At 44.0% G+C, this 121,896-nt stretch overlaps 1 protein-coding gene across 2 annotated transcripts; it reads right to left on the bottom strand.

The window, feature by feature from the left end:
- Positions 1-72,964: 72,964 nt before the first annotated feature.
- On the bottom strand, positions 72,965-118,987 carry SLAIN1 (SLAIN motif family member 1). 2 transcript variants are annotated; one of them, XM_066580796.1, is made up of 8 exons: positions 118,401-118,987; positions 114,232-114,371; positions 102,697-102,843; positions 96,372-96,521; positions 94,832-95,185; positions 90,567-90,725; positions 77,391-77,676; positions 72,965-73,870 (listed from the first exon to the last, which is right to left on the bottom strand). In XM_066580796.1, the coding sequence occupies exons 1-8, from the start codon at positions 118,868-118,870 to the stop codon at positions 73,795-73,797; spliced, it is 1,782 nt and encodes a 593-aa protein (XP_066436893.1). In that variant the 5' UTR covers positions 118,871-118,987; the 3' UTR covers positions 72,965-73,794. The 2 variants fall into 2 exon arrangements, with proteins under 2 accessions (XP_066436893.1, XP_066436902.1); XM_066580805.1 differs by lacking the exon at positions 102,697-102,843.
- Positions 118,988-121,896: the final 2,909 nt, after the last annotated feature.

The raw sequence follows: 121,896 nt of genomic DNA on the forward strand, positions 1-121,896 counted from the left end.
CATAAAATATTTATATATTATGAAACAAAGTAAAATATTATGTAACTTGTAGTAACTCAGCAGGGGAGTACTGCTGGCAGTGATGTACTTGTGTCACAATTATATTATGGACTTTGTATCTGTAGAGATGCATTTTGTATTCAAAACGGGTAAACATCAAACTATGTTGTTATTTTTCTTAAAATAACTTACATGGTATATTATCATGTTATATTGCAGGTAAGGGAATCAAATATGTGTGTTTATATAGAACTTTTTATAATGTAGTATATGCAAATTTATTAAAATGTCCAATAAAGCTATTTTAATTATTGTTTGTGTTCTTTTAGTGAGTTATTGACATTATGGTAAAATGTACAGGATATGTGAACTTTGCTTTATACATCGCTAAACACACTGTTCTGCAAAAACTAGGAAGCTTTTTGTAATGAAGACATGTTTAAGTAATCTTACATAATTGTGTGGTGCTGAAAATGACATTGCATATGTGAGTGAACTAGGCATGAAAAAGGGGCAAGGCAATAATCAATTGATTGTAAAATTGTATTAAATGTTTCTAAGCAGCCTCACAAGATAATACAGGAAGAATTCAATGATCTTATCAGGGATCTAGAATTGCTAAGAATAAAGCAGAACTATCGGCCTTCAAGTTCCTTGCTTTTTCCCTCTGTAAGGGCTCTTGCACACAAGTGTAAAAAGCACGCCGAAGTTACCCGTGCACCAAAAAAACTGCGCAAAAATAGAGTGATGGACATTTTTCCATGAGGTTCATTCGCATAAAATTCAGCCATTCACACAAGGGAATTTGCGTGGCTAAAAGAATAGCAGCGCAAAATGTAGGAAACCGGCGCTGCTGCTCTGAGAGGGGAGAGAGATATGAAGGAAAGCCCCACAAGGCTTTCCTTCATCACTGGGGACTCCCTTCATCTCAGCGGGGATAGAGGGTTTTCCCAACCTCTGAGCTGGAGGAATTTCCCTGTTGCAGGGAGAGAGCAAGATGAAAGGAGTCCCTGGGGAACTCCCTTCATCGCCAGGGACTCCCTTCATCTCAGCACAATAGTGGCATTCCCCTGCAGGGGAGAATAAGGGCTTCCCCAGCAGTGGGGTGAGAAGGCATTCCCCCAAGAGTGGGGGGAGAGGGGGCAGAGCTACAGAGCTTTGCTGAAGCTTTCCTGAGAGCAGGAGGAGAGGGGGAGGGGTTAGAGGAACCCGCTCTTTAGCCCTGCCCTTTAGCCCAGTGCCCTCTCTTTTCTTGCTATGGGGAAATCCCTGGGAGAACCCATTTAGCCCTGCCCTCTCTCTCCAGCCCCATCTTCTCATCTCCTTGCTCTCAGGGAAGCCCTATAGCTCCACCCCTCTTTCTCTTCCTACTCTCAGGGATTCCCTTGTTCTCCCTTGCAGGGGAATGCCTTCTCTCCCCGCTACAGAAAATTCCTTGCTGTCCGCTGCTGCTGTTCCGAGTTTGGGGACAGCTGAACAGCAAGTTTAAAATGTACCACTGTAAACTTCTGTTAGTCCCTGCTGGGAAGAGGGGAAGTCCCGGTGATTCCCCTCTTTTCTGCTGGGACTAACAGGAGCTAACAGCGGGACATTTAAAAAGTGCTTCTATGTTTAGCGGTGTGGCAGCACTGCCTCCCCCTTTATCTCCCTTCCTCTGCCATTCCCATGGTTTAGAAGTTTTATCTAAACAATCAGAATGTTTACCTAATCAACCTCCCCCTCCCTTGTTATCCAGCTCCCATAGGAGTCTATGGAAACTCCTGTGCATTGCACAGAAAGACAGGTCAGGTTCTATTTTTTACACAGCAGGGAATTTCAGCTGCAGGATTTCAGTCACATCTGAGTAATTATTTTAGGTGCGATTTTTTTTTTACGTACTTCAAATTCTTTCATCTGTATGTTTCCATAGGAATCCATTGGTTCTATTAGCCACGATTTTTTTGCGGGTAATACAGAGTGCGTTTCACACTTGCGTGAAGGGCCCTAACGTCCAAGAAGCAATCTCACGTTTTCAATGTCAATTTCATGTTCAGCTTTGAAAAATTACATAAGATTAGTTAATCATGTCTCCATTACAAAACCTATGTTGAAAAATGTATTGTTTCTAAATGAATCCTAAGCAGAGTCCATAATAAAAGCAGTGGTGAGTATTAATATTGGGGTATGCCCAGCTAAAACTGAAATGGTTTGATACAATTTTTTCCTTCTGCTTTGCTTAGGTTCATTCAAAAACTGTCAGGTCAAAATATGCAGTACACCCTTAGATGAATTCATCAAGGGGTCTAGTTTTCAAAATATGGTCATTTGCGGGGGTTCTCCATCATTTTGGCCGCTCAAGGACTCTACAATTGTGCAATGGGGCCTAAAACACCTTCAAGCAAAATGTCTGTTCTGAAAGCCACAGGCTGCTCCGTTGGTTTTGGGCCTCGTTGTGCCTACAGGCATAATATTAGGGACACAATGGGTATGTTTATGAACACAGGACAAATAGGGGTGTCCATTTTGGGGTGCAAATCTTCATTTTCATGTGCACTATTGAAAAAATTGTGCATTAAATTGCAATAACTTCTGAAAAGAAACTGTAGGGTCAAAATACTCATGACACCCCTCAGCAAATACATTAAGATGTCTGTTTTTTAAAATGGGGTATCTATCATTCTGATACCTATGAGCCTTTGCAATCTTGGCTTGGTGTAGGAAATCAAAATGTTCCTCAAAATGTTAATAATTAATGTTAAATTTGTACGTCTCCTAAATGGTTAAAAAAATTAAATGATTAAAAAAACGTTTTTCTAAATGTGCCTCCAGAATAAAGTAAGCAGATTTATATATATATATATATATATATATATATATATATATAAAATCAAAAATTTGTACAGTATGTTTGCACATATTTGAGATATTACAGTTGAAAATGTGAGAAAATAGCATTTTTTCCAAAGTTTTTACAATTGTGGCACTTTTTAATAAATATCCACAAATTCTATTGGTCTCTTTTTACCACGTAAATGAAGTATAATATGTGGTGAAAAAGCAATGTCAGAATCACTTGGATATGCAAAACCCTTAGTTAGTTATTCTATGTTAAAGTGACACATGTCAGATTTTAAAAATTTGGCTGCGTCACTAAGGCGCAAACAGTCTTCGTCACTAAGGGGTTAAGAGCATTTCTGTACTACTTTTGGTCCTGTGGATATTCATGATATTCAGATAGTCCAAAAGATATCACTATTTGCCCACCAGAATTCTTTTTCACTAAGGCTGCATTCAGACGAACGTATATCGGCTCGGTTTTCACGCCGAGCCGATATACGTTGTCCTCATGTGCAGGGGGGGAGGCTGGAAGAGCCCAGGAGCAGAAACTCAGCTCCCGCCCCCTCTCTGCCTCCTCTCCGCCCCTCTGCACTATTTGCAATGAGAGGAGGTGGAACGGGGGTGGGGCTAAGTCTCGGGAATTAGCCCCGCCCCCGTTCCGCCTTTCCCCATTGCAAATAGTGCAGAGGGGTGGAGAGGAGGCAGAGAGGGGGCGGGAGCACAGTTCCTGGCCCTGGCTCTTCCATCCTCCCCCCTCTGCACACGAGGACAACGTATATCGGCTCGGCGTGCGAACTGAGCCGATATACGCTCTTGTGAATGCACCCTTAGACTAAGGCCCAGGTCTTCCACACCCTGCTGGTCCCAAAATTTGAACTCAACTTGATTCCCCCCAGGTTTATTCCATGAATAATAATAAGGTGAACAGAGAAAGTACCAACCTCTAGAAATAGAGAATTCAGAGCAGTCATGAAGCCAAGTACACTATTGAGAGGTTAAAGTTCCTAACAAATAGGAAGAGGATATCAAAGTAATAATTGGACAAGGTGATTGGTAATGTCCGGTTGTGAGGCACCAGGAAACAAGCTGAAGGGATAGATGATAACTAGCTCTGTCCGATTCTGCAAATCCAAACGTCAAAAGTCAGGAAAAGAAAAAAAGAACAAGGAAAGTTCAAAGTAATTTGGTGCCAACACCCATTTACATAAAAGCAGCCGTAATCTAATTGGCCAAGCTAGCATGCATCACTTAGCATCTTTGTCTGCCAGGATCCATCAGCATTCCATACAAACAGAAGCAGCCAATTGACAAATTAGAGAACATTGGTAGAATGTGGTGAAAGTCTATAAAAAATATTTATAATAATTCATGATGTTTCGAACAGTGATTGCAAACCTTATTACCATGAGGGAACCCCCATGAAGAATTGTTACACTCCCCATACTTCTATTCTTACATTAAGGCATGAATGAAAATTGTTTCATGAAGACTAAAATATTCTATAATTCTTGTCTATCATCATGTTGGCCCAGATAAGTTGATTGATTTACCAAGTATCTTCGAGCAGGCTGGAATCTGTTAACCACTTTTGGTAGATGGGAAACAATCAGTGTAAAATGATACTTTTTTGCTGCTAGGGTTGCATTTTGGAAGTGAAGAGTTAAAGAGTGTTCCAGGTTTTGTTTTTTATTGATAACCTATCCTCAGAATAAGGTCATCAATAAAAGATCTGGTCACCGGAGTAGCTCCATTCCAGAACTAGAACAGCTCTATACATAATGAGGCAGCTCAGAATAGTAATGCAGGCTCAGCAAGGTCCCATTGGAGTGAATAGGTCTGAGCCTGCGGTACCATTCCGGGCCACTTCACAATGTATAGAGCTGTATCAGTTCTTTAAAAATTCTGCTTATCCTGGACTCCTCAGTTTTTGGGTTTTTTTTGCATATTGAACATATGCATATTATTATGATCTAGATATAACTACACTGGTTTACTCTGCAACACGTCAGTTTTGTCTGGACTTCTTCTCCCTATAATGTGTATAGCAGGTAATCTTCATTACAGAAAGTATGATCAAAAAGTGTTATATAACCACTAGAGATGAGCGAACGTACTTGGATAGGCACTACTCGTCCGAGTAATGTGCCTTATCCGAGTACCGCTGTGCTCGTGCTCAAAGATTCGGGACGCGCTGCGGAGCGGGGAGCTGCAGGGGAGAGCGGGGAGGAACGAAGGGGAGATCTTTCTCTCCTTCTCTCCCGGCCGCTCTGCCCCGCTCCCCGCTCCGACTCACCTGTCAGCAGCGGAGCGCCCCGAATCTTTGAGCACGAGTACAGCGGTACTCGGATAAGGCACATTACTCGGACGAGTAGTGCCTATCCGAGTACGTTCGCTCATCTCTAATAACCACATATGAAAATTGTTATTAGGAACACTGATATATTCAAGAATCATTCCAGAAGTGATTATGGGATTTTACTAGGGCGTATTGGTGATTAGATTAGAGCAAATCTATACAAATTCTGTTCTCTATTAATTCTACAAAAATAAATGACCATGATTCACTCCAAATATCAAGCTGGCTAACCAATTCTATCACCCCTAGTGTGAACTGAGGGGAAAAAAAGAAAGAATTGGATACGAGGATGAGGATCTGGAACAATCTTATTAATTTTTAGACATTCAGCTTAAACATATGAGTTATATTAAAATACCAAAGCTTAATGCAGAATTTTACCGTGCAACAACCCTCTGCAGAATGTTATATTGTATCCAACAGATCTAGAGTAATAAATGTCTAATAAACTAGATTGTGTACTAGACACATCAAAGATATTTTGACGTCACTGGAGATCAGAGATGAGCGAGCACCAAAATGCTCGGGTGCTCGTTATTCGGGACGAACTTATCGCGATGCTCGAGGGTTCGTTTCGAATAACGAACCCCATTGAAGTCAATGGGCGACCCGAGCATTTTTGTATTTCGCCGATGCTCGCTAAGGTTTCCATGTGTGAAAATCTGGGCAATTCAAGAAAGTGATGGGAACGACACAGCAACGGATAGGGCAGGCGAGGGGCTACATGTTGGGCTGCATCTCAAGTTCCCAGGTCCCACTATTAAGCCACAATATCGGCAAGAGTGCCCCCCCCCTCCCAACAACTTTTACTTCTGAAAAGCCCTCATTAGCATGGCATACCTTAGCTAAGCACCACACTAGCTACAACAAAGCACAATCACTGCCTGGATGACACTCCGCTGCCACTTCTCCTGGGTTACATGCTGCCCAACCCCCCCCCCCCCCCCCGCACGACGCAGTGTCCACAGCGCACAACAAACTGTCCCTGCGCAGCCTTCAGCTGCCCTCATGCCACACCACCCTCATGTCTATTTATAAGTGCGTCTGCCATGAGGAGGAACCGCAGGCACACACTGCAGAGGGGTTGGCACGGCTAGGCAGCGACCCTCTTTAAAAGTGGTGGGGCGATAGCCCACAATGCTGTACAGAAGCAATGAGAAATAGAATCCTGTGCCACCGCCATCAGGAGCTGCACACGTGGGCATAGCAATGGGGAACCTATGTGCCACACACTATTCATTCTGTAAAGGTGTCTGCATGCCCCAGTCAGACTGGTAATATGTACCTTAACAGTAACCGCGTTGGTGGTAATGTGGTGGTGACTGCGGACCTAGTAGCGCGGTTTTATTTTGTTGGTTTTCGGAATGTGGCCCGGATTAAGTGGGCCGTGGCGGGGGGATGTTTTTGAGGCACTACGTGTCCTCTCCACGTGTCCGTGGTTATATGCACCTTACCAGTAACCGCGTTGGTGGTAATGTGGTGGTGACTGCGGACCTAGTAGCGCGGTTTTATTTTGTTGGTTTTCGGAATGTGGCCAGGATTAAGTGGGCCGTGGCAGGGGGAATGGTGGGGGGGCTCTCTTGTAGTGTCGGTAAAGGTGAAATTCTTGGACTGCCACCAGACGAACCAATGCAAAGGCATTTGCCAAGAATGTTTTCCCTGTTGGAGGAGGGGGATGTTTTTGAGGCACTACGTGTCCTCTCCACGTGTCTGTGGTTATATGCACCTTAACAGTAACCGCGTTGGTGGTAATGTGGTGGTGACTGCGGACCTAGTAGCGTGGTTTTATTTTGTTGGTTTTCGGAATGTGGCCAGGATTAAGTGGGCCGTGGCGGGGGGATGGTGGGGGGGCTCTCTTGTAGTGTCGGTAAAGGTGAAATTCTTGGACTGCCACCAGACGAACCAATGCAAAGGCATTTGCCAAGAATGTTTTCCCTGTTGGAGGAGGAGGGGGATGTTTTTGAGGCACTACGTGTCCTCTCCACGTGTCCGTGGTTATATGCACCTTAACAGTAACCGCGTTGGTGGGAAATGGCCTCGCCGCCATCATGTCTTTGGGAAGCCTCTGTTTCCACACCCCAGAGACATACCATTAGCAGCGGTATAGGCAGAGCCCATAATTCGTAACATTTCAGCCGTAGCATTAGGACAGGCCCCACTAACATATCACTAGCAGCATTATAGGAGGAGCGCAGTCTTCGTTCCATGTCAGTAATAGTAGCACTCAAGACAGGCCCCAGTAACAATTCCGAAGCAGCAGTATAGCGGGAGCGCAGTCTTCGTTCCATGTCAGCAATAGTAGCACTCAAGACAGGCCCCAGTAACAATTCCGAAGCAGCAGTATAGGGGGAGCGCAGTCTTCGTTCCATGTCAGCAATAGTAGCACTCAAGACAGGCCCCAGTAACAATTCCGAAGCAGCAGTATAGTGGGAGCGCAGTCTTAGTTCCATTTCAGTAGCTGCAGTATAGCCAAGGCCCAAGTTACATTTATATAGCTAAAGTGTAGGCCAACCCCACACACACTTCTGTACCATGAGTGCAGGCGAAGAACATACAAATTGCTATGATTACACTGTAGGTGAGGGCCCCAAAAAATTGGTGTACCAATAGTACTAATGTACCTCAGTAAAAATTGGCCATGCCCAACCAAGATGGCAGGTGAAACCCATTAATCGCTTTGGTTAATGTGGCTTAAGTGGTAACTAGGCCTGGAGGCAGCCCAGTTTAACGAAAAATTGGTTCAAGTTAAAGTTTCAACGCTTTTAAGAGCATTGAAACATATAAAAATTGTTTTGAAAAATTAGATGAGTGAGCCTTGTGGCCCTAAGAAAAATTGCCCGTTCAGCGTAATTACGTGAGGTTTCAGGAGGAGGAGCAGGAGGAGGAGGAGGAATATTAGACACAGATTGATGAAGCAGAAATGTCCCCGTTTTGGATGGTGAGAGAGAACGTAGCTTCCATCCGCGGGTGCAGCCTACGTATTGCTTACGTATCGCTGCTGTCCGCTGGTGGAGAAGAGAAGTCTGGGGAAATCCAGGCTTTGTTCATCTTGATGAGTGTTAGCCTGTCGGCACTGTCGGTTGACAGGCGGGTACGCTTATCTGTGATGATTCCTCCAGCCGCACTAAACACCCTCTCCGACAAGACGCTAGCCGCAGGACAAGCAAGCACCTCCAGGGCATACAGCGCTAGTTCAGGCCACGTGTCCAGCTTCGACACCCAGTAGTTGTAGGTGGCAGAGGCGTCACGGAGGACGGTCGTGCGATCCGCTACGTACTCCCTCACCATCCTTTTACAGTGCTCCCGTCGACTCAGCCTTGACTGGGGAGCGGTGACACAGTCTTGGTGGGGAGCCATAAAGCTGTCCAGGCCCTTAACCCCTTCATGACATGGCCTACTTTGGGCTTAAAGACGCAACAATTTTTGGCGGATTTTCTTCTCTGTTTATCAAAAGCCATAACTTTTTTATTTTTCCGTCGACGCGGCTGTATGAGGGCTTGTTTTTTGCATGGCGAACTGTAGTTTTTATCGATGCCAATTTTGGGTACATAGACTATATTGTAAAATTTTTTTTTTTTTTTTTTTAATGATAGCAGAGAGAGAAAACGCATCAATTCTGCCATAGATTTTTTTATTTTTTTTTTTACACCGTTAATCATGCAGCATAAATGAGACTTTCCATTTTTTCTGCAGACCGGTACGGTTACAACGATACCAAAATTCTAACATTTTTTTTAGGTTTTCCCACTTTTCTGCAATAAAAACCCTTTTTTTTGGAAATCTTTTTTCTATTCTAAATTGCTGCATTCAAAGTCACGTAACTTTTTTATTTTTTGATGTACAGAGCTCTATGAGGGCTTATTTTTTGCGAGACGAGCTGTAGATTTTATTGGTACCATTTTGGCGTACATACGGCTTTTTTACTGTTCAATGGTTTTTATTGGCATTTAAACAATACAAGTTTGATTACATAACATCAGTCAAACATTTATCATATGTATTGAGGAATTAACGAGTTGTTGATTTAAGCATAAAGATTTGCTTAACAGATGATTTACATTACATTTAAGGTGGGGTAGGGAGGAGGGTAAGTTGGGAAATGAGGGGGGGGGGGAGAGGATGGGGGGGGGGGGGTAAATATAACAATTCACTCGTATTTTTATCTGATTTCCGACCCAATTATAATACCGATATCTATTAACCGGAATGCTCTTATTCATTTATGAATTTAACCTTGAGTTCATGTGGTGCAGTTGGAAGTAGGTGATCCAAGGTGTCCATTGATCTTTGAAATTATTTAATTTGTCCTGTCTTAGGGCAAAGATGTTTTCCATGGTCATGTGGTCGTTTAGTAAATGGATTATTTCTGAGCAGGTTGGGGGATTTTGCGCCCTCCAGTTCCTTACAATTAGTAGTTTCATAACTAAAAGGCTATGGGCGAGTAGTCTCCTAAAGTCTCTTGGGACATTTTCTATTCCAATTAGTAGTATTGCAAGTTCTGGTGTGGCTTGGGTTTTTAGGCCCGTTATCTTTGCCATAAGGTTGAAAAGTTCTCTCCAGATAGGTTTAATTTTGGGGCAGTTCCAGAATAAATGTAATAGGGAACCTCTTCCTCCACATTCCCTCCAGCACCTATCCGATACCTCTGGGAAGAAGTCTGCTAGTCTCGCTGGGGGTCTATACCACCGAGTAATTGTTTTATAATGTACTTCTGTTAAGGATGCACATAATGAGGCTTTGTTAGCCCACTCGTGCGCTGTATTCCATTGGGATAAAGGGAAGGATCTACCTATCTCTCTCTCCCAGTTTAGGAGATTGGCACCCTTGGAGGGTCTTTGTAGGATGTTCCTTTGACTATAGAGTAGTTCATATATGTTTTTGAGTGGGAGTTTCTTAGTGGAGGGGTTGAGCAAGTTGTCAGTTAGGAGTTTAGGGAGGGACGTGGTTATTGATGTAAAATTAGACCATTCGCTTTTAATTTGCGAATATAGAAGGAAGTCTCCATTGTTGAGGTTGTATTCTTCCTTAAGGCTCTGGAAAGACTTCATTTTAGTACCAGTTGCTAGGTCTGCAATCGTTTTAATCCCTCTAAGTCTCCAGTTTTTTGCGTTTATATTCTTTATATGGATATCAATGATTTCTAATGGGAGAGGGCACTCCGTTCTAGGAGCGAGATTTTTTGTGATGTCTAGTAGCTTTTTCCAAGTTTCTAAAGTGTTTTGTACTATTGGGTTTTTTAAGGGGCCTATGTTAATATTGATGCTTGTGGCAAGAAGTAGATTCCTGAGGGATTTGTTTCCTATGGAGTTTTGTTTGATATTGGGCCAACTGATTCCCTCTTGGGGTACACTCCAAGCCTTTATTTGGGATATGATGATAGCTTCGTAGTAAGCTACTAGATTCGGAACCCCGAGTCCACCTAATCTTCTAGGTTTGTACAGGATGCTTGCGGCTACCCTTGGTTTTTTGTCGTCCCAGACAAAGGTCATGAGTTGCTTTTGCAGCTTTTTTAGTAGCTTGGGGCTGCATTTTAAGGCTATTGTTCTAAATATATACAATATTTTTGGCAGGGTCATCATTTTGTAGAGGACAATTCTTCCTAGCCATGTAAGTTCGACCCTTCTGTAGGAGGCTAAGTCTTTCTGGATATTTTCCAATAGGAGGGTTAGATTATGTTCCATTATATTGTTTATGGGTGTGTTTATTATAGTGCCCAGGTATTGTATTCCGGAAGGGTCCCACTCAAAGGGGAATTCTGTTTTTATGAATTTTTGGAGTTCAGGTTTCAGGTTCAATGGGAGTAGCTTTGATTTGGATGGGTTGATTTTATAGTATGAGATATCTCCAAAACCTTTCAGGAGTTCTGTGGCCGCTCTGAGTGAGCTTAGAGGCGATGCCAACATCAGTACGATGTCGTCCGCAAATAATCCGATTTTATGCTGTCTGCTGGTCAGAGGGATCCCTATGATTCTATCGGACATTCGTATTGCCTCCGCCAACGGTTCCATAATCAGGATAAAAAGTGTAGGTGAGAGGGGGCAGCCCTGTCTCGTTCCGTTGGTAATATCAAGCGGTTCGGATATCACCCCGTTTACGAAGACCCGGGCCGAAGGGGCTTTGTATAAGGCTTGGATGGCCCCCAAGATGTTGTCTCTGAATCCTAATTTTTCAAGCACTGAAAAGGCGTATCCCCAGTGTATTCTGTCGAACGCCTTCTCCGCATCCAAAGTGAGGAGCAGAGAAGGCGTTCGAGAGACCTCAACCTCGCTGATTATATCCAGAAGTCGTCTTGTCGCGTCTGAAGCTTGTCTGCCTTTCACAAAGCCGACTTGGTCGCTGTGAACGAGGCTTGGAATTACCTCCTGGAGTCTCTCAGAGAGGATCTTAGCGTAAATTTTTGTATCATTATTTAAGAGAGATATGGGCCTGAAATTTGCTGGGGATGAAGGTGATTTGCCTGGTTTAGGTATTGTTATAATGTTTGCTTGGAGCATCTCAGGCGGCAGAGAACCCCCCAGGATTGCTTTGTTAAAAAGGTCTCTCATATGGGTCACCAGATGGTCTTTATATAGCTTATAATATTCCCCTGAGAAGCCGTCTGGTCCCGGGGCTTTATCTTTTTTGGCTTTGTTGATAATCTGGAGTATTTCCTGGGCCGAGATAGGCGAGTTTAGTTTGTCCAATTGAGTGTCTGTAAGTTTGGGGAGTTGCAACGGGTTTAAAAAGCTTTTTATGGTTGTTTTCGTAGGTTGGGTTACCTGAGGGTCTTTTTTAAGGTTGTATAAAGCTTCATAGAATTTTTTGAATTCCTCTGCTATGGCGATGGGATTTGCTAGCTTGTTTTTTGATCCTGTGTCTAGTAAATAGGGTATCTTAGTTTTGGTTCTTTTTTGTTTGACTTTATTGGCCATCCATTTAGTATTTTTGTTGTTGGCGGTGTAATATGTTGTTTTTAAGGATTTTAGATTTTTTTCATATTCATCTATCAGTATGTTACGGATTTTGAGTCTAATTTCTCTGACTTTGTTGGTTATGCTTGATGTGGGATTTGATTGGGCCGTTTGTTCTAGGTTTTTTAGTTCTTCTATGGTGTTTTTTAATAGAGAATTTTTTTCTTTTTTATATATGGAGCCTTGCTGTATCATGACACCTCTTACAACAGCTTTATGGGCATTCCAGAGCGAGAATCGACATGTCCCTGGGACATCGTTGTTCTGAAAATATTCTATGATTGTTTCTTTAATTTTCTTTTGGTATTTAGGAACCTTCATTAGAAACGTGTTGTTTCTCCAATTGTTGAACAGAGGGACGCTAGGGCCCAATCTGAGTTTCAGTGTGATTGGGGCATGATCAGACCATGTGGTCGTGCCTATTTTGGCTTCTTGTATTTTATTTAGAATTTGAAAGTCCGTTAAGAACATGTCGATTCTCGAAAACGATTTATGTCTGCATGAATAAAAAGTGTATTCTCTGGAATTTGCATTCATAATTCTGAAGGTATCGAATAGTTCAGATTTATATAACCAAGATGAGAGGTCAAAGCCTCTACTTCTCCCCATATGGGTTGAGTCTAAATCCTTATCTGCAATGGCATTAAAGTCACCGCATACAATCAGTGAACCCTTTTGTATTTTTCTTATTTTCCTCACCACTCTGCCCAAAAATCTCAGTTGTTTTGCGTTGGGTGTATAGATGTTGGCCAGAGTGGTAAGGAAGCCATTGATCCTACACACCAGAATCAAATATCTGCCGTCGACATCTCCAATCTCCTCCAGCAGCTGGAAATCCACTGAGTCTTTGATTGTTATCAAGACACCTGCCTTCTTTTTGGTAGAGTTGGCCATATAAGTCTTAGAGAACTTGGGATGGGAGATCTTTGGTGGATTAAGCTTAGTGAGGTGGGTCTCTTGTGCGCAGAAGATGTCTGCGTCTGATGCTAAGGCTTCCTTCCATAGGGCAGCTCTCTTAAAGGGGGTGTTCAATCCTTTAACATTTAAAGAGATTAGTTTTATGTCCATGGAGGGTCTGTGTTAGGTTTGCGTAGTTGGACTGACCTTGTTTGTATCTTTTCCCTGGAGGTTTGCTTCTCTTCCTTCAGGTTGGTGGCTGCAAAAGTTCGGTGGCTTGTATGAGCATCTTGTTTTAGGTCGGAGAAGATATTGAGTGAGAGGGATAAGGGAGAGAAAAAGAACATGAAAGATAAAACTTCTTATTCTTCTAGATAATAACTTTTGTGTTGCAACCAGCAACTAAGGGGGACCTTTTCCAATTGTTGGGTTGGAAGTCCTATGGATAAGGTCTTGAGTGGGGGTTAACACAGTTCAGCCTATAACCTAAGCGCTGTTCAGATTAGCGCGAGGTCGCCATAAAGATGAGAATATGATAGTTAGTGAGGGAGGTTCAGCGGTTTGGCTCCGGGTTTTTGCCTTGTTTGTTTGGTTGCTTGCGAGACCAATCTCTTGTGACGAAGTTGGGATTGCGATCTTTAGGATTTGGTAGGTTCCACTTTTGAAGTAGGTTTAGGCCTGCCTCGTAGGTTGTTATGGTGGTGACGTAGTCGTCTTTGTTGATGAAGAGCTTTGTAGGGAAGCCCCATCTGTATAAGACGCTATTTTCTCTCAGAATCTCTGTGATGGGAGATAGCTTTCTACGAGCAATCATCGTTGTCTGGGAGAAGTCAGAGTATAGCTTAATATTCTTGTATGGGTGAGGGAGAGCTTTAAGGTTTCTAACTGCTCTCATTAGTTTTTCTTTAGTGTGGTAAAAGTGTACTCTTGTAATTACGTCCCTTGGTGCATTTTCTGGGACGCCTTTTGGCTTAGGCAGCCTATGAGTTCTATCCAGAATACGATCTTCTGTTCTGGAATCTGGTAGTAGGGTTTTAATGAGATTTTGGATGTAGTTATTTAGCTCGTCTGTTTTGATGGATTCTGCTATGCCTCTGAACTTTATATTATTACGGCGGTTACGGTCTTCGAGATCCGCCATTTTGTTTTTGAGGGAGATAACTTCTTCTTCAAGTTTGTAATGAGCGTCTATAAGCTCATTATGGGAGTCAGTGATCTCTACTGTTTTGTTTTCCAGATGATCGACTCTGGCTCCCACCTCATCAATTGAGTTGTAGATTTTTGTATTTATTTCTGTTAGGTCTTTTCTGATAGAGCCTCTGAGTGCCATTACCATGTCTCTGATAAAGCACTCAGAGGCAGTCTGGTTGGAGCACTGAATATTGAGAAGGGGGTCTGGGGATTCTTCTTCTAGCCAGCTTAGGATGGATGGTTCTGCAGCATTAGATGTAGAATCTTTTCTAGGTGAGGAGATGCCTCTTTTTTCTGTGTGAGCTGCAGCTCCTGCTAGGTAAGATGGCTGCTTCCCCCTGGTGACCCCCCCTCCTTCTGCTGAGCCCGTGCTATCTGCTCTTTCTCTTATCTCTCCCTGAGCTGCTGTCATGCTGTGTGAGCCGGGAGAGTGTTGTTTTAAGGTGTTAGAGTGAGAAGATAACGATGCAGGGACTGGTGTGATTAGCTTACCACTGCTGCTTTCAGCTGTCATCTCCAAGCCCCGTGCTTCTGCCTCCTGCTCTCTGTCAGCACTGTGTGTGGGCTCCTCCATTACTCTCTCCTCTGCCTCGGGGCCGCGTGCTAGATAAAAATCAGTCAGCCGCTTCGGTCCTTGTCTCCCTGTTCTTCTTCTGGACATCTCTGCATGCAGGAGGATCTCCCTCAGCTGTCGGGTGAGTTTTTCAGCGAGCTCGGCTTGCGTTTAGTTGCTTTTTAGGCTATGGAGGCAGCAGAGTTTCTCAGAGCATGTCTGCCATTAACTCCATCCAGGCCACGCCCCTACATACGGCTTTTTTGATCACTTTTATTGCGTTTTTAGTGAGGCAAAATGCTAAAAATGAGCATTTTGCCTCAGTTTTTTAGCTTTTTTTTTAGCGTTTTTTTCCGTGCACAGTCAAAAGCATGTGCAACTTATTGTATGCATCGTTACGGATGCGACAATACCAAATATGTGGGGTTTTATTTTTTTTTTACCTTTTTTTATGCTAATCTGAGAAAAAGCATAAAAAATGTTTTTTTTACTCTTTTTTTTAACATTTTTTTAATTCATTTTTTAAATCTTTCTTTTTTTTACACTGTTTGTGTCCCTCTGAGGGACTTTAACCACTGCCCAGATGATCGCTGTCATAAGGCATGGCAGAGCTACTGCTCTCCCATGCCTTATCGCTCATACAGCGATCTCAGGCATAGGCAATACAGGACGCCAGTGTCTGGTGTCCTGTTGCCATGGTGACACGCCGGGCTCTCGCGATGACATAGCGAGTTCCGGCCGGAGACACAGAGGGAGCCGCGCTCCCGCTGTGAACTCTTTCCCTGCCGCGATCTACTTAGATCGCGGCAGGGAAGGGGTTAACAGTGGCGGGCGCATCTCTGATGCCCCCCCCCCCGCTGTTGCAGCGAGACGCCGGCTGTGACTGACAGCCGGCTCCCGCTGCGGGATAGCGCTGGATCATATGTGATCCCACGCTATCTCCAGGACGTAAGTTTACGCCCTGTTGCGGGAAGTACCCCGCTCCCAGGACGTAAACTTACGCCCTGCAGCGGGAATGGGTTAAAGACTGTTGCACTGCCTGGGCTGTACATGCTGCTTGATCTCCGCACCTCCCCTGCTACCTGGCCCTCGGAACTGCGCCTTCTGCCACTAGCGCTGTCGGATGGGAATTTTACCATCAGCTTGTCCGCCAGGGTCCTGTGGTATAGCAACACTCTCGAACCCCTTTCCTCTTCGGGAATGAGACTGGGAAGGTTCTCCTTATAGCGTGGGTCGAGCAGTGTGTACACCCAGTAATCCGTAGTGGCCAGAATGCGTGCAACGCGAGGGTCACGAGAAAGGCATCCTAACATGAAGTCAGCCATGTGTGCCAGGGTACCCGTACGCAACACATGGCTGTCTTCACTAGGAAGATCACTTTCAGGATCCTCCTCCTCCTCCTCCTCATCCTCCTCAGGCCATACACGCTGAAAGGATGACAGGCAAGCAGCAGGGGCACCATCAGCAGTGGGCCAAGCTGTCTCTTCCCCCTCCTCCTCATCCTCCTCATGCTCCTCCTCCTCCTCCTCCTCCTGAATGCGCTGAGATATAGACAGGAGGGTGCTCTGACTATCCAGCGACATACTGTCTTCCCCCGCCTCCGTTTCCGAGCGCAAAGCATCTGCCTTTATGGTTTGCAGGGAACTTCTCAAGATGCATAGCAGAGGAATGGTGACGCTAATGATTGCAGCATCGCCGCTCACCACCTGGGTAGACTGCTCAAAGTTTCCAAGGACCTGGCAGATGTCTGCCAACCAGGCCCACTCTTCTGAAAATAATTGAGGAGGCTGACTCCCACTGAGCCGCCCATGTTGGAGTTGGTATTCCACGATAGCTCTACGCTGCTCATAGAGCCTGGCCAACATGTGGAGCGTAGAGTTCCACCGTGTGGGCACGTCGCACAGCAGTCGGTGCACTGGCAGCTTAAAGCGATGTTGCAGGGTGCGCAGGGTGGCAGCGTCCGTGTGGGACTTGCGGAAATGTGCGCAGAGCCGGCGCGCCTTTACGAGCAGGTCTGACAAGCGTGGGTAGCTTTTCAGAAAGCGCTGAACCACCAAATTAAAGACGTGGGCCAGGCATGGCACGTGCGTGAGGCTGCCGAGCTGCAGAGCCGCCACCAGGTTACGGCCGTTGTCACACACGACCATGCCCGGTTGGAGGCTCAGCGGCGCAAGCCAGCGGTCGGTCTGCTGTGTCAGACCCTGCAGCAGTTCGTGGGCCGTGTGCCTCCTATCTCCTAAGCTGAGTAGTTTCAGCACGGCCTGCTGACGCTTGCCCACCGCTGTGCTGCCACACCGCGCGACACCGACTGCTGGCGACATGCTGCTGCTAACACATCTTGATTGCGAGACAGAGGTTGCGGAGGAGGAGGAGGAGGAGGGTGCTTTAGTGGAGGAAGCATACACCTCCGCAGATACCACCACCGAGCTGTGGCCCGCAATTCTGGGGGTGGGTAGGACGTGAGCGGTCCCAGGCTCTGACTCTGTCCCAGCCTTCACTAAATTCACCCAATGTGCCGTCAGGGAGATGTAGTGGCCCTGCCCGCCTGTGCTTGTCCACGTGTCCGTAGTTAAGTGGACCTTGCCACTAACCGCATTGGTGAGGGCGCGTACAATGTTGCGGGAGACTTGGTCGTGCAGGGCTGGGACGGCACATCGGGAAAAGTAGTGGCGACTGGGAACTGAGTAGCGCGGGGCCGCCGCCGCCATCATAGCTTTGAAAGCCTCCGTTTCCACAACCCTATACGGCAGCATCTCAAGGCTGATAAATTTGGCTATGTGGACGGTTAACGATTGAGCGTGCGGGTGCGTGGCGGCGTACTTGCGCTTGCGCTCCAACAGTTGCGCTAGCGACGGCTGGACGGTGCGCTGAACTACACTGGTGGATGGGGCCGAGGACAGCGGAGGTGAGGGTGTGGGTGCAGGCCATGAGACGGTAGTGCCTGTGTCCTGAGAGGGGGGTTGTATCTCAGTGGCAGGTTGGGGCACAGGGGGAGAGGCAGCGGTGCAAACCGGAGGCGGTGAACGGCCTTCGTCCCACCTTGTGGGGTGCTTGGCCATCATATGTCTGCGCATGCTGGTGGTGGTGAGGCTGTTGGTGGTGGCTCCCCGGCTGATCTTGGCGCGACAAAGGTTGCACACCACTGTTCGTCGGTCGTCAGGCGTCTCTGTGAAAAACTGCCAGACCTTAGAGCACCTCGGCCTCTGCAGGGTGGCATGGCGCGAGGGTGCGCTTTGGGAAACAGTTGGTGGATTATTCGGTCTGGCCCTGCCTCTACCCCTGGCCACCGCACTGCCTCTTGCAACCTGCCCTGTTGCTGCCCGTGCCTCCCCCTCTGAAGACCTGTCCTGTGTAGGCGTTGCACACCAGGTGGGGTCAGTCACCTCATCGTCCTGCCGCTCTTCCTCCGAATCCTCTGTGCGCTCCTCCCTCGGACTTACTGCCCTTACTACTACCTCACTGCAAGACAACTGTGTCTCATCGTCATCGTCCTCCTCACCCACAGAAAGTTCTTGAGACAGTTGGCAGAAGTCCCCAGCCTCATCCCCCGGACCCCGGGAACTTTCCAATGGTTGTGCATCAGTGACGATAAACTCCTCTGGTGGGAGAGGAACCACTGCTGCCCAATCTGAGCAGGGGCCCGAGAACAGTTCCTGGGAGTCTTCCCGCTCCTGAGCATGTGTCATTGTAGTGGAGTGAGGAGGCTGGGAGGAAGGAGGAGCAGCAGACAGAGGATTCGGATTTGCAGCAGTGGACGGCGCAGAACTGTGGCTGGACGATAGGTTGCTCGAAGCACTTTCTGCCATCCAGGACAGGACCTGCTCACACTGCTCATTTTCTAATAAAGGTCTCCCGCGTGGACCCATTAATTGGGCGATGAATGTGGGGACGCCAGAAACGTGCCTTTCTCCTAATCGCGCAGCAGTCGGCTGCGACACACCTGGATCAGGAGCTCGGCCTGTGCCCACACCCTCACTTGGCCCTCCGCATCCTCGGCCGCGTCCACGTCCTCTAGGCCTACCCCTACCCCTCAGCATGCTGTATTACCAGTGATTTGATTTCACAGGCAGGAAATAAATTGGCGCAAGCCTGCAGGCCAAATATACTTTTTTCCCTTTTGTTTAAAAGGAAAGGCCCACTGCCTCTAGTGAATGAATAATAAGTTTAATAACTGTGTTGCGGCCCTGCAAAAGTGTCACAGAACTTTACTGTTGCAGAGTTATTAACTGTGGCAGAGCAGGCATTTCCGAGGCAGGAAAGAAATTGGCGCAACGCTGCACTCAACCGTAGCTGGTTGCGTCTGATTTTTTTATGTTCTCCACGCAGCACACACGTACCCAGAGCCCTGACGGCTGTCAGAGGCAGGGCAAATATAATTTTTTTCCCTTTTGTTTTAAAGGAAAGGCCCACTGTGCCTATTCAATGACTAATATAACTGTGTTGCGGCCCTGCAAAAGTGTCACAGAACTTTACTGTTGCAGAGTTATTAACTGTGGCAGAGCAGGTATTTCCCAGGCAGGAAAGAAATTGGCGCAAGGCTGCACTCAACCGTAGCTGGTTGCGTCTGATTTTTTTTACGTTCTCCACGCAGCACACACGTACCCAGAGCCCTGACGGCTGTCAGAGGCAGGGCAAATATAATTTTTTTCCCTTTTGTTTTAAAGGAAAGGCCCACTGTGCCTATTCAATGACTAATATAACTGTGTTGCGGCCCTGCAAAAATGTCACAGAACTTTACTGTTGCAGAGTTATTAACTGTGGCAGAGCAGGTATTTCCCAGGCAGGAAAGAAATTGGCGCAAGGCTGCACTCAACCGTAGCTGGTTGCGTCTGATTTTTTTACGTTCTCCACGCAGCACACACGTACACAGAGCCCTTAGGACTGACAGAGGCAGGGCAAATATACTTTTTTCCCTTTTGTTTAAAAGGAAAGGCCCACTGTGCCTATTCAATGACTAATAACTGTGTTGTGGCCCTGCCTACACAATTCTGTGCCTGTAGTATCAATGCAGGGTGCAATGCTCTGCACCGCCGATTTTGAGGAAAAAAAAAAGCAACACAGCTAACAGCAGCCTGCACAGTACTCCACACAGTTAAATGTGGCCCTAGAAAGGACCGTTGAGGTTCTTGAAGGCTACACTCACTCCTAACACTCTCCCTGCCTAAGCACCACTTCTGTCCCTAATGCCGGGTGCAATGCTCTGCACTGCCGATTTTGAGGAAAAAAAAAAATTCTCCACTGCTAACAGCAGCCTGCACACACGTAGATGTGGCCCTAAGAAGGACCGTTGGGGTTCTTGAAGCCTACACTCACTACAAACACTCTCCCTACAGCAACTCCAATAGAACAGCACTGTCCCTCAGCTAACTCACAAGGCATGTGTGGCGAGCCGCGGGAGGGGCCGACTTTTATACTCGGGTGACATCTGATTGCCCCAGCCACTCACAGCAGGGGGGTGGTATAGGGCTTGAACGTCACAGGGGGAAGTTGTAATGCCTTCCCTGTCTTTCAATTGGCCAGAAAAGCGCGCTAACGTCTCAGAGAGGAAACTGAAAGTAACCAGAACACCGCGTGGTGCTCGTTACGAGTAACGAGCATCCCGAACACCCTAATATTCGCACGAATATCAAGCTCGGACGAGTACGTTCGCTCATCTCTACTGGAGATGCCTTCATGAGTAATTCCAAAAAGAATTTCTCTTATGCAAGATACTTAAAAGCATATGACATTTATATTTCCCTGCAATCTCCTTTGGTTACATTGTCCATTTGGATGAGGGACACAATTAGTTGCAGATTTTGCAGCTATAGCAAAAATATAATATGAATGAGCACTGGCACCCTTTTTCACTTGTAATTTCTTGGAAACACAAACTCTTATCATATGCTTGACATTTATTCAAGTTCCCAACATAATCCCAACATAAACTATGTATCAAAATGTTGATATAACAAAAATACCAATTTAAAATATTATTGGCAGAATTTTTGCATAGTTTCTAACCCAAATGAGCTTAAGCAGCCAACAGGGGGGTGGGGAGACTGCAGGAGATTTCACTCCTCGCTCTCCCCCGCCTCTCTCCATCCACTTAACATAGCGGCCGTTCAATACGGATAAACACTGCATAAAGGATGGACGATGAGCTGAACACTGATCGTTTAGTGTAAATAGCAGCCGTTCAGTACTGAACGGCCACTATGTTAAGTCAGTGGAGAGGGGCAGGGGAGTGCAAGGAGAGAAATCTCTTCCAGCCACCCCCCTGTGAGCCAATGACACTAGCTCCTGTGCAGCAGCATCGTTTGCCCAACATTTGTCCTGGCTGAATGGAGCTTAAAACATTTGGTTTGCCATGTTCAATTGCTTTGACTATTGTCATGTAAAGTTGGGCAGGTGGCTAGGGCAGGTCCTCTCAGATAATCGCTTAAGTCTTTGTTCAACAAACCAAAACAGCTCAGACTTAGAATGGAAAAAAATGCATGGTTCAGCTACATAGGCATAGTCTTTATACTTCATCAACATCCAAAACACTAGAATATCAGTCTTCTCCAGCAGGAGAGGCACAATACTTGCATTATAGCAATCTGGTGGGGACAATGGTTCTCAATTTCTCAATCAGCATTTTCCCAGTCACTTGGTCTTTGTTCAATAGTCTCTCTCTATCCTGGTCTCAGACATGTTGCCACAGCTCTAGTTACAGTCTCAACTGACTTGGCTCCCCACTTGTTGCATAACAACTTTCTGAGCACAGTCTTCTAAGCAACTCCCCCTCTGTTGCACCAGTCTTCTGGAGGAAGGGGTACAATGATGGCTCCAATACCACCTATGCCTCCTGGGTCGCTGCATCACAAGCTTGTCGGAAATTGTCACATTAACTTTCTGACTGACTTTGATTATCACTATCACTCCCATTGACATGCGGGAGGTAGACTCTATCTCCACCTGCACTCTCTGTTCCGTAGCATCTTCCAAGCCTGTATTAACCTTTCTTGGGCCACAGTGTACTTCTCTGCCTCCTGAACCCTTGCAACAGTTCTTTTTCTAGCCCCAACTCTGGCGTGGTCTACAATCTTCCTCATCTGCTCTGGACCAGTCAGGTATTGGTCCTAGTCATTTGTACTCTGGTTTCCTCTTGTTCATTTCCTCTCCATTTTTCTCCAGATGTTCTTCTGATACCCTCTCTCTTTGACCACTACTCTAAGTTCCTAGCTAGTGATTCTCTTCTTTTTTTTCAGTCTGGTTCCATCTATGAGGAGAAGGCTGTCTTTCCTACGGCAGCAGGAGTCCAAACTGGTCTACACTCCCAAGCTCACAATGGAGGTGCCCTTGGCTCTTCTTCTCTTATTATCTTAGAGTGTGATGCCACATCATCACAAGGGCCATAATAAGCGTCGCAACACTGTGGCAGCCACTCTCTCATTTTGCCCAAGATTGGTTCTGGCCAAACCATACAGTCGAGTGCAGTAGTTGGAAAGTTGTTTATCTAAACAATAGATCTACATCCCATCAACAGAACCTTAGGTCAGGCCACAGACAGAAAGGCAGGAATATATCAGTAATTTGTTGTTTTAACTTATGGTGTTGCCATCTAAAATGACAACCTTCACAGATAAACTGCAAACTGCAAACTTCAAGTTCAGAAAACTGCTATTTTAAATTCACCATCTTAAGAATTTGTACAATCTAGCTTTTTTTAAACTTGCACACACAAATAATAAAATGGAACACTTTTAAAACATAACCATTTTTTCTTCTTTCATATAGAGATCCCCTACTTTCTGCCACATAGCTCTAGACTTAAAGCGACTGAAGTCACTTTGGATATCTCACGGCTGAAAACACTGGCGTAAACCAATTCAACTAATAGGTTGTGTAGGGTTAGGCAAAGGTGTCGAAAACACACCAGGTTTATCATCCAACATGAGCCACTGTGATAAATCTAGTGTGTTCTATGAATGTCTAATCAAGTTTACATTGATAGACATTCAAATCTGGACCAATGTTCTATCATTTTATTATATTATAATTCAAGTTACAAAATAATTTTTTGACAAAAGTTAAAAAGTAAAGTTCTTAATCCATTTTACAGCTAATTATAGGAAGACTTTACTTAATCTATGATTTGCTAATGTGAAATTCCATTCTATCACGTTTCTTTTCCGTGATGAATAAAGTTCCCATGTTACCTCGGCATTAAAAATCTATACACCTTTACATTTATAAAGGTAATGCTTATCAGGCGATGTTAAGGATACTATATGCTTTCCAGCTGTGATATATATAACACCTTTCAGTATCTGTCAGTCAATAAAAAATCTTTTTGAAATCAAAACACTTTTATTTCAAGACAGTTTTACTGTAGTGAGTGAAGCGTCGTTATGTTTTACATTCTATATCACCCTTGGCCATTTGGAACAGAAGACAGTACATGGATTATTTCACAATTTACTGGAAATATTATAGTCTATAAACTCCTGCGGTGACCCAGAGAACAGTGTCGGTTATTTTACTGCATTTCTACTAAGGCTGAACAAATAAATTACTGTAAAAATTTTTAAGCCAACATTCCTAGGTGTGGATATATTTCAGGTCCAATATACAGAAATCAAAAATCAATCTCCTAACAGTCCAAAATTTGGACAAAGAGAAAAATAAGTCATGTATTGGTGGAAGATAGTACTGTATACAACTTTTGGGCATGCTAGAAATGACCTTTGGGTGGCTTCTGGGGAAATCACACAGATGGAACCCATAACAACACATTTTCAGCTGAATTTTATATATTCCAACAGTCTAGAACATCCATTGGTTTGAAATCAACTTGGACTTAAGCATTATGTGAAATGTACTGTGTTTTGTGAAGACAAAGTTTATTAAAATGTGAGCACCCAAGTAAAGAGTCTAAATAAAATCTAAACTACTGTAGCGGTCTCTAATATATTTTTATATACATATCTAACCAGGGGTGTAACTAAAAGCTCTGGGGCCCGGGTGCAAAAGTTCAGCTGTGCTTCCCCCCTTTCCCTTTTGTACCAGTATCCATACCTAAACTGTGCTGCATATTGCACAAATTTTTTATAAGATATATATATTTTCATCTGTTTACTTTATTCTGGATGCACATTTGAAAAAACTTTCATTTTTTTTAACCATTTGGGGGATGTACAAATTTTACATTAATTATTAGCATTTTGAGGAACATTTTGTTTTCCTAAACCAAGCCAGGATTGCAAAGGCTCATACGTGTCAGAATGATAGATACCCCCACAAATGACCCCATTTTAAAAAATACACATCTTAATATATTCACTGAGGGGTGTCAGGAGTATTTTGACCCTACCGTTTTTTTTCAGGAGTTAATGCAATTTAGAGGAGAAAAAATAAAATTTCCTATTTTTGCAAATATGTCATTTTAAAGAGTTTTTTTTTTCTATAGTGCACATGAAAATGAGGATTTGCACACCATAATGGACACCTCTTTTTGTCCTGTGTTCAGAAACATACCAATTGTGGCCCTAATCTTATGTCTGTAGGCACAATGGGGCCCCAAATGAAAGGAGCAGCTGGTGGTTTTCAGAAAAGACATTTTGCTTGGAGGTGTTTTAGGCCCCATTGCCCACTAGTAGAGCCCGTGAGCGGCCAAAACGATGAAGAACCCCCACAGATGACCCCATTTTGGAAACTAGATCCCTTAACGAATTCATGTAGTTGTGTATTGCATATTTTTACATCACAGTGTTTGAATGAATCTAAGCAAAGCAGAAGGAAAAAATTAAGATTTTCATTTTTTTGGCATTTGTGTCATTTTAAAAACTGGTTTTTTTTGTACAGCATAAATATGAATGAAGACTTTCACCCCAAAATGGATACCCCTCTTTGTCCTGTGTTTAGAAAGATATCCATTGCGGCCCTAATATTATGTCTGTATGCACAACGTAGTCCAAACTGAAAGGAGCAGCTGGTGGTTTTCAGAACAGACCCAGATGAATATATCCGCTGCCATAAATCATCAAGAATATTAGAAGTCACCTCAAAGTTTGGGACTTTTATGACCTTCAATTTTTTATTAAAATACAGTAAGGGGAATCTTATTAAACACAAACAGTAACTATATGTGTAATATTGCATGAAACAAAAACGTAGTCTATATAAAGTTGTAAAGAACTTCGTTTGGCATATAGTGAAATATTTCAAAGTAGTTTAATATGAAAATATGCGCAAAGAAGATTTGCAAGGTTACAATCAATAGTAGCTTGTAGTACTTAATCATGTAGCATGCTTCTGCAATATGCTGAAGATGGGTTCACACATGCGCCCGTGGTTCCACTTTCCTGCTTCTCTGAACCAAACAGTGCTGAACAGACCTCATTAACATTTGGTTTCCGCTCCGCTGACCGGCTTTTAGACGAAGGAAAAAGTGCTGCATGCAGTGCTTTTTCTTCTACTATTTTGATCGGATCTGCGATGGAACCTCCGACCAGAAGTTCCAACACAGATGTGAAACCAACCTGATTCTGCCTTTATGTAATAACTAGAGATGAGCGAGCACCAAAATGCTCGGGTGCTCGTTACTCGGGACGAACTTTTCGCGATGCTCAAGGGTTCATTTCGAGTAACGAACCCCATTGAAGTCAATGGGCGACCGGAGCATTTTTGTATATTGCCGATGCTCGCTAAGGTTTTCGTTTGTGAAAATCGGGGCAATTCAAGAAAGTGATGGGAACGACACAGCAACGGATAGGGCAGGCGAGGGGCTACATGTTGGGCTGCATCTCAAGTTCCCAGGTCCCACTATTAAGCCACAATAGCGGCAAGAGTGGGCCCCCCCCCCCGCACTGTCAGCATAAAGATCGTTCTCCTCTGCCATAGCTGTAACAGCTGTGGCAGAGAAGAACGATGTTTGCCCATTGAATTCAATGGAGCCAGCAATACAGCAGGTTCCACTGAAAGCAATGGGCTGCCGGCGATAGCGGGATGAATTGTCGGGAAGGGCTTAAATATATAAGCCCTTCCCTGCAATTCATCCAGAAATGTGTTACAATAAAAATATATACCGGCGTATAAGGCGACGGGGCGTATAAGACGACCCCCCAACTGTCACCTTATACGCCGGGAATACAGCGGAGCAAAGAATAAAAATCATTACTCACTTCACCGGGCGTTCTGCGGTGCTCCTGCAGGCTGTCGCTCCCTCTTGGTTCCCGGCAGAGCATTGATTTCTCTACGAAGGGCTTTAAATCCCCACCTCCAGAAACACACGTCCCTTCAGCCAATCACAGCCAATGACAATGATGTCATTGAATGTGAGTAATGATTTTTATTCTTTGCTCCGCTGTATTCCCGGCGTATAAGGTGACTGTTGGGGGGTCGTCTTATACGCCCCGTCGCCTTATACGCCGGTATATATTTTTATTGTAACACATTTCTGGATGAATTGCAGGAAAGGGCTTATATATTTAAGCCCTTCCCGACAATTCATCCCGCGATCGCCGGCAGCCCATTGCTTTCAGTGGAACCTGCTGTATTGCTGGCTCCATTGAATTCAATGGGCAAACATCGTTCTTCTCTGCCACAGCTGTTACAGCTATGGCAGAGAAGAATGATTTGTCTTCTATATGTTCTCAACGGGGTCGGCGCTGCTGCCGCCGGCCCCGTTGAGCGCATATAGAGAAGAGAACAGAAATCGCAGATCGCACAGAAAATGAAAGTAACCCGAACATCGCGTGGTACTCGTCACGAGTAACGAGCATCTCGAACACCCTAATACTCGAACGAGTATCAAGCTCGGACGAGTATGCTCGCTCATCTCTAGTAATAACATTTATGCAGGGATTTAAAAACATCTCTAGGTTCTGTATTTGTTTTTCGCTACATAATTACTATGAAATGCATAAACGTTGTTATGTGAGAAAATGTTACAGTTAGGCCTCCTGTCCACGGGCGATATGTCACTGTGTTATCTGCGGTGATAATCCGGCTGTGGGTAACGCAGTGAATGCTTCCCATAGACTTAACTATGGAAAGTGCAGCCCGACATTCACAAGCGAAGAATCATAGCGATTCTCCGCTCACGGGATTCAAATCGCGGCATGCTGCAATTTGCCGCGATTCTCTGCGGTGAGCCTATCTGTGAGATAGGCTCATCGCAGAGACCTGTCAGTTCTCCCCCCTGCTCCCCCGCGGTGGAATATTGCTAGCGGTATTCCGTCACGGCCGTGAACAGGCAGCCTTAATCATGGACTCTCTTTAGCTGCTTTTCAGCTTGTAGCTTGCTGCTAATAAGTATGTTTAGGAGATTCTCCTGAAAGTTACAGAATGTATGTTTTTGTGACCTATTATGTGATTTACTTTTATCAAAGTCGAACAACTGCAACTGAATTACAGATCTGCTTAAGCGGACCCTGCAAATTGTAAATAGATCACTCTGAAGCATATGATAAGCATTATGGAGATGCATTTTGCTATCGTAGCCTTTGATCATGTTTAGTTCTTTTCATTCAAGGAAAACATTTTTGTCTGGCTACATTTTGCCTTAGGCAGTTGCTATGCAGCTCAGCAACACTTCATAATTCAAATGAGAAGAAAGGATTTAGACTTCAAGATTATCTCCTTTTCTATAAACTCTTAGGCTGCTTTCACATCTGCATCGGGGGTTCTGTTTTCTTGCTCCGTTATGGGAGCAGGAAAGGGGAATCCCCTGGCCAAACTGAAAAGCACCGAACGGGCCCCATTGACCATAATGCTGTCTGTTAGGATTCCGCTCAACTGTGCTATATTTTACCATATGCAAAAGCGCTGTGCCAGATCTGCAAAGGAACCTCAGAAAGGAGGTTCCAGCACAACTGTGAATGCAGCGCAAGCAGTGTAAATTCCTGCATTTCTTGTTTGGAACAATGTAAAAAGTTGCTACAGTTATGTTAAAGGGGTTGTCCCGCGGCAGCAAGTGGGTCTATACACTTCTGTATGGCCATATTAATGCACTTTGTAATGTACATTGTGCATTAATTATGAGCCATACAGAAGTTATAAGAAGTTTTTCACTTACCTGCTCCGTTGCTAGCGTCCTCGTTTCCATGGAGCCGACTAATTTTCGCCGTCTAATGGCCAAATTAGCCGCGCTTGCGCAGTCCGGGTCTTCTTCTTTCCTCAATGGGGCTCCGTGTAGCTCCGTGTAGCTCCGCCCCGTCACGTGCCGATTCCAGCCAATCAGGAGGCTGGAATCGGCAATGGACCGCACAGAAGCCCTGCGGTCCACCGAGGGTGAAGATCCCGACGGCCATCTTCAGCAGGTAAGTAAGAAGTCACCGGAGCGCGGGGATTCAGGTAAGCACTCTCCGGTGTTCTTTTTTAACCCCTGCATCGGGGTTGTCTCGCGCCGAACGGGGGGGGGGGTTTGAAAAAAAAAACCCCGTTTCGGCGCGGGACAACCCCTTTAAGTAAAAAGGAGAAAGAACTAAAAGGTTTGTGAAAAGGTGAATGCTCTAAAATTGGTAGAAACTGGAGGTCATGAATAAAGTAGTGAAGAGCTTCTCTTTTATTGGACAACATGCAAAGCCAGCATGTGAAAACGCGTTTCAGGGTCACACCCCTTGGTCAGTTCGGTACAAATCCCCCATGGCACTAAAACAAAATTACTATTTATACGGCACAGCGAATGCCAGAATTGCATTTTTTGGTTATGCGATTTCTCAAACATGTTGAATAAAAAGGGATCAAAAAGGCACATTTACCCCAAAATGGTACTAATGAAAACTACATGTTGCTTGAAAAAAGCCCTCTCAGAGCCCAAAAACTGAAAAAATAAAGTTATGGGTCTCAGAATATGACAATGGAAAGCAATTTTCGTTAAACAGTTTCTTTATTTTTTAAAAGTAATAAAGCATTTTAAAAAGCTATATAAATTCGGTATCACCATAATCATAATGATCCACGGAATTAGGAGCACATGCAATTTTTGCTGCACCATGAAAGTCAATAAAAGCTAAACCCCCCAAAAATGGTGCAATTGCATTTTATTACTTTCATTACCCAGCCCACCACAAATTTCTCAGTATGGTACATTTACTGGTACCCTTAAAAAATACAACTCCTGCAAAAAACAAGCTCTAATATAATTATGTTGACAGAAATCCTTGACAGGCTGCTTCCAGGTCTTGGAATACGAGAGATCGTCGATGCTGTGCACAACCTCATACTGGAAAATCGGTGAATTTCAGCTAAAGGAATAGCAAACATCATGGGGATTTCTCATGAACGTGTTTGTGTCATTATCCATGAACATTTGAACATGAAGAAGCGATCTGCAAAGTGGGTCCCCAAATGTTTGACAACAGATCGGAAAAACATGCGAGTGAAAACTTCCTGGTCCATTTGTCAGCGTTTCTGGACCGATAAGAACTTCCTGGATCGGGGGCGTGGCCTGGCTAAGCGCTGAGATGGCCGCTTAATCTCAGAGCTCCGAGAGCAAAGACTTCCTAAAGCGACAAAAAAGCACTTGGATCGACTGTCAAACACCGGGAAAAGGCCGATATCGAGCTGCGAGAGGTAGTGGAGACGCCGCAAGCCGTTCGGCACCCTATACAGAAGCCTAGAAGTTTTCTTCTACCCGCGCGATCTCCTGCAATCCTCAACACCAGCGGCCCCATTGCAAGCTCCCTACGTGCCGGAGAGAGGGGAAACGGAGCTGCTGCCTGACTCCTGCACATCCCAAGTCCTGCTGCAGTGATCGGGATAAGAAGAACACTCACCGAAACCGCGCTGTGGGAGTTAGATGAGACACCACAAGCTGTCCTGCATCCCATACAGACGTCCGGAGGACTTCTTCTCCCCGTGCAATCTCCTGCACACTACAGCACCGGCGGCCCCATCACAAGCTACCTACGTGCCGGAGGGAAGGGAGACGGAGCTGCTGTCTGACTCCTGCACATCCCAGGTCCTGCTGCAGCGACCGGGACAAGAAAAAACAAACTCAGCAACCTCACCTGACTAAGGCTCTCTCCTGGTGATGTCCCGACGCAGAGGCCAGCGTCCGCAACCGAAGAGGCTGGACGACTTTTTCTCAGCGCCGACAGCCAGGCAAGCCCCTGCAGCGAGCACCCTGACGTCTCCCTCGTCCAGCGCGGGAAGCAGAAGAGAGGGCTCTCTCTCACCTCCGGCACACAGAGGATCCCCACTGGAGCGCTCATCCAGACAAACGGTGAGTGAAACTGCCGACACATCTGCATCACACAGTAAGGCAGAAAAAAAACACAGCAGTGCCCCACAGTATGCGCACAAAATGGCGCCCGGCACTGTCAAACATATCTCACAGGAGAATTCTGCACTAAATAGCCCAAATAAACACAAAATAGGGCCCCAGGATCGTTCTTCACCGGAGCGCTCATCACACATCTTAGAATATGAGCTACAAGAACCTCCTGCACATAATAAAAATGCAGAAAAAAGGCATAGCATATCCTCACATGCTGCCCACAAAATGGCGTCGGCTTCTTCTCTACTCCTTATGGAAGACATGTCTCCCACAGTAAGCCCGCTCAAACAAAGACCCAAGATAGATGATATATTAAACAAAGAGCAACAAACTCCGTCTTTAAAAGAATACATCACAGCTCTTCCTTCATCCTCCCAACCAGCTTCCGAATCCTTTATTAAAGAGATGGTAATCGCTTTAAGCGACTCCCTACAACTTAACTTCAACTCCTTGAGAAAGTCCCTGAAAACTACGATAGAGGACATAGGAGACAGAGTATCACATACAGAAAATAAAATGGGAGAATTCTCGCAGTCGCACAATGCACTCATAGATGCGCATTATGAGCTGGTAGATGAAGTAGCCCAACTAAAAACGAAAATAGCAGACATGGAGGACAGGAACAGGAGAAACAATATCAAAATCCGTGGAGTCCCGGAAAATATTACAACATCTGGGATTCCTGCTTATTTAAACCGCCTAATGGCTACTCTGCTTCCTAATGCCTCCAATCTAGATCTATCTATAGATAGAGCGCACAGACTTCTGAAGCCAAGATATCTTGCCGAATCCATCCCAAGAGATATCATCGCAAGGGTGCACTTTTTTCAGACAAAGGAATCTTTAATGTTAGCAGCGCGGAAATCTAATCCGCTACCAGCTCCCTATGAAAATATTCATCTATTTACGGATCTATCTAAAGCCACAATGCTTGAAAGGAAGAAATTCTCTTTGATTACCATGGCTTTGCGCCAAGCAAAAATTCCTTATAGATGGGGCTTCCCGACTAAAATCCTGATAAGAAAGGACGACACTACCCACGTCTTTCTTAATCCAGAGGACGCTACCCAGATTTGTAAAAAGTGGGGCATAGCTCTCCCTTCGCCACAACACTATCAGCCTCCACCGAAAAAACCTCAAGCAGTAGACCAAGAATTACCCTACAAATAACTACCACTAAAGAAGAGGAAGTCTTCTCCTTCAAAAAGAATTGGCGGTTGAGCCCGGCGTTTCCCAGGCGAACTTTTTCCCCCCCACCATCATTGTACAGGTTCCTCAACCTGAGACAAATTCCACTTCTTCACTTCACATCTGGAAAGTGATTTGTTATCTGTCTGTTTCAAACTTATATTCTCTAACGTTATAGTTTGTGAAAATAATTCAGTTCTATTAAGAAATTGTTAGCATACTGCTAAACAAAAGCAAGCTTCTAGTTACCCTTTACATTAGTAAATTTTACTTGTTTTCAGGTCCAAGTAACATTTGATCTTCCACGTCTCAAATCTTTAATTCCCAAACATAACAGAAAAAATGCCAATTAAAATTCTCTCTTTAAATGCGAATGGGTTGAATTCCCCCTTTAAGCGATCCTCTCTTTGGAAGGAAGCTATTTCTTCTAAAGCAGACATTCTATGTGTCCAGGAGACCCACCTCACATCCTCCACTTCTCCAGCATTAACCCACAAAAAATTCCCCAAGATCTACACAGCATGTTCTCCTAAAAAGCAAGCAGGGGTCCTAATAGCATTCAGAGATACTATTAATACTGAAATTCTCACACAAAATGTGGATTCTGGAGGCAGATACCTTATCATGACAGGGAAGATAAACTCCAAACCTTTCACTCTCGTGAATCTATATGCACCCAACCACGCCCCGTTACGTTTCCTAAATAAAATAATGAGGAAAATCAGGAAATGTGAAACGGGAACTTTAATAATATGCGGAGACTTCAACGCAGTCCCCGACAAAATACTTGACTCGTCAAGGGGACTCCTGAGAGCCTCCCCCTCCCTATTACCCTGGCTACAGAAAGAGAATCTGTTTGATACATTCAGATGTTTAAACGCATCCTCGAAAGAATTTTCATTTTACTCGGCCAGATATAAAGCTTTTTCCAGAATAGACCTTATTCTAGTCAACAAAAACGCCCTCCCGTTGCTTAAAGAGGCCCAAATAGGCACAATAACCTGGTCCGATCATGCCCCAACAGAACTCTCCATAAATCTGGAAAACACACAAGAAAAAGCAAAATCTTGGAGAAATAACATATATCTTATGAAACTTCCAAAATTCCGTGAAAAGATATTAACAGACCTTAAGGAATACTTCGCAAAAAACGTCACCCCTGAAGTATCTCCACTTACCATATGGAATGCTCACAAAGCATACATAAGAGGGACCCTAATTAAAATTAGCTCACATCATAAAAAAGAAAAGACAAAACAGCTGAATACACTTATAACACAAATATCCAATACAGAACAAAAACTACAAGAGTCTCCTGTGGAAAATTTACATAGGGAACTCTTTGAACTAAGACACAAACTTAGAAATATACTGTTAGACAACTACGACAGAGAACAAAAGTCTCTCCGATCTAACTTTTATATTTCAAACAATAAACCCTCACGCATGTTAGCCAGAATGGTCAAAAAAAGAATTCAAAAATCTTCGATTCCATATATCTTAGACCCAAAAAACCAAAAGACAAAGCTTTATCACCCTCTCCGAATAACAGAAATCTTTCGACAATATTATAGTAAGCTCTACAATCTAAAGGATGACACGGAAACACCCCAACCGACAACCCAAATAATAGACTCCTTCTTAAAAAAGATAAAACTCCCATCCCTCTCAGAAAACCATCTCCTCCACCTAAACAATCCTATAACACCAACAGAAATCAAAGACACCATCCAATCCCTAAAACCCCAAAAAGCACCCGGACCAGACGGGTTTTCAAATGATTACTATAAGGCCTTTTATTTACCTCTTATCTCCCACATGGCAAAAGCCTTCAATCAAGGCATTCAACAACGCTTTTTCCCTCCGGAGATGTTGGAAGCAACGATCGTGACCATTCCTAAAGCTGGGAAAGATCCCATCTCACCCGCCAACTTCAGACCCATATCGCTGTTGAATTGCGATATAAAGATATATGCAAAAACAATAGCTTGCAGACTTCTAAAAATTCTTCCCAATATAATCCACTCAGACCAGGTGGGCTTTACGAGTGGAAGGCAGGCGTCTGATGCAACTAGAAGAATCATAAACCTGATCCACAAAAATACTAACAGTCATTCCCCCTCAATACTAGTTGCTCTCGACGCTGAAAAAGCATTTGACCGCCTACACTGGGAATTTGCTTTTTCCACACTAAATAAATTCGGATTCAGTGGCAATATCTACAACCAATAACAGCATTATATACAAAGCCATCTGCAAGGGTACTTGTTGACGGAACCCTATCAAACTCATTCCCCATTACCAAAGGTACCCGTCAGGGCTGCCCCTTGTCACCTCTATTGTTCACGTTGGTCATGGAACCTCTTGCTGAACATATAAGAAACAGCCCGGACATACAAGGTATCTTTGCAGGATTCCGACAACACAAAATTAGTCTGTTTGCGGATGATATCCTGCTTACTCTCACTAGCCCACTTTAATCTCTCAGGAAAGTCCATCATATCCTAACGAAATTCGCAGAAGCTTCTTTTTATAAACTAAATATTACTAAATCCCAAATTTTAGGCATACATATAAATGACCCACTAAAACAAGACATTAAGAAAGAATTCCCATTTCAATGGCAAACTAAAAGTATCCCGTATTTAGGGATCAAATTATGCTGTTCTACTTCAGAACTAATCTCTGTTAACTACCCTCCTCTGCTAAATCAATTACAAAAAGAACTAGACGCCTTTAGCAAACGCCCTCTATCATGGCTAGGAAGAGTGGTAACATATAAGATGATCATTCTACCCAAAATTCTCCATTATTTCCGTACCCTCCGAATACAAATCCTGAAGCAAACAATTGAAAGTTTCCAAAAACAACTATCTAGATATGTCTGGCAAAACAAAAGACCAAGAATAGCATTATCCACTTTATCATTAAACAAAAACCAAGGAGGTTTGGGTATCCCCAACTTGGAATCTTATCGAAAATCCACGATTCTTAGCCAAATACCCTCCTGGTTACGACACAATCCAAACATAAGTTGGCCAGCTTTAGAGCTAGAAGAAAACAGTCAAAGACCTTTAAGTCTCTTATTACATGCGCTCACTCTGGCCACTTTCCCTCCCAACCTCAAAAAATACCTAAATCTCCCTAGCTTATCTCCCCCGATGAAAGCTTCGATAGAAGCTTGGAGAGAACTTCTTCAAAAAATCGAGAGGAATTCTCTCGATACCTTTCACAACATACCCCTCAGAACACTAGAATTCTTTATACCCAACCTAAGACTGAAATCGTGGATAAACAAAGGAATTCTCTATATTTCAGACTTATTCTCTAAGGACCACCTTCTCTCCTTCCAAGATCTTAAGTTTAAATACCACATTACAGCAACCGAAGGATATAAACATATGCAAATTGTTTCTCTCTTACATACCCAAAATATTAAATCTCTGAAAATTCCAAAAACAGCACTATCAATACTAAATAACTCCCAAATGAAATTGAAGACTAGATTTTTCTATGACATTTTCACTGGTCTATTAAGACCAACTAAAAAATGCCATCTATTAAATTGGGAAAAGGACTTAGAGCAGGAGATTCCCAGGGACCAATGGCTGAAAGCCTTTAGATGGGTCGGCCGAGCCTCGCGAGGGGCAAACTTGATAGAAACCCATTTGAAGGTACTCATGAGGTGGTACTTTACTCCAACCCTATTAAAGAGAAGAAAACTTACTCCAGACGATAGATGTTGGAGGGGATGTGGGGAACAAGGCTCCCTGCTACATATCTTTTGGACATGCCCCCATCTGAAGCCCTTCTGGAAGGAAACCTACAAAATAATAGAAGATGTATCAGGGAACTCTCCACCCTTCAACCCAAAACTGGCCCTCCTCCTGTTGGATCCAGGTGGGATGGACCCCCATTCAAAAAACCTTATAGGACATATCCTATTAGGTGCAAAATACTTAATCACTAAAAAATGGAAGTCCGAAACACCACCAAATCGTTCAGAACTCATTTACTTGATAACCGAACGTAGCTCATATGAAAAAATACTAGCCTTATGAAACGACACGATTTCGAAATTCAATGAGATGTGGAACCCATGGTTGAGAATATTCTCAAAATAATATAAATTCCCTATGGACCTAATTGAAGTTTAGTCTTGGATACAGGCCTCGTTTGGGCCTATATTTGTTTTAGTCTATATATATATAGATATTTACCTTAACCCTCTTCCCCCATGTCCCCTTTCCCCCCCCCCTTCCCACCCCCCTTTTTTCCCCCGCACCAGCTCTCGACTAATGTTCTTCTCTCTCTCTTTTCTTTAAAAAATAGAAAATGTTTTTGTGACAAGCCCGCAACAGTGTTCTATGGTGCAAATTGAACCAGATTCTAGCGTGATTTTTTCTTTTTATTACACGTTATTCTTTAAAGTGATTGTACGCAAATCTTTAATGATTACATTGTATCATATATGCAAGCTGTCTAATAAAAATCTATTGTTGAAAAAAAAAAAAAAAAGAACTTCCTGGATCGACTGGTCACTATGGATGAGACCTGGATTTATTTGTATGACCCTGAAACCAAGGAGCAGTCAAAAGAGTGGAAGCACAGTGGTTCTCCTCTCCCAAAGAAGTTCAGGGTGCAAAAATCAGCCACTAAGGTGATGGCGTCTGTGTTCTGGGATAACGAGGGCATGCTGCTAGTGGACTACTTTCAAAATGGTTCCACCATCAATGCCGGGTATTACATTGAACTTTTGGACCAATTGAAGGCAGCTCTGAAGGCCAAAAGGCGCGGCAAGCTGTCCAAAGGAATCTTGTTCCTGCAAGACAATGCCTCCACTCACACTGCACAAGCGACCACGGCAAAACTGGTGGAGCTAGGCTTCCAGCTGGTTGACCACCCACCTTATTCACCAGATCTAGCTTCCTCCGACTATCATCTGTTTCCAAACCTGAAGAAACACCTCAAGGGTACCAAATTTCACACCATTTCTGATGCCATGGCTGCTACAGATGGCTGGTTTGAGGCACAACCGAAATCCTTCTTTTTGCAAGGCTTACAGAACTTGGAATACCGATGTAAGAAGTGTGTTGACATCAGTGGAGAGTATGTGGAATAAATGTAAAGTTTCATCTTCCTATCTCGTTTCTTTCTCGGTAAAGCCAAAGACTTATCAGCAGCCCCTCGTACAAGTAAAAAAATAATGGTCTTCAAGCACATATATTAAGTCAAATGCACAATTGACTGCTTATCTGAAACAAAAATCAGACAAAGTAAGATTGCAGAGATATCAATACTATTATAAAACAAATTGTTTGTGTATATAGTTTCAATCATTTAAATCACAGAGAGAATTTTTGTAAAATAACTCAGATGATTCTCTTTCCTCTGGTATGTGTGGAAATAAAACTGCTCAACCTCAGGAAAGTTCATAGATAAGAAACCATAGATAATATGTGTGTGTTTATAAGTATTCAATTATACAGAGATTAATAATTGCTTTTTATGTGAAGCCAATAAAAATAATATTCTAAGGAAATATTGTTTTGTTCAAGATACAAAAAGCCATGAAGTTTTCCAAGTATGTGATACGGAACGTAGGCAGACTTTGGGAATCATTAGTTATGCCCAGTTCATCAAAACTGTGTTTCGTAGATAATTTTGCTTTTAATTTCTGTTCAAATCTGTCTTCTAGCTTCCATTCATAACTGAAGCTACTAAACTCTGCCAAATCTGTTGCATGACGTACAACAAGGAAACCTAATGGACCGCACTGCCATCTAATACAGATGTTACAATATAACATAGCCTCCGATACAAATGTTATAATATAACATAGCCTCCAATACAGATGTTATAATATAACGTAGCCTCCAATACAGATGTGAGTAGTTGACATACAATGTATTTGGAAAGTCTTCAGAAACTTTCACTTTTTTCCCCCATCATTCTGCACTAAATACCCCATTGTGACAAAGTGAAAACAGAATGTTTGAAATCTTTGCAATTACTTTTTTAAAGTGAAAAACTAACATTTTTCATTGACATACAGTAAGTATGCAGACCCTGTACTCAGTACCAGAGGTGTAATTGGAAGCTTCTGGGCCCCAATGCAAAACCTGTAACAGGGCCCCTAACTATTATGCTTTATTCATAGTACTGGGCTCCCTATATGGTGAAGAGAGGCCTTATGGGTCCCCTTAGGCTCCTGGGCCCGGGTGCAATCTGCATCCCCTATAGTAACGCTCCAGTTCAGTACTTAATTTAAGCTCTTTTGCCAGTGATTACAGCCTCCACTCCTCTTGGGTATAATGCCATAAGGTTTGCACTCGTAGATTCTGGGATTTTATGCCATTCTTCTTTGCAGAGTTCCACAAGCTCTGTCAGGTTGGATGGGCACTGTCTATGGACATCCATTTTCAGGTCTCTCCAAAGCTGTTCAATTAGCTTCAAGTCAGGGTTCTGGCTAGGCTATTCAAATACATTCACAGAGTTCTCCCTAAGCCGCTTCTCTGTTGGATTGGTTGTGTGCTGAGGATCATTGTTTTGTTGGAATGTGACCTTTCTGCCCAGTTTGAGGTCCCTTCTGCTCTGGATCAGGTTTTCATTAAGAATATCTACGTACTTTGCTCCACTTAGCTTTCCATCAACCCTCATCATGATGCTGCCACCACAATGCTTCACTGTAGGGAAGATATTGGGCAGGCGATGAGCAGTGTCTGGTTTCCTCCAGATATAACACTTAGAATTGAGGCCAAGAAGTTCAATCTTGATTTCATGAGACCAGAGAATCATTGCTTCTCAGAGTCTGAGAATTATTTTGGTGCTTTTTGGCAAACGACAGGTGGGCTTTCATGTGTCTTTTACTGCAGAGATGTTTATTTACGGCTACGGCGGGTGAGGGGTTGCAGCAGCGGGTGAGGGGTTGCAGCAGCGGGTCAGCGGTTGCGGCAGCGGGTCAGCGGTTGCGGCAGCGGGTCAGCGGTTGCGGCAGCGGTTGCAGCAGCGGGTGAGCGGTTGCAGCAGGGTGTGAGAGGTTGCAGCAGGGTGTGAGAGGTTGCAGCAGCGGGTCAGCGGTTGCAGCAGCGGGTCAGCGGTTGCAGCAGCGGGTCAGCGGTTGAGCGGTTGCAGCAGCGCGTGAGCGGAGTGTGAACAAGTCTATCTTCACTACTTCCACAAGTAAATTGTAGATCCCCATTAGGATGAGCTCCATGCCTGGCAATGTCATCCAGTGTGCTACTTGTGCAATGTATGCGGTCCTTGATCAGCCGATCGAGGGTGCATACTGTTGCGCAAGATGCGTGCACGTCGAACATTTAGAAGCCCAAATTCTGGATCTAAATGGGCAACTGGCAACACTGAGAGCCATTGACATCATGGAAAGGAGTTTGGTGCTCACTGAGCAGGCACTCGCTGGGGCAGAGGAGGGGGCGGACGGTAGTACGGAAGTGCAGGGGGAGCAGGCAGTCAGCTGGGTGACAGAAAGAAGGAGGGATAGAGGGAAGAGAACCAGGGAGGCTAGTCCTGAACTGGCACAACCCAACAAGTTTGCACGATTGGCAGATGAGGGGGATGCCATTACAGAGCCAGCACCGCTGCAGCACGACACGCCCTCTGAACGCCAGGGGGATGACTGCTCCAGTGAGACGGGGACGGGGAGCGCAGGGCAGGCTAGACAGGTTCTAGTGGTGGGGGACTCAATTATTAGGGGGACAGAGAGGGCAATCTGCCATAAAGACCGGGATCGTCGAACGGTGTGTTGTCTTCCTGGCGCTCGAGTTCGACACATCGCGGATCGGATTGACAGATTACTGGGAGGGGCTGGTGAGGATCCAGCAGTCATGGTGCACGTTGGCACCAATGAACAAGTTAGAGGTCAATGGAGGGCCCTCAAAAATGATTTCAGGGACTTAGGGTCCAAGCTCAGGGCAAGGACCTCCAGGGTAGTTTTCTCGGAAATACTACCTGTACCTAAAGCCACACTAGAAAGGCAGCAGGACCTTAGGGAGGTAAACAAGTGGCTCCGGAGTTGGTGTAAGAAGGAGGGATTTGGGTTCCTGGAGAACTGGGCTGACTTTGCGGTCGGCTACAGGCTCTACCGTAGGGACGGGCTGCATCTAAATGGGGAGGGTGCAGCTGTGCTGGGGGAAAAGATGGCTAGAAGGCTGGAGGAGTGTTTAAACTAGGGACTGGGGGGAGGGCAAAATGAGAAATAGTGGGGTAGCCAGTGTAATTAGCGATCTGGGTCCAAGCAAAGGGAATGGGGGACGAGCAGGGGGTGGGGTTAGTACAGTTAGAACTGATAGATCAGCCATAAGTACGAATAGCAACAAAACAAATTTAAAAAACAAAAAAAATGATATAAATTGTATGATCACGAATGCACGAAGTCTGATCGGTAAAGTGGGCGAGCTTGAAGCAAGAATGACTGATGAAAGTTATGACATAGTCGGAATTACTGAAACATGGCTTGATGATAAGTGCGATTGGGCGGTGAATTTGCAGGGGTACAATCTCTTCAGAAGAGACCGAAGGAACCAGAAAGGGGGAGGGGTATGTCTGTACGTCAAATCGAACTTGAAGCCGAGGCTACGGGAGGATATAGGGGTAGGAGACGAACAGGTGGAATCTCTGTGGGTAGAAATACAGGGAGGAAAAAATAACAAAATCCTGATAGGGGTCTTCTATCGACCACCAAAAGCAACAGAAGAAACTGAAGACCTACTACTAAGGCAGATAGAAGAGGTGTCAAAACGAAACGAAGTAATTATCATGGGGGACTTTAATTACCCAGATATAACATGGGAGAACGAAACCTGCAAATCTCACAGGGGTGATAAGTTCTTGAGAGTAATTAAAGACAATTACCTGAACCAACTTGTGCAGGAACCAACAAGAGGGAGGGCCATTCTGGACCTAGTACTAACTAACAAACCGGAATGTATAAGGGGGGTGCAGGTTGAGGGGCACTTGGGGAACAGCGACCACAATATAATCAACTTCCAACTGTCAATCAATAGGAAGCCTTATCAGGGAGAGACAAAGAAACTAAATTTTAGTAAAGCAAAATTTGATGAGCTTAGAACTACTATCGGTAACATTAATTGGGACAACATCCTCAAAAATATCAGTACGGAGGAAAAATGGGAAAAGTTCAAAAGGATCCTAATCACCTCATGTGAGCAGTTCATTCCCTTTAAAAATAAAAGAAACTCAACTAAAAGGAAACCAATGTGGCTCGACAAGACTGTACGAGGGGCAATAAACGAAAAGAAGAAAGCGTTCAAACTACTAAAGCAAGAAGGCAGCGAAGAAGCGCTAAAATCATACAGGGAAAAAAACAAAATATGCAAAGATACGATCAAAACTGCCAAGGAGGATGCAGAAAGACGGATCGCAAAAGAGAGCAGAAACAACCCGAAGCTATTTTTCAACTACATAAACAGCAAAAGGATTTGCAGGGAGAGCGCTGGCCCTTTAAAAAACAATGCAGGAGAAATCATTGATGATGACGAAGGGAAAGCAAATCTACTAAACAGCTTCTTCTCAAGTGTGTTCACCAAAGAAAAGGAAATGCCACACGAGATGCAGGGGAATAAAACGAACCCCTTACAAAATATCTCATACCTAACGCAGGAGGAGGTACGGAAGCGTCTAAAGAAAACTAAAATTGATAAATCACCGGGCCCAGATGGATTACACCCAAGGATACTAAAGGAACTAAGTGACGAGATAGCTAGGCCGCTATACCTAATATTTCTAGACACTATCAAGACCGGAGTAGTACCATTGGACTGGCGCATTGCCAACGTGGTTCCAATTTACAAAAAAGGGAGCAAAAGTGAGCCTGGTAACTACAGGCCAGTAAGTCTCACTTCAGTAACGGGAAAAATTTTCGAGGGGATTCTGAGAGACGCCATCGATGAGTACCTCAAGGAGATTAAGGGAATAACTCCTCACCAGCATGGATTCATGAAGGGTCGCTCATGTCAGACAAATCTGATCAGTTTCTACGATGAAGTAAGCTCTAAGCTGGACCAGGGAGAATCTATTGATCTTGTATATCTGGACTTCTCTAAAGCCTTTGACACCGTGCCACATAATAGGCTAATATACAAAATGAGGCAGCTCGGACTGGGCGAAAACGTGTGTAAGTGGGTAAAAAATTGGCTCAACGATAGAAAGCAGAGGGTGGTAATAAATGGTTCGTACTCTGATTGGACCACAGTCGCTAGCGGGGTGCCACAGGGTTCAGTATTAGGCCCCACTCTGTTCAACATATTTATTAATGACCTGATAGAGGGGCTGCACAGCAAAATATCAATATTTGCAGATGACACAAAATTATACAATATAATTAATGCAACGGAGGACAATGTGCGGCTACAAATGGACCTGGATAAGATGGGGGCTTGGGCAGAAAAATGGCAAATGAAGTTCAATGTTGAAAAATGTAAGACTATGCACATGGGCAGGAGGAACGGATGTCACAAATATTCACTTAATGGGGTACCGCTGGGGAAAAGTGATATGGAAAAGGATCTAGGGGTATTAGTGGATAATAGACTAAACTGGAGTAACCAATGCCAGTCAGCTGCTGCAAAGGCAAATAAAGTCTTGGGGTGCATTAAAAGAGGTATAGGGGCGAAGGACGAGAACATTATCCTTCCATTATATAAGGCACTTGTCAGGCCTCACATGGAATACTGCGTACAATTCTGGACACCGGTGCTCAGGAAAGATGTCACAGTGCTTGAAGGGGTTCAAAGAAGGGCAACTAAACTAATACATGGAATGACGGGACTGGAATACCCACAGAGGCTATCCAAATTGGGACTATTTACTCTAGAAAAAAGAAGGTTAAGAGGCGACCAAATAACCATGTATAAGTACATGAGGGGACAACACATGGATCTCTCCCAGGATCTGTTTACACCCAGGACCACGACGGTAACAAGAGGACATCCGCTACGATTAGAGGAAAGTAGGTTTCATCACCAACATAGAAAGGGGTTCTTTACTGTAAGAGCAGTTAGACTGTGGAACTCTCTACCGGAGGAAGTGGTGATGGCAAAATCGATAGAGGAGTTTAAAAGGGGACTTGATGTCTTTCTGGAGAAGAAGTATATTACAGGATATAAATATTAGGTTAAGGGTCAATCCTGGTATACAGGCAGGTAGGAACTATTAGGGGTTGATCCAGGGAACAGTCTGATTGCCATTAGGGAGTCGGGAAGGAATTTTTCCCCCAAAAGGGCTAATTGGCTTCTGGCCTTGGGGTTTTTTGCCTTCCTCTGGATCAACACAGTAGGATAGACAGGCTGGACTAGATGGACAATGTCTTCATTCGGCCTTACATACTATGTTACTATGTTACTATGTTACTGTGCCATAAAGCTCAGATTGGTGGAGTGCTGCAGTGATGGTTGACCTACTGGAAGTTTCTCCCATCTGCATACAGGATCTTTGGAGCTCAGAAAGAGTGACAATTGGGTTCTTGGCCACTCCTCTTTCCAAGGTCCTTCTCCGTCGATTACTTAGTTTGGTGGGTCGGCCAGATCTAGGAAGAGTCCTGGTTGTTTCAAATGTATGACAGTCTAGCTAATTGTATTGTGTAGTTTGCAGCCAAAGAATTTGTGGATGTGTTGTACAAATAGATAATATATTAAAGAAATTCATTATCAGTAAACTTAATAATATTAATATAGTTTATAATGTCTATATTGTGGTAAAATTCATCCACAGCAATACTATTAGGTGCCTCCGTCACTTGTTGAACACTGAAGGCTATTTAATCCTTTAGCTTCCAAAGATGACTTTGTACATCAAACTAGGAATGCAGTTAAACAGTATATCATGAACCAATACGTGTCATAAATAGTCCAAAGTCATGCTTGGAAAGCTTGATTTAGGACTCATTTGAAAGGGCAGTCGAGGTTATGCAGTTATCTTATGACCTATAGAATATTAGCCGCTGCCAGGAAGCTGGGTTACTTTATATCAGTTGTGTACAGCCAGTGGTCTTATGTCGAAGCTCGACACAACTTATTTTACAGTATGTGCCATTAAAAATTAATCCTATGTATAGTTTCATTTAGTCTGCACATACTCCCTTTATTAAAACTGAAACCCCAATTTTCAGCCAGAGTTAGCCTGGATTTACATTTTGTTGGCATTTTTAACAGCATTTTCTTGTGCTTTTTTGGGCAGCCAGATCTTACTTTAAGGCTAGTTCCACACGGGTTATCGTGATAAAATTGCCGCAAAATTGCATCATTTTTTTCCAGGATTTTTGAGCATCAGCGCTGCTTTTTCTCACAAAAGCTTCAATGCTGCTCACGATTTTCTTGTGCTTTTTTATCACATGATTTGGCAGCGATTTTTTAGCAAAAGTCATTGGGACTTTATAATGTTAAAATCGCAACGCATGTTTCTTGTATTGCGATGTGATAAAAAGAAGGCTCCATAGGGAAACATAAGAGGTAAAAAAAAATCACACATCGCAGAAAGATAGAGCATGCGGCGATTTTTTGTTCTCTTAACATCGCATCAATAAAAACATCGCTAATGAAAGGAAACCATTGAAAATCATTGGTTTCATAAATCAGCTTTTTTTACTGAATCTCACATTTTATCGCCCATGTGAAACCATCCTAAAGTGCCTAGAAAATGACTAAAGAGTCTGCACAAACAGTGTTTTTGTTTGTGGCATTTTGATGCCCTCTAGGTTTCACTTACATGGATGGAACCATTCTGGAGGATGCCTAATGTCCTTTCTAAGGCTACAACTGAAATACTCTTTTATGTGGGGAACACTTCTGGGGAACCTTCAGACACATCGGAAATGCTGCAGAACTTCCTTAGTGGATTTTTATACAGAAATTCCACAGCACTTCCAGTACAAGTCATGTAGACGAGGTTTCAAAAATTAAATCCACATGAAGTAGAAGCTATGTGCACAGAATCCGCAGCATATTTGAAATACACCGCAAGGTCTAAATCCATAGCATGTCTACTAATGCTGCATTTTTTGACTGCGGATTTCAATCTTTGATATGCAAAGTTTGAAACCCCATAAAATCTGCAACAAAATCTGTACCATACCTCAGCTGCATAGCTAGAGTTATAACCAGCAGAAAGAGAGAGATTGTGATCCTGCTGTATAGATCTCTGGTGAGACCACATTTGGAATACTGTGTTCAGTTTTGAAGATCTCATCTACAGAAAGACATTGATAAAATAGTACAAGTCCAATGATGGGCTACAAAATGGTGGTAGGTCTCAAGAACAAAACTTATCAGGAAAGACTTAAACAACTTAATTTGTATATCCTGGAGGAGAGAAGGCAAAGGGGAAACATGGTGGAAACCTTTACGTATGTTAAAGGTATAAATAACATTCAGGAGGGAAGTGCTTTTAATAAGAAACTAAGCAAGGGACACAATCTGAGATTAGTTGGAAGGAAGATTAGAAGCAATGTCAGGAAATATTATTTTACTGAAAGATCAGTAGATTCTTTCCTGAGCTAAGCATATATCTATCCTAGGCAAATAATATAAGGGCAGACTAGACGGATCATGTGGTCTATTTTTTCTGCCATCAATTTTCTATGTTTCTGTGTAAACCACATAGTGGCTTCCATTCCTGATAGGCTATTATGGCCTCTGCTGAAAGTATATGTTTTTTAAGAGGACACCACCAGATGGAATAGTGTAGTTTAGTAGGCTACTCCATCCTGTAAAAAAACGTTATTCGTTGTGGAAACCAGCTAAACTGCGATCAAAAGGACACTCTTTTGGTCTTTTTTGGCAAATAATCTTATGGACACATTTAGCATGTATGCCAGGTGCTTTTCTGATGGACATGTTAAACATAGAGCAAAAATGTGGTGTGAACATAAGAATGGTATCTATGACTAACTTAACTGATAAGCATACGTAATTAGCTATGCCATGTATCAAAAGGACAACAAATGTAGTGTATGCTGTATATCTGAATCTACAGGTAAACTCCACCCGCTTACATAGAAAATGCATAAAAAAGCAAGAGCAAAGATAGGAAGACATACAATTACAGTCTAATTAGCAGGTGAACATCAATATTTTCTGTCAAAATAAAAAATACCAGTGCTCCATAGTGCAATAAGCATTGGTTAGTGGGACAGTGAAAGGTACAAGTACGGTTACCCAGAGGGATTGTGCTGGTGGCACAAACCCTTGTTTGAACCTGTCAGAAATAAGCAACGGCTTCCCCAAAACTGGACCAGCAAGGCACCCTTTATTAGCCAATATAACACAAGAGAAGATTAGGGGGTGCAGGCATGCTATGACAGGAGACCCAGGATAGTAGGCAAAATGTATTCTGACAACGCGTTTCAGTACCGAAATGGTACCTTCCTGGTCTGAGAAAGGTCCAATTCCAGTATAGAAACGCATTGCCTATTATCCTGGGCCTCCTGTCATACAACACCTACACACCCTCATTCAATATTTTCTGCCTTCTCTTAGTGCCCTATCCGTAACAAATATTTCCATGAAAGAAAATAAGACTGTAAATAAATGTTAGGACATTCCAACATTGTAAAGAAATTTTTAGGTAAAAGTTGTTGTACAAAGTGAGATACTGTAAATGTAAGAGGGAACAAGTCATGTCCTTTGAGCACGATAAACTAAATTTATGGGCCCATAGCACAGGTGTCGCGGACTCCAGGGTAAACTATTTATACTTGACCAGCTCCCCGTTCCTTCTCTGTCAGCCCGGAAGCTGCCACCCGGTGTATTGAGCGGACTCTTCTTTGCTTTCAGCGCTCACGTACACACATAGAGAACAGTGTGTGTACAATGAAAGCAGAGAAGGGTCCACTCAATGCACCAAGTGGCAGCTTCCGGACTGACAGAGAAGGAACGGGGGGCTGCGTGAGTATAAATGGTACACCCTGGGACTCAGTGGAGCCTGTCCTATCAGTCCATAAACTTACGGTAGTTTAAGGTGCTAATAGAACATGACAGCTTCCTTTGACAAGTAAGCAATAAACAGCAGTCATTTAGTTGTGCAATCAGAGCAGTGCTGTTAAAAATGGAATAACAGAGCTTGTCATGTTCATAAAAAAGGGTATATCTGTCTCCACAGAGGCTTAAAGGGGTTGTCTGAGATTTTTTGTGTTTTTTTGTAAAACATATTCTGCATACCACAAAATAACAAGCAGTCAGGAAAGCCTCACCTTTCCTGACCCCCTGCTGTGTCTAGTCCCGCCACTCTGTGTTTCCCCCATGATGTAATATTTACAGGCTGCTGCAGCCAATGACAGTACTTTATTGCATAGCTCTGTCATTGGCTGCAGCAGGAAGAGAAGAAGCCAATTGGTGTAAGTGGGGAAGCAGCAGCAGGTTCCACCGATGCTCACCACCAATCAGCGGCACATATGGGCGGGAGTGGAGAGAAGAGAGAACTGCTAACTGATCGCACATTTGTTCGCGCAATCTCGAGTTTTTTTGCACGACCGCGATTTAGTTTGTGCGATCGCAAATTTAAACTTGCGATCACGCAAACAAATGGCCATGCAATGAATTTTGGCACTTTATAAGAACTTAGGGGGAAGAAAGGTTCATCTTATAAAGCAAAAAATACAGTAAATACAGCACTAGATCTACTGGATAAGGCTGTGCAATGACATTGAGAGAAATGGCTACCCAAATAAGGTTATACACATATAGCCAGCTGATAAAGCTCTACACTAAACTTGGGGTAATTGGGATTTTCCCTTTGCTACTCATTGTCTGTCTCCAGTTACAGACCATAAATGATATTGATGCATAATAACAGAATGAATGGTCACTTTACTGTATTAGAGGCACCTGGCTTTTCACGATTGGATCTTCCCTGTATGGAAATTACATACGTGACCACGGAGTGCAACATAAAGTGTTATAACACAGTGAAGTTACCTGGGCTACCTAATGATTTTATCTTCTACCTCTTATTTTGCTCCATACTGATTCCTGACAGCAAAATCTAAGAATTATAGAATTTATGAATGTTTCCAATTATTATAAAACTCTTTCAAGAATAGCAAGTCAGGCTTCATCTGAGATTGCTGAATGTCTTCAAAGCTTTTCAGCATTTATAATCTTCTTCATCGGCCCTAGTTTCCACCCATTACAGATGTTCCTCTTAGATGCACAGACTAGCTGAACACTAATTAAATAATAAATTACAAATGCGTGCAGCACTTTCTTGTGAAATGTATGCCAGCAAGTATAACTTGCCATAACACAGCCATTTTCCTTCCTTCTCTCTACGCCGTCTTGTATAAAACTGAGGAAAATGTCAAATGAAAAAGCTAAGTACAGCCTATGTTACTGTCACTCAGAGAGTTGCTCACGCTAGTACAGGGATGTCAGGCCAAATAGCGTATACTTAAGTATATTAAAAAGAAAACTATTTGTTGCATATTTTCTATCCAGATTTTGCAACGCAAAGGGTTAAAACAATTGTAAAATCAGCTACAAAAATTGCATGTAATGGCCCTTTTACACGGCTGACAGTCTTTTAAACGATTGCACGAGCGCTGACGTCACTGCTAAGGTCATCAGCGCTCGTGCAGAACATTTACACTGAAGGAATTCCCGCCGGTTCATGGGCTTCTCGTCTGCTTCTTGCTCAGTGCTTTACCTCCTATGGAAAGCGCTGAGCGGGGAGTAATTACACAGAATGAGAAGCCAACTAATTATAAGGACACATCTAGGTGCCTGTGGAAATTACCCCTTGTGGTTAAGCTACATTGAATTGTTCTGCATGAGTAACAGGTAAGATTGGAAAATGCTGTATACTACGGAATACCCTCAGAAATTGCTATGCTGTGGTCTGTGCCACCCACAGTGCCGTTGGCACATATTGACATCACTTTTACCCATAGGTATATGTTGGAGGGTATGTACTGATATTTTGAAAATAGAAATTAGTGTATCATGACTCTCTTTAACTTAATTTAAGAACTTCATATATGGTTTCAACACCTTGAATATCCAATCAGTAACCCGCGACACTCCTTAGATGGTGAGCATTGTAGAATCGCTTCTTACAGCACTGAGGCCACAAGAAAGTATTTTAATGCAGGGACCTATGCAAACTAGGCATGTTCTATAAATCATAGCATCTTGCTGAATTGCAGTCCTGAGCAAATCAGCCTAAGGGCGGACACCCACTGGCGTTTTTTTCTCCACTGCGCTGCAAGAGTAAAGGAAAAGTCTCGCAGCGTAGTGCGAGAAAAAAAACGGCATCACGCCGGAATATCGCCAGTCTTTTCAATGGGGCCAGCGGCAGCAGCGCTAACCCCATTGAAAAGAAATGGTGAATGCCGCGGACTTCTGCCACAGCTGTCACAGCTGTAACGGCTGTGGCAGAAGTCCGCGGCATGCTATCCCATTGCTTTCAATGGGATCAGTGCTGCTGCCGGTCCCATTGAAAGTAGTGGTTTGTAGCAAACCCTGCAGTATGATTTTCGGGGAAGGGCTCGAAATATAAGCCCTTCCCTGAAAAACATCAATAAGTGGTAAACATTTTTCTTTTTAAATTACCTCTCCGCTAAGCTAAACAGCTAAGATAGTGCTATTCATGAATGAATAGCTAAGGACTATCTGTAATTGGCTGAGTGCTCAGCCAATAGCTAAGCACTAGCTGCTATTGGCTGAGCCCTCAGCCAATCAGCACAGCCCTTTCAGGAGACGGGGATTTTTAAATCCCCGCCTGCTGAAAGTGCTGGACAGCAGTGCTGGGGAGCCAGCCGGAGAACACGCCTGAGCAGCGGAGAGGTGAGTAATTTAAAAGCAATGGGATATCATTCTGCACTTCTGCCACAGCTGTGACAGCTGTGGCAGAAGTCCGTGCTATTCTCCCTATGTTTTCAATGGGGCTAGCACTGCTGCCGCTGGCCCCATTGAAAACACTGCTGATATGCCGGTTGTATTTCTGCGTCTTTCTTGCGCTGCGAGGCGAGAATTTTCACGTGCTCTCGCAGCGCAAGAAAGAAAATATCGCCAGTGGGTGTCCACCCTAAGTATGAACTTTCATGTACTGAGCATCCAACACAAAATGAAGTGAAAAAAATAATAAAGTCTCAGAAGAGACACACTGAGCATGCTTAAAAAGGCCAAACTGCCATTCGCTGGGCTGATTACATCATGATTCATCACACATGGATATGGGCCATGTATAAGTGAAGCACTTTGTATTGGCTTAAAGACCTGTCCTACATCGTTAGCTTTCTCTCCTTTGGCCGTTCAGCTTGCAGTGTCTGTCACTGGTCAGTCAAATGGGAGAATCCCTACCTCATGTTATATAACAGCTGTCATTTAGGTGGATGCACCTCTAGTAACCCCTGAGGACGCCACTACGTTGGCGAAACTTATTGGGGGGTTTCTATGTTTGCTGAAACACGCAGACCTGAAGGTATTATTTAGGCAGTCATTAGACTACAGCAGAGACCTGCTTGATATCTTATATAGCTACTAGCTATTTAAGAGCACTCTATAAATCACAGCATACTGTATATTGCAGCAGCATTGGATGATATGTATTAGAGGTGGCTCAGCGCTCCCAGATTTGCTAGGCAGGTGTTCGTATTTTTAACCCATTAAGAACCAAGCACTGTAAATTTACGGCGCTTGGTCCTGGGCTTAAATAAAATTAATTTAGTAAAAATAAGGCAGGGGATTAAAGTCCCTGCTCCTGCAATCAAATCAGAAGCAGGTCGGGTTGTCAGCTGTTAGTCACAGCTGAGAACCCCCAAGGAGAAGGGAGAAGTGGTTTTTCACCCCTGCTGCCTTCTCTTTTCCCTAGTACACAGCACTCAATGAGTAACAAAAAAATAATAAATAAAGAACCAGTCATTATTTAGTTAAAAAAACTGTAGAAAATATGTAAACCAATATACAGACATATTAAACAATTATGTTAATTTAAGAAAGGAGCAGAGTTTCTTCACAGCACTGGAATAAAAGTACATTTTTCCTCATTTGAAGTTTTAAATGTGATTATTAGAGATGAGCGAGCACCAAAATGCTCGGGTGCTCGTTACTCGGGACGAAATTTTCGCGATGCTCGAGGGTTCGTTTCGAGTAACGAACCCCATTGAAGTCAATGGGCGACCCGAGCATTTTTGTATATCGCCGATGCTCGCTAAGGTTTCCATTTGTGAAAATCTGGGCAATTCAAGAAAGTGATGGGAACGACACAGCAACGGATAGGGCAGGCGAGGGGCTACATGTTGGGCTGCATCACAAGTTCCCAGGTCCCACTATTAAACCACAATAGCGGCAAGAGTGCCCCCCCCCCCTCCCAACAATTTTTACTTCTGAAAAGCCCTCATTAGCAATGCATACCTTAGCTAAGCACCACACTACCTCCAACAAAGCACAATCACTGCCTACATGACACTCCGCTGCCACTTCCCCTGGGTTACATGCTGCCCAACCCCCCCCCCCCCCCCCCGCAAGACCCAGTGTTCACAGCGCACACCAAAGTGTCCCTGCGCAGCCTTCAGCTGCCCTCATGCCACACCACCCTCATGTCTGTTTATAAGTGCGTCTGCCATGAGGAGGAACCGCAGGCACACACTGCAGAGGGTTGGCACGGCTAGGCAGCGACCCTCTTTAAAAGGGGCGGGGCGATAGCCCACAATGCTGTACAGAAGCAATGAGAAATATAATCCTGTGCCACCTCCATCAGGAGCTGCACACGTGGGCATAGCAATGGGGAACCTATGTGCCACACACTATTCATTCTGTCAAGGTGTCTGCATGCCCCAGTCAGACCGCGGTTTTTTATAAATAGTCACAGGCAGGTACAACTCCGCAATGGGAATTCCGTGTGCACCCACAGCATGGGTGGCTCCCTGGAGCCCACCGGCTGTACATAAATGTATCCCATTGCAGTGCCCTGGACAGCAGAGCTAACGTCAGATTAAATGCAGGTGGGCTTCGGCCCACACTGCATGCCCGAACCTGACCGGGGTTTTTAATTCATAGACACAGGCAGGTACAACTCCCTATTGTGAAGTCCCTGTGGACCCACAGCATGGATGGCTCCCTGGAACCCACTGGCGGTACATAAATATATCCCATTGCAGTGCTCATCACAGCTGAGGTAATGTCATGTTTAATGCAGGTGGGCTTCGGCCCACACTGCATGCCCCAGTCAGACTGGGGTTCTTTAGAAGTGGACACATGCAGTTACAACTCCGTGTGGACCGACAGCATGGGTGGCTCCCTGGAACCCACCGACGGTACATAAATATATCCCATTGCAGTGCCCAGCACAGCTGAGGTAATGTCATGTTTAATGCAGGTGGGCTTCGGCCCACACTGCATGCCCCAGTCAGACTGGGGTTCTTTAGAAGTGGACACATGCAGTTACAACTCCGTGTGGACCGACAGCATGGGTGGCTCCCTGGAACCCACCGACGGTACATAAATATATCCCATTGCAGTGCCCAGCACAGCTGAGGTAATGTCATGTTTAATGCAGGTGGGCTTCGGCCCACACTGCATGCCCCAGTCAGACTGGGGTTCTTTAGAAGTGGACACATGCAGTTACAACTCCGTGTGGACCGACAGCATGGGTGGGTGCCAGGAAGCCACTGGCGGTACATAAATATATCCCATTGCAGTGCCCAGCACAGCTGATGTAACGTCAGCTTTAATGCAGGTGGGCAAAAAATTAATTGGATTACACTGTAGGCGAGGGCCCCAAAAAATTGGTGTACCAACAGTACTAATGTACGTCAGAAAAATTGCCCATGCCCAACCAAAAGGGCAGGTGAAACCCATTAATCGCTTTGGTTAATGTGGCTTAATTTGTAACTAGGCCTGGAGGCAGCCCAGTTAAAATAAAAATTGGTTCAGGTGCAAGTTTTAACACTTTAATGAGCATTGAAACATATAAAAATTGTTTACAAAAATTATATGACTGAGCCTTGTGGGCCTAAGAAAAATTGCCTGTTCGGCGTGATTACGTGAGGTTTCAGGAGGAGGAGCAGGAGGAGGAGGATGAATATTATACACAGATTGATGAAGCTAAAAGGTCCACGTTTTTGATGGTGATAGAGAACAATGCTTCCATCCGCGGGTGCAGCCTACGTATTGTTTAGGTATCGCTGCTGTCCGCTGGTGGAGAAGAGAAGTCTGGGGAAATCCAGGCTTTGTTCTTTTTGATGAGTGTAAGCCTGTCGGCACTGTCGGTTGACAGGCGGGTACGCTTATCTGTGATGATTCCCCCAGCCGCACTAAACACCCTCTCTGACAAGACGCTAGCCGCAGGACAAGCAAGCACCTCCAGGGCATACAGCGCGAGTTCAGGCCACGTGTCCAGCTTCGACACCCAGTAGTTGTAGGGGGCAGAGGCGTCACGGAGGACGGTCGTGCGATCGGCTACGTACTCCCTCACCATCCTTTTACAGTGCTCCCGCCGACTCAGCCTTGACTGGGGAGCGGTGACACAGTCTTGCTGGGGAGCCAGAAAGCTGTCAAAGGCCTTAGAGAGTGTTCCCCTGCCTGTGCTGTACATGCTGTCTGATCTCTGCGCCTCCCATGCTACCTGGCCCTCGGAACTGCGCCTTCGGCCACTAGCGCTGTCGGATGGGAATTTTACCATCAGTTTGTCTGCCAGGGTCCTGTGGTATAGCATCACTCTCGAACCCCTTTCCTCTTCGGGTATGAGAGTGGAAAGGTTCTCCTTATACTGTGGGTCGAGCAGTGTGTACACCCAGTAATCCGTAGTGGCCAGAATGCGTGTAACGCGAGGGTCACGAGAAAGGCATCCTAACATGAAGTCAGCCATGTGTGCCAGGGTACCTGTACGCAACACATGGCTGTCCTCACCAGGAAGATCACTTTCAGGATCCTCCTCCTCCTCAGGCCATACACACTGAAAGGATGACAGGCAAGCAGCATGGGTACCCTCAGCAGTGGGCCAAGCTGTCTCTTACCCCTCCTCCTCATCCTCCTCCTCCCCCTCCTCCTCCTCCTCCTCAACGCGCTGAGATATAGACAGGAGGGTGCTCGGACTATCCAGTGACATGCTGTCTTCCCCCGCCTCTGTTTCCGAGCGCAAAGCGTCTGCCTTTATGCTTTGCAGGGTACTTCTCAAGAGGCATAGCAGAGGAATGGTGATGCTAATGATTGCAGCATCGCCGCTCACCATCTGGGTAGACTCCTCAAAGTTTCCAAGGACCTGGCAGATGTCTGCCAACCAGGCCCACTCTTCTGTAAAGAATTGAAGAGGCTGACTCCCACTGCGCCGCCCATGTTGGAGTTGGTATTCCACTATAGCTCTACGCTGCTCATAGAGCCTGGCCAACATGTGGAGCGTAGAGTTCCACCGTGTGGGCACGTCGCACAGCAGTCGGTTCACTGGTAGATGAAACCGATGTTGCAGGGTGTGCAGGGTGGCAGCGTCCGTGTGGGACTTGCGGAAATGTGCGCAGAGCCGGCGCACCTTTCCGAGCAGGTCTGACAAGCGTGGGTAGCTTTTCAGAAAGCGCTGAACCACCAAATTAAAGACGTGGGCCAGGCATGGCACGTGCATGAGGCTGCCGAGCTGCAGAGCCACCACCAGGTTACGGCCGTTGTCACACACGACCATGCCCGGTTGGAGGCTCAGTGGCGCAAGCCAGCGGTCGGTCTGCTCTGTCAGACCCTGCAGCAGTTCGTGGGCCGTGGGCCTCTTCTCTCCTAAGCTGAGTAGTTTCAGCACGGCCTGCTGATGCTTGCCCACCGCTGTGCTGCCGTGCCGCGCGACACCGACTGCTGGCAACGTGCTGCTGACAGATCTTGATTGCGAGACAGAGGTTGCGTAGGAGGAGGAGGAGGAGGTGGGTGGTTTAGTGGAGGAAGCATACACCGCCGCAGATACCACCACCGAGCTGGGGCCCGCAATTCTGGGGGTGGGTAGGACGTGAGCGGTCCCAGGCTCTGACTCTGTCCCAGCCTCCACTAAATTCACCCAATGTGCCGTCAGGGAGATATAGTGGCCCTGCCTGCCTGTGCTTGTCCACGTGTCCGTTGTTAAGTGGACCTTGGCAGTAACCGCGTTGGTGAGGGCGCGTACAATGTTGCGGGAGACGTGGTCGTGCAGGGCTGGGACGGCACATCGGGAAAAGTAGTGGCGACTGGGAACTGAGTAGCGCGGGGCCGCCATCATACCTTTGAAAGCCTCCACTTCCACAACCCTATACGGCAGCATCTCCAGGCTGATAAATTTGGCTATGTGCACGTTTAACGCTTGAGCGTGCGGGTGCGTGGCGGCGTACTTGCGCTTGCGCTCCAACACTTGCTCTAACGACGGCTGGACGGTGCGCTGAGAGACATTGGTGGATGGGGCCGAGGTCAGCGGAGTTGAGGGTGTGGGTGCAGGCCAGGAGACGGTAGTGCCTGTGTCCTGAGAGGGGGGTTGGATCTCAGTGGCAGGTTGGGGCACAGGGGGAGAGGCAGCGGTGCAAACCGGAGGCGGTGAACGGCCTTCGTCCCACCTTGTGGGGTGCTTGGCCATCATATGTCTGCGCATGCTGGTGGTGGTGGCTCCCCGGCTTATCTTGGCGCGACAAAGGTTGCACACCACTGTTCGTCGGTCGTCAGGCGTCTCTGTGAAAAACTGCCAGACCTTTGAGCACCTCGGCCTCTGCAGGATGGCATGGAGCGAGGGGGCGCTTTGGGAAACAGTTGGTGGATTATTCGGTCTGGCCCTGCCTCTACCCCTGGCCACCGCACTGCCTCTTCCAACCTGCCCTGCTGCTGCACTTGCCTCCCCCTCTGAAGACCTGTCCTCAGTAGGCGTAGCAAACCAGGTGGGGTCAGTCACCTCATCGTCCTGCTGCTCTTCCTCCGAATCCTCTGTGCGCTCCTCCCTCAGACTTACTCCAATTACTACTACCTGAGTGATAGACAACTGTGTCTCATCGTCATCGTCCTCCTCACCCACTGAAAGCTCTTGAGACAGTTGCCGGAAGTCCCCAGCCTCATCCCCCGGACCCCGGGAACTTTCCAAAGGTTGGGCATCGGTTACGACAAACTCCTCCAGTGGGAGAGGATTCGGAACCATTGCTGCCCATTCTGGACAGGGGCCCGAGAACAGTTCCTGGGAGTCTGCCTGCTCCTCAGAATGTGTCATTGTAATGGAGTGAGGAGGCTGGGAGGAAGGAGGAGCAGCAGCCAGAGGATTCAGAGTTGCAGCAGTGGACGGCGCAGAAGTCTGGGTGGTCGATAGATTGCTGGATGCACTTTCTGCCATCCACGACAGGACCTGCTCACACTGCTCATTTTCTAATAAAGGTCTACCGCGTGGACCCATTAATTGTGAGATGAATGTGGGGACGCCAGAAACGTGCCTCTCTCCTAATCCCGCAGCAGTCAGCTGCGATACACCTGGATCAGGAGCTCGGCCTGTGCCCACACCCTGACTTGGCCCTCCGCGTCCTCGCCCGCGTCCACGTCCTCTAGGCGTACCCCTACCCCTCAGCATGCTGTATTACCAGTAGTGCACAAACAGAACGCTGTAATTAAATGTGCCGCTTATTGGCCTGTGGTTGGAGTCTGACTTCGCTTACGGAACGCACAGCAGAGGCAGAAAAGAATTTTGCGCAAGCCTGCTGTAACACTTAGCTGGCTGCGTATGAATTAGGACAACTACCCCCAGCAGAGACGCAGTACAGTCAGGACGGTCACAGGCAGCCCAAATAGATTTTTTTCCCCAAATTTCTTTGGAAAAGCCCACTGCGTATATAGACTGGATATGTCTTTCACTGTCCCTGCCTCACCAGCACTACTGGCCGTGGACTATGTAAAATTACTGCAGACTGTTTCACTCTGGACAGGATGACAGCGATGATGTAAGAGGCAACGCAGAGCCAGGAAAGAATTTTGCGCAAGCCTGCTGCAACACTTAGCTGGCTGCGTATGAATTAGGACAACTACCCCCAGCAGAGACGCAGTACAGTCAGGACGGTCACAGGCAGCCCAAATAGATTTTTTTTCCAAATTTCTTTGGAAAAGCCCACTGCGTATATAGACTGGATATGTCTTTCACTGTCCCTGCCTCACCAGCACTACTGGCCGTGGACTATGTAAAATTACTGCAGGACGCAATGCTCTGGACACAATGCTCTGCACGGCCGATATACAAAAAAAAAAAAAAAGTGCAACATTGCAAAAAGCAGCCTCAACAGTACTGCACACGGTCAGATGTGGCCCTAAGAAGGACCGTTGGGGTTCTTGAAGCCTAAAATCACTCCTAACACTCTCCCTATAGCAGCTCCAGCATCAGCAGCACTTTCCCTGATCTCTGTCAGAATGCATCTGTGGCGAGCCGCGGGAGGGGCCGATTTATATACTCGGGTGACACCTGATCTCGCCAGCCACTCACTGCAGGGGGGTGGTATAGGGCTTGAACATCGCAGGGGGAAGTTGTAATGCCTTCCCTGTCTTTCTATTGGCCAGAAAAGCGCGCTAACGTCTCAGAGATGAAAGTGAAAGTAACTCGAACATCGTGTGGTGCTCGCCTCTAGTAATGAGCATCTCGAACACGCTAATACTCGAACAAGTATCAAACTCGGACGAGTACGTTCGCTCATCTCTAGTGATTATCATTCACATGTTTGACTAATGGAAAAAATTGCGTAAATAAGTTAGGAATGTGAAATGTCAAAATGATGGAAGTTTGTTTAGACCTCAGATAGTGTTAAATATTTGTGTCAAAAGTACAATGAACTTCTCCTTTGAGGAAGTTGACATTGATTGCTTTTTTTGTTACAGATATCTTATCTTACATTGGAGGCTCTCTTTTCAAGACTGAAACACTCTTACGTGATTTAAAGGAACAGTGAGGCTTATTTACTATTCAAACTATGACAGTTTTTTGTCACAAATTATGCCAGAAAGCTGTCTTACACTTCCTTTATTACGTGTTTTTTGACACTTTCCAAAGCCAAATTGCTTTGAATTGCATTCAAATTTTAACAATTTTTTTGGGGTGAACTAAGTCAACTAATAGGTGGTCTAAATTTAGATCAGACAAACTTAAAAGTCAACAGATTTATCTTTCAGCATTTTAAGACTGTCTAGTATATGTTTGCACTGTGTAACTTTTAGACAGTAGTAGTAAATAAGCCCCAATGAACCTAGAAATGAATGATAAAAGTAACAGGCAGAGGCATAACTTGAAGCTTCCGGGCCCCAATGCAAAATCTGTAACAGGGCCCCCAACTATAATGCTTTATTCATACAATAGGCTCGCTAAATGGAGAAGAGAGGCCTTATGGGCCCCCTAAGGCTTCTGGGCCCGGGTTGAACTGCATCCTCTGCATCCCCTGTAGTTATGCCCCTGGTAACAGGAGATAGCCATTCTGTGTTGTGGATTTTGCTGCATATTGCCAAACCAAATATTGTTGTAGTTTTCCATTCAGAGAATGCATGGGATAATTTCTTCTTTCAATCCTCTTTCATTTTCAGGTGATAAATTGCTGGTGGGGATAATATCCTGCTTTAATATGTGTTAGAATGCAATGAAGTGCAATTAGAAGTCTGTCTTCTGGTACTAAAAATAAGTGATATTTAATTGCTAAAATGGGAAAGAGTCTCAGAATCTTGAGACTTGTTAGCAGAACAAGAAGATGTAGTTTGGCGGTACATATGAGTAGAGATGAGCGAACCTACTCGGCCACGCCCCTTTTTCGCCCTCCACCACCGTGGGTGAGTGGGGGGTTGCAGTGGGGAGTGGGGGGGAGAGGAAGAGAGAGAGGGCTCCCCCCTGTTCCCCGCTGCTACCCCCCGCTCCGCCACGCCTCCCCCCGCCCCCGACACCCCCCGAATCTTTTCACCCGAGTACTGAAGTACTCGAAAATCGCGGTGCTCGATCGAGTAATTACTTGAAATGAGTATGTTCGCTCATCTCTACATATGAGGTCTAAGGACACAAAGACTAGTGGTGGCCTAGATGTCTGGTAGAGCACCTGAAAGTGTGGCAGGCTGATTCCACTGGTCAGAACTGCAGTCAGGTAGCTTTCACATGCACTTGTTTTGAGGCAGTTTGTTAATGTATTTTTTTGTAGCCAAGACCTGGAATGGATCATAATCAATAGGAAGTAAATAGAAAAGATTCTGCTTTTCTTCTTCTTAGTTAGAGATGAGCGAGCATACTCGCTAAGGACAATTGCTCGATCGAGCATTGCCCTTAGCGAGTACCTGCCAGCTCAGAAGAAAAGGTTCGACTGCCGGCGTGGGTGAGCGGTGAGTTGCGGCAGTGAACAGGGGGGGGGGGAGAGAGGGAGAGAGAGATCTCCCCTCTGTTCCTCCCCGTTCTCCCCCGCCGCTCCCCGCCTGCCGCCGGCAGCCGAACCTTTTCTTCCGAGCGGGCAGGTACTCGCTAAGGGCAATGCTCGCTCGAGTAATTGTCCTTAGCGAGTATGCTCGCTCATCTCTATTCTTAATCCATTCCTGGATTTGGATTTAAAAATGACATTAAAATGTAACATGTGAAAGTACCCTCAGACCCTTTAAAAGGTTTGCCTGGCCACTTAATAAAAAAAAAAACACCAAGAATGTTGTATAAATAATAATAGTAGTAATACTTGCCTTACACCGCTCCTGTTTTAATGCTTTCCGCATCCTCTTGTGGTCCCTTGGTACTTCCTGGTCTCTTATATCTGTCTCCATAGTCCAGTGACTGCTGTAGCTAATCAATGGCCGCAGCTGTAACCTGCCACAACTAGTGATTGGCTGCAGTGGTCATTTGTCTGTGTTGACAGAAACCAGGAAATACAGAGAATAACTGTGGTCCTGGAAGGTGGTAAAATAATACCGGTCTGCTTTTTTAAATGGCTAGACAAACCCTTTAAATATTCAGACACTTTGACTATTTAATTCTGTGTACTGTCTGGAAAAAAACGTATCATGGAAAAGGGAAAGGGGAAATGACTGAAAATGGAACTAGATAAAAGGCTTAAAGGGGTAGACTACTTTAAAATATTAAAAAATGTTTTGTAAATATGATTTGGATTAGTTTATTAATTTACTTTTATTAATTCACTGCCCCAATCAGATGAGTTCATGTAGCCCTACCCCCCCCCCCCCCCAGTAGCTACTCTTCTTTCTCTCGCTCTAACTGCTCCTTCCATAAGATGGATGACTATGGATGGGCACATGACCATAGAAGTCACTCAGTCTCCTGCAATAAGCACCAGGTATTACCAGGAGGAAAGCTTACTGCCAGCATGAGAGCTGTCATGTGGATGCCTCTATCTACCTCAATGTATGAGTGCCATCACCTTGTGAACTAATTCAAAGAGTCAAAGGCCATGCGAGTAACTTGCACATTGCTGACAGCTATGGGGAGAGAAGCTATAGAGGAGAGAGTAGGAATGTATATTTAGACAGCGACAGACAAGCATATTCCAGCCACATGTAAGCTCCTGTTGAAAATGGATTGTGGCTGCTGACCCAAACTACAAGCATCATAGATTTCTATAATGCTCAGAGTTTGGGTCAGGAGACCCGTGGTTAGACCATATTAGGAATGCACAAATGTGGCCAGAATACCTTAAAGCAGGGGTGTCAAACTCATTTTCACCGAGGGCCACATCAGGCTTATGATGACCTGCAAAGGGCCGATTGTAAGACAGTACAGTAAGGGCTTATTCACACAAGCGTATTTGCGTACATAATATGAAGTGAAAAAAAAGCCATTGATTTCAATGAGTTCATTCACATGATTTATATTTTCCCACAGCATAACCTATTTTGTTGCGTACTATGCACCCCAATAGGCCATTCAAGTGAATGGGCCGCACAAATACGTGGTGAATGCACAGGAAACCTATGTAATCACTGCATATTTGCGCACATCAGTTTAGTGGGCCCATCTTTTTTTTTTTGTGTGTGCCCAAATTTGCAGGCATAAGCGATTTTCGACGGCGCAAATATGCAGCGTATTTGTGCGACCACAATATGATTACTCCCGTGTGAACGAGCCCTAAAAGTGACCCCCACAGTGGCTCGAGTAGTAACATTAACCCCTCCCTCAGCAGCCACCATTAACCCCCCCCTCAGCAGCCACCATTAACCCCCCCTCAGCAGCCACCATTAACTCCCCCCCCTCAAGCAGCCACCATCAACCCCCCCCTTCAGCAGCCACCATCAACCCCCCCCTTCAGCAGCCACTATCAACCCCCCCCCCCTTTAGCCACCATCAATCCCCCCCCTTTCAGCAGCCGCCATCAACCCCCCCTTCAGCAGCTGCCATCAACCCCCCCCTTCAGCAGCCACCATCAACCCCCCCTTCAGCAGCCGCCATCAACCCCCCTCCCTTCACCAGCCGCCATCAACCCCCACCCCCTCTTCAGCAGCCGCCATCAACCCCCCCTTCAGCAGCCATCATCAAACCCCCCCTTCAGCAGCCGCCATCAACCCCCCCCCTTCAGCAGCCACCATCAACCCCCCTTCAGCAGCCGCCATCAAGCCCCCCCTTCAGCAGCCGCCATCAACCCCCCCTCAGCAGCTGCCATCAACCCCCCCTTCAGCAGCCGCCATCAACCCCCCCCTTCAGCAGCTGCCATCAACCCCCCCCCACTTCAGCAGCCCCTATCAACCCCCTTCAGCAGCTGCCATCAATCCCCCCCCGCTTCAGCAGCCGCCATCAACCCCCCTCCCTTCAGCAGCCGCCATCAACCCCCCCTTCAGCAGCCACCATCATCAAACCCCCTCTTCAGCAGCCGCCATCAACCCCCCCTTCAGTAGCCGCCATCAACCCCCCCTCAGCAGCCGCCATCAATCCCCCCTTCAGCAGTTGCCATCAACCCCCCCCCCTTCAGCAGCCGCCATCAACCCCCCTTCAGCAGCCGCCATCAACCCCCCTCCCTTCAGCAGCCGCCATCAACCCCCCCTTCAGCAGCCATCATCAAAACCCCCCCTTCAGCATCCGCCATCAACGCCACCTTCAGCAGCCGCCATCAACCCCTCCTTCAGCAGCCGCCATCAAGCCCCCCTTCAGCAGCCGCCATCAGCCACCCCTCAGCAGCCGCCATCAACCCCCCCTTCAGCAGCCGCCATCAACCCACCCCCTCAGCTGCCGCCATCAACCCCCCCCCCCACTTCAGCAGCCGCTATCAACCCCCTTCGGCAGCTGCCATCAAACCCCCCCCCACTTCAGCAGCCGCCATCAACCCCCCTCCCTTCAGCAGCCGCCATCAACCCCCACCCCCCCTTCAGCAGCCGCCATCAACCCCCCCCTTCAACAGCCATCATCAAACCCCTCGTTCAGCAGCCACTATCAACCCCCCCCTTCAGCAGCCGCCATCAACCCCCCCCCTTCAGCAGCCACCATCAACCCCCCCCCCTTCAGCAGCCACCATCAACCCCCCCCCTTCAGCAGCCGCCATCAACCCCCCCTCAGCAGCCGCCATCAACCCCCCCTTCAGCAGCCGCCATCAATCCCCCCTCAGCTGTCGCCATCAACTGCCCCCCTTCAGCAGCTTCCATCAACCCCCCCCCTTCAGCAGCCACCATCAACCCCCCCCTTCAGCAGCCACAATCAACCCCCCCCCCTTCAGCAGCCACCATTAACACCTCCTCCCTCAGAAAAAATAGTCCCCCCCCCAACCCATGTACTTACTCTCCTTGCTGTCATCACCGCTCCTCCTCTGCTCGTGCTTAGCCCGGATAGTATATTAACTTTTCCTTCCCCATTTCTGCCCTTTATGCTCAGTAAATAGCCTGTGTGTCTTATCACACGTGCAATATACTTTCATTAAAATGTTCTTGTTTTACCATTAAAAATCAAGGCTGAAGTGTAGCCGCCTCTGCAATCCATTGCCTGTTGTAAGGCATTAAGCTTCCCTAGCAACTGAGAAATTAGAGCATTTCTTAACTGCACTCACACTGCTCTCAGATCTGCAGCCAGTGTGTACAATCTGCCTGACCTGATCTTATATTTACCTAACCTGCTATGTGCGCCTATCTTTATGCTGTAGGCATTATATTTGTATCCAGTTTGCTGTTGGCAAAGCAGCATAATTCTTATTGAATTGTTCTTTATTAGCTGCTTTACTAGTTCATCATATAAGATTAGGAGAGGCAGAGATTGCGTACACACTGATTGCAGATCTGAGAGCTGTGTGAGTGGAGGGAATCTGAGCTTGTGAAGACAGCCCACACCCTAGAAGACGTCATATGGTCCCAGTTACTAGACAAGCTAAATGCCTACTGCTAAGCATTGGATTGCAGAGGGGTGCACTTCCAACTTTATTTTTAGTGGTAAAAAAAAATAAAAAGTAATGAATCTATATTACAAGATTTATGAGACACACACAGGTTATTAAATTAGCCTAAGTTGCCTGAAAAGTTAGCTACACTTAATGCACATGTAAAAAAGCTTCAGCTCAACAGAGTCATTTTCCCCTTGCAAAGATTGGAGTATGAAATTCCTGACAGCTAATGCTAAAGTGTATCACCAGCACTTCTGCTACAAACTGATTGACACTACCTATTCTTCATAGCAGGATGATAACCCACTTCTAAATACCCAGTCTCCCTGAAAATAAGACCTACCCCCCAAAATAAGCCCTACCCTGATTTTGGGGGGGTTTTCAGGGATGCTTGAAATATAAGCCCTACCCAGAAAATAAGACCTAGCTGCATTACATAGGAAAAAAGCAATACATTACCTAGCAGGCTCGGTCCGGGTCCTCTCTCTGCTCTCCGGAGCCCCAAGTGCATCCTGCAGTCCTCGGCTGCCCACAGAAGATCACTTCCTGGTTATGGGATTCACAAATTACTGTATAAGAGAATATCAAGGATTTACTGATGAAGAACTACAATGGGAGACTACAGGAATTTCACTTTAAATGTTCAAAATAATTAAATGTATTTTAGAAATTGTGTATAAACAACATTGAAGCACAATAGATGACCGGTACGGTGGAAATTTGTGTTAATGAAAATGGAGGGAATTTATCACAATTATTTTAATCTCAGTAACATTGAATTATTTTCATTTGGCTTAAACACTGGAATAAAACACTCACTAGACAGACAGGGTGTCAGATTTACCTCCTAGAACTCCTCCACAGCTCCAGGCAATGTCTCCAACTGGGACTTTTTATGTACTGTACTCACCAACTCCGCCTTCAGTTGTAAGTAATATTATAGATCATAGAGAGACTATACAGCCCCCCCCCCCCCCCCTTACTAATGGTCCTGTTACGCATTTGCCCTTTATTAGGTTAAAACTAGAGATGAGCGAGCGTACTCGGCCACGCCCCTTTTTCGCCCGAGCGCCGCGATTTTTGAGTACTTCCGTACTCGGGCGAAAAGATTCGGGGGGCGCCGTGGGTGAGTGGGGGGTTGCAGCGGGGAGTGGGGGGGAGAGGGAGAGAGAGAGGGCTCCCCCCTGTTCCCCGCTGCTACCCCCCGCTTCGCCACGCCTAACCCCACCCCCCAGCGCCCCCCGAATCTTTTCACCCAAGTACGGAAGTACTCGAAAATCGCGGTGCTCGATCGAGTAATTACTCGAAACGAGTTGGTTCGCTTATCTCTAGTTACAACCCAATATTTAATGATGTTTCTTGTGATATTTTGATATTTCAACTGTACTATATATGTGCTGGTAGCATACTAAGATCTCTTGCACATAATCCATATGTATAGATGCTTTACATAAAGTGTCCCTATGGGTCTGTATATGCAGTATGTATACACTGAACGATCACTGCATTAGGAACAGAGTTCATGTGATATTTTGTGATCAATATTGCAGTAGCACATGACGGTGTGGCCATCTGCTCTCAGTTAATGTGCTGACCTCTCCTCTGCCAAGCAGAAGGCAACATTTGGCAATCATCGGTAAACATGGTGACTTTAACCACAGGCAGATTGTTGTTGCCTGGAGGTGTGGTGCCAGTATTTCTGAAACAGTCACACTTGCTGGCTGTTCCAAAACCATAATATCAAGAGTGTACCAAGACTGGTTGAACCATGGACAGACATCCAACAGAAGATCACACAGCAGCTTGTACCGTGTAGTTGATCCTAGAGATGAGCATCAGGTGGCACGCCTGGAATCTCAGCAACAACATGCCATAGTGGCCCAGCAGTACAACAGTTGAGAAGTTATACACCTTTTCACTGTAACCATGTGTCGTACCTTGTGTCGACTGGGGTTAAATAGCTGCGGAGCGACAACAGTGCCCATGATGATCCCATGTCATTGCCAAAAACCTTACATGAGCCCAGAAAAGACATCAATGCACCTTGAACACATGGCAAAAGGTCATCTGGAGGGACAAGTTCAGTTTTCTGCTGAATCATATAGATAGTCATGTCCACATTTGGCGCAAACAGCATGAAGCCATATTCCAAGGGTGTAACGTTGGGATACAACAGGCCGCTAATGGTGGTGTTGTGGTCTGGGGATCAGTTTCTGGCATGGCCTTGCATCGCTGGTCATCATACCACAATCCTTGAATGGTGAACGCTCAATGAATTTGTTAGCTGACCATCTAAACCCAATATTCAGGATGCCTTCCCTGACCGCAGTGCCAACTTTCAAAAGGGCAATGCTCCAGGTCATTGAGTTAAGATCACTATTGAGTGATTGGAGGAAATCAACAATGAATTCTCCACATTGCCTGTGACCCCCTAACTCACTAGACTGTAACCCCATTGTACAGGTTTGTGATACGCTGAAAAAAGCTGTAAGATGTGCTTCCACTTATCTGCAAAATGTGCACCAACTGAGGGAGCTGCTGCAGCGGGCATGGGTAGAGCTAAGTCTGGAGGATGTTCACCAGCTTGTGGAATCTGTTCCCTGATCTCTGAAAGCCGTGATTGCCTAAAAAGGGAGACCAACCTGTTATTGAGTAGGTGTTCATTATGCAGCGATAGTTCAGTGTTTATGTTCCTATAGAGTTCTATCAGCACCATATTTTGGATCTGTACATAGGATCCAGAATATGGCAATGTGCTATCTATCTGCCCTTCCTGTTACTAACTAATCAAAATGTTACAAGAGGTCTCTTTGTGCCTAGGTAAAATGCGCCTCTCTACATATTGTGCCTATATCTGTAGGGCGGATGTATCTGTGGTCTGGTGGTGGCTGCTACTCCACACAGACCTATGTAGAACAAATACAGCCAAACAGTTGTGCAGGATTTTAAAGTGACCCTCTGGTTCTGTACCAGCACCAAAATAGGAGGAGGGTATATTACCTGCAGTTGTTCTTCTCTGCTGTCCCTCCAGTCCACCAATTCCGGGTACAGTTTTCGGGCACCCATATTTGGCCAACACGATCTTCAGGCTACATAATCTCCACAGTGCATTGGCTGTGTTAGGCTTCCAATGCACTATACCTGCTGTCTGATTTGCCAGAGCTGCTCATGTGATCAGCATTAGCCAATCAGACAGCAGTGCACAGCATCCATTAGGTAGTTAGAAAATTGATGCAAAAATCTTGGATGGGTGAAAATAGGGCAGAAAAAAATGCTGGAATTGAGTGAACAAGTGCAGGTAATATACCTCTGCCTGGGGCAAAATTTTGTCCAATTTGGAGGCTTCTTTTAATGCAAGCATGGGCACAGGATGCTCCATTACTGAGATCTCAGCATTGGATCTATATAAATGTACTTAATCAAATATCACCTAATAAAACATTCTGATTACATTATTTGGAAGAAGCAGCTGTGTTTTACAAGTTTCTGAAAATCATATAGCATCATATAACAGTATTACAATGTGTCGTAGCCGCAGTTGAAATCCATTAGACAACCTGTTGCTGCCCTCTGCTGTACAGTACTGATACTGACAACTCAGTAACAGGATTTGTCTATATATTTTGATCCTTTTCAGAGATTGATATACCAGAACTGGGAATATTATAGTAACTATAGTGCTATCATTGTGTTACATTAAAGAACTCCTAAATATGGCCATTAAATAGCTTTATAAACTCTACACTTCATAAGGAGGCACACTGAAGGGTCTTTTTTGTCAGATTTCATATGAATACAACAGAATAGATCATCAGGCCAGCTTCATCAGATTCCAACTAAATAGTAAACCAACAAAAAGAACAGAAGAATGTTCTGTAAGTGAGGTTATTTTGTCTTATGTCATCTTCAGCACCTAGGAGTACAGCTTCAACACACCCAGCTTTCTAATTTAGGTTTTCTTTATTTTAAATGATAAGAGTCTAATGGCTGATTGTCCAACCTCTGGGACCCCCACATTTACTACAATGGGGGTCCTGACTTTGGCACCACCCTCATTCCTCCTGTTGAGGGAGCAGTGGTTATGCACATGCCCTTCCACTCTGCTCAAAGCCCATTCTGTCTGTGATTGGTTCATCGAGAGCTGGCTCTGATTGGTTCTTGAGCGCCGCAGCTCAGCCAATCACAGACAGCACTTCCTGGGGGCGGGGTTTTTCACACTTCTGACCAGAAAGCGCTGAGGGGAAACTACAAGCAAATCTGCCGGGGAACCGACGAGATGTGTGGCAGAGCTGGACAGCACCTCTAAAGTGTTTTTTATTTTTTATGCAGTTAGGGCTTATTCTAGGGCTTTTACAGTAGGAAATTGTACTGTAAAAGTTGCATTGCGCCCCACGAAAACCGCTCTTTCGGGCAATGCAATACAACACATAGGAAGGCTCCATAGGGAAACATGGACTACAAAAGCTCCTAAATTGCAGCAATATTTAGCGACCCACATTTTTCTTCTTGCAGTGTAGCAGGCTACAAAACATCGCTAATGTGAAGGAACCCATTAGAAAGCATGAGCTTCACATACATGTGATTTGAAGCGCTGTCGCATCGTGAAACTATTGCACAATTTTGTCACCCGTGTGAAACCAGCCTTAAGTGTAATAGTAAGATACTTCAGATTTCACACCCCAGATTAGCCAGTCCCATACATTGTTTAAGGCTCTCCCCCCCCCCCCCCCCCCACTCCCCTCTGCAACCCCCTGCTCACCCCCGGCGCCCCCGAATCTTTTCGCCCGAGTAGTCAGTTACTCGAAAAAAGCGATGCTCGATTGCAAAATCGCCCTAAACGAGTACGTTCGCTCATCTCTAATTACTATGCAACTATTTTTTTTTTTAAAAAGCCTTTTAGTATTTTCAGTGTTTTTCATTCATGAGTTTTTCTGTCATTTTGTTCCTTACAATTTTATCCATATATTTACAAAAGTCTAAAAATATACACTAAATTCAGTCCTCCATACATTTTTAGTATTCTGAACTTTTGTAAAATATCACCACTATTGTAAATATGTAAACCCTTGGGGACCTTTCACACGTGCACATAATGGCCCTTATCATGGGATGACAGTCGGCTAAACGACTGCACAAGTGCTGATGTCACCGCTAAGGTCGTTAGTGCTTGTGCAGAGTGTTTAGACAGACTTCACCGCTGGATCGCGGGCTTCTCGCTCAGTGTTTCACCTTCTATGCGAAGAGCTCAGCGGAGAGAGTTTACTCTGAACACGCCCGCGCTCCAGCGATGGGTTTATGGTGACTGAAAGTCAGAGATAACGACTTGCGAACGAAGAGTGAGTGATTTTTTTGCATTTACACTGCACGATTATCGCTCAAATTAGTTTGACTGAACTATGAGATAGAATCGTTACGTGTATATAGGCCATAAGACGCAGCTTAATCTACTATGCAGATTTCTGGTCCATAGCTTGCAATTTATACATGCAGCATTTTCTGTGCCTTTAGGTGTGTCTTGCAGAAATTTCTTCACATGTCAAAGCTATCCTTGTGGTACCGTCACACAGAACGACTTTACTGCGGAAACTCTTTTTGAATTTGTTTTGGACTTTGACTTCCACATTGAGGTCCATGCAAAAAATCTGCTGCAAATCATTAACCAATTCACAGCATAATTTAGCATGCTGCAGATCTAAAATCTGCACCCGCAGTCAATTTACTCCGTGGATTAGTTTTTAAATCTCGTTCACTATTGTATATGATGCAGATTTTTATGCAGAAAGTCTTCAGCATCTGTGCCTCATGTGAGCACCTCCTTAAAGGGATTTTCTGGGGCAAAAAGTATAGTTAATCACCGGGGACTAGAGATGAGTGAGCGTACTCGGTTCGGGTGTTTTTGCACTCGAGCACCGCTTTTTCCGAGTAACTGACTACTCGGACACAAAACTTTTTTCGTCCGAGTAGTCAGTTACTCGGAAAAAGCGGTGCTCGAGTGCAAAAACACCCGAACCGAGTACGCTCGCTCAGCTCTACCGGAGACCAGTTGCTCGGGATGTCATCACAGAGATCGGAGAAGAAGTGCCCTAGTGGGCTGCATGGCCTTTGAGCTCAATGGGAGCTGACTTCAGCTATTCCGCTATTTTTGCCTCCAACACCATGGACAAATTCGGAAGTTTAATAGCCACTTCCTCTCCTGTGCCATATAACCTACATCTAGGTCGCTGCACTAACAGCAGGGTGGGCAATCAGCTCATTGAGGTGGGTACCTGGCTATTAACTATTGATGACCTATCCTGAGGGTAGGTCATCAATAGTTTTTGCCGAGAAAACACCTTTAAGTAGGTTTTCCCATCCCAACATCACCTTCCGATATTCCCTGCTAGATTATGTGACAGCAGACCCAAATACTCCTTGGACCATGGTGAAAAACTCTCTCTGGTCGACCTGCCCAGTCCATGTATTGCAGTTGAATGCCCAGTGTGTAATACTTTACTTTCACTGCAATGCTCGTATAACCAACGACAGCTGATTAATGGGGTTTCTGAAGCTGGATCTGCAGTCTCCAGCCAATCACTAGAACAGCTTCAATCAAAAAGGGGTTGCTGAGATGAGAGAGCCTCTTTAAATCTAAATAGGCTCTGTAGTAGTATGAAAAATCAACAACAAATATAGCATACATAATTAAATAAAGTTAAACTTTTTAAAGTGCTTCCTATCGCTGTTGCACAGTTGGCACAAAAGAAGGTTCCCAGAGATGTGTGGTTGTGTATCACAACAGGAACACTCCATAAAGCCTAGGTATCACAGCTCTGCCCTTCATGCACCACATATTGAATCAGCTTTGGATGTTTGTCTCTTTTTATCTCATTTGCTTTCAGAAAGTGATGGTTTAAACATCACATCTGCCAAGCAGTAAAGAAGTGTCTCCTGGGTGCCTTGACTTTTTTTGAAAATCTGTAAATTGATATTTGGGGCTTTCAAACACACTATAAGCTTCAAAACACTAAAGAAGATTAAAAACATATTTTCACTGCTGAGAATACTGTTTTAGGAATATAACAAAGCAATTCCTTATTGCAGTCCAGTCTCACACTTTTTTCTGTTTTCTTCTTCCAACGGTTCCTTTTCTTGCTCTTATCAATGTGTGCTATGGAGCATTCTTTGTGAAAGTATTGCTTTGGCTGCAAGTCCAAGACATAGCCTTGGGCTTTCTCAGTCTAATGAGCAGTCCAAGCTGAGGAAGCTTAAGGCTAAGCCACAGGCTCACTGAACCCAGAGTAATCATTTGATACAAGCAGAAAGTAAATACATAAATAACATAATAATTGGTTTAAGTAAGAGAAGAAGTTCAAGAATGAGAATTATATTATCCAAATGGTTTCTGCTTTTTATAGAGACCATGCTGGAAACAAAACCTGTAGCAGATCAGGTTTCCAAGTGGGGGTGCCAAAGGAGAGACTGAGTGTTGCCTGAAGTCTGGGGAAACTCAAGAAAGAGAAGAGTACATGGACCAAGCTCGAGAGACATCCCTGGAACAACCAGAAAATCAAGAGAAAAACTCGAATAGAAGAGTGTCCTTAGGGTTGCTTTCATACACAACTTAAAAATTTACGCTGTCAATCCTCACTAAAATCCACAATAAAATCTAAACAACTTCATTGTGGATTTTGTTGCGTATATAGTCGCAGATTTCACATTAAAAAGGAATGGCATTGAAAATAATTTTTTTTTTAAATCGGTGTCCTATCCCCAACACCTAGGGCATGCTGGGGCTTGAAAAATCTTAGCATGCCAAGAACCCACTCTAGATCTTCTGCTCGGTAAGAGAATGGGGTTTTAAAAACCCTCCTATTCACTGGCACTGTATTGTGCTTAGTTACTTAAGTTCGGTGCACATTCCACAACTGAAATGCAGCAACAAATATGCAATATGTGAACAGACCTTCAAAGTAGTTGCCCCACTTCCAGCTGTGTTCCTGCAGGGAATGGGTAGCTCTGTACATTTCACAGTGACTCAAGTTGGTACTACCAGTTGAGCCCTATTCACTTTAAAAGGACTGCAGTACCAAACTGGGCCACTGCATAATGTATGGAGCTGTCTGCTTCCTTCAGAAAAACAGCTAAAAGTGGGAGAATCCCAAAATAAATGAATGGTATTTAGAAGGACAGTAGTGTGATCATTGCAGCAGATAAATCATATCAAACAACATTACTACAATAAAATCTATTGGTTTTATAAACTATACAACTACTTTTGTGGATACTGTAAAAAACTGGCAAGCAAGCTATGCACCAAGACAAACATTTCTTTCTTGGCCAAGTATGGAGGCTTTAATATGATAAAATGTATAGTAAGCAGAATATTTGTTAAGCTTTTATGTATGTTCTATAACAGTTTTCAAGCTGGATTGATATTAAAAAGTATCAAAATGTAATTTCTGTAACCCTATGAAATGCCACCTTGGTACATAGTTTTAACCTTAAAAAAAAAAAAAAATTCAAAAACATACACTGGGTTATATTTAATGCAGAGCCTGACAAAGGGATACTATGAAACTAAAGAAAGAATCCTAGTCTCTTATCAGGACAGTGCATCTACACCAAATATTGATCCATTGAGCTAATTTATAAAAGATACCTTACACGGCATGACTGTCAGGCACATATACTTTTACACTAGATAGTCTGTCAGATAACAGAGATGGAGTGGGCAGAGATCTGTTCTGGTGACCCACCACCATTCACAGTAAAAAAGGAGTCACTAATTAAGGCTCTATTCAGAACATCAACAAAGGGGTTGTTGATTCGGGGATTATTCTGATTGCTAGATTGGAGTCAGGAAGGATTTTTTTCTCTTAGGCTGCATTCCCACGAACGTATATCGGCTCGGTTTTCATGCCGATATACGTCGTCCTCATCTGCGGGGGGGGGGGGGGGGGGATGGAAGAGCCAGAAGCAGGAACTGAGCTCCTGCCCCCTCTCTGCCTCCTCTCCGCCCCTCTACACTATTTGCAATGGGGAGAAGCGGAATGGGGCGGGGCTAATTCTCAGAATTTAGCCCCACCCCTGTCCAGCCTCCTTTCATTGCCTCCTCTCCACCCTTCTGCACTATTTGCAGAGAGGGGGCGGGAGCTAAGTTCCTGCTCCTGGCTCTTCCATCCTTCCCCCCCCCCCCCCTGCACATGAGGACGACGTATATCGGCTTGGCGTGAAAACCGAGCCGATATACGCTCGTGGGAATGTAGCCTCAAAATGAGGAAAACTGGCTTCTACCTCATTGGGTTTTTTTTTGCCTTCCTATGGATTAACATTGAACTGAACGGACAGGTGTGTCTTCGGTCTTACATACTGTACTACTATGATCCAAACCAGGTCAAATCAGAATGCATTAGCTTATAATGGGGGCCCATCGAGGTGCTCATCCTTTGGATTACAGAAACCCCCAAACACACATAAGAAAATAGACGCAATCTATAAATTTTTCCAAAGTAGTGCGTCAGATTCCAAATCACAAAAATGTCCAACTAGTACCTTCCATAAAGTGAAATATACCTTTAAGCTCCGAAAATCTGACTTAAAGATTCTAATAAAATACAATAAAATAGCAGCAAGCGATCCATAAGCAACGATGTTCGAAGTGTGTATTCTTTCATACTGTGTTGTAGAATAGGTTAGCAATAAAAGGACTACATGATTTAAAACAAGCAGTGCAGCATTTTGGTAGCTCTTGTTATATGCTATATGGAATGATATGAACTAAAACTGTCCTTGAGACCTATGAAGATTACTGTATATACTCGAGCATAAGCCTAGTTTTTCAGCACACTCTTTTGTGCTGAAAAAGCCCCCCCCCCCCCCCCCCCCCTCGGCTTATACTCAAGTCAGGCAAGGCTTTAAAACAAAAAAAAAAACACCTACTCACCTCCCAACCGGCGTCTGTCTCCGGCGGCGATGTGGTGAGCTGCTTGAATTATCTCCGCTGTCATCCCCCGCCGTTTTCTTTGCTCGGCTCAGTCATCGCTCGCCGTCAGCGCTGTGTAAGTAAAAACTGTGATTGGATCAAGCGTCAGCCAATCACAGCCGATGCTAGATCATTCACAGCCAATCAAGCTGCTTTAGAATTCTCCACGCTGTCATCTCCCTGCTCGGCTTTCAAATCCCCTGCCGTCAGTGCTGTGTAAGCAAGCGCTGTGATTGGATCGAGCGCTGGCTGTGACTGGCTGTCGCTCAATCCAATCACAGCGCTTACTTACACAGCACTGACAGAGCCAAGCAGAGAGGATGGCAGGGGATGACAGCAGGGAGAATTCAAGCAGCTTGTCGCACAGACACAGATGCCGGCTAGCTCGGCTTATACTCGAGTCAATAAGTTTTCCCAGTTTTTTGTGGTGAAACTTATTGTCTCGGCTTATACTCAGGTCGGCTAATATTCGAGTATTTAAAACAAAAATCCAGACAAATGCTGAAAAATATTCTTTATTACTGAAACATTCCAAAACAGCAGTATACAGATGTCATCATTATGAAATCATATACTGTCTTATTAAAGCATTAGTGCAATTTAATTTTGTAAAACGCCTATCAAAAAGTTTTATGTCCATTGAGACCTTTGATTTTTCATTATTTTGACCGTAAGTAAAACAGTTGTTTACATAAGAAAAGCCCTCCTCCCATTGCAGTAGAGCTGCAGAGTAATTTCAATATTAATCAAAAATCATTAAATAATAATAAATTAACATGGAACATAAAAAACAACAGACAAGACGTAGTTATAGTGGTTTGTAGAACATTACACTGACTCTTGTTTTTGACCCTTGTGCTTTGCAACAAAAATGTGTTATGTATGTTCCTAATAAATCCCAACCATATTATATAATGTAGTTAAAAAAGGTGTTTAAGAATAGTTTATGGCACAAAGTGAAGCAGTGTTTTGAGAGGTGTATAATCATTCAATGTGTGATGTCACCCTGCATTAAATATACACAGAATCCCCACAGGCTGTAGTGACTAGTATTGCAGTGCTTACTTCAGTGTACAAGAACTGGTTAAGTGCATTGGCAAGTCTTTAAAAAAGAAGAAAAAAAAATTTAAAAAGTAATGTGAATCCTATTATCCGCTGATGCATTTTGCATACGATCCATATATTATACACGTTGTTACCCAAAACAGTTATCATTGTGAAAAAAATGAGTCCACAGCAAACATTAAGGAGCTACATAGTTTTGATAGCACGCCCACAAAACACATATGTTGCAAATATTAAAATTTCAAGGACAGTGTTGCAGTACGAGTCTTCTTCCCAGCCAGCTGGGTAGACACAATACTCATAAAATCATCATTCATAACTCAGTAGCATCCATCTCTCCAGTTTCCATCACGTAGAGTGCTCAGTGATGAGAGAGTCTTCGGAGGCTGAATAAAACTACAATGGAAGAAGAGGGAAAAAAAATAGTTATATGAAAGTAAAGTTTCTAGTTACAGTCAAAATACTATCAACTACTGATAAAATTCTGATATGCCCATCATTAAATATCGTATGTTGTATCAGATCCTCATGAGAGCTGATTCTGGAGAGTTCAAGTCTTTTCAAGTTTTCACCCATCCACCACCAATTTTGAGAATGAGAATTAAGTGTCCCCAAGTTTCTAAATGCAGCTCTATCCATTTCATTGGGGCTGATGGAAATTGCCAAGTGCTTTGAATTCAGCCATCTGTGTTAGCCCCATTGAAATGGATGGAGCTGCGGCCAGCGGTCCATTTACTACGACATGTTGCTTCTACCCATCACTATAACCGCTTTGAGAAATAGGGAAGACATGGGTGACTGGTGGGGGATGCATATATCTATATTACTCTCAAGCTCGGCACTAACAACCAATCAGGTTGAATCAGATGACCCAAACAACCAATCAGGTTGCTGGAATAGTGAATCAGAACCAATGAGGTTGCCGGAATTGCTCCATAAGGCAGAGCTTGAGTAAATGTATGTATGTATGTATAATATATATATATATATATATATAATTATATATATATATAATTATATGTATATATATATATAATTATATATATATATATAATTATATATATATATAATTATATGTATATATATATATAATTATATATATATATACATTATACATACATATACATTATACATACATATAATTATATATATATATATATATATATATATATATATATATATATATATATATATATATATATATATATATATATATATATATCCCACACATATCAGTTTTCACCCATCCAGTAGATGGGAGAAAAAAAAGTTTAAAAAAAACGTGAAACGCCTTAGCTCTCCGGAATACACCTTCTGTTATTGTACAATTTAAAAAAAAAAAAAAGATAAAAAGATCTTCTTACTAGCAGTTCGACTCTTTAAACACTTCTGTGTGGCTAACCACCTTTATAACAGGAATGGGAAGCTAAGCTCACGGTAAGGCTATCAAAATAATGATGTGAGTATACCAACAGACCCAAGATCCCAGAACATGTTTGACAGGTTTCTACTTCTGAGATTATAATTTTGATTGTGGTTTTTTTTGGGTGTTCTGTCACATCAGTCTTAGCAAAATCAATCTCTGGTAATACAACAAATGTGCCTTTCTTCCACTTTCTGTCAATGAGTATATTACAGGATGATCAGGGATTTATCCAGTCCTGCTGGAGGTTCTACTGTCAGAAGTCGGGTGTTCACTACATCATTTGCTGCTGACTCCTACATTTTGAGTTTTTTCTCTTCCAGGGATCTATAAAAGTTCCAGTTGTATGCATTCTTCAAGAGAGCCGGTCATATCCTATGACTACCATAAGCTAAGTTTATGTGCTAATGGGACCAGAAAAGCCAAATCTGGGAGGTGGTACTATTACACTCGCCTACCTCCCTGTTTCTGTGCGGTTAGACCGCAAACTCATTGCTCAATTGATGGTACGGACTGCTTCAATGCGCACACACTGTCCTCTCATATCACAATTAGAGGATAATGCACGTGCTGAAAGGAGTCCATTCTGTACAATGAGGTTACATCTAACAGCACTGGGACAGAGGCAGGTATTACAATACCTCTCCCAAACTCTGGCCTTGGTCCTATGATCCCATAAACAAAGTTCATGGGCTCATAGAAAATGTCTTATTCTCTTTAAGGCTGACCTCATAAGCAACACATTTGTTAAAAATATTTCTGCAACTGAAAAATCCATTCCAAATAACTGATTGTTGTTTTTGCATCAGAGATATTTATTTCTGCAAGCCCAATGGAGATGAATAGTCATTCTGAGAGTTTCTGCAACAGATCTACTGTGTGTGACTATACCCCAAGAAGAACCTGCCAGCAATCCTGACATGTTTTATTCCCCATGCTGTAACTATTCTGGATACAGTGGTATAGGATATGGCAAGTGTGTCAGTCTGGTAGGCATCTGTGACATCGCAAATATGTATTAAAGGTCAGGTAAGGCTATGTCCACACTACAGTTTTACATTTTTAGCAGATTCGTGAAAGTTTTCCAGAACTGGTGGTAAAAACAGAAGCACACAGAAAGCCAAATTAACATTTTTACTCCTGATCAATTTAACGCATTCATCAAAAATTGATGCTTTTCTTCCTGTTTTTATCCGTTCTACAGTCTGTGTTTAATGTATCCGTATTAAAAGGTCAATATTTATTTTTCTCCACTTCTTCCTGCCTGTCTCACCACCGCACAAGCATATACCATCTATCTGCTTAACACATAGGAGGATCCTCGCTGCTGTGCTAACACAAGAATCAGATGTACACCCTTGGGCTATGTTCAGACGAGCGTATTTTCGCGCGAACATACACGCGAAGAAAACTGCGTGCCTATTAAAACCATGGAGTTCCTATGAAGTGTTCACATGGGCGTGTTTTTACTGCGTGCGAAAGCAAGCAGCAACGAAGAAAGGACATGCGTGGCGGTTTGGTCCGTACTGCGCTACTCTTAACATTGGCTCCTATGGGACACGCTGCACGCGAGTCCGCTCGTGTGAACGACCCAATAGACAGCAATGTAATTTTTTTTTTTATGCTAAAGCTAAATGCTTTAGTGTCTTTCCCTTTGCATAAAGCACTCCATGTTGTGTTCTGGATGTGTTTGGTTGTAAACACCAATAAACGATGTGCAGCCTGTTATATAAAGAAGAAACTTAGTAATCCAAAGTTCGCTGGGGCGCCAAAGAAATCGTGTGTCTGACAACTATCAATACTTAAAATACTGGCGCTGTGTATATTTGCTGGGATGCTGATACAGCTCAAGGTATGAAGCGCATCTACATGCGCTCCGTGCAGCCAAAATCACATTTGCTAACACGCATATGTAAAGCACGGACCTTCGTTTACGCGCATTTTTGCGCGCAAGTACGCGCGGATTAGCGCATACACTCCTCTGAACGCACCCTTACAGAGGGAAAAATGGGCAAAAATGCAGGGTACAAGTCAAATAATGGTCAGAAAGAGTGATATTCCCCATATATACACAGAAATGCACATTTTAAAAAGTTATCTGAAAAGTCAGATACACTTTAAACTGGCCCCTATATTGTCTCCCTCCTTTCTTCGCTCTTGCTTGCTACCTGCCACTTCTACGTTCTTCATATCTTTCAGCGTCATCCCATCTAAATGTAGCATGCATATCCGCTCGTTAAATCCAATTCTCACTGTGCTTTGTTCTTCTCGAGCTGAAATATTATGCATTGTGTCTTTTACTCTATGTCCCTTTTTCTACTATTTATATATTTTCCCCTAGTCATGGTTATCAAGTGGTACTAGTCATCTTTTACCTCTTTTCTTCAACAGATCAGTCATGTACTATATGTACTTGTTTCTATAACCTCCTCTGATGTATATTGTTTAGCTTACACCAGTAATATGGTTAAAGGACAGTAAAACTCTTATTACCTGCGTGGTGGAGTAGCAATCTTACTCCTTGGTATACTGCTCACACCGGCGCTAGACAAAGCTGGCCTTGGTAGACCACTTCTTGCTACAGGCAACGAACTTGCAGTCTTGTTGGGCATAGGGATCCCAGAACTTGATATGGATTGCAAACTAGTTGACTGAGGAATGCCACTATTGCCTTGTATAGTTGGGCTGACATAGGCTGTAGCTTTCAGAGGTGGTCTCACGGACACCGGGAAGTTCCCCACGCTGTGAACCCTTTGCTGAAGTTGACCAGGTGATGGTACTAAAAAACAGAAAGATGCAAGATAAACAATTTTTGCCAGTTAGCAAAGACAAAGTCAGTATATATTTTATCACTCAAGAACTTGCAGACTGGCAAAAAAAAAGGTAAATAAGCAAAGTGTATGACATTACAGAGAAAAAAAAAAGACAGTTTTTCCCTAGGGTTGTACATGGGATGTGTCTGGTATTGCTGCACAACCCTATTTCAATGTATAGGACTTAAATGCAATACCTGGCATGGACCATAGACAAAAGTAGTGCTGGCTCTGGGAGAAAAAAAAAGGCAAACCCATTTGTAATATTGGACAGAAATGTAATATCCAATACAGTGTGTAAAATCCCCCTAAATTTCTAAATAATACATAAAATCTGGAAACGGCAGAAAGATTCTCGCTCTTATAAAGATATGATAATGACTGCAAAACATTTGTGAAGGCAAACATCTTTTTTAAAATCTTTGTACATTTTAAGTTGCACATCCCATCTGAAAGTGAATTTGGATTTCTGTAATCATCGAAGCTACTTCACAAAATCTCTGAACAAATCAATATGTACACTTCCTAAAAAGGAGATTCCCAGAAGATGACAACTGTTCAACAGCCAGAGCCAGGGGTGAGACTTTGATGACCTATTCCTCACATCAACATGCTTTAATGCAGCCTAAAGGCTGAGCAATGAGATGGGGAAGAAATATTCCAACATTTCCAACTTCGATCGAGGCCAAAAACATTATTGATTGGGTTATTTGGCCACAGAAAGAAACATTGTAACTTATTTACTGATATACAGAGGTTGATGCAATGTTTGATGACTTCTCAAGCAGTTAAACTTTTAATTAGAAGTGCATGTTTATCATTAAAAAGAAAAAAAAATATTATAAATTACAGTTATATCCAGCCCCTAATGCTAAACATTTTTTCGGTTTACGCTTATTTAAAAAAAATGTTTCCTTTGGCCCCCTGCACACGGGCAGAAATTCCACGGCGGGATTTCCCTCAGAATTTCCGCCCCCCTGCCTGCATTGGATTGCACAACAAAACGCAATCCTTTGCAGACGGCCGCGATTTGGCCGCGTGAAAATACATGCGGAAAACAAATCACGGCGTGTTCTATTTCTGTGCGAGTCTCGCAGAGGCCTGCACAGAAATGTCAGTAGTGCCCGGCCGGCTCCGCTCTGCGCATGCGTCGGCTGGGCTGTAGCAGGCATATCACAGAGCTGGAGCAGCGGAAGCAGGCGAGATCCGCACTTGTCCCTGCAGGGGCACAGGTAGGAACCTGCTGCGAGAATTCTCTTAGGAGATCCAACCCAGACATCTGCAGGTGGCCTATCGCAAATATTTCAAGACAAATGTTAGAATAGCACCACCTGCTGCTTCTATTGAGCAGTCTGTGTCCAATCCACCTCTGTAAATGTTCAAAGGTGGTCATGATGCAGTGACTTCCAAAGCAGCTGCTCACACACTAGGGAACCCTCCTCATACCCAGTGGAGCAGTGGACATAATTATGTCATGGGTTAACCCCTTAGTGACGGAGCATTTTTGCTTTTTTCCCCCCATTTTCGTTTTTTCCTCCTCCCTTTTAAAAAAAAATCGTAGGTCCTTTATTTATCCAGCGATGTCGCTGTATGAGGGCTTGTTTTTTGCGGGACGAGATGTATTTTTTTAATGGTGCTATTTATTGTCCATATAATGTACTGAAAAACGTTTAAAAAACTGTAAGTAGAGAGAAATAGAAAAAAAAAAAAAAGACATTCCACCATCTTTCGGTGTGTCCTGTTTCTACGACGCACAAACTGCAACAAAATGACATGAGAACTTTATTCTATGGGTCAGTACGATTACAACGATACTAAAAACTTTTTTTTTGCTGTACTACTTGTATTTTTTTTTAAGATTTTTTCAAAATTATTTTCTGTGTCCATTTTCTGCGCACAATAATTTTATTTTTCTGTCGACCTAGTTGAGTTAGGGCTCATTTCGTGCAGTACGATCTGTCGTTTCTGTAGGTACCATTATTGTATACAATTGACTTTTTGATCGCTTTTTCTTACATTTTTTTTCTGAGATAGGGTGACCAAAAAAGTGCATTTGTGGCGTTCTTTATCTTTTTTTTTTTCGGACCACGCTCACCGGACTTTTACGGACGCAGCGATACCAAACATGTATTTCTGGTTTATTTTGATTTTTTATTGCAAATGAGGCAAAAAGGGGTGTTTTTTAATTTTTATTAGGGTTTTTTTTTTTTTTTTTTTTATAATTAGTAAAACTTATTTGCTCTTATTTTTACACTTTCTTTTAGTCCTCCTAGAGGACCACAACCAGTGATGCTTTGATCGCTCCTGCAGTATGACGTAATGCTATAGCATTACGTCATACTGCTTTTCGACAGGCAGTCTATCAAGCCACCCCACAGGGCCTTGATAGAGCGCCCTTGGCTGCCATGACACCTGCACGGCTCCCCCGATCTCACCACAGGGGGGGGGCGTACAGAATTGACAGCGGCATTTAAACTGTTAATGGCCGATTGCCGCTATTGCCCGTGGGTGTCAGCTGTAATAAATAAAGCTGACGCCCGCACTGTATGGAGGGAGATAGCAGCGCCATCTCCCTCCATACACGTCCTGCAATAGCAGGACGTAAAAACACTATAGGGCCGTCACTAAGAGGTAATTAACTGGGCTTTTCACTATGTGCAAGATCACATTAAATGAACTCAGGATTGAGAAGAAGCTGGTTGAAGTAGGGTGCCAGTACCAATGTGGTTCACCTTTTGGGGTGCAGGGCAGCCCACCGAACTTATATGGCCTCACTAATAGGTTGCTTGCCTGCATGGTGCACTACATGTATCAGAAGGTCTGACACACTGTATTTGCTACTCTGTGTAGGAGTATACACTAAGCAGCCACCCCCTCTATATTAGGAGGTTGGGTGAGTGGCTGTCTCATCGGTGTCCTCCACAGGTGTAATTGGCTCCCTCATTTGGCATTTGGCTGTCTGCATGTTGAGGTGGTACACATGTCTGCCCTTCTGTATCAGTAATTATGGCAATTTTCTGTGATTGTTTTAATATTTCCCTTCCACTTCTAAAATTTGTGTCCCATTAAATCAATTTAGAAAAAAAAGGGTTCATTATTGTATTAGAGGGATTTTCTGCTTGCCATTTGTTAAGTTGCAAGCTGATGACCGAGAAAACACCAACATGAAGTATTTATGAGGTTGAGAGATTGCTGGCTTATAGCGAGTGCATTGATGTTATAGCTGACAGCGATAGTTATATGGGACTAGGGAAGACTGTTGGTGCTCCCTGCTCACCATGCTTGTGTGGAAGGTTGTTATGCCGTCTCTAGGATTGACAGGCTGCGATAAATTGTCCTACAGGAGTGAGATTATCAAGTATGCATATCCGCTGTGTTTACAAACATAAAGAGCGACATTCATAATATCTTCTGGCATAAAAAAGTTGCCAGTTTTTGCATAAGTGGGCATTTGCACGAAACTTTGTAATTTTTTGCTTTCTGTGCCACCGTCCACCAATTAAAAAAAAAAAAAAAAAAGTTTGTCTGCAGACATGGCCACCCCAAACTGACACATGTATGTATAATTTAAGCCAGAGACATCCATAAAGGTATACCAAAAAATGAGCACCAGGTTTGATTTGGTGTACAGTTTTGAGTAAGCGAACAGAGATGCCATGACGCGCCTAATATAAGAAGAGCCATTAGGCACATAGTTCACCGGTGGAAAGGTTATTAAGCCCGATGTTTGAAAGGTCTGTCTTAATAAATATCCGCAAAGTACCTTGTACAGCATGTTTGCAGGAATAAAATTAGCATCTTGGGAGATGCTGGATCTGCTGCAAACTTACTTCCACCTTACCAGCTGTGATCAGATTCTTTAACCCCTTAACCCTGTATGACGCGGCCTTTTCTCTCCCCCATTTTCGTTTTTTCCTCCCTTTTAAAAAAAATCGTAACTCCTTTATTTATCCATTGATGTTGCTGTATGAAGGCTTGTTTTTTTTGTTTTTTGCGGGACGAGTTGTATTTTTCAATGGACCTATTTAATGTATTTTTAAATTTCTCTTTTTTTATTAATTGTAAAAAAAACAAACAAAAAAAACCCAACACTTTATTGATCTAATCTGACAGGTAGTCTATCGAGCCACCTCACGAGGATGGGTTGATAAGCAGTCTGCTAAGGCAGCCCTGGGGCCTTTCAGAAGGACCCTGGCTGCCATGACACCCGTACGGCTCCCTGCGATCTCATACAGAATTGACAGTGGCATTTAAAGGGTTAATAGCCGCAACTGGCTGCGCGGCCGATTGCAACTACTGCCCGTGGGTGTCAGCTGTAATAAACAGCTGACGCCCGCAATGTATGAAGAGCTTGCCCTGCGATCTCTCTTCATACGTAGGCTGCCGATAAAAGCAGTCAAAAGGCGTATTGACAGTTGTTAAGGGGTTAACTGCCATGGTCAATATTGACCATTGAATAGTCAATGGAGAAGCACCCACACCTCCACCCAAACTATATCACCTGTTTTTCTTTCATATGTGAACAGTCAAGCTTGGCACCTTGAAAGGATGCCAGGGATGTATTTCCATATCGCCTGTTGTTACAATTGCCTGTGCCAATAACAAAATGTACTGTAGAGGCATATAGTACAGACAAAAGTAAAGATCAAATGAGTTCAAGTGCTATTCCCATCTTACACATTTATGGGATATGCACACGACATGCCATAAAGTCATGATATGTGTACCTTAAAATTTAAAGGAAAAAAATTGCAACTTTTCACAACACTTCCCATTAAAGTCTATGGGAGTTACGGAAACTATAGTGCAGCCTACTCGGCAGTTTCCATATGACCCAACTACGTCCGCCCAACGTTTTCAGTCAGACCGGGGTCCAAAACTAAAAAGACGTTGTGTGCTCCAGAGGTGTGCCTGGCATATTTCAGACTTTCACAACATATCCTGTGGATATACTAGGAAAGTCTCGGACAGGAATACCCCTTTAATGCCAGTTTGTATAAAAAGTTGAAAGAAATGTCAAGTGACACTGAAAACCATAGGAGATAATATAATCCAACAAAGGAGTGCCTAGTCAAGGTAAATGACCTCTTAAGGTTCTTTTACATGGAACAATTATCATTCCAAAAATAGTTTAAACAAACAAAGTGAAGGATAATCATTCAGTGTAAACACAGCCAATGACCGAATGATGAACAATAATCCATTTGCTTATTGTTCTTTTAATGCAAGACTCAAAATCATTATTGGCTTGTTTACTCACTAATCATTGTTTAAATACCAATTGTTATCAGAAGATACTGGACGAAATAAAAAGGTTAAAAATAGGCAAAAGCCCAGGCTTTGACGGCTTGACTCCCAGCTCCGATTCTCTGTGAGGCCTTTAACGCTGACTCAGGAAGCTGCCCATTTCCACGCCAAGCACCATAGGCAATCAGTTATCCTGAAACCTGGGAGGGACCCTATTGCTGTTCAGGAATTACCAACCAATTTCCTTATTAAATGTAGACACTAAAATTTTTGTGAAAACTATAGCCACATGAATACAACATCTTCTCTCAAAACTTATACACAGGGACCAGGTGGGGTTTGTCCTTGGACGGGAGGCTAGAGACAACACAATCAGGACACTATCCCTAATAGGCAGAGCATGAGCAACTAAGAGTCCCCTATGTCTCTCGGTCGATGTCGAGAAGGCGTTTGATCGGGTTAGCTGGACATTTATGGAGGATACCCTGTGGCAGATAGGCCTGGGTGACATAACACGGAACTGGATCTCAGCACTATATAATAACCCCACGGCTCAGGTGCAAGTAAACGGAGACTCTCCCAGACAATTCATATCAAGAATGGAACAGGGCAAGGCTGTCCATTATCCCCAACCCAGTATGTTCTTGTCATGGAATTCCTCCCTAGGGCGAATCCGTAGATTCTGGGTTACACGGCATCTCACACAGAGCACAAGATAGCTGTGTTTGCTGATGACCAGCTGGTATATATTACAAACCTACGTAAGGACGTACGTGCCATTCTACAGGAGTTCGAAAAATACAGTCAGGTCAGCAACTTTAAAATTAATCTTAAAAAAAACACAAAAATCAGAAATTCTGAATTTAACCCTCCCAACCTCTGATATCGCACAGCTTAAACCCACTCTTTCCTCTAAATTGGCGCAAGGACCACATTAAATACTTTGGGGGTCACACTATCCCCAGATCCTGAGCAACTATTTGAGCTAAATTACAAACCCATGTACGTCACCCTAGTAAAAGACCTAGAAAGATAGTGACCATTAACGTTCTCATGGTTTGGTAGAATCAATTCAATAAGATGAATTCCCTGCCTAAATTTCTGTACCTCTTCCAAATTCTACCCATACAGATTTCCCAGACCTTTTTTCTTAGGCAAAGAAAAGCGGTGACACATTTCATTTGGGGAGGGTCCATATCACATTTGAGCTATAAACGTCTCACCCAACAAAAAAAAGGAAGGGGAAGCTGGGTTGCCGGACTTTTTACTCTACTATAGGGCCGCAATCGGCAAGACTGTACTAGATCTCTTACACAGGAGAGCCTCCAAATTATGGGTCAAGCTAGAGCAAGATTCTGCTCCTGTTCAAGCTCAGGGCCTCTTCTGGCTCAGGGGGGGTGAGGGGGTTGGGATGACGGTGCATGAGGGTTTTGCCTTTCTTGAACTCTATCCTGAGGATATGGGATGACTCTGCACAGAGGAGCAATATGATAACTACCCCCTGCACCATGGCTCCATTGGTGGGGAATCCAGACTTCCCACTGGGAGACTTCAGATTGCTACTTCTTGACAGAATGGAAATTCACATGCCTAGAGTCCGAGATCTTGTCCAGGAGGATGGCATCAGGCGACTAGCTACATTACTAGGTGACGGCGGACCCATAGTGAGTGCGTGGTTCCAATATTTACAGTTATACCATGTTATCTGAGCCCAGGGATCACTACCACAATTAACTGTCCCATTCACTTCAATAATTTATGCTTGGCACGTCAGGGCCCGAGGGGGAAGATCTCCGCAGTTTATGGTATTCTAGGCGTCCTGCACCTCCTTGGCCACAAGCCGAGGTTCAAGAATCACTGGGAAAGGGAATAGAGTCTGCCTCTGTCAGATGATGACTGGAGAAAAGCTCTAACCATAACTCCTAAAATATCAGTTTCAGGTAAACACCATGAGCTGAACTATTAACTCCTGACTAGGTGGGATCACATTCCATCCCACTTGGCGAGAATGTATCTGGTATTGTCTGACAGACGCTGGAGGCGTTCGGAAGGGTTGAGCACGTTCACACATATTTGGTGGTCCTGTCCACTCATTGCTGGACTGTGGTCGGAAAGATCAGCTTTGTACAATACCAGAGACAGGGTTCATTAGCGGTTACTCCAGAGATGTCCCTTTTGTCAATTATTCAAGGCTTGATCAAGACCAGCAAGCCTGGGTTTACACAGGGCGGATTTGCTGCGGTTTGCCGTTGCATATCCGCACTGCGGCAAAACCGCTACGTTTGCAGTGCAATGCAGTACAAATGTGTTTGGGCAAAAAGCTGTTCTCACAGGACGTATTTTCTCTGCACAGCAGCAGTGCGGAAATGCAACTGCAGCGTGGTTTTTCAAGACGCAGCATGTCAATTCTTTTGTCTTTTCCGCAGCGCTTTTTTGTCCATAGACCTCTATGGACGCAGCAAAATTCGCACCAAAATACGCTGCAAAACTAAAAAAGCGCTGCGGAAAAAACGCTTGCGGATTTTTCCGCAAGAAAAAAATAACCTTTGAAGCGGTTTTGCCGCAGAAGCAGTTCTTCTGCGGCAAAACCACAACGGAAAAACCGCAACAAATCCGCCCTGTGTGAATCCAGCCTAAAAGATACATCCTTAGAATCTTTCTCCTGTCCATGAGGATGGTGATTCCACAGCTTTGGAAGTCACGGGCCTCTCCGACCCAGATGAGTTAGGCGACAGCTCTGGATGAAATCAGCCATATGGAGGAATTCTGAACTAAAAACAATGATAAATAGATGGCCTTTATACAAAATGGGAGGTCTGGATTATATTTTGCACGTCTACCAGTTATGACCAGTGGTTGACAAATGGAGTTTTATCCAACTAATAGAAGAATAGAGTCTGTGTTGCTAGAGTCGGACTGAGGCGACTTCTCAATCTCTCTTTCTCTCCCTTCTTCCCCCTCTCTTCCTTTTCCCTCTTGTACTGCTCTTCCTTTCTCTTATTCCTACATAGGTCCCCCTCATTCGTTTCTTCCCCAGTGTACCTGGAGGCTCGAGTACTGCCCCAATAATCCTTCCACCCACGCCTTCTCTTGTTCTTGCCCCTATGCAAAGATCTCCCTCCAGGCAGGAATATCAGTCCACAGGAATTGAGACTGGTTCGCATATCTCCCATAAGGGTTAATAAGGTTTAGTAATTTCTCTGCCATTTCACCACCTGTTGACCTAGCGTTAACAGTCAGGTGTTAATTACCTAAAACCTAGAGACTGCAGTAAAATGTTTACTTACAGTGTAGCCTACCTCTGGAATTGTTCTTTTTGTATTGATGTTGCACAAATTCCAGGCTATGGCAGCCTTGTTGTAAGTTTTGTAAAAGTCTCTAATAAAAAACACATTTTGACTTGAATACCAATCCTTCTCATTCACTTATACAGAGAATGTGAATGACTGAACGATTTAGCGATTTAATGAGCAAGTGATTCATTTGCCTGGTTAAACAGGCTGCACGAGTGAATGAACAAACTGACACCGCTCGCTTGTGTGAATGATAAATCATTGTGTGTAAAAGTTCATTTGGGGAAAACTGATGCAAAACTGACAGAATATCTTTTTGGAGAAAATGGAGTTCCTCCATTGCTGCACCCTTTACTAAAAGTTACACAAAAATGTGTTTCCTCCCCCTCTCAGGCCTACTCTGGCAGCTAGTGTCTCACTTGGTGAGCATTTAGGTGAATTGGTGGATTACAATTTAAAACCTCTTGTAAAATATACACAAGCTATTTCTACAACACAGAATATGTACGGGATATTGTTGACACCTCCGATTCTTGGAGGAAATGAGATTTCCTATTAAGATGTAAAATTGACAGGTTTAGATGGAAAAATCAGCACTGCACCATGCATGAAAGATAACTCGATGCTCCAATCTCATCTTGTCAACAATATTCCATATGGAGAGTGGGTGAGATTGCGTAGGAACTGTTCAGATGAGGGGACTTTTTGTACAGAGTCTAAAACATTCTACGAGAGGTTGAGTGCAAGAAAACATCCTAAATGGACATCATGCACTTCATCTTAGACAAGCAGCACTTTACCCACATGGGTAAAATCCCTAAAAAGTGTCTGGTCCTTTAGGTACAAAACAGCCTGGTCCTTAAGGGTTTAAGGAATTTGTCTCAAACACAGAAGCTGCTGCAGGCTATGTTCTATGTATGAATAACCTTTTAAAAGAATACAATAAATTTGGAACTTTTATCTGGACATCACCCCCTGCTGGACTTTGCCTGCTGTTTTTCCTAAGTTCCCTCCTCCGGGTAAATGGGAGCCGTGCCTGCAGTTACAAGTGCTGGCCACTATATGGGCAGTCAGCGGAAGTTTCTGCTCAGACATCTGTGTATTTGGAACGGAAGTCTCCGCGCTGACCTCCCATGCAGTGACCGGCACTTGTAACTGCAGGCACAGCTCCCATTGATTTCAATGAGCCCACACCGCTGATCGGTCAGGGTCCCTAGCAGCGGAGCCCAGCCGGTCAACTATTGATGACCTTTCCTGATGAGAGATCATCAATAGTATTTAAGTAGAAAACCCCTTCAAGTGAATTTTTAACCCCTTTGTGACACCAATTATAGCCTTAAGAGCCAGTAAATCATGTTCCAGTGGTAATAAAGCTTTTATTTATTTTTCCTGTCAAGGTAGCTGTTTGACACCTTTTTATTTTGCGGGACAAGTTCTAGTTTTATAGAAACCAATTTCGGGTACATATAATGTATTGAATGCCTTTTTTTTTTTTGCTTGGGGCAATTGAAAAAAACAAACAAACAAAAAAAAGCTATTTAACTACTGTTTTTTATGATTTATTTTTATGGCATACACAGTGGAACTGCTGCCGCTTCCCCACCTCCACCAATAAGCTACCTCCCTTCATCCCGCCGTAACCACAAGCACTGCCTGTATATACTGCCTATTGGTGGAGAGCGCCGGTGGGAACTGCTGCTGCTCCATTGCCCTGTGCTGACACCTAAAGTATTTTTTTCCAATTTTCCTCCTCTAAAACCTAGGTGCAGCTTATCAAGTGTGTTGTATAGAATGAAGTGTAGTTTTTTTTTAATTTTCATTTTTTAAATATTTAAAGCCTTCTGTAAGAGGAAAAAGGTTTTAAATTTTTTTCCATAGAAATATTTACATACCACAGTCAGCAATGGTTGCAGCATCTGCAGGGTTAAACCGTGTAGAGAATTGATAAACGAGCAAGTCCTCATTTCACTTTTTTTTCCCAAAAAAGGAGACTTATTTCTACTTTTAGTTGACAATTCCATTGAAAAACAAACTAGAATCTTATAGGGTGGAAAAATAAAAATAAAACTGAATTAATGCGGCTGCATAACTGTGAACACCCTCTTATATTTGGGGATGTGATTGTGTTTAGAATTAGTCAATCACAGTGCATGGCTGCCATTATTTACAGCCATTCTGATTTTCCCATATAAAAGTTCTGCTTTCCTAGTAGGATTTTCCTGACATTTTCTTAGTTGCATTTTTCAGCAAAAGCCGTGGTCCATAAAGAGCTTACAGCACATCAAAGGGATCCAACTGTTGAAAGGTATCAGTCAAGAGAAGGAGAACAAAAAATGTTTCAAGGCATTACATATACCATGGAACAAAGTGAAGATGTCATCAGGATGTAGATTAAATTTGGCACAACAGTGACATTACCAAGATCTGGACATCCTTCACAAATTGATGAAAAGACAAGAAGAAAATTGGTCCAGGAGGCTGCTACAGCAAGATTAAAGGGGCTACAGCAATTCTGGCAAGTACTGGTTGTGTAGAGCATGTGACAACCATCTCCTGTATTCTTCATGTGTCTTAGCTGTAGGGTATGGTGGCAAGACAAAAACCTTTTCTAAAAAAGAAAATCATCCAAGCCCAGCTATGTTTTGCCAAAATCTACATCAAGTCTGCCAAAAGTATGTGGGAGAACGTGTTCTTGTCTCATGAGACCAAGTTTGAATGTTTTGGCCAGAATCCCAATAGGTATGTTTGGTGCATAATTCATTCAGTGAAGCATGGTGGAGGCAGCATTATGCTTTGGGCTGTTTTTTTGCTGCTGCAACTGGGGCTTTAGTCAAGTTACAAAGAATTATGAACAGCTCCCCTCGCTTCTCTCTTGTCAATATATCACCCAGTGCACGCTCTCCATTCTGCTAACACACTCTAATATGCTTGCCTCCAGGACCTCTCTAGAGCAGCACTGGTACTCTGGAACACACTACCCCAAAAACATACGGACAACCCCCAGCACAGGGAACTTTAGACGCGCCTTAAAACCACACCTCCTCAAAGAAGCATACCAAATCTCCTGATCTAATCCCCCACAACATGCCCCCTGCCACTCCCTATGGCTCCCCACATTTTCCACTTTGCCTATTCTGTACATTTTCTGTCCCTTTACCCCGTCTTACCCCCACCCAGTTTGCTTAAAAAAATAAATAAAAATTAATACTATATGTAATTTGTCATATTCTGTGTGCTCCCCCGTGCTTCATCTCCTGCACCCGCATCCTCCTGCATCACCCCCACCCCGTTTGGATAGCACATGTAATTGTTGTACTGTTTGCGTTTCCCTCATGGTTTGAAAGCTCTGCAAAATAAGTTGGCGCTATACAAATAAAGATTATTATAGCTCCAAATATCAGTCCATTTTGGCACAAAACCTTCTCGACTCTGCTAAAAAGCTGAAGAGGAAAAGGAATTTCTCCTTTCAGCACGACAATCCAAAGCATACCTCTACATCAATAAGGGAATGGCTTTGCCAGAAGAAGATTCGCATTTGGAATGGCCCAGCCAGAGCCCAGACCTGAATGCCATTGCAGATCTGTGGGTAGGTCTTAAGAGGGCGCTACACGAGATGCCCTTGCAATCTGACAGATTTGGATCACCTTTACAAGGAAGAGTGGGCATAGACTGCCAAGTCAAGATGCGCCATGCTGATAGACACCAACCCAAAAGGACTAAATTGCTGTCATAACGTCAAAGGGTACATCAACAAAGCATTAGTTTTAGTGTGTGCATATTTATGCAACCACATTATTTTAGGTTCTTATTGGGTTTTTTTTAATTTTGCCACCCTAAAAAATTTCAGCTTGTTTTTCATAGGAATTGTACAGATAATGGGTTACAGTGAAGGTGGAAATGAATCTGAAATTATTAATTTTTTTCAGATTTTTTTTAACACGTTTAAAACATGGCATTTTAGTGTGTAGATTTTTTTTTATATCCACTGCAGTTTCGAAAGCTTACAGTATCATCATCTCTTTTTGTTAGCCATTAAAAGGTATATCTACAAGATTACTTTGTTTCTCTTGAGAGCAATCACACTTTCCTTGTACATTGTCCTGGATCTCCCTGTGTGCCTTCTGTTGTAATCAGTAGAAGCTACACAGAAAGAGTTCAATTCTACATACAGAAGCAAGAAAGACCAAGCCAACACTGTATGACTTTATGCACTTTGATATTAGTTAGTCTATACTGCCATATAGTTTGCCAACACTGGACTTTAAAATGTATGCTAACATTCAGTACATTTTGGCTAGACATGTGAAGATACTTACTACTTGACTGCAATCTGGACAATCCATTTGCAGCACCATGTAGATTAGAATCAAAACTTTGGCTATTGCGTACAGTAACTGGAGAAACCACAGTGGGGGTTGTTGGTGATGGTGTACTGGCCATTCGAGCCAAGTTAGGCATACTTCTACGCAATTTGTCTAGGGGAAGACAGAAAAGAATTGCAAGTGAAATAAAACAGGAACATTATGACTGTAACAGTACTTGAAATAAACAATTGGAGCGCAGCACGCTCAGGGACGTTTTACATGGCCCAATAAATCATTCAGTCTAAGGCCTCCCTCACACAGGTGTTTACAGAAAGGCATGCATTTTACCAGTATTTGGGCTGTGTTTTCAGTACCACTGAAAACGCAGCCAAGGATGCTAGAAAAAAAAAATCAATCAATACTCACCTAGCTGGTGATGTCTGGGTCCCTACTGCTGTTCTCCAAAGCTCCGGACAGGCTGCTGGCCACTTGTCAGCACTGATAGAGCATCTTTTGCTGGAAATGGGGTTTGAAGACCCCGCCTCCAGCAAGAGATTGCTCCGATTGCCTAAACCCTGGGTTCAGCCAATCAAAGGTAGCGCTGGATTTGCCAATCACAGCCATTCATTGAATGGCTGTGTTTGGTTCATCGAGCACTGGCTCTGATTGGCTCCTCTAGCGTGGGCTCAGCCAAATCAGAGCAATCTCTTGCTGGAGGTGGGGCGAGGGTCTTCAAACCAGTCACTAGCGAAAGAGGCCCCATCAGCGCTGAAAAGTGGCCAGCAGCCTGCCCGTAGCTCCGGACAGCAGCGGCAGGGACCCGGAGAGTGACAGCTAGGGGAGTACTGATTTTTTTTTCAGGTAGTGCAGCTAGTGCTTGCGTTTAGCGCTGCCAAAAACGTGATACCACGTTGTGCCACGTTTCAGCAGTGCGGAAACCACTGCCCATTCATTTCAATGGGCGACGCACAGCTAAAAACGGGCAAAAAGCGCAGCGTTTTGACACTTGTGTGAACAGCCCCATTGAAATGAATGTGAGTGGTGTACAGAGTTTTTAGCGCAGCGCTAAACGCTGTACAAAAACGTCTGTGTAAGGGAGGCCTAAATACATGCGCCGACTGAACACCACTCAAGAATTTGTTCACGGTTCAGTTGATGCATGCATAAAACTGAATGACACATCTGCCTGTGTAAACACAGTAACTCATCTGCCTCTTTACTGTGAATAGAGGCGGGTGTTCCGGAACGATCTCCATCCCGCTCCGCCTCCAGTCACTCAGCAAAGATGGAACGATTATTGCTGGGATACCCTGACGGGCACTTGTGTTTGACAGGTCGTCCCATATAAAAGCATCCTAAAGGTAAAGTATGTGGCAGACTGCAGTGAACATTTGCATGAATGAGGAGATATAAAGCCAATCAAATGCAACTCAAATATTGTTCACATAGTTCATCCAGGTGTCATGGTTCTTTTCTGCCAAGCTTCTGCTAATTGTTTCAATGTTCTCTCTTCCCAGAGCGACATACTAACTGCATATGATTGTCCAGCCAAAGATGGTTTACTCATCCTGGATTGCTGAGTTTTATTTATTACCATAGGAAATACCCAGGAAGAAACACAAATGAGATTCCAATACATTGCCATTTAAAGATCTTCCACTGAGAGTCTTTTCTGCATAAACAGCACTGTGCAGAAGTTTTAGGCAGGTTTGGGAAAATGCTGCAAATTAAAGTGGGTTTTATCATTGAAAAAAAAGAAAAGCTATGCTTACTTATTCCTCCCCGGGCAGCCTTCTTACCACATGTTCACCTCCTCGATCTTTTCCTAGCTCCTGCAGTTCCCGGGGTCACATCACCTCCAGCCGGCCGGATCCTTCTCTACCAGTTTTGGAGCATCCATTAGCTGTAGTTCACTTCCTGAACATTACAAGTAACATACCGTTCACTGCCTACCAGGGAATGCCGAAACCTCGGCTGCCAGCTTTAGCATGCGTGCGCTATATATCTCGCCGCTAGAGTTTCCTACAATATATAAAACACACTGGTGAGACGTCGCACTAAAGCAGGCTGCCAAGGATTCGGCATTCCCCACTAGGCTATGAACACTACGTCACTAGTGACTGGGTACATTGCTCTGCAGGAAACCGAATGCCGGCAATGTACGTATTGCCACAGGAAGAAGAAAATTCGGGCATCTTGCAGTGAGGTGACCCGGGGGACTGCAGGAGCCAGGAGAAGATCGTGGAGGTGAAGATCTGGTAAGAAGGCTGCCTGGGGAGGAATAGGCAAGTATAGATTTTTTTTTTCTTTAATGACAGAACCTCTTTAAGGTTTAAACCTTTAAAAAAAATAGAAGTGTTAATTGTTTACTTTTCATTTTGTTAATTGATAAAAATAAACTAACAACAGAAATGGATGTGATTTAGATATTTGGTATGATCAATCTTTTGCCTTCAAAACAGCATCAATTTATCTAGGTACACTTGTACACAGGTTTTCTGCAGAAACTCAGCAGGGAGGTTATTTTAAACATCATGGAGGAGTAATCCCAGATCGTATGTATGTATGTATCCTTGCTCAAATCCTGCTGTCTATTCATGTAATCCCAGACAGACTCGATAATATTCAGATAAGGAGGCCTGTTGGGGCCATATCATTTAGGGTCGTTGTCCTACTGCTGAATAAGTTTAGAGACAGTCAGACACCTCCCAGATGGTACTGTATGATGGACTAGTATCTACCAGCATTAAAGGACGCCATTAATCCTGACCACAACCCAAACTCTATTTGCTGAAATGCAGCTCCAAACTTTAAAGGAACATCCACTGTGCTTCACTGTTGCCTGCAGACACTCATTCTACCAATCTCCAGCCCCTTCAGCGAATAAACTGCCTTCTGTTACAGCCTAATATTTTACATTTTGACTCATCAGTCCAGAGCCCCTTCGAACATTTTTCTACACCCAAGTTCCTATGTTTTCATATATGGTAGATTTGCTTGACCTTGTTTACGTTGAAGGTGTGGCTTTTTGGAAATAATTCTTCCATGAAGACCACTTCTGGTCCCACTGGTTTCTGCCAGTTCTTAGCCAATGGCACTGCAGGACATCTTCTGTTTTCAAAGGGAAGTATGATGTGTGTTTTATCTGCTGCACTAAGCTGGCCAACCACTACATCTACGGTTCTCAACATTGCCCGTTTCTTTATGTTCCTTCAAAAGAGCTTAAATAGCACATCTTGAAACCCCAGGCTGATTTGAAATATTTTCTTGTTGATGCTGTGAAACTTCCTTGGGTTTTGTTTGCTGTGCTCAGTCTTGCCATGGTGTATGACCTTTGACATGAAACCACATCACTTTAGTAGCAGTATTTGGCTGTTCCTCACCCAGTTTTAAGGCTCCTACACAGCGGTTCCTGTTTCAGTTAATGACTGTTTCATATGAAAATGATCATCTGTTTGGCATCATTGGTTAATCACACACACCTGACTAGAATTCTATAAAATGCCTGACTTCGTACAAATAAGAGATAGCATGATTTTCCAGAATTTTTGAGGATGCAAAATGATTTTTCAGGCTTTTTGAGGATGCTTGAAATATAAGCCCTACTCCAAAATTAAGCCCTGCTAACAGTTAATTAAAAAAGTCCATTTAAATAGTGTCCAGGCAGCTATACAGGTAAAAACGTTAAACCTTTTTGAACAAAAATTAATATAAGACACTGTCTTATTTTTGGGGAAACACGGCAGTAGAATTAATATGGTCTTGGCTGGTTACACTAAATATGGATTTGATTTAGATTCCTCTTTTGTTCAATCATGTTGCATTTTGTGAAATGACAAAAGTAAAACTTTTACCATTTCAGTTTTTAAAACATTTTTACTTTGCAGCATTTTCCCCACACCTGCCTAAAACGTTTGCACAGTATTGTATGTGTATAGTGAAAAAAAGTATATTCAAAAAGCACCTCCATTTAAATATAAAAGCAGTAAGATTGCTTCAAAGCCATTTCCTTTTGTGAATGTAATTACCCTCAGTCTGATCCTATCAGATTAGTCAGTATCCAATTCCATCAATCCAAAGTGGACTACTAAATATCACATCAATGTAGAATCTGTCAAAATCCCTGATTGGATTTAAACACAAGCTTAACAACAACATATTCGCTTCACCATTGTATCTTTCATTTACTCGCATGCCTGCACTATAAGCTAACTGTTTGAGTCTACTAAACATACTAAAACCGTTATGTAAAATCACTGTGCTATAATAACCTTTACCTGCAGTAGTTCTATTTTGTGGCTGTTCTGGAGTCTGAGCTTGAGAAGAAAAACTGTATTGCTGAAATCCATTAGAATTCAGGTACTGGGAAGTGGGACTTCTCCTACAGTCACGAATACTAGAGAAAGTTTGCGAGTGAGGAATGCCTCGTTGTAGAGGAGAGCACCGGCTGAGTCTTGGTTGAGGTGGTGGTAATAGATCAAACTCTTCATCTTCATCGTCAACGCTGTAACGGTCAGACTCCTGATCACTACTAGCGCATGACACTTTCTTTCCAGAGTACAAAGAAAGGCTTGAGCGATGTCTTGATACTGAACTACAAGTGGAGGTAGATGCGAAATCTTGCCTAAGGCCTGCAATAAAGGTAAGAACTATTAGGAAAGGGTGCTTTACACCAAAATTCAACTGGAAACTGGGCTGATTGCATGCAGTTAAAAACAGGGAGAACATTTGTGATCTTTTATATTCAACACAACAGCAAACCTAATGCATTACTGCATTAAGTGCATGGTAGACTTTTACCCCTAGATATCCTGCCACAGGTCACTTTTAATTTAGCCTAAATGCCAATTCTAACAGTACTTTTGGTGCCATAAAACGCGGCATGTTCACCTTTTAACATAAATTTTACATATAAAATTCATCTATAATTAAAGTAAAGTAAATCAGAAAAGTTACTAAAAACTCCTATTAACTTTTTCCTGTTCCTTAGTTTATAACTAAATTTTGCATTTCTGGCGCTCAACTGAGCTGTTATAGATTAACTATTACTACAGCTCTAGGCTAAAATAAAGGTTGTAACCATGAATCACTAATTTATTTATTTTTGTTATTTTTAAAGTAGATTACGGTATATTGATGCATAGACTATGGTGCTCTCAGGTACACCCAATCTTTAAGCATTAGGCTGGATTCGCACGAACATATATCGCCTCGGTTTTCACGCCGAGACGATATACGTCGTCCTCGTCTGCAGGAAGGGGGGGGGGTGAGGATGGAAGAGCCAGGAGCAGGAACTGAGCTCCCACCCCCTCTCTGCCTCCTCTCCAACCCTCTGCACTATTTGCAATGGGGAGAGGCGGGCCGGGAGTGGGGCTAAGTTCGAGTGCAGAGGGGCGGAGAGGAGGCAGAAAGGGGGCGGGAGCTCAGTTCCTGCTCCTGGCTCTTCCATCCTCCCCCTCCTGCAGATGAGGACGACGTATATCGGCTCGGCGTGAAAACCGAGCCAATATACGTTCGTGTGAATCCAGCCTTATATTGAAGTAACAAGTTTACATTAAAGGGATTCTGTCACCCCCTGTCATTACCCCTGTGTATGTTTTATTCTAAAATGCTGCAGCGTTTCAGATTAAAACATGCACTGGGGTAACGAGCATGCCTGTTCGAGGTTCGGCCAGCATAAACCTGGTGACAAAATCCCTCCAATTCCACAATTTCTTTTTAAAAACCCTCTCTGACATTGATATGTATGAAAGAATGCAAGAACAAATGAAATGTTAAATACTTGTAAGTACACAAGAAAAAGCTGAAAGGCCTTACTTTCTTCTTGCAATCGTGCCATGATCTGCACATCAGTGAGGTCTTGTAGTTTGTAACCCATTGCAATTGAATCATCTTCCAGCTCAGATGTGCTGAGTTCACTATCTACTGAAGACTGTGGGCTCAAGGGTGAAGTCTTCATATTGTAACCTGAAGAACAAATATTTACTGTAAATAGAGTGCACAACATATACATCATCACACTGGTCCAGCAAAATGTAATAGGATTGCTCTGTCAAAAGGAACAGAAAAACTGAAACACAAATCCATCCTATGACAAAACCACATGACATGGCATCGCAATGGCACCTGTCCACCTTCTTTCATGCCTCCTGCATTCTCCTGGGTGAAACTATGCAGCCCATTGCACTATTTTATCTGAAATTTTCCAAATGATCTGTGCTGGAGGGCTGAACTGAGCCTGCGACTCAGATATGAACAGAGCCCAACATACTCGTAGCAAAGCTCTTTGTCAGAACCGGCAACTCTCGGGGCCGCCGGGCCCGCACCACCGGTCCGGCCACCCGGGGTACAGGAGCACGGCGCAGAGGTACCCCGGTTCTTGTGATCTCCCCGGGCCGCTGTAAGACTGGTCGCCGCCGGGTTGCTAGGGAGGCAGCTGGTGCTTCTAGTCGCTTGACTACCAGGCTGGCTTCCCTGGTAACTGTCTGTGCAGTGAGACTGGGGGCGTGCCCCCAGCACCGCCCTGATTAGCCCTGCTGCTGTCAGGCTCCCCGCCCCAATCAGCTTCTGGGGCGGGAGCGCTGACAGCATTTAAATAGGTGTGTTTTCCTCTCAGGCCTTGCCAGTGTGAGTTTGGTTCTCCAGCTGCACCCGCGTTTATCCTGACTGCTCTTGTGACCTCGGCTTTTCTGACACCTGCTTTTGGACTTGACCACGTTTTGCCTGACCCCTCCGTACTGCGTACCCTCTTGTTGCCTACCCGGATTGTCTGACCATTCTACCGTTGCTTGTCTCAGTGTCTGTTTGTCTCCCGTGTCCCGCTTCCCTAGTGAGGGTAGGGACCGTCGCCCAGTTGTCGCCCTGGGGGGTAGCCCAGGGGGGCAAGTAGGCAGGGACAGGGGTTGCGGGATATCTCAGGGACCCCCATATCCCGGACACTGTCCTGACACTCTTGTTAATTCTTTTGTTTAGTATATTTTATTTCATTGTGATATGCACAAGATACTAGTACAGCGGTGTCTTGAGTTAAGAGTCTAATTCGTTCCGTGACGGAGCTCTTAACCCAAAACACTCGTAAGTCAAATCAATTTTCCCCATTGAAATAAATGGAAAAGCCAATAATCCGTTCCGGATGGCGAAGCTCTCCCACTGATTTCAATGGGAATGGCATTGCCCCATTGAAAGCAATAGGACGTCGGCAGTGACTTTCGGGGAAGGGCTTTAAATATAAGCCCCTCTCTGAAAGTCATCCCTAGCTGTAGTTAAAAATAAATTAAAAAAAATAAAATAAAAAAATTTTTCACACACACACACACACACACACACACACACACACACACACTCTGTCGGGGCTCAGACGCGTCTAGCCGCCGCTTGTGTTTTTCACACTGCTCTGAAGCTTTTCAGCAGACGGAAATAAAAATGCAAGGAAAATAAGCGGCGGCTAGACACGCCTGAGCCCTGGCAAACAGGTGGGTATATATTTTTTACTGCAGCTAGGGAAGATTTTCAGGGACGGGCTTATATTTAACGCCCTTCCCCAAAAATCACTGCAGGGCTTGCAGGCAGGCCATTGGTTTCAATGGGGCCCATCAGCAGCAGTGGCGGCCCCATTGAGAGCAAGGCTCTTAACCCAAGTTTTTGCTCTGAAATTCGAGTAAAAAGTCATGAGAGCCTGCTCTCAAGTCAAAAAGCTTGTAAGCTGAGGCACTCTTAACCCAAGGTATCACTGTATTTTAGTTTGGGTGGTTTGCAAAACTTTACAATAAATAGGAAAAAGATGCAGGGGATAGTGGAGACAGAGCTTTCCAATAATCCATGTATAAAAGCTACAGTATGCCTAGAAAGGATTCTGCCCTCACATTACTGATTAAATATCACCTACATAACTGTACATCATTCTCTCGCCAGAAGTGATATGTTTAACCCCTTTAGGACTAGGCTGTTTTGTACCTTAAGGACCAGACACTTTTAGGGATTTTACCCATTTGGCGGTTTTACTGCCGTATTTTGTTTTCTTTAGCTACCAAAGTTATTTTTGCTGTGTTTTTTTCTGTGACATATAGGGCGATTTTTAAAATATTTTTTACTGTCTTTTTGTACTTTAAGTTAAATGCTAAAAAAAAAAAAAAGATTTAATGTTTATCGTTTCTTTATTTTTAATTTAGTATATTTATGCTAAAATAAAGTATGGGAATGGGTTCCTCTATTTGTTTTGGATGCTTTGATATATAATATGTATGGTTTTGGTTTCTGGGGCGCATACGGCGACGGTTTTGGTTGGCGTCAGCTTTGTGTTATTCTCTTTCTTATGTATACATTGTTGTTTTATTCTGGAATTTTGTTTTACTTGTGTATGTAGTTTTTTTTTTTTACTATCTATGTCCTCCATGACCCCTGGGGAACATTCACTTTTTTTTTTTTTTTTTATATTTGACACTTTGCCACTGTAGCTGGAGCATCCATAGAAGTCCCAGTTACAGGGGAAAACATCCCCTGTAGTGACATCAGTCACTGGCAGAGCTGGCGAGGGTCTAGTATGACCCTCCAGCTCTGCTGTAGCAGGGAATCCCAGCGGTCACATGAGGAGTCTCCCAGTCTGAGGAGAATCGAACGCTCCGTGTATACATATTATATTCCTCGTTTACTCTAAAGTAACCATGACTTCAAAAAATTTTCTGTGCGAACACGTAAACACCTGTATTAAATTAACAACTCGGGCAAAGCCGGGTATATCAGCTAGTCTCATATATAAAAATCACATAAAACAGCAGACACAAAAGCAGATACCAAACTCAGGTAGAGCAACCTTACTCTGGATTCAACAAAAGATCAGAAGCTTCAGTTACTGGTCACCAAATCTCCACATCATATTGTATTTGTTGTCGTATACATTTTGATGTTCAATGTAGAATGAATACGGTAATTTGTGAATAAAGATAGACAAGGGAGCGTGTCTCAAAGAGCAGAATGGACACCGCAATAGTTTTAAAAAATACAACGGATCTGAAAAATTATTTTCTTTGAAGTTACGGTGGGTGTACCGAAGTCATCTCATGGATTATACATTATAATGCACAGCTATAGATAAGGAAAGGGGTATTTTGTATAGAAGGTATGGGAAGGTTTTTTATTAAAAAACACTGCGAATTGAGAGACAAATATTTTATACACACACACACTGCTCTGTATTTCTTCCAGTTGCCAGGGGAATATAGAAATCAAGCCATTGAATGTTTGATGCTTAATAGTCTCAGGCTCGGCATGTGATATTGTGAAGTGCTGAACAGAAGCGTGGTACAGGTCTCCTATGGGTAAATGTACCAAGTGTTCTTACAGCTTGAAAGGGGTTCTTAAAATAGACTTATAACACATCTAACATTTTCAAAAGGAGAATAACAGCAACTACGCTTCTTGTGGTATTACTTTACAGTCTTATTAATGTTCATAAGTTGTGCATTTTGATTTGAGAAGGCAGAAAAGTAACTTGGCTGCTCTCGCCTTCTATTCTTTTGGAAGATTTGGTGTGAGGAGACCTGGACAAGCATTAGCATTGTATACCAACGCTCTTGTGATGATAAATACTGATAAGCCGGTCTAAATGGGGCTTTACAGTCCTGCTCAGGATAGGGGATACCTTTATGAGAACGGTGTTGGTGGGGGAAGGAATTTTCAGTGTGCCCGACAGAAATTGCTAAGCTCTGGCAGTCTTACTTAAGGCCCATTTACACAGAGCAATGATCGCAAAAAAAATACCGTATTTTTCGCCTTATAAGACGCACTGGTCTATAAGACGCACCCCCGTTTTAGAGCGGGAAAATAGGGGGGAAAAAATCATTACTCACCTCCCCCGGCGTTCTGCGGCGCTGCTGCAGGCTGTCGCTCCCTCCTGGTCCCCGGCAGAGCATTGCTTTCTGGATGCAGGGCTTGACAGGAGGAGAGAAATCTTCTAACTGATCGCACATTTGTTCGTGCGATCGCGAATTTAACGCGCAATCGCGCTAAATAAATTGCGTCCGCGCGTTAAATTCGCGATCGCGCTAAAAATGGCGATCGGAACAAATTTTCCACACATTCGCTTTATAAGACGCAGGAACTTTTCCCCTCCGCTTTGGAGGCTGAAAAAGTGCGTCTTATAAAGCGAAAAATACGGTAATTGCTAATTAGTGATCATTTTAGCGATAATTGGTGCGTGTAAATGTGCGCCCATCATCTGATTTTCGGGCACTATTAGCTGATCGATAAATTCAAGCTAACCTAAAAAATCGTCATTCACTCTTATCAGAAGTTCTCCAAGGGTAGTGCTGATAGCATTGTTTTCCCGTGGAGAACAAAGGATCTGAGCGCAGATAATAGCCCTTGGGCTATTAAAGGGTTTGTCTCGCGAAAGCAAGTGGGGTTAAGCACTTCTGTATGGCCATATTAATGCACTTTGTAATATACATCGTGCATTAAATATGAGCCATACAGAAGTTATTCACTTAGCTTTCCTGCGCTGGCGTCCCCGTCTCTGTCTCCATGGCTCCGTTTAACTTCAGCGTCTAATCACCCGATTAGACGCGCTTGCGCAGAAGGGTCTTCTGCCTTCGGCTCGGTTCGGCAGCAGCGGCGTTCTGGCTCCGCCCTCTTCTACGCGTCATCGTGTAGCTCCGCCCCATCACATGTGCCGATTCCAGCCAATCAGGAGGCTGGAATCGGCACACATGATGGGGCGGAGCTACGCGATGACGCGTAGAAGGGGGCGGAGCCAGAACGCCGCTGCTGCCGGGCAGACCCGAAGGCGGAAGACCCTTCTGCGCAAGAGCGTCTAATCGGGCGATTAGACGCTGAAGTTAGACGGAGCCATGGAGACGGGGACGCCAGCGCAGGAAAGGTAAGTGAATAACTTCTGTATGGCTCATATTTAATGCACGATGTATATTACAAAGTGCATTAATATGGCCATACAGAAGTGTATAACCCCACTTGCTGCCGCGAGACAACCCCTTTAATTACGTTCAGGGAAGGCTTTATTTGCACACTTAATTGGTATTTAAGTAGCCAAGTAGCTACTTAATACTTTATGCAAAATGATAGCTCAAAGCTGTCACTGAAACTGTCGTTTGAGCGATCTCTGAGTGATCATCAGCCTGTATAAACCAGCCTTTAGTGTATGGAGTGGCACCGCACATGCAAGATCACCGCTCTATTCAATCTCCTTCTCACTGTTGGAGGTGCAGTAAACTCAGAGGAAGGCGAAGGGAGGACACTGGATAGGTGTGGTCTCAGTGGTATGATCCCTTTATTATCCTCTATCCTGTGGATATTGGGACCACCCCTTTAAAAATGAACCCATGATGCCATAACCATAGGAAAAAGGCTGATCTCCACATGAGGTCACATTAAGGCTTCTGGAAATTTACCAATTTCACTCTGATCAGAAATTATGCTTGTATTGTGCAGCATAAATGACATGTAAACAGAATCAGAGACCCCATGTCCTCAAGATCACTTAAATTGTATTGATTCTTAATATAAACTCTTCAGACTTTCAAAAGGGCCAAACAGCTTTAAGTAAATCTTAACTTTTAGGTCATATAGGAATGAAAAAGGTGTCAGTGCCACACAATTGAAATGTTAAAAAAAAAAAAAGGAAGAGATTTTGTTTTATAATAACAAAGGACTCATCCGCCATCCATACAACTTCACTCCAAAGCTCCTAGCTACTTTAAATGCAAAATTTGCTCAAGCAGTAAAAAAAAAAAAATTATCCAATATATTGTCACAATGTCACAGGCTTGTGAAAAGCTAGGTCAACTATTCACTGTTATCACCAAGAATTCGTACATTGAAATACAGATCTTATAGTCAGGAAGAAACTTGTCATTCAAGTAAACTACTAGGTAGAGTTTTGAGGCATTTCATTAAATGTCTAACTTTTAAACCATAATCAGATATCAGCAATTTAAGTGAAGCTATGACAAAAAAAAAAAAAAAATTACAATGAGAAAAAAAAAAAAATGTGAATTGTAAAAAAAAAAAAAAAATAATAATAAATAGCACAAAATCCACCACAGTTTGAAAAAAAATTTAAAATAAAATTAACGAAAACCCTCAACATTTTTAATACAAAATTTTAAAAAATAGCAAGTTGCAGGTTTACCTGTCTTTTCTGGTGTTAGTATTGCTTTAGTTGGGGTTTTAAGGATGCTGGGAGAATTTAAGCCGTTGCAAAATGGAGTGAGTCTTGCAACTGGACTATATGGGAAAGAGGAAACAGGAGTAGAAAACAGACTCCTCCAGCGACCAGCTAAATATAAAAAGGAACAAAAATCAATGATTAGTACGCATCGTAACACAATATCTAAAATATGATGACATGGATCAGAGCGAGAAAAAAAATCCCTGTGTAACAATTCTAAGTTTGTTTGTTTTTTCTCCGCAGTTTGGTTCCAATGCCCTTGTTCAGAAAACGGAGATAAAATATTCAGCAACAGCTAATCATATATGTGTTCAGGAAAGGATTCTATATATCTTCTGATCAATAATAGACCACAGAAACTATATTACTTTGTAAACTATATTCTGTTACATTTCATTCCTTTAGGTGCAGAGTAATCCTTCTATGGCTGTGCTGCGTACATACAGATCAGCTTAGGGGGAATTATAGCACCCCCAGGCTACTCCCATCATATATTGCACTATACTACCAGTACGGGGGCAATCCATCAGATGTAACCACACATCACATTCGCACTAATTGAGTGTTCGAACTACCATTACATTACTATTAAAACACCCTCGCTACCCCTGATGGCATCTTCTGGCAATACCGGTAGGGTGGATTAACAACAAGTAGCCTTCATTCTTCTCTGTAGGGATACCCTTGCTTTACTTTTTACCCTGGTGGTGCTTTTTTACAGCGTTTCCTTGAAAATAAGATCTACCCAGAAAATAAACCCTAGCCTGCTTTTTCTGGATTTTCAGGGAGGCTTGAAATATAAAACCTATGCAAAAATGTAAGCCCTAGTTATACTACAAAAGAATACATTACATAGCAGGCTTGGCCCAGGTCCCTCCCGCTGCGTCCCCAGAGCTCCGGCGCAGTTCCTGCAGTGCTTGGACATCTTCACTTCCTGGTTACGGGATTCTTAAATCCTACCTCCATGAAACGATGGCTGTAATTGACTGAGGATGGTCGAAGAGCCAATCAATGCAGCGCTTGATGAACCAATCAAAGCCATCACATTGGTTGAGCAGCGGTCGAAAAACCCAATCACAGTAATCGATTCCTGGAGGCAGGATTTATGAATCCTGTAACCAGGAAGTTAAGTTGTACGAGCGGCCGAGAACTGCGGGAGCCGTGCCAGAGCTCTGGAGCGTAGTGGGAGGGAGCTGGACTGAGACATTACCCAAAAATAAGATTAAGTGCCTGTTTCGAGGCAAAAATGAATACGAGACAGGGTCTTATTTTGGAGGAAACACTATAGCAATCGTTCTGGTATACTTCTCTTTGAACATGTTTTTGGCCATTTACTATCCTTATTATCTTGTTACATACATGCTTTGGATTATCTGTGGTCACCTATCGTTTTGTGTTTTAAATGGTCTTAATATGTTTGGTCTCTTTTGGTATTCATTTCAATAAAATGTTGCATATGACATTCATATTCTCTAAAGTGTGGGTGTTACTAGCTTAGAGCCCTTTACTTTTCAGTTGCGACCTTGTGAAGATGTACATTTTTCATGTGATACAACTACTTTCGATCGCATGGATGGTTGCGACATGTAAATGCAGGCCATGGGTTGACTTTGGCCGGCAATTGTTACGTAATTATATATGCAAACATTTTTCTTGACAGACAAAAACATTGTTATTGTGCTCAGATGGGAATGAACGGAAATACACTTAGCAATTAGGATTAGAAACAACTGTTAAGCTAAATTACTATATCTGAGAACGAATAGATTTTCTTTAAGGAAAAAAAAAAAGGGGGGGGGGGGGGGAGGGGCCACAATTTATCTGTAAAGTAATTCCTGCAATGAAGTCGACCCCATCCCCAATAATAATCTGTAAAATGTAAAAAGTGTATCAAAATTAGTTCCTAGCATTGGATACAATCATCAGACCCAATAAACTTTACGCTCATTAAAGTTAATTTGCCATAAGGGAGACAGATTAACATAATGTGCATGCCTTGTATGATTTAAGTGCAAAGAGTAAATGCAGATCACTAAGTGGCTTATATTGAAGAAGATCTCATATTTCATCCCTTGGAGGTTACTAATGCTGAAGACATCAAAAGGACAGACATATGACCTTGGAAGATGCCAAGAATATCATCTCAATTATACAAATCAGATACTACTTACTGCACACTCCCCCCAAAAACAAAAGACTACCCCTTCCAGCTTTGTTGAAACTTGAATCTGTGCCAGTAAACCAGCAATATCAGTATTTTCCTACCAACAGAGATCCCACACAGCACGGCCCTAACCAAACATCAGTCATGAATCGATACAATAACAAGGGCAGCAAACAATAGTTGTCTTTCTTCAGGATCACACAATGGTAGAATGTTCATCTGAAATATACTGTATGCACAAACATTTACCCAGCATACACGCAGAATTTCAGCTAGGATTCTTCTGCTGAAGACCTGCGTTACAACCTCCGGTCTGAGGCTCCATCACAGGCGCAGCTCAAAATACAGAAAGACAAAGCGCTGCATGCTGTGCTTTTTCTTGTGTCTAAAAGCCGGGTATCTCGTCAGAAACTGAATAGACCCCATTATCATCAATATGGTCCGGTGTGGTTTGGTCCAGTCAGCCACGGGGATTCCCCTTTCCTGCTCCCGAACATAGCAGGAAAGTGGAACAGATGTGAAGCCGCCCTATACACAAGTCGGTAATGGTGCAGCAGAAAACATTCATTGCTAAGTCATGAAAACTGCATGCATTCGTTTGTGCAGGCCACACTTTTAAGAATATTTACCTAGAAGTCTATTCTTTGACATGCAGTTTTCAATTCATGGATTTTTGCCACGAAATACAATTTCCCATGGGCATAAAAAAAAAAAAAAAAAAAAAAGGCAAATTCTCCACCAATTGGAGTTTTAATTTTTTTTTTCTTTTTTCACCCACACTTTGTGAATGGGTTTGGCGTCAAAACTCCAGTATATAAATATGGTCAATACTAGGTTGAAACTTGAGACGTAGCTAGAGAACTTTGTACAATTTCAGAATTTTTTTTTTTTTTTTTTTTTTAAACATTCAGTTGGTTTTAAAAACTCTCAGCATACCACAATGCGAGCTATTATTACACATACCCCTGACTTCATAGGTGAAACCGCTCTGCTGGTTTCTAAATTACTGTCCATAGAGACACAAATAGTTAGGGCCTTATTACATGGAACAATAATTTTAAAAAAAAGTTGGATTGTGCAAATTTATAGTCCTTCAGTGTTAACATGGCCAACCATTGAATAAAGAACGATAATTTGTTTGCTTATCATTCATGGTTCATTTTATGCAGGCATACAAATGATCAATAATTAGTTCTTTATGCATAAATGGCAATCATTCAGTCATTTACAGTCACTGGTACTGCGAATGTGAACGACCTAATGATCGAGCAAACAAAATTAAAGCAATTCATCCGCATGAGCGAACGAGCTTAGGCTTGTTAAAATATTAGATGGTTGTCATTGAGGCAGCAAGTTATATCATCTGACAGATACAAACTGGGAGACATCACTTCAACAAGAAGGTGGCATCTTATCTGATCCCTGACTACAATCATGTAACATGGTGGATTCTGTCTGTCATATAAACCATACTGCGGTTTGGTCACTAAACTTACAGTGGTGCTTGCAAGTTTGTGAATCCTTCAAAACTTTCCATATTTCTGCTCATATTTGACCTAAAACTACATCAGTTTTTCACACAAGTCCTAAAATTAGACAAAGAGAACCAAATCAAACAAATGAGTCAAGAATATTAGATCTGGTTGTTAATAAGGACCTCAGGAGAAAAGCTGTTGATGCTCATTAGGCTAAAAAAATAAATAAATTAAAAAAAAATTTTAAAAAAAAAGATTGCAAAATCACCTCTAAAAAGTCTTGACTCTACTAATCCAGTCAGAAAGATTGTGTACAAATGGAAAAAATTCAAGACCATTATTACCCTCCCCAGTAGTCGTCAACCAACAAAGATCATGGCATTTAGCAGTCCTCGAGGTCACAAAGGAATCCAATGTAATCTGCAAGCAACTAAAGCCTTTCTCACCATCAGGAGGACACTGAACAATAATGGTGTGAATAGCAGGATTGCAAGGAGAAAGCCGTTGCTCTCCAAAAAGGACATCGCTGTTATAATGCAGTTTGCTAAAGATCAAATTACTTTTTGGCTTAAGTGTTATGTTTGGTGAAAGAAACACTGCATTACAGTATAAAACCTCACACCACCTGTGAAGCATGGTTGTGGGATAGTGGTAGTATTATGGTTTGGGCCTCTTTTGCTGTATCTGGGTCAGGATGGCTTGCCATCAATGATGGAACAACTTCCGAGTTGTACTAGTAACAGCTAATGGAAAATATCAAGACATCTGTCTGTGAGCTGAATCTCAAGAGAATGTGACTTGTTCATCGAGACAACAACCCAAAATACACAAGTTGTTCTATAAGAAGAATAAAGTTAAAGTTTTGGAATGGATCACACGAGCAGGTCGGGTTCTCGCATGTGAGCTGGCCGGTGACCCTGCGTACCTCCATTAACCATACTACGGATGATCACGGAGACTGGCAGGTGGTCATGCGCAGTACAGCTTTTTTTGTTTGTTTGTATTTCCCGCACCAACGCTTAGTAACGACATGGGTACCAGCAGCCCAATGTTAATTGTGTATGGGCTGCAAGTCGGGCGCCTCCACTGACATCAGTCTGCGCTGATTCTGCGGCAAATAGAGCATTGGTTGCAGTTGTCTAACATTTCATGTACAGACTGACTCTGAAGCCTGTGAACAGAGACTAGGGGGAGTGAACAGAGGGGGAGCGCTGAAACTGCAGGGGCCCGGGATAGGCGAGTATAGGCTAGTTTATTATTTTTTGGCATAGACAGTACAACGTTAAGGAAATACGAGTAAATATAGCGTTACAGCAAACAGCAGTGATCCAGTAATGACACTTAGATGACCCTGAGTCGTATATAAAGAGCAACCAGTATTTTATGAATGGAGCATTAACATTGGTTGTCACATCTTTAAAGTGAAAATGGGATGACAGAACAAGGTCTGATTTGCAGGAATGCTACCTTCTAATAGGTGGCGCTGTAGAGCCATTGTTCCATCTTTCTTTTTGCATATAAATTTTCCAAAAGGAGCATGCATGGTCTTATAAGTCTCCTCATACCTACTAGGTACTAACCCAAGGAGAAACTTGACCAACTTTAAAGTGTTAATTGCTAACTTATCCTGGTAAAACATCAACTACCTTTATAAATCATAATTATAGCATCTCAATACTGGAAATTCACAAATTTTTGAGCAGCTCAATGTGACTGTTCTCTACTTTGTTACACACTGTCAATACCTCTATGTATTAAAGTTCTCTCCCTCACCTCTCTGCAATGCATAGGTACTAAAAGCTCAAGGGTAGCCATGACTCAAGACACCAACTGACCATTTGGAGTTAAAAAATTAAAGGGGTTGTCCCGCGCCGAAACGGTTTTGTTTTTTTTTTTCAATAGCCCCCCCGTTCGGCGCGAGACAAACCCAATGCAGGGGTTTAAAAAAAAAAAAAAAAACGGATAGTACTTACCCGAATCCCCGCGCTCCGGTGACTTCTTACTTACCTTGCGAAGATGGCCGCCGGGATCTTCACCCTCGGTGGACCGCAGGTCTTCTGTGCGGTCCATTGCCGATTCCAGCCTCCTGATTGGCTGAAATCGGCACACGTGACGGGGCGGAGCTACGAGGAGCAGCTCTCTGGCACGAGCGGCCCCATTCAGAAGGGAGAAGACCGGACAGCGCAAGCGCGTCTAATCAGGCGATTAGACGCTGAAAATTAGACGGCTCCATGGAGACGAGGACGCTAGCAACGGAACAGGTAAGTGAATAACTTCTGTATGGCTCATAATTAATGCACAATGTACATTACAAAGTGCATTAATATGGCCATACAGAAGTGTATACCCCAACTTTGTTTCGCGGGACAACCCCTTTAAGGATACTTCTCAGAAATATTCTCCTACACTTATCTTGTACTTGGAGAATTTGTGATGTAATACCTCAAACAAACCCCCTCTACATAACCAGCTGCAATTCTGTGTTAAATATATCTATTGTCTTGTTATCAGGGGTTAGTTACTTCATTTTGGCAAAGGTCTTGTTATAGGAAGTTCAGGCGCATGAAGACAAAGAATAAAAAAGGATAAAAATCAGACTGACTATATCCCATCATCCAGAATTCAGGGAGGAAGTCAACCATGACTCCAGAAAATTGTTATAAACTTCAAGGAGTCTCAAGTAAGGCAGAAACAAGATTACACTGATTAGGGAAGCGCCAAACTATTCAGGTGAATCGTGAAAGGCAAGCAATTTCTCACACAAACCAGTGAAGCGTTCAGACTACATCCCATCCTCCTCCCAGTACATGAGCCTTCTGCATCACATCTTTCTGTGAAATGGACCTAGCATCACTCCGTCATGCTCCTGCTTAATAAATCATTTAAGCCATTATGTGCAGTATAGTTATGCTTGCTGTTTATACACACAAGTGCGCTGCAGATTATCAACCTCCAACTTTGTACATAACATTTAGCATCCTCCATGCAGTCCAGAGGTTTGATACTTCTGCATACTAGCTACCTGGGTGGTACACTGGGATACAATGCTATTTTGATATAAAAAGCAGGGCATGATGAGATTTCTACTATTACTCTGGATCAGTATATACCGTATTCATATATTTATTATACATTAAATGTTACTATATTACCAAGAGAAGAAGCTGCCACCGGTACCCCCCTCCTCTAACTCCCTTCATCAGCAGTGTGATCACACTGACAGGACCCAACACTGAACACAGCATAGCTTCGCCTCTTCCCCGGCTCTGGACTCCGTGTTCTTGAGAGCAGAAACTGGATTAGGCGAGGAGTGAAGCTGCACTGTGGCCCATAACAGGACCATTGCCCTGTATATATATTAATGAGTTTTTGCTACAGCAACATGTGAACAGTATGTTGTGATTTGCAATGAGTTAACTACATGAGTCTTGTGATTAACACTGTGCGTTAGGAACAGATGCAGCTTTTAACTTTGGAGTAGCAAAAAGGTAATCCATAAGACTAAGAGCGCCAAGACAGTTTGGCTCGAAACATGTAAGAAGTGTTCCTCTTTTTTATCTTTTGTTCCTACATGCAGTTTTGGTTGTTTTTTTTAAATCTAAGACAAAATGAAAGCTAAATTTTTTTTTTTTTTTTTTTTTTAAATAATAAAAAAGTGCTGACTTCGGGTACTTTTACAAGGGATGACCCAAGCGCTTAAAAGGGATTTTCCCATGGAGAATACTGTTGATGACCTAGCCTCAGGAAAGGTCATCAATAGTTGATCGGTAGAGAGTGACGGACCCCAGCCAATCAGTGGGCGCAATCTGTCAGCGCCGCAAATACACAGAGGTCGGAGCAGAAGACTCTGCGCCGACCTCTGTGTAGTGGGCGACGCTTGTAAATAACTGCAGGCAGGCACGGCTCTCATTGAAATCAAAGCGAGACGTGTCTGCAGTTACAAGTGCCAGCCACTACACAGAGGTCGGCGCGGAGACTTCCGCTGTTTCCACTCCAACTTCTGTGTATTTGTGGCGCTGACAGAATGCGTCCGCTCAGCTGATTGGTCGGGGTCCCAAGCGACAGACCTCAGACGATCACTTCTTGATTACCTATCCTGATGATAGGTAATCCGTAGTATTCTTCTTTAAGTGCCCAACAGCCATCTCCAGGATTATCACTCCTGTGCTCACACAGAAACTATGATCACTCACTGAATGGAGGAAGAGTGCATCAGAGATCTCCTCCAGCCATCCACCTCCAATCAGAGTAAAAAGACAGTCATAGATAAATTAGCAATTACTTGGCCGATGCAGTTTTTAGAGTCAAATACAGGAATAGACTGAGAGGAGACTAATCAATCTTTCACATATTAGAAAACAAATCTGGATAAAGTCCGGCACTTCAATAGAATATGATAATCTGTTGGGATCCAAGAGCAAGTAAAACCATTTCCAAAGATTGAACGTGTTTTGACCTACTGCTACATAGCCTAGGATTAGTCATGAGGGGGGGGGGGGGGCATGGTTACACATAAAGCCATTTAGTTACTTTACTGTCTACTGAAAGGGATATTGGTTGTCTGTGTAGGAAATGGAATGGAAAGGTGTTCATTTTGGATAAATATTCCAACATGTCTGTCTCCTGTGTGAAACAGGAAGCTTAACATTAATTTAGTCAAACATGTCCTAAATCATGGGTAAAGCACACAACAAACCCTACCGGAACATGTTCTTATCTACACATAATCCCAGGTGTCAACAGAGCAAATGTTGTTAGAACAAACAAGGCAAATATCATAAAAATACTTTGATTTGCTGTAAATGATGATAGCGACAAGCATCTGTACTAACACTGTCAAGTGAAATGGAATACTTTGGTTCATTATATCCTTAGAAAACTCAAATAGCACAATGCATATTATAAACAGTATTGCTAGGGGCCATGTCTATCCAGTAGTATCAGGGCTCATGCACTTGCGGGGCCACCTATACAGCAGTGTGTTCAGCCTGTACAACGTCTTTAGTATATAGTCATACAACCTTTGGGTGCTGCCATACCAATTCCAACTGACCTTACTACTACAAGGTCATTGTACAAGGACATTGATAGAGCATGGCCCAAGTTTTTTTTTTCCATCAGATTCATCCACAATATGACAGGAACACCCCACACATCCAAAAAAAAAAAACCAAAACACTTTTGTATAAACTCAGAATCAAACAGAGGGCTCATGCATCTCAGAGCTGTAATAAAGCAGGAGCTATTTTGGATACCTGAGCCTCCGAGTAAGCATCGGAGAGAAGATAGATACAAATTTTCTACATACACACATGCACTCACATATATTATTTTTATATCTATCTATATATACACACACACACGTAAGGAAGTTGTTGAACTGAATGTGTACCTGATCAAAAGTACACAGCAAAGAAGAAAGGTGGGCAGAACACAGGCACTTGAAGTATGCAGAATGTGCATGCAAGAAAACAAACATCTTCCTGCAATCTTGCAGACTATTAGGTCAACCTAAGGCCATTCTCACACATGTGCTTTATACTACAATTTTGAACACCATGGTAATCGCGGTACAATGCTCCCATTAATTACGATGGGGCCTTACAGACCTGCACTCAAACGCAACGTTTTCTAGCACTGTCTTCTCTATTTCGGTGCTTATCGCACCTCATCACCAATAACAATGATGGTGTGTGTTAGAAAGCACTGTGAACGCTGTGACATGCGTTCGAAAATGGGGGTAACAATTGCTGACGCAGTGTGCGAGAGTGGCCTAACTGCAAAAGATTAATGTTAATATCATACTATCATAATGTAATTCTTCAATACAGCAGTTAGTCCATGTACACATGCAGATAGAACTTTACAGTATGAAGATGGCCTGAAATGGCCAGCCAAACCTTTATGTAACAGATTTAATTGTTGCATGCTAAATTATACCGATTCAGGTGTAGTATACATTTTTTACTCTTTGCACAGCAGAATCCAATCAATTTTTTTTACTATTGTGTATATAGCTTTTGTGAAGCCTCATTGTACTGTACTTTTATTGTGGAATTGAAAGGAAAAGCTGCAGCTAATATCCGGTACTGGTGCATATGGTCTCTACCAGAAATGTGGGTGGAGACCTGCAGAGTGACAGGTAATGCCTTGTTAACGCCCCCCAAAGCCCCGGATTGGCTGACGTCCAGCTCGAAGGAACAGAGGGGCCAGATCTTCCCTGCGGTGCTACCTTGGGGTTCTCGTGGCTGGAGGAGATGTCCACAGCAGCTGGTCCTCATGCAGCCGATGGTGCCTCAACGCTCACTCGGCTTCCCAGAAGAGGACTTGCAGGCGATTGCAGACCAGAATCAGTACCTTCCACCTCGGCACTAGCTGAGCGGATTCCAGGAGCTGGCTGGCCAGCGCCACAGATGGGACGGGAGCATAGCCAATACTGTGCTTACCTACATCCGTCATGTGACAGAAGGGCCGACTTCAGCATTCGTCGGATTACTGCAGCAGAAAATGCAGCGGTGGAGCACGCTGAGGACAGTGTCAGCGGCGGAGCCGGGAGGCGAAAAGGGAGAACAGAAGCATGCGTGACAGGAGGCGGGAGGGGAGATGATGGAAGAGCTGTGGAAACAGCGTGGTCGGGAGCGGAGATGGCAGTCCGCCAGGGTAACATTGACAGCGGCTCAAGAAGCTGTGATGGGAGTCCGCCAGGGGAAGATAGTTACAGCGGCCCTAGGAGTGCAGATGGGAGGCTGCCTGGAAGCGCACATCAACCAATCCTGAGTTCTGTCCATCACCGGCCCATCCCCTACAACTGAACCCACCCAACCCATGTCTCCACCTATTCTTCAATAGCCTGTGTGTATGTGGGCATAAAGCGACTTCCATAAAAAATGGAAACCATTTAAATGTTGTACACAATGCAAAACTCCTTCAAGTCACCGTTAGACCCATCTGACCCTCTCAGTTTAATGGTTTAATCCTAGATCACTAAACATATTTTCGAGTTACACTGTCCCTACATATTTTATTTATCATATTAATTAGTGAAATAGTAAAAAAACTACCATCAAACTAAATAAATTTATTCCCTGCAGTCATTGCAAACTGGAACAGTGTGTTCGCCACAAATGGCCTTGCTGCAGGTGTGGCGTGAGAACTTGGTCATCCTGTGCTTCTGGTATGGACAACATGTGCAAATGTTGTGTTTGTTTGGGAAGTACTTGCCACAACACTTCCAGTTTTCAAAACCTCTGTGATACTTGCTTTAATATCCCTCCTCAAAGTCACAGTATCAAAATGTTCCTGCAACCACGTGGGAGGTCTGTAGTCTATGAGACTTATGTTTAGTGATCTAGGGTTAGGAATCTTTAAAATAATCATATTAAAGAAAATACATTTAAAAAAAAAAAAAATTCTACAAAAGTCAGGTCATCATTATTATCGGTGTATCTTTTCTCAAGTTCCCTAGATGACGTGTTAACTTTTAGTTCAGAATCATCAGCTCCATCACCATTGAAGGTGACATCACGTGTCCATGGTCATGTTCCTCTGAGCACAATGTCAGTGAAGCCCACCTATGGTTACCATAACAATGGGCAAGTATTGAATGTATTGAAATGTTAAGAAGCTACCAGGTCTCAGAACATCTTGTGATCTACAGTACTTCCATCCTAATAAGACAACCAATTGACGGCCCTTTTCCCATCAGTTGTGCTGCAGACATGCCAATCAGCACTTAATCCATGATAATGTGCATCACGTGAGAAATTCAAGAGGATTATCAGATTTCCCAAATGCATACAGACATTTCTAGATGGGCTTAGCATCAAAAATAGCACACATCAATATCACATTGATTACCTTGCTCAAGTCGGAAGCAAAGTGATCTCTTTGCGGCTTCAATCTCAGGACTTGGATGATCCAAAACTTGCCTACACCATTCGAATGGGCTGACGGCAGACTCAAACGACTTTTGCTTCTTCGTAGGGGACACATAAAGCCTAAAAAAAAGACAAAGTGTAAGCTAGTTGTATTTTATATTATGTATTTATAAAACCTAACTTAAAAGGGAACCTGCCAGCTACTTTATGCTGGGCTCACTGCAGGCAGCACATTATAGTGCCAGTCATGCTGATTCTAGCGGTCTGTCACGTATGCGGGAAATATTCAGGGATTTTGGAGACCCCACAGCTTGTTTTTGTAGCTTCCAGCAAGAGTTGAGTCCAGCTTATTCATGAGGCTCTATTAACCCCGGAAGTCTTCTATTATTGTCAGTTTTCTAAGTATGCAGTGTAATAGCTAGAAGTCAGGGTGGATGGATGAAGCTACTGGGTTCTGATGAATGAGCAGGACTCAACAGTTGCTGAGAGCTGCAAAAACATAGAATCGAGCCATAAGTTCTCCAAATTCCCTGCATAACCTCTATTCAAAGGAGGGAGGAAACCTCTGGGCAGGAAAATGCACGCTTCTATTGCCAGTCCTGGATCCACCGAACCGGAGACAACAAGAACCAAGGTGTAGTGAAGATGAAGCAGCATCCAGGGAGATTATTTCAAAACCAAACGCTTTAATTCATCCAGCATAAAACAACGTTTCAACCACTGTAGTGCTGTGGTCTTTGTCAAGTTCAAGTTGAACTTGACAAAGACCACAGCACTACAGTGGTTGAAACGTTGTTTTATGCTGGATGAATTAAAGCACAGCAGTGGCAAAGGACGCCGAGCATCTCCCATTCATTTCAATGGGGCTGGCGCTGCTGCCGCTGGCCCTATTGAGATGAATGGACGAGATCGCAAAAAGAATGGACATGCCTCCTTTTTGTTTTAACGCTGTATCGCAAGCGATAAGACATCGCACATGTGCATGAAGCCATTTGAAACCATTGGCTTCCTAATTTTGTGATTTCTCGCAGCGCTGGGATTCCCTCGCCAGTGTGAAGCCACCATTAAAAACACAAAAAAAGATGCTGCATGCACATGGCCGTATGCATGTTTTGCCCAAGAATATTAAGTGCAACATGCATTCAACAGCACATGGACACCGGTCCCTGTGCAGTCTAAGTGAAAAGGTGCTTGTGTGTATTGCCTAAACACAGAGGGGGGAGGGAGGGGGGTTTAAGTAGTAATTTTTTTTTCAGAAAAAAAAAAAAAAAAAAGAAAAAGGAAACTGTGTCCAGACGTTTGCTGAAGGTTAGTAAGAAATTTAATAAAGCTCGAACATTTCCGTTTTTTTTAAACTTTTACTCTGTTTTTTGGGTCCATGGCGTCTTTTCGAAAACTGCAATAAGTACTGAGTCTGGAGTTTTTTCTGTTATTTTCTCATCGAGCCCCACACAAGATTGAGACAGGAGATTCCTGTTCCCTTCTCTCACACAGGCACTGAGGAAAAGAGATTGCAGCATCATCCCACTTCTTCCCACTTAGCATCTACTTTTTCACTATATGCTAAAGAGCTTTCTGGAAATTCACGGAGAACTTTTTAAAGATGAAACTTTCTCAACAGGCAAAGCCTCTTCTATTCAGCTATGTTCCCCCTGTACAGTCCAGATATGCTGCATCATGTGGATAGATGATAAATGTTGATTGCAGTAGGACAAACTCTTTAATCTTATAATACACATGTAGCTTTCTCTCTGGCCTATATACCCTGGATAAGTACAAGAATAGTTCATCACAAGCCTTGAACGTGGAGCTAATCTAAATGCTTTGTTTGCAAAGAATGTTTTACTCAAATCTTGACCCACTTAGAGAAAAAGCCTTTTCTGAAGTGTGGCATCAATAGTCTGAAAGGGTTCAGCAATGAAAAAGAAAACAAGTAAAAGTAGGTTAAACTCTACAAATAAGAGACTCTTACAATAGGTAACAGAAGTTATCCATTAAATCCAATTTCACTTCAGCAGTAAACTACCAGGATCCATATGGCTGTCCTGGTTAATAGTGTTCTGTGTATTATTATTACAAACTGCAACAATAATGTCAATGTTTGAACACTTTATGTTTAGCTCTGGACAAAGTTGTTACATGTGGCAAGGTCAACCAGATAGGGGGATGAGATGATTCATATGACATAACAATGGATGCCTTATACAAGCAGAAAATAGTCACATTCTGTGTACCATATTTAGTGTTATAAGTGGGACATGAAACACTGAGCACATAGGCTGAAGAAAAAAAAAATTACAGAGCGAGTCAAAAGTCTGTAGACACACCTGTTTAACTAGTATAATAATGAAACAATTTCAATTTGGGAAAGTATAAATTTAGAGAAAGGCTGCATTTTGGGTGCAAAAGACAGTTTGAGCTGCCATTTTGAACTCCGCCATATTGCTTTTAGCTTACATTTTCCAATGGGGAAGGAGGTCATATGATATATCAGTCTTGGCTAGAATTTACTCAGAAACACACTAGATGAGCAAAATTGACACTATCTTTACCTGACTCGGAGAAGTCACCCAGTCTGTTTTGTAGGGAGCTGTAATAAAAGGACTCCTACTCTGTGCTTGTGTATGCCATCTCACTTCACATGGACAGTACGTATAGACAGAACTGAGTTGGCACTACTCGTATATGCAGTTCTATCAAGTATTTTCATGCACCCAAAAACTTGATGAAGTATCCCAAGCAGCGGACCACCGCTGATCAACTATTGATAAACTATCCTGTAGATAGGTCAGCAAGAGTGAATGTCTGAAAAGCATCTTTGGTAAGAGAACTGTCATTTATAGTTTTATTATGTTAATAATATCTCCCGATTGAATTGTTAAAAATAAATGGATTAGACTATAGCTCCAATAATAGAGCAGCTTAATTATCATTGGATGATTATTTCTGTGTGTATTCTCCGATTAGCATTGTTGACTGATATTATTTAGCATCATCCAGCAAATCATCAGTAACAATTGCTGCTCTTAACAACATGCAAGAATCCACCAGAAGCAATGGAGATAATACACTTCAAATGCAGCCAGTCCGCTCCAAATCAACTGATTTAAACCTTATCCCATTAACGAGAGAAATAAAAAAAAATATCTATCAATCTCAATTATCTTTTAAAAATAATTTTCATGTTGGTTTCTCTGATTATTTGGCGGCAAATATCAAACTCTAACAAAAATCACTGCAAAACCCGCTACAGAAAAGTCATGGAAATACACCCTAAACTGTGGGTTTCGATCAGATGCATACACTTTAGTATGCCATGTGGCTTTTACATAAAGCAGTCAGAAATGACATGGTTTAAAAGTAAATCAGCGCATGTAGCATAGATCTAGATTATTGCCTATATGCGATAATTAATTGAAGATGGACACACCTTAAATGCAGATGGTATCTAAAGGGCATTTATTTAAAGGTTTGTCATTTGTCAATGCTGTGACTGGCATCAAAATAACATTCTTCTACCAGGCCTTGAATACAAAAGAGAATATTAGGAGACTATCCAGCAATGGATCCTATAAATACCAGCTTTCTAATGCACCGCATAGGACCATGGAGATGGTGTGATACAAAACAAAACGCCCCCTATATGCCCACCAATCCCATGCAGCATAGTCCAAAAAAACAGATGACGCTTTGCCATTCAGAATAAATAAAATAAACTGCATACAATGCAATGCAGTATCCAGCAGCAGCATACAACCCAATCAGGGGAAGCAGCTCTGGAAGATTTAGCCTGTGATAAACCCAAATCCTATTGCCTGGAACAGATTGTACTCCTGCTGCCAGGGGCTGAGCAATGCCAGGCTAAATCCTCTTGGGCTAATAAAGGCCTTTCCTGAGTGCAAAGAGGTAGCTCAGGACTACAGATGTAGCAGGAGTAAGTGAGGCTTACAATAAGCAGTCCTATGTAAAACCACAGGTGGCATCTAAAAAGGACAAACCCAGCCCTGCCACATCTATAACCAGCACAACCTACACTTCATCACTGCAAGCTCATCTGCATTCATGCCATGCACCTTCCACCCAGAGCCAACCTCCTAGCAAGCACAATGTATCAGTATATAGTGGTGCCATCCCCAGGGGAAGGATTACCAGGTGTCTTCCTCTTCACTACAATACCCATCCTCCAGGTCCAGGACCTCCACCTCATCCAGGATGGTGGCACCAGCACTGCAACGGTCGATCAGTGGCCCCTCGGTGGCACTCAGACAGGACAGTTGTCTAGTAGAGTAGTAGCCCAGGTTCTCTGGAGGGTACAGGCTGCCCCCGATAGAGGAGGTGCATAGCAGAGTGGGCACAGGGCTGGGCAGGCAGAGTCCAGCGGGCCGTGCCAGGGCCGGGGAGGACAGCAGGCATGCTCCGGGCTGATGCATTGCAGGGGGAGGCGGCAGCAGCAGGTGCGGGCTGGCGGTGCAGTTACTAACGGCGCTCGCCCGGTTCCTCAGCTGCTCGTTCTGCTTCTCCAGCTTCCTGACCAGCTCCTGCAGCTTCTTCACCTCCAGCTCCGCGTTCACCACCATCCCATTAGTGCCAGCTGTGGAGCCGCACTTCACCTCGGCCATGGCACAGTACCCGCTCGGGGGAGAGCAGCGGCGCAGGTGTCGGCTCCGCCAGTCAGGGACGCTGATGGCTGCTGCTGCACTGCCGCGGCTCAGGCTGCATCCTCCTCTGCTCCAGTGCATGCGCCTCCTGTCAGCGCTGGGAATACTGATGCGAGCGCCGGGCGCCCTCCCACTAATGTAAGGGGAGGGGGGACAATGGGAACAAAGAGCGGACGGGGACTGCTGCCTGATGGGGGTGCTCCTTCTACTACTACCCCAATGTGGGGAGGGACTGCTGCCTGATGGGAGTGATCCTTCTACTACTACCCCAATGTGGGGAGGGACTGCTGCCTGATGGGAGTGATCCTTCTACTACCCCAATGTGGGGAGGGACTGCTGCCTGATGGGAGTGATCCTTCTACTACCACCCCGGGGTGAGGAGGGACTGCTGCCTGATGGGAGTGATCCCTCCACTACCACCCTGGGGTGAGGGGGGACTGCTACCTGATGGGAGTGATCCTTCTACTACCTCCCCGGGGTGAGGAGGGACTGCTGCCTGATGGGAGTGATCCCTCCACTACCACCCTGGGGTGAGGAGGGACTGCTACCTGATGGGAGTGATCCTTCTACTACCACTCCAGGGTGAGGTAGTACCGCTGCCTGATGGGTGTGATCCTTCTACTATCACCCCAGGGTGAGGAGGGACTGCTGCATGATGGGAGTGATCCTTCTACCACCACCCCGGGGTGAGGTAGTACTGCTGCCTGATGGGAGTGTTCCTTCTACTACCACCCCGAGGTGAGGAAGGACTGCTGCCTGATGGGAGTGATCCCTCTACTACCACCCTAGGGTGAGGGGGGACTGCTGCCTGATGGGAGTGATCCCTTTACTACCACACCAGGGTGAGTAGGGACTGCTGCCTGATGGGAGTGATCCTTCTACTACCACCCTGGGGTGAGGAGGGACTGCTGCCTGATGGGAGTGATCCCTCAACTACCACCCCAGGGTGAGGAGGGACTGCTGCCCGATGGGAGTGATCCCTCAATTACCACCCCAGGGTGAGGAGAGAATGCTGCCTGATGAAAGTGATCCCTCTACTACCACCCTGTGGTGAGGTGGGACTGCTGCCAGATGGGAGTGATCCTTCTACTACCACCCTGGTGTGAGGAGGGACTGCTACCTGATGGGAGTGATTCTTCTACTATCATCCCGGGGTGAGGAGGGACTGCTGCCTGATGGGAGTGATCCCTCGACAATGACCCAGGGTGAGAAGGGACTGCTGCCTGATGGGAGTGATCCCTCGACAATGACCCAGGGTGAGAAGGGACTGCTGCCTGATGGGAGTGATCCCTCTACTACCACCCCTGGGTGAGGAGGGACTGCTTCCTGATGGGAGTGATCCATCTACTACCACCCCGAGGTGAGAATGGACTGCTGCCTGATGGGAGTGATCCCTGTACTACCACCCCGGTGTGAGGAGGGACTGCTACCTGATGGGAGTGATCCTTCTACTATCATCCCGGGGTGAGGAGGGACTGCTGCCTGATGGGAGTGATCCCTCGACAATGACCCAGGGTGAGAAGGGACTGCTGCCTGATGGGAGTGATCCCTGTACTACCACCCCAGGGTGAGGAGGGACTGCTGGCTGATGGAAGTGATCCCTCTACTACCACCCCAGGGTGAGGAGGAACTGCTGGCTGATGGGAGTGATCCCTCTACTACCACCCATGGGTGAGGAGGGACTACCGCCTGATAGGAGTGATCCCTCTACTACCACCCCCCGCCCCCGGGGGTGAAGAGGGATTGCTGCCTGATGGGTGTGATCCTTCTACTACCACCCCGGGGTGAAGAGGAACTGCTGCCTGATGGGAGTGATCCCTCTACTACCACCCAGAGGTGAGGAGGGACTGCTGGTTGATGGAAGTGATCCCTCTACTACCACCCGGGGGTGAGGAGGGATTGCTGCCTGATGGGAGTGATCTTTCTACTACCACCCCAGTATGAGGACGGACTGCTGCCCGATGGGAGTGATTCTTCCTCTACCACCCTGGGCTGAAGTGGGACTGTTGCCTGATGAGAGTGAACACTCTACTATGACCCAGGGGTGAGGAGAGACTGCTGCCTGATGGGAGTGATCCTTCTACTGTGAAAATAAGACATTGTCTTATATAATTTTTTGCCCAAAAAGAGGCACAGTGTCTTATACTACTCACCTGGTAGCCAGTGTTCGGGTCCCTCGCGCTGGTCTCCTGAGCTGCGGCAGGCTTCGACAGAGCATTTCTTTCTGGTAGCGGGGCTTGAATACCTCGCCTCCAGCAAGCGATTGTTCTGATAGGCTGACACAGCGCTCGATGAACTAATCAGAGCTGGCACTCGATGAACCAATCACAGCTATTCATTGAATGACATCATTGAATGTCTGTGATTGGTTCATCGAGCGCCGCGGCAGCCAATCAGTTGGCGCTCGGTGAACCAATCACAGACATTCAATGATGAACCAATCAGAGCAATCGCTTGCAGGAGGCGGGGTATTCAAGCCCTGCTACCTGGAAGAAATGCTCTGTTGCCACCAAGGACTACACGAAAGCCTGCGCAACCAAGTGCGAGGGACCTGAACGCCAGCTACTAGGTGAGTATTGCTTTTTTTTCCTGTAGTGCAGCTAGGGCTTATCTTTTGGGAGGGCTTACATTTCAAACGCCACCGCCTTATCCCTCCCCCTGAAAAACTGGGTAGGGCCTATTATCGGGTTAGGTCTTATTTTGGGGGAAACACGGTACTACCACCCTGGTGGGAGGAGGGACTGTTGCGTGATGGGAGTGTTCCTTCTACTACCACCCAGGGGTGAAGAGGGACTGCTGCATGATGGGAGTGTTCCTTCTACTACCACCCTAGTGTGAGGAGGAACTGCTGCCTAATAGGATTGATCCCTCTACCATCTCAAGGAGTGGTGGAACTGCTGCTCATCTGTATCAGTAAACATCACTGACTTCCACCTACACATTGCATAGCTGCTCCCATCAGCTGTGCACATTCTAGTGTTGCCTGG

The sequence above is a fragment of the Eleutherodactylus coqui genome, chromosome 1 (assembly GCF_035609145.1).
Source record: "Eleutherodactylus coqui strain aEleCoq1 chromosome 1, aEleCoq1.hap1, whole genome shotgun sequence".
Lineage (NCBI taxonomy): Eukaryota > Metazoa > Chordata > Amphibia > Anura > Eleutherodactylidae > Eleutherodactylus > Eleutherodactylus coqui.

Coding starts and splice junctions, on each gene's coding strand:
- SLAIN1 (XM_066580796.1), bottom strand. CDS start 118,870: ATGGCCGAGGTGAAGTGCGGCTCCACAGCTGGCACTAATGGGATGGTG. Junction 90,726..94,831: donor ACAAAATAGAACTACTGCAG/GTAAAGGTTATT, acceptor GTCTTCCCCTAG/ACAAATTGCGTAGAAGTATG. Junction 73,871..77,390: donor ATTGCTACTCCACCACGCAG/GTAATAAGAGTT, acceptor CTTCCATTGTAG/TTTTATTCAGCCTCCGAAGA.